Raw genomic sequence first — 135,988 nt, forward strand, 5'->3', positions numbered from 1 at the left:
CTTAAGACCATATATTTGTAGGAACGGAGCCATGATGAGCCATGATTTTCCATATCAATTACCTTTGCCATGGCTTGTGTGTGGAGTAACACTACCAAGTAATATTAAAAGTCATCCTTGAGTAAGTAACTACTAACTCCGGTTCATTTAACTCCTTGATTGAAAGAGTGGAAATTATGATCCTGTGTTTGGTTTTTTTGAGGTTAGCATGCTCTGCCGGCACAGTATTTGACACATTTGGACAGTAGATGGTGCTATTTTAATGTTTTACTGTCAAAATCAGGGTTTGATTTAGATGTGAAGAACATTTTTTAAATAAACACTTTATAAATATGTTTATTCAAAATGAAATATATACAGTTTTGCTGTGATTTCATGTACAAAACAATCAAAAAAATTGCAATAATTTAATAATAAAAACAAAAGATGGAGTAAATTTTACACAAAGGAGCAATGACAGGAGTAAAACTTAAGACATAGTCCAACCAACATAACTTGTTCTTTGTTGATAATGTTGAAACAGTTTAAACGGTTTAATTTAATGAGAATCTAGGAAAGTACCATAGCTGCATTTAAACAATGCTGCACTCAAGTGGTCTGGTGAAACCATTTGTGACTGGTGTAGCCTCAGATCGAGTACAGAGTTAAATTCTAACAGGCAGTTGGACAATTTTCTGGAACACACTAACCATTTTCCAGTAGTTCCACATACCTGTTCTGTAGAAAGATGTGAATGTACCATTTTACTGGAGATGGTGAAAGTGTGATGATTTAGGACATTTACATCTGGTGTCGGTGTACACAAAATGTACGCACTCTAAAAAATAAACACTAAGATAATGTAAGCAACACTAAAGATTACGCTAACACAGCCATGGAGCATTAAGCGCTTATGCTCACCGTTGTAATACAACTGGGGCCATATTAGCAACTCGTTTTTTTCCCTCATGAAGTACAGATATGCACTAACAAGGTCACCTGGTATCCATATCGGATCCATGCTGTATTCAGCACATTGGAAACAACATTCAAGAGTCAGAATGTAGAGGAGTGTGGATTCAATATGGATAGCAGGCAAATAACAAGATGATAGGTATCTGTCCACTAACAAGATATGTCAGACGCAACTGAATCTTCTGGGAAGGGGGAAAAAAACACTAGTTGTGAGTAAATGGTATGGGCATCCTTAATATTGCACAACACTTATATAATATGCAGAGTAAGGTTTTTGTGCGGGGGGAGGGGGAAGCAATCGCTGTGGATGAACATTGAGGAAAACAAACAGTGAACACTGACATTGCTGCCTCCTTGTCTCATGACTAACCTTATGCTAAGGGAGCATTACGCTGTCACGTGTTAACCTTGACCGCCCACATGAGTTACATTTCAGGCATTCACACCAGCACGAGCCCCCAAGAGTAAATACAGGCAGCAAGGCCATGTCCTGGACAATGCAGAGTGGGTGGCTACTGACGGGCACTTTTCCAATGTTTACATGGCAAATACGAAAAGGTCTCTCAAAAGGGAGACAGTAAATAAAAAGGAGGAGAGATTACGTGAGAAAATTAATAGTGACTGGAGAAATTCCTTACGAAGACCGTTTCAAATGAGCCGATTCAACATTCAAAAGAGGCAAGGGACCATAACATTTTTACAAAAGAATAACAGAGAAAAAGCCATGAGACAAAGTGAGAGAGTAAAAAAAATAAAAACTTTACACTAGGAAACCAGACTCTAAACTCAAGGTGGTTCTGTGCCGTGGCGCAGAACTAGCGTGTAAGAACGCGTCGCATGAATACAATGAAAGGGGCACTTATGGATATCCCATCTTTTGGCTGAAATGTCTAATGGAACACTAATCCTATTTTGCATGCAAGTCTACTCTACATTGGTCCAAAAAAAGACTTAAAGGTTTCACTTTCCAGGTCGGATCTAATTGGTTCAGGAAGCTCTCAAAATGTTATTCGTGTTCAGAATTTGACCCCTAAAAAATACAGTCAAACAAACATCAATCTCAGACATGGGTTTCACTTAGTGAAACAAAGAAATGATAAGAAAACAAAGGTGAGAGAAAAAATTGCACGCAAACCCACTCAACCTCTTCAAGGACAAGGGCTTGGCTCAGGTGGTCAACATTAATCTGCATTGAAATGGATTTTACACTGCACTTATCAGTTGATGAAATTGTGCATTGAGAGACATTTACACCAGTATGCAATTAAAGTGGGCCAATCCCCAATTGAAATAGTTGCAAAGCAGTCAACCTCCCACTGTTTTGTAAAAAAGCTGGGGCTTTAGAAATGTAACCACTCTTAAAGTCATAGACAGAGCTATGGATACAAGGACGAACCATCCATGATATAACATCGTTTTAACCATGTTTTGAGGCTAAAGTGTTTGTTTACATTTAGAGTTTACAAACACTAGAGTAAAACAAGTTAGTGATGGGGTACAACAGCTGTTCTAGTTATATTCTTCAAGAATCAATGAGTATGCACCGTGTACGAAACATGCTCTTTCAATGACAGAATGACAAGGTGAAACCAGGGGAAAGCTATGATCCCTTATTGAAGTCACCTGTTAAATCCACTTCAATCAGTGTAGATGAAGGGGAGGAGACACGTTCAAGAATGATTTTTAAGCCTCGAGACAATTGATACACGGATTGCGTGTGTGTGCCATTCAGAGGACGAAAATATTTAAGTGTCTTTGAACCGTGTATGGTAGTAGGTGCCAGGCGCATCGGTTTGAGTGTGTCAAGAACTGCAACGCTGCTGGGTTTCAACAGTTTCCCATGTGTATCAAGAATGGTCCACCATCCAAAGGACATTCAGCCAACTTGACAACTGTGGGAAGCATTGGTGTCAACATGGGCCAGCATCCCTGTGGAACGCTTTCGACACCTTGTAGTGCCCCGACGAATTGAGGTTGTTCTGAGAGCGAAAAGGGGTGCAACTCAATATTAGGAAGGTGTTCCAAATGTTCTGTACACTCAGTGTATATCGTTAATGTATAAGTCCAAAAATGTATGTAGCAACTGTGGATTGCCCCTTTAACAAAAGGGCTGCTTTTTCCTTCATTGTATAAATATTACAAAAAAACACCAATATGGTGAATATAAATCAAAGAAGCCAGGAGTAATCCTCTGAAAAATGTATTCACCCTTGCTATTTCCTATTAACCTTTGAGCAAAAGACTAAGGCATCATCTCAAATTGATTGAAAAACTCAATCTTGTTTCAAACAAATGTTAGACGATCATATCTTATGAAAACAGTAGTGAATTAATGTAGGACAACTTTATCTATAAGTCCATAGGTGTCACTCCATTTAGTCTATAACTAGAAGGAGTTAATAAGTTCATAAACTCATTGTTTAACATAGACACTCAACCAACCAGAGGTTGGCACATTATTTGATCGTTTGAGGGAAGAATGTTCGTCTTTTTCAATCACTCTGGTGCAATTTTCAAAAGCATCTTTCACAATTCTTAGCACAAAAATCTAAACATTTCATCAAAATGGCTGTTTCAAAACTAAGTGCATTTACAAAAAAATTCACAGTCACTTGTCCACTCCAAGTATCTGCTTTTCATTACTTTTTATATGATTATCTTGTCATTTCTTAATTTAACTATAACCGAATTAACATGCTCAAAACTGAAGACTACTGAAACAAAAGTGTATAGTGCCTAGTTACTACATTGTCCATTGTCATCCTTCATCAGCCAGTATTCTTCAATACGATCTATTATTCCTTCGATTCAGCACTTCAAAAATATCAGTTTTGAAAATTGTGCAATGTATTTTCTGCTATCGGATTAAAAGTTAGTTAAAATGACTAAACGGTGAGCCTGTTATTATCTGATGTATTGGTGACTAAGCAAAATGTTCTCATGGTTTTTGAGAAAAAATTGCATGAAAGACTCCAGGACTCGGAGATGAAAGATGTGTTCAACTCCAATGAAAGGTTTTGAACATAAGACACAGGCAATATACCACTTACATCAAAAAAAAAATGCACCAGAGTGATAGACATAAAACCTGTAATGTTCATTTCACAGTCTTTGATTTTAACAGAATATTAAAAGATTTCTCCTTCATTAGATCCAAGTTCAACGACAATGTGGCAATGCCTTAAATTGTAAAAAATGTTTTTGTCATAGCGATGACAAATGAGGAATTATTCCAAGTTTAGTTCAGTCAAGTCCAGTTCAGTTCCTCAGGACTCTGTGTTGTCCTCCTTTGAATATTCCTCCACAAGCTTCTCATAAGAGTGGTCATGTTCTGATCCATCGCTGGTGAACACGGACTCTTCTGATTCAGAGCCCTGCTCCTCTTTGGAGTCAGTCTCCGACTCTACATTTTCGTCGCACGTGGTGATTGACAGCTTGGCTTTAGCATCATCGTCCTCATCCTCCAGGTTGTTGTTGAGGACGTTCTCCTCGTCAATAAAAGTGATGTTCGCATTCTGGAAGATCAGGGACTGGTACTCTTTGGAGTCCCATAGCCGTCGGCCACCCATACCGCAACCTCCACCACCGCCCAGGCCGCCACCTCCGCTCTCCTGGTCCACCTCTTTGTCCAGTTGGTTCTCGTACATCCTCTCCTGGTCCCCGTCCAAATCACCCTCCCCATGGTCCTCTGTGAGCAGCATCCCGTTCTCCGAGCCCAGGAGGTAGTTCTTGGACTTTGAGAAGGCCACGGTGACGCGGTCACTGAAGCTGTAGCGCCGCTTCTGCCGCGGTGAGCGGTCCAGGCTGAGGATAGTGTTGCCGTTGCAGGTAACCGTGTCGCTGCAGCTCTGGGAGCGGTTCGCCTCCTTGGCCTTGTTACTGGCATCATTACCATCACAGTGGACCCCGCCACCATCTGTCTTGACACCAATCTGTTTGATGAGGTCGTTGTAGCCTTCCTGCTTCTTGGACAGGAAGCTGAAGATGTTAACGTCGTTGGCGGTGGGCGGCAGGTGGAGGGCCTTGTGGCTCTCCTTGTAGTGCCTCAGCTCGTCAAGGGAGAGCTTGCGCCGCTTGCGTCGTTTCTTCAGAGCCTTGTGGGCCTCCACGACCATGCGCACCTTCCAGTTGAAAAACAGGGAGAGCCATGCCAGACCCAGGTAAATCCACACCTCCACAAAGTAACGGTACAGAGTGGGGTAGTCTGCATTTGGATCCACACCTGAATAAAGAAAAACAGGAAGGGAAAGTTTGAGTATGTATAAATGTCAATGTCCAATTTTTCGAAAGAGGTAGTACACTGCCGTTCAAAAGTTTGGGGTCACTTAGAAACGTCCTTGTTTTTGAAAGAAAAGCAATTTTTTCGTCCATTAAAAAAACTGTAAATTGATCAGAAATACAGTGTAGACATTGTTAATGTTGTAAATGACTATTGTAGCTGGAAACGGACGATTCTTTTACTTTGTTTATTGAATTTTCAACACCAATATTTACAAAATAATTGCACTTGTAAGTTGGAGTCGGAAGTTCACATAGACTTAGGTTGGGAGTCATTAAAACTCGTTTTTCAACCACTCCACACATTTCTTGTTAACAGACTATAGTTTTGGCAAGTCAGTTAAGAAATCTACTTTGTGCATGACACAAGTCATTTTTCCAACAATTCTTTACAGACAGATTATTTCAATTATAATTCACTGTATCACAATTCCAGTGGGTCAGAAGTTAACATTCACTAAGTTGACTGTGCCTTTAAACAGCTTGGAAAATTCCAGAAAATTATGTCATGGCTATAGAAGCTTCTGATAGGCTGATTGACATAATTTGAGTCAATTGGAGGTGTACCTGTGGATGTATTTCAAGGCCTACCTTCAAACTCAGTGCCTCTTTGTTTGACATCATGGGAAAATCAAAAGAAACCAGCCAAGACCTCAAAAAAGAATTGTAGACCTCCACAGGTCTGGTTCATCCTTGGGAGAAATTTCCAAATGCCTGAAGGTACCAAGTTCATCTGTACAAACAATAGTACGCAAGTATAAACACCATGGGACCACGCAGCCGTCATACCGCTCAGGAAGGAGACACGGTCTGTCTCCTAGAGATTAACGTACTTTGGTGCGAAAAGTGCAAATCAATCGCAGAACAGCAGCAAAGGACCTTGTGAAGATGCTGGAGGAAACCGGTACAAAAGTATCTATATCCCCTGCAAAATTAGTCCTATATCGACATAACCTGAAAGGCCGCTCAGCAAGGAAGAAGCCACTGCTCCAAAACCGGCATAAAAAAGCCAGACTATGGTTTTCAACTGCACATGGGGAAAAATATCGTACTTTTTGGAAAAATGTCATCTGATCTGATGAAATAACAATAGAACTGTTTGGCCATAATGATCATCGTTATGTTATCTCAAGACATCAGTCAGGAAGTTAAAGCTTGGTTGCAAATTGGTCTTCCAAATTGACAATGACCCCAAGCATACTTCCAAAGTTGTGGCAAAATGGCTTAAGGACAACAAAGTCAAGGTATTGGAGTGGCCATCACAAAGCCCTGACCTCAAACCTATAGAACATTTGTGGGCAGAACTGAAAAAGCGTGTGCGAGCAAGGAGGCCTACAAACCTGACTCAGTTACACCAACTCTGTCAGGGGGAATGGGCCAAAATTCACACAACTTATTGTGGGAAGCTTGTGGAAGACTACCAGAAACGTTTGACCCAAGTTAAACAATATAAAGGCAATGCTACCAAATACTAATTGTAAACTTCTGATCCACTGGGAATGTGATGAAAGAAATAAAAGCTGAAATAAATCATTCTCTCTACTATTATTCTGACATTTCACATTCCTAAAATAAAGTGGTGATCCTAACTGACCTAAAACAGGGACATTTTAATAGGATTAAATGTCAGGAATTGTGAAAAACAGAGAGTTTAAATGTATTTGGCTAAGGTGTATGTAAAATTCCGACTTCAACTGTACATAGGCGTACAGAGGCCCATCATCAGCAACCATCACTCCTGTGTTCCAATGGCACGTTGTGTTAGCTAATCCAAGTTTATAATTTTAAAAGGCAAAATTGATCATCAGAAAACCCTTTTGCAATTATGTTTTCATAGCTGAAAACTGTTGTGCTGATTAAAGAAGCAATAGAACTGGCCTTATTTAGACTAGTGGAGTATCTGGAGCATCAGCATTTGTGGGTTCGATTACAGGCTCAAAATGTCCAGAAACAAAGACCTTTCTTCTGAAACTCGTCAGTCTATTCTTGTTCTGAGAAATGAAGGCTATTCCATGCGAGAAATTGCCAAGAAACTGACAATCTCGTGCAATGCTGTGTACTACTCCCTTCACAGAACAGAGCAAACTGGCTCTAACCAGAATAGAAAGAGGAGTGGGAGGCCCTGGTGCACAACTGAGCAAGAGGACAAGTACATCAGAGTTTCTAGTTTGAGAAACAGACGCCTCACAAGTCCTCAACTGGCAGCTTCATTAAATAGTACCCGCAAAACACCAGTCTCAACGTCAACAGTGAAGAGGCGACTCCGGGATGCTGCCCTTCTAGGCAGAGTTCCTCTATCCAGTGTCTTATTTTGCCCATCTTAATCTTTTATTTTTATTGGCCAGTCTGAGATATGGCTTTTTCTTTGCAACTCTGCAACTCTTGTTTGGTAAATTCTTTTAGCCGAGCAATCGCAAATAGATATTTTTTATGGTACGTAAAACCAGTCTGATTTGCATCCGTCTCAGTGTACTAATCCATTGAGGAGGCCTTGGGGATGCCACGGTCCAATAAGAAGTGAAATCAGCTAATATCTATAAGGCACATCTCTCTCAGGAATGCGCACTTTCCCACCATTTCATGCACATTCATTGTTTCATAAATTGTGTGAATCGTTTGCCCTTTACATGTTTGTCAATCAATTCCCCATTACATACTGTATATCACCAGTAGTAGCTTACATTGACTGTTAATTCCCATAATAAACTACAATGTTTGTTTGGTTACAGTAAATTCTGTTAATGCATTCCATATATTAATATTAGTCGATTACCGTTCTCATATTGTCGGGACACTTTTCAGAGCTCACAACATATGCTACACTTGAGAAACAAATGTTGCTTTATTTCATTCAATTTTCCAAATTGTCAATTTATTCATTGTGTTTTGTTTGGAGCGCTCCTGTCAATGTTAAGGACACACACCTGATTACGCATATAGAAGTAGGCATAGGCTACCTGGCCTGCGCGCAAATGTAGGCCTATAAATTGTCTTAACTTTGGAGCTTCAAAGTAATTTTTTCTTCACCTCAAAACAGGAAGTAAGATTTTAGAATCCATTGAGAATGACAATAGCTTGTCAATGTATGAGAAAAATATTTCCAGCTCTCTCCCTTTCGATAACCACTCGGCATGAAAGGGAAAAATGTAATGCTCTGTTCGAGTGGAAACTTCATAAAACACCTGATTCATTTTAATCCCTTGCAGAAATAGCCTACAGTTTTGTCTGTGCCGAGCTCACTGGCGCAAGAAACTCTGAGGGCCCAGAATATTTTATACAATGTTTCAAATCAGGCCGGACACAGTTGAAAGTTGATACAATGTTTAAAGTTTGTTACAGACAGGCAATGTGTAGCCAATGGGATTTTACAGGATATTTATTTTTAATCATGATATTTTCTACCTGCAGACCGCAATGTTTTTATTTTTTGGCTTATGTAGGCAATTTTTTACATAGTTGGCAATGGCAGTGTAAGTTACTTTTATATTTGTATAATTTTCATTTAGATAGCATTTAAATTAACCACATGACAATGCTTTTTGAGATCCAAAGACTTATGAATTAAATGAAACTGTTCAAACGAAAATGTGCATATAAAAATCAGAACCGGCCCTTTCCTGTTTCAGCATGACAATGTTGCTGTGTTCCTGTCCATATAGAAATAGTTTGTAGAGATCGGTGTAGATGAACTTGACTGGCCTGCACAAAGCCCGGACCTCAACCACATCGAACACCTTTGGGATGAATTGGAACGACAACCGCGACCTAATCGCCCAACATCAGTGCCCGACCTCACTAATGCTCGTGGCTGAATGGAAGCAAATCCTCGCATGCAATGTACCAACATCTAGTGGAAAGCCTTCTCAGAAGAGTGGAGGCTGTTATAGCAGCAAAGGAGATAGCAACTCCAGATTAATGCCCATGATTTTGTAATGAGATGTTAGACATGCAGGTGTATAGTTGATTTTATTGAAACACATAGGGTGTGTCTATATATGGAAAAAATATACGTTTAAAAATGTAGACCAATTGATTGGTCAAAAGAAAAGACGACTCTATTTCGACCAATATTTTTGGGGCGGGGACAGTCCTAATGCGAGTAGACTGCTGACTGGCTATGAAATCCTCCTCTATGAGGAAATAGCAAGAATTTTTGAAATGGTCTGTTTGAGATACAAGTTTGAGTTGGGGTTTAAGTGTTTTCTTTCCAATTTATGCTTTGGCCACAAATACAAGTATAGGACGGGTCAACAACATTATTTTTTGTATGCGTTAACAGAATATAAACTTTTAAAAGTGAGATTATCACTTCACAGTTTTATTAAGCACATTTCTGAGGAAGTGGGAACATTGTTGCATGAGAACTACCAAACCATATTGGGTTAAAAGGTATGTTGAAAATAATTAGTACCTTACAAAATACAAGTTGGCAAAAAAATATCACTTGCAAAGTGTAAGGACAAATACCCATAAACATGCGAAGACCTTGATAATGCAAAGGGAGGATGAGCTTACCTGCTACAAGGTCACCAAAGCCAATCGTGGTCAAGGTGACAAAGGAAAAGTACAAGCCCTCCACATAGGTCCAACCCTCTTGAGACATAAATACAAATGGGGGGATGACCAGATGGACCAGTACACCCCAAAGGACAAAGATGGCTGTGCAAGTGAACTGGGCCTTTCGCTGAAAAACAAAAAAGAATGCAAAAACCGACGAAGTGAGTCGAATGTAGTGGAATGCAAGGAAACACATTCACTGATTTCCCTCTGATCATTTTAACTTAGACAAAGATAAATTAGCCATGCTAGATGAAAAAAATATTTCTAAGACAAAAAGTATCTTTCTTACCAGTGAAACCCCTCTCTTGGTAAGGTACTGGCCCAGGTGCTTGGCCCTGCCTCCAAAGAACTTCCCCAGCTCACTGATCCAGGTAAGACAGAGTGGCACCCCGAAGAGCCCATAGAAGATGCAGAACACCCGTCCTGCTGATGTTTTGGGGGCAATGTTGCCATAACCTGTCAGAGCAAGAAAGGACAGGAAGGAGTTTTAATAGTAGTACTCAAATCAACAGCATTCAAACCTGAACACTTCTTTGTTTTGACCAATTCAGATAACACATTCTACCAAAAGAACGCACATTTCATAACCACAGTTTATAAAATACAGTATTTTTAGTGATGAGAAATGATAGAGACTTGGCAAGGCTGAATAAACATGTAAAATCATCAGAGAAAAATCCTGTTGGCATTCAGAGTACCAAAATAAGATAAATTACTCTGCTGACAAACTAAACCAACAATAAAGACCAGTTCTTTAATCTGGCTTTTCTTTACCCGATCCCATTTTATCTGTACCGTACATTTAGATTATACAGACATGGACTAAAAGGGCAAGCAGTCCACCCTAAATGAGAGTTTATCCCATTAGAGTAAAGTTAAGCAGATCATTACTGAAAGATTTTGAAATAAGATCCACAAATCCTTGCACAATAAATTATTATGGAATTTATTCCTGTCTTTTTGCATCAATTAAGATATTCCCTTTTCTCCTGACTATAAACCACAATTACATAAGCTCCATGTGACACTCTCAGGACAGTTTGCCTACCTATAGTTGTGATGACAGTAGCAGCAAAGATGACAGCATTGGGCCAGTTCCAGTTGTTGAAAGTCTTGCTGCCAGTGATGGTGACACCTTGGCCGGCAGCATCCGACACCACCTGGGGACAAAGACAGCAGTGTGGCAGTTAGTGAATTGAAGGCAAAACTCGGATGCATGTAATTTCTCTCGCTATAAACAGGCCCATTTCCCATACCACATCATTCCTATGAGCCGTTGATTTTATCTCCAGATGCACTGATGATCCAATGATTGCAGATGCACTGATGAGCCAATGGTCAAAGCGCCTTATACCACCAACCACTGCAACTTGTATGCTCCAGTCGGCTGGCCCTCGCTGCATATTCGTCGCCAGACCCACTGGCTCCAGGTCATCTATAAGTCTATGCTAGGTAAAGCTCCGCCTTATCTCAGCTCACTGGTCACAATAACAACACCCTCCCGTAGCAGGCGCTCCAGCAGGTATATCTCACTGGTCATCCCCAAAGCCAACACCATCCTGGATGGGTGGGAGAACAGTCTCAGTGATGCACTGGGCCATCTTCACCACCACCTGGAGGGACTTGCGGTCGTGGACGGAGCAATTCCCACACCAGGCCATGACGCAACCGGTCAGGACGTTCTCAATGGTGCAGCGATAGTTTTTGGACAGGACCCGGGGTGGCATGCCGAATTCAGCCACCTTAGGAAGTAGAGACGCTGTTGCGCCTTCTTAACAAAAGTGGTGCTGTTGATCCATGTCAAGTCCTCGGTGATGTGGACACCTAGGAACTTAAAACTGCCAACTCTCTACTGCATCCTGCAGTCAACAATCAATTCCTTTGCTTTGCTGACATTGAGGGAGAGGTTGTTGTGCTCGCACCACAATGCCAGTTCACTTACCGGAATTCTTACTGGTTGGTAGGTGATCAAATACTTATGTCATGCAATAAAATGCAAATTAATTACTTAAAAATCATACAATGTGATTTTCTGGATTTTTGTTTTAGATTCCTTCTCTCACAGTTGAAGTGTACCTATGATAAAAATTACAGACCTCTACATGCTTTGTAAGTAGGAAAACCTGCAAAATCGTCAGTGTATCAAATACTTGTTCTCCCCACTGTATATATATAGTGTGTGTATTAGAGGTCGACCGATTAATCGGATTGGCCGATTATTTAGGGCCGATTTCAAGGTTTCATAACAATCGGAAATCGGTACACCGATTTGGCAAAAAAAAAATGTACACCTTTATTTAACTAGGCAAGTCAGTTAAGAACACATTCTTATTTTCATTGTAGGTTAACTGCCTTGTTCAGGGGCAGAACGACAGATTTTTACTTTGTCAGCTCGGGGTTTCAATCTTGCAACCTTACGGTTAACTAGTCCAACGCTCTAACCACCTGCCTCTCATTGCACTCCACGAGGAGCCTGCCTGTTACGCGAATTCAGTAAGAAGCACACAGAGTCAGGGTAAATGCAACAGTTTGGGCCGCCTGGCTCGTTGCGAACAAATTTGCCAGAATTTTACGTAATTATGACATAACATTGAAGGTTGTGCAATGTAACAGGAATATTTAGACTTATGGATGCCACCCGTTAGATAAAATACGGAACGGTTCCGTATTTCACTGAATACGGAATAAATGTTTTATTTTTGAGATGATAGTTTCCGGATTCGACCATATTAATGACCTAAGGCTTGTATTTCTGTGTGTTATTATGTTATAATTAAGTCTATGATTTCATAGAGCAGTCTGACTGAGCGATGGTAGGCACCAGCAGGCTCGTAAGCATTCATTCAAACAGCACTTTCATGCGTTTTGCCAGCAGCTCTGCTGTTTATGACTTCAAGCCTATCAACTCCCGAGATTAGGCTGATGTAACCGATGTGAAATGGCTAGCTAGTTAGCGGGGTGCGTGCTAATAGCGTTTCAAATGTCACTCGCTCTGAGACTTGGAGTAGTTGTTCCCCTTGCTCTGCATGGGTAACGCTGCTTCGAGGGTGGCTGTTGTCGATGTGTTACTCGTTCGAGCCCAGCTAGGAGCGAGGAGAGGGACGGAAGCTATACTGTTACACTGACAATACTAAAGTGCCTATAAGAACATCCAATAGTCAAAGGTATATGAAATACAAATGGTATAGAGAGAAATAGTCCTATAATTCCTATAATAACTACAACCTAAAACTTCTTACCTGGGAATATTGAAGACTCATGTTAAAAGGAACCACCAGCTTTCATATGTTCTCATGTTCTGAGCAAGGAACTTAAACGTTAGCTTTCTTACATGGCACATATTGCACTTTTACTTTCTTCTCCAACACTTTGTTTTTGCATTATTTACCGTAAACCAAATTGAACATGTTTCATTATTTATTTGAGGCCAAATTGATTTTTATTGATGTATTATATTAAGTTAAAATAAGTGTTCATTCAGTATTGTTGTAATTGTCATTATTACAAATAATAATAATTTAAAAAAATTGGCCGATTAATCGGTATCAGCTTTTTTGGTCCTCCAATAATCGGTACCACATTCATCTGTACAAACAATAGTACGCAAGTATAAACACCATGGGACCACATAGCCGTCATATTGCTCAGGAAGGACACATGTTCTGTCTCCTAGAGATGAACGTACTGTGGTGCGAAAAGTGCACAGCAATCCCAGAACAACAGCAAAGGACCTTGTGAAGAAGATGTTGGAGGAAACAGGTACAAAAGTATCTGTATCCACAGTAAAACGAGTCCGATATTGACATAACCTGAAAGGCTGCTTAGCAAGGAAGAAGCCACTGCTCCAAAACCTGCATTAAAAAAGCCAGACTACGGTTTGCAACTGCACATGGGGACAAAGATCATACTTTTTGGAGAAATGTTCTCTGGTCTGATGAAACAAAAATAGAACTGTTTGGCCATAATGACCATCGTTATGTTTGGAGGAAAAAGGGGGATAATTGCAAGCCGAAGAACACCATCCCAACCGTGAAGCACGGGGGTGGCAGCATCATGTTGTGAGGGTGCTTTGCTGCAGGAGGGACTGGTGAACTTCACAAAATAGATGGTTTCATGAGGGAGGAAAAGTATGTGGTTATATTGAAGCAACATCTCAAGACATCAGTCAGGAAGTTAAAGCTTGGTCGCAAATGGGTCTTCCAAATGGACAATGACCCCAAGCATACTTCCAAAGTTGTGGCAAAATGGCTTAAGGACAACAAAGTCAAGGTATTGGAGTCGCCATCACAAAGCCCTGACCTCAATCCTATAGAAAATGTGTCGGCAGAACTGAAAAAGCGTGTGCGAGCAAGGAGGCCTACAAACCTGACTCAGTTACACCAGCTCTGTCAGGAGGAATGGGCCAAAATTCACCCAACTTATTTCGGGAAGCTTGTGGAAGGCTACCCAAAACATTTGACCCACGTTAAACAATTTAAAGGCAATGCTACCAAATACTAATTGAGTGTATGTAAACTTCTGACCCACTGGGAATGTGATGAAAGAAATAAAAGCTGAAATAAATCACTCTCTCTACTATTATTCTGACATTTCACATTCTTAAAATATAGTGGTGATCCTAACTGACCTAAAACAGGGATAATTTACTATAATGTAAGGAATTGTGAAAAACTGAGTTTAAATGTATTTGTCTTAGGTGTATGTAATCTTCTGACTTCAACTGTATATACACACACACACATACATATACATATACATTACACACACACACACAGAACAAAAATATAAATGCAACATGTAAAGTGTTGATCCCATGTTTCATGAGCTGAAATAAAAGATCCCAGAAATGTTCCATATTATGCACAAATTTGAGCATTTCTCCTTTGCCAAGATAATCCGTCTACCTAACAGGTGTGACAAATCAAGAAGCTGATTAAACAGGATGATCATCACACAGGTGCACCTTGTGCTGGGGACAAAAGAATGCCACTCTAAAATGTGCAGTTTTGTCACAACACAATGCCACAGATGTCTCAAGTTTTGAGAAAGCATGCAATTGGCATGCTGACTGCAGGAATGTCCACCAGAGCTGTTGCCAGATAAATGAATGTTAATTTCTCTACCATAAGCCTACATAATTTTTTACGAATTTGGCAGTATGTCCAACTGGCCTCACAACCTCAGACCACGTGTAACCACGCCAGCCCAGGATCTGCACATCCGGCTTCTTCACCTGCGAGACCAGCCATCCGGACAGCTGATTAAACTGAAGAGTATTTCTGTCTGTATTAAAGCCCTTTTGTGGGGAAAAAAATCATTCTGATTGGCTGGGCCTTGCTCCCCAGTGGGTGGGCCAGTCTCCCAAGTGGGTGGGCCTATGCCCTCCCAGTCCCACCCATGGCTACGTCCCTGTCCAGTCATGTGAAATCCATAGATTAGGGCCTAATTTATTTATTGAAATTGACCGATTTCCTTATATGAACTGTACCTCAGTAAAATTGTTGAAATTGTTGATATTTTTGTTCAGTATACATGGTCCAGCATGTTGTTTCCTCTCGTGGGGCAGGGTACATGTTGGTGATATTTTGGAAAAATGTTGTGAAAACTTGCTTGTTTAAAATCTCCCACCACAATAAAAGACTGCTCCGGGTGAGAGGACTCTTGCTGGCAAATGTTCTTGCACAGTTCGTTGAGTGCTAGCTTGATGTTTGCTTGAGGTGGTATTGTACACAGCTGTGATAACTCACGTGAATTCACTCGGCATACTCACGTGAATTCACTCGGCATATAGAAGGGATGGTATTTTAGCATCAGAAACTTCAGGTCGGGTGAACAGGAGCTCATGATGTTTTAAACTTTGGTACACCAGGAATTGTTCATGAAGAAGGCACCCCTGCTATTCTTACAAGAAGCCGCCGTTCGATCCATACGGAAAATGGAAAAGCCATCTGGTCGAATAGCAGAGTCGCATGTATTGTCCGTAAGCCATGTCCTGTAAAAACCAACGACACAGCATTACCTGATGTCCCGCTGCAATTGAAGCCTTGCTCCGAGTTCAAAGTTTATTTTCCAGCGATTGGACATTAGTCATCAGGATACTAGGAAGAGGAGGCTTTCAGCATAGCTTGGAGTCACCCTTTCCTTCATCTCAGGCATTGCCTTCAGTTATCTAGATCAGCAGCAACAAGTAAGCCTGCTGTGTGGGGAACAAAGGAGCGTAGTATGTGGTATTCCAGTTCTGGGAGGCTGAGAGATAAGTGTGGTAGCTTCCGATTCATGACCCAGAAGTATTTGTCATCGTAGGAAATTATTGGACAAACATTCTGAGCAAACAAAGTAATAATTAATGCAAAAATAGCCATAAGAAAAGGTTGAGTAGGAACGGGCAAGACGGGGCACGCTCCTCAGCACCACCATCTTATAACTTTATTTACAGAATCCATCAAGCTATGCGTGTGCTTGAGCAGCCACAAGGAAAAGCCAAAGAAGCCCATTCCCCCAGGTATGAGCGTACACCCTTAGGCAATAACTTCTAAACTGGGATGGGGCAATGCATTCCCACACACCAAAGCTCTTTTAGATTCATCCAAATGTGCTCGAGGGCAAAATGTGCTTGAGCTCATAAGTGCTGGCAGTGCAGCAGATGAGGGCTCTCTCTAATAACGGGCCTGCGACAGTTCAGCTCTGTAATTAGTCAAGCACTAGAGGAGCCAATTCCTTTGCCTGCTGAATCAACAGTCATTCTTCGTCTCCATCAGGCCCCATGACAAGGGAATTGATGGACTCGTTAAAGAAGAGCCACAGAGGACCGATGCTCGGCCGAAAGCAGTAGGTGGCCATCCTATCGCTTGCTGTCGCCACAGTGTGTCATAGGGACCACTTGCATGTAGAATCGGAAAATCCGTTGGTGCTTCGTTTTCACACCCTTGTGCCAAATCAGAGTGCTAGAGAGCTTCCCCCCAATGAAAACAAGTGTTTGGCTGTTATCTGGGCAGACAACCCAGTTAATAAAGGCACCGAGTAGCAGTTATTTTGGTAATTTTTGGGCTTGAGTTTTGAGTAATGGTCAAACAGATGGAAAAAGGGGTCTTACAAAAAGACAATGTATTATAAATACATCAAAACACAATCAAGTCAAGTAGCTTATTTGCAGGTATTAAAAGTAATAAATAGGAATTCTATGTTGGAGTTGAAGTAAAGAACACTGCCAACTAATATCAACACATATTTCGTTTTGGAGAAATGATTTGCCTTCTGTATGATTATACACCTATTGCCTAGTGCCTTGTCATTTCGTTACAAAAAACCCACATATCTTTAAGATATTTTCTGAATTTCTCTCCCTCATGGGGGTGGATGATGAAAGTTTGCAGACGTTACAAGTTAGACCTATCATTTAGACAGTGTTTTTACTGATATACATTATGTTTATGACTTATTAGATGATAAAACTCATCATTACATTACCAAATCGGTAACGAAATTTCCCCCAAAAATTGAACGGAATCACAGCAATTAAATTGACTACAATGGGAAATCATAGTAGTCACAAACTACTGTTGGGTCACCTGCTACTGTCCTCCCTTCTTGGCATACTGTTCAGCTCATAACTATTTTCTTTCTCTTTGTCGTCTGGCGGTCAAAGCGTGAGTGTGAAAACAGTCTGGATAGCCCCTTGCTCGCTCTCCCTTTCGCCCTCTGGAAGTCATTCTTGTGCATAGAGTTACATGGTTTGTTAAACTTTGCAATTACTGTTTATTGTTTGGGATACATTTGAAAGTGAAACATCTGTCTCAATAAATTTCCATTGACGTGGAATTGCCCTTCATAAGTGGGGAAATGACTCTCTGGCAAGAACCCGTGGTGAGCAATGAAGCAATTTTTATAATCTGCAATGTCAATTTATTCCTGCACGTTTTGAAAGGAATTTAACCCCAACCCAAGATAAAGTTTTGAGTTGTCATTCCTGAATGTGTTTTTTGTTGTTGTATTTTTTCAGATGGGGATTACCTTAGACCCGACACTGCCATTTATCAGACTACCGACCGTGAGAAAGGAGCACCTGCCGACAGCAGCTGAAAGTATTTTACACTAATGGAAACAAGTCAAATATTGTGAGTCGAGGGCTGCACATAAACAGGAACTAAAACTAGCCATTTCATTAGGACATTCTGCTTCGCTCCAGACATTTTGCTCAGAAAAAAAGAAGAATTGAAAGGCCTGCTCGTGAAAAGTAAACACAAAGGGTATAGATTGTGTCCGTCATCTCGTCTCCAAGGAACTGTTTCTCTCTCTGGAAGTAGTTGCTTAGAAAGGCAAAGTAAAAGATCCATAATCCTCCAAAACAAACATCAATGCATTACAGTGAACCCTTTGGAGATCAGCTTGTAATATTTACTCTAGGATGTTATTTCACCCCCCCCCCCACCATGACACGGGATAAACAGCTGCTTTTTGTGGCTGTATTATAGATATGTTTTGGGGTTGTGAAGATGACTATGTCTGTATATCCATATCTGTGGCCTGATGTGGTCAGTACTCTTGTGCTTTAACCCAAATACTTGCATGGCATCTAGAAACTGATAAAAAAAAGCATATACCGCTTGAGGAAAAGTGCTTAAGTGTGGAGAGTCAGAGAAAATGCTGACTCCGAGGAAAAGGCACAGAAGAATTGTGAGGGCATAACGACAGCTGTTCCCATCTCAAGCTGAAGAGCAGCCAAAAATAAGTTTATGATTTAATGGTCGATTACAGAGCAAATTGAAAAGCAGTTGCAAGGTCGTGGGAGTGAACCTAGAGAGCCTGCTCCACTTCTTCATCCTATTGTAAGACCCGGGTTTACTTTTGAAAAGCTACAGATATCCAATGGTAGGCTGGCTGACAAACACTGCCGCTAAGTTGGGCTGCGTCACGATTCTCCACACTTCTAAAGTGTGCATTTGTCATGGATTTAAAAGCATTGGATTTGGTGTATAGATTGGTGTATGTATTGGCTGTGGGGAGCCCCCATGGTTACTCAAATCCATGAGAGTGCACACTAAGGGAGAGTGAAGAATTGGGATCAAGTCATGTTATTTGTCACATGCGCTGAATACAACAGGTGTAGACCTTACAGTGAAATGCTTACTTACAGGCCCTTATCCAACAATGAAACAAAAAAAAAGTGTTAAGTAAAAAAAATATATATATATATTTTTTAAAATAAATAATTAAAGATCAGCAGAAAAATAACAGTAGCGAGGCTATACACAGGATGCAGCCTTTGTTTCGCTGCACTAACGTGGAAGGTCAATGGAAGGTCAGCTCTAGCTCAGCAAAGAGGGCAGGAATCACTCTTGGAGGCCATAAACCCAGAGCTATGTGTGATTCACTGTGGCCAGTGGTGCTAGACCTGCTCTGTAGGAAGCTGTAAAGTAGGATAGTACATTTTACAGCCATAGGGAAGGATACGGAATATGTATAACATTTCTGCAATATCTTTGAGTTTGCTAGCTTGAACAATGGGTCTGTCTGTAAAATGGATTTATGTAACCGTAACAAATAGATGGTGACAGAAACATAATTTCACCTTATTTTAAAATGGGCAAATGTTCTACAACACCCCACGTTCATGCCGGAACAGTTGCAAAAGAAAATGGAATCTAGATCTGTCAAAAAATTCCCCAACACAATTACACAATTAATTACAGGGCTCATCTGTAAAATAAACCTTTTCAGAAAATCACCTATCGAAATAAAGGTTACATACAAATACCTAAACTGCTGTGTGAGGTGAAATGGTAGCTACACACACACACAACTTGCACACCTTATCTTTAGTTAACATGAGCAAATTAACTTCGGGCCTGACTGCCTTTTCGCAAAAGACTTCTTGTTCCTACAAATATTTTGAAAAGGTAAAGTAGAATCAAAATCAGATTTCAAGATGGCGTAGCAGTTCAGACGTCTTTGTCTTGTCGTGTCCTGTGTATATATCTTTTTTATATTTTTATATTTTATATTCTTTTTTATATTTTTAACCTCAGTTTCAACATACTCTCCTGCAACCCGCCTCACCAAATGTGGTATGGATCTGCTATTTTCTATACTTTAGAACCGGAACCCCCAACAGAAGCTAGCCAGCTAACTATCTACTAGCTAGTAGTCAGTTAGCCACTGCTAGCGGTCATCAGCTAACCTTAGCCCGGGTCAACTCCTGCCAGTTTGCACAGCGCGATTCAACCCAGAGCATACTGGACTGCTTTTTCACCACATCTCCGGTTTCCTACCGCAAGCTCCGAACCTTTTCACCTGGATCATTGCAGCTAGCTAACGTCTCTGTCCCGAAGGAAGCACCAGTGAGCCTGGAACTAGCCTCGTGCTAGGCCCATCTCCCGGCTAGCTGAAGAGGTCCATCAGCCAATCCTTGGGCTACAATACATATTTTGCCAATTGGCCTGGACCCCTTTTACTGCCGACACGGAACCCCGCCGATTTCATCACGACTGGTCTACCGACATAATCCGCCCGAGGGGTTTCAACAGGCTCCTCCGTCGCGACGTCCCCTGAAGGCCCATGCGCTAGCCTGCTAGCCGCGGCCCGCTAGCTGTCTAGAGCATATTGGACTGTTAGCTGAAGAGGACCATCAGCCAATTTCTTGGGCTACTATACCTATTTTGCCAATTGACCTGGACCGTTATACTGCCCACACGGAGCCCTGCAGATCCAACACGACTGGTCTGCCGACGTAACCGTCCGAGGGGGCTACAAAAGACTTCTTCCGTCACGATGTCCCCCTAAGGCCCTTCTGCTAGCTGTCTGAATCGCCATGTCTCCAGCTTGCCACTGGTCCCTATGATCACTTGGCTACGCATGCCTCTCCCTAATGTCAATATGTCTTGTCCATTGCTGTTTGGGTTAGTGATTGTCTTATTTCACTGTAGAGCCTCCAGACCTAATCAATATGCCTTAGCTAGTCCTTTTGTTTCAGCTCCCACACATGCAGCGACCTCACCTGGTCTAAATTATGTCCCTAGAGACGAAACCTCTCTCATCGTCACTCAATGCCTAGGTTTACCCCCACTGTATTCATATCCTACCATACCCTTGGCTGTACATTATGCCTTGACTCTATTCTTCCGCGCCCAGAAACCTGCTCCTTTTACTCTCTGTTCCCGAACGCACTAGATGACCAGTTCCTACAGCCTTTAGCCCGTACCCTTATCCTACTCCTCCTCTGTTACTCTGGTGATGTAGAGGTTAATCCAGGCCCTGCAGCACCTAGCTCCACACCCATTCCCCAAACACTCTCATTTGTTGACTTCTGTAACCGTAAAAGCCTTGGTATCATGCATGTTAACATTAGAAGCCTCCTCCCTAAGTTCTTTTTACTCACTGATTTAGCACACTCTGCCAACCCAGATGTCCTAGCTGTGTCTGAATCCTGGCTTGGGAAGGTCACCAAAAATCCTGATATTTCCATCCCTAACTATAACATCTTCCGACAAGATATAACTGCCAAAGGGGGCGTGTTGCAATCTACTGCAGAGATAGCATGCAGAGTTCTGTCATACTATCCAGGTATGTGCCCAAACAATTTGAGCTTCTACTTCTAAAAATACACCTTTCCAGAAACAAGTAACTCAACGTTGCCGGTTGTTATAGACCACCCTCTGCCCCCAGCTGTGCCTTAGACACCATATGTGAATTGATTGCCCCCCATCTATCTTCAGAGCTCGTACTGCTAGGTGACTTAAACTGGGACATGCTTAACACCTCGGCTGTCCTAAAATCTAAGCTAGATGACCTCAATCTCACACAAATGATCAAAGAACCTACCAGGTACAACCCCAAATCTGTAAACACGGGAACCCTCATAGACATCATCCTGACCAACATGCCCTCTAAATACACCTCTGCTGTCTTCAACCAGGATCTCAGCCTCATTGCCTGCATCCGTAATGGGTCTGCGGTCAAACGACCACCCCTCATGACTATCAAACGCTCTCTAAAACACTTCAGCGAGCAGGCCTTTCTAATTGACCTGGCCCGGGTATCCTGGAAGGATATTGAACTCATTCCATCAATAAAGGATGCCTGGTTATTCTTTAAAAGTGCTTTCCTCACCATCTTAACTTCACTAGAGTAGGGGGCAGCATTCGGAGTTTTGGATGAAAAGCGTGCCTAAATTAAACTGCCTGCTACTCAGCCATAAAAGCTAGAATATGAGATTAGAGTTCTCGTTGTTTTGTCACTCTGTCCTCGCTGCCACACGTAAGGCTGCTGCTAGGTCCAAATAGTAGATTTGGATAGCAAACACTCTGAAGTTTCTAAAACTGTTGGAATGATGTCTGTGAGTATAACAGAACTCATATGGCAGGCAAAAACCTGAGAAGAAATCCAACCAGGAAGTGGGAAATCTGAGGTTTGTAGTTTTTCAAGTCATTGCCTATCGAATATACAGTGTCTATGGGGTCATTTTGCACTTCTTAAGGCTTCCACTAGATGTCAACAGTCTTTAGAACCTTGTTTGCGCCTCGTGAGTTTGGATTGTGTACTAAACGCGCAAACAAAAAGGAGATATTTGGAAGTAAATTATGGACTTTATCGAACAAATCAAACATTTATTGTGGAACTGGGATTCCTGGGAGTGCATTTCGATGAAGATCATCAAAGGTAAGTGAATATTTATAATGCTATTTCTGACTTCTGTTGACTCCACAAGATGGCGGTTATCTGTATGGCCTGGTTTTGTGTCTGAGCGCTGTACTCAAATTATTGCATGGTGTGCTTTTTCCGTAAAGTTTTTTTGAAATCTGACACAGCGGTTGCATTAAGGAGAAGTGGATCTAAAATTCCATGCACAACAGTTGTATCTTTTAGCAATGTTTATTATGAGTATTTCTGTAAATTGATGTGGCTCTCTGCAAAATCACCGGATGTTTTGGAACTACTAAACATAACGCGCCAATGTAAACTGAGATTTTTGGATATAAATATGAACTTTACCGAACAAGACATACATGTATTGTGTAACATGAAGTCCTATGAGTGTCATCTGATGAAGATCATCAAAGGTTAGTGATTAATTTTCCCTCTATTTCTGCATTTTGTGACTCCTCTCTTTGGCTGGAAAAATGGCTGTGTTTCTCTGTGACTTGGCTCTGACCTAACATAATCGTTTGGTGTGCTTTCGTCGTAAAGCACACCATACGTCGTTGAAATCGGACACTGTGGCTGGATTTACAACAAGTGTATCTTTAAAATGGTGTAAAAGGAATGTTTGAGGAATTTTAATTATGGGATTTCTGTTGTTTTGAATTTGGTGCCCTGCAGTTTCACTGGCTGTTGATTAACTTCTTGTGAATCCAACCACGGTGTCAGATTTTAAAAATGCTTTACGGCGAAAGCATACCGTACGATTATTTGAGAACATAGCCCAGCAGACAAATCATTACAAACAGTAACCAGCCAAGTAGATGTGTTACACAAGTTAGAAATAGAGATAAAATTAATCCCTTTGATGATCTTCATATGGTTGCACTCAGCAGACATTAATTTACTCAATAAATGTTCCTTTTGTTCGATAAAGTCTCTTTATATCCAAAAACCTCAGTTTTGTTTGCACGTTTTCTTCAGTAATCCACAGGCTCAAACACAGTCAAAACAGGCAGACAAAAAAAATCCAAAATTGTATCCGTAAAGTTCATAGAAACATGTCAAACGAAGTTTATATTCAATCCTCAGGTTGTTTTTAGCCTAAATAATCGATAATATTTCAACCGGACAATAACGTAGTCAATTTAAAAGGTAAACAAGAAAGGCACTCTCTCGGTCGCGCGCATGAAAAAGCTCTGTGACACTTTAGGGTCCACTCATTCAGACTGCTCTTACTTCCTCATTTTTCAGAATACAAGCCTGAAACTATTTCTAAAGACTGTTGGCATCTAGTGGAAGGCATAGGAACTGCAACTTGAGTCCTAAGTCAATGGATACTGTAATGGCATTGAATAGAAAACTACAAAAATAAAAAATAAACACTTCCCGAATGGATTTTTCTCAGGTTTTCGCCTGCCAGTTATACACACAGACACTATTTTAACAGTTTTGGAAATTTTAGAGTGTTTTCTATCCAAATCTACCAGTTATATGCATATCATATCTTCTGGGCACGAGAAGCAGGCAGTTTAATTTGGGCATGCTTTTCATCCAAAATTCCGAATGCTGGCCCCTACCCTAGAGAAGTTAAACAGGTCAACATACACAAGGCTGCGGGGCCAGACGGATTACCAGGACGTGTGCTCCAAGCATGTGCTGACCAACTGGCAGGTGTCTTCACTGACATTTTCAACATGTCCCTGATTGAGTCTGTAATACCAACATGCTTCAAGCAGACCACCATAGTCCCTGTGCCCAAGAACACAAAGGCAACCTGCCTATATGACTACAGACCCGTAGCACTCACGTCCGTAGCCATGAAATGCTTTGAAAGGCTGGTAATGGCTCACATCAACACCATTATCCCAGAAACCCTAGACCCACCCTAATTTGCATACCGCCCAAAACGATCCCCAGATGATGCAATCTCTATTGCACTCCACACTGCCCTTTCCCACCTGGACAAAAGGAACAGCTATGTGAGAATGCTGTTCATTGACTACAGCTCAGCGTTCAACACCATAGTACCCTCAAAGCTCATCACCAAGCTAAGGAACCTGGGACTAAACACCTCCCTCTGCAACTGGATCCTGGACTTCCTGACAGGCCGCCCCCAGGTGGTGAGGGTAGGTAGCAACACATCTACCACGCTGATCCTCAACACTGGAGCTCCCCAGGGGTGCGTGCTCAGTCCCCTCCTGTACTCCCTGTTCACCCACGACTGCATGGCCAGGCACGACTCCAACACCATCCTTAAGTTTGCTGACGACACAACAGTGGTAGGCCTGATCACCGACAACAACGAGACAGCCTATAGGGAGGTCAGAGACCTGGCCGGGTGTTGCCAGAATAACAACCTAACCCTCAACGTAACCAAGACTAAGGAGATGATTGTGGACTACAGGAAAAGGAGCACCGAGCACGTCCCCATTCTCATCGACGGGGCTGTAGTGGAGCAGGTTGAGAGCTTCAAATTCCTTGGTGTCCACATCAACAACAAACTAGATTGGTCCAAACACGCCAAGACAGTCGAGAAGAGGGCACGACAAAGCCTATTCCCCCTCAGGAAACTAAAAAGATTGGCATGGGTCCTGAGATCCTCAAAAGGTTCTACAGCTGCAACATCGAGAGCATCCTGAACGGTTGCATCACTGCCTGGTACGGCAATTGCTCAGCCTCCGACCGCAAGGCACTTCAGAGGGTAGTGCGTACGGCCCAGTACATCACTGGGGCAAAGCTGCCTGCCATCCAGGACCTCTACACCAGGCGGTGTCAGAGGAAGGCCCTAAAAATTGTCAAAGACCCCAGCCACCCCAGTCATAGACTGTTCTCTCTACTACCGCATGGCAAGCGGTACCAGTGTGCCAAGTCTAGTACAAAAAGGCTTCTCAACGGTTTTTTATTCCCAAGCCATAAGACACCTGAACAGGTAACCAAATGGTTACCCGGACTATTTGTATTGTGTGCCCCCCCAACCCCTCTTTTACGCTGCTGCTACTCTGTTTATCTTATATGCATAGTAACTTTAACTATACATTCATGTACATACTACCTAAATTGGCCCGACCAACCAGTGCTCCCACACATTGGCTAACCGGGCTATCTGCATTGTGTCCCACCACCCGCCAACCCCTCTTTTTACGCTTCTGCTACTCTCTGTTCATCATATATGCATAGTCACTTTAACGATACCTACATGTACATGCTACCTCAATAAGCCTGACTAACGGGTGTCTGTATATAGCCTTGCTACTCTTTTTTCAAATGTCTTTTTACTGTTGTTTTATTTCTTTACTTTCCTACAAACACACACACACCTTTTTTTCCCGCACCATTGGTTAGAGCCTGTCGGTAAGCATTTCACTGTAAGGTCTACACCTGTTGTATTCGGCGCACGTGACAAATAAACTTTGATTTGATTTGACTACACAACTACAACCATAAAACCTGACCACAACTACACAACATCTGACCACATGTGGGGACCATAACCACATAACTACTGGCCACTACCACACAACTTCTGACTACAACACAACTGCTCAACACATCTTGTGACCAAAACCACACAACTGCTTATAACATCTAGTGACCACAACCACACTACTACTGACCACATCATCACAACTACTGACTACTACCATACAACTACTGACCACATTTGGGGACCACAACCACACAATTACTGACCACACAACAACAGACCACAGCCACACCATGACTGACCACACAACAATTGACCACAATACAACTACTGACCACAACCACACAACTGACCTCAATTTCTGACCACAAACCACACAACTACTGTCCACTCAACTGCTTACCACATGTAGTGACCACAACAACATAACTAATGACCACACAACTACTGATCAACCACACAACCTCTGACCACAGCCACACAACAACTGACCACAGCCACACAACTTCTGACCACACAACTACTGACCACATTTGGGGAACATAACCACACAATTACTGACAACTACTAAAATATTGACAACAGACCACAACCACACCATTACTGACCACAACTAAACAACTTCTGACCACAACCACACAACTGCTTACCACATCTAGTGACCACAACCACACAATTACTGACCACAACATCTGACCACAACCAAAGAACTGCTTACCAAAATTTGTGATGACAACACAACTACTGACCACAACCACTCATCTACTGACCTCTCAACTCAGAGCACAACTACACAACTACTGACTACAACCATACAACCTGACCACAACTACACAACTTCTGACCACATGCAGGGACCATAACCACATAACTACTGGCCACTACCACACAATTTCTGACTACAACACAACTGCTCAACACATCTAGTGACCAAAACCACACAACTGCTTATAACATCTAGTGACCACAACCACACTACTACTGACCACATCAACACAGCTACTGCCCATTACCATACAACTATACAAAGTTGTTCCTTATCATTCATTGCAGGTGTTGAAAACCAGTACTTTCTGGTGGATGTCATTTTCATGGACAGATGCAACTACTGAACGTTTTCCCAGCTGTACTAGCCTCCCTCCACAGCAACAATCTGAACCTGAAAGATGCCCGGGCAGTGGTCACAGATAATGCCTCCTACTGCCTTAAGGCATACAAGGAGGTTCTGAAAGGAGTGATGCCCAACAGTGTCCATGTAACCTGTCTCTGCCATGCCATCAATCTGGTGGGTGAGACCTGGCAGCACTACAAATACTTCTCTGAAGTTGCATCAATTGTGACATGGATGAGATCTGTCTTCTTCAAGAATCCTGCCAGAAAGAGAAGATGGGTGAGCTTCCTCATTATGAAGGAGTTTGTGCAGGCCAAGGCTCCTCCTGAAGCAGTGAGATCCAGATGGAATAGCTGGTTTGAGGCAGTGAAGTACCATGCAGAGCATGTTCATCTGTACGGAGAGTTTTTGTTGGCAGAAAAGTCATAATCCCAGGCAGTCACAAACATCCTTAGCCAGCTGGAAACAGAGAAGGTGAAGGCCGTCACTGTTAAGCTAACCTTCATCTCGGAGGGCTGCTCCAAACTGATGACAGCTCTGTCAATCCTGGAAGGAACCCACCGTCCCACAGCAGTGTCTGCATACAATATCATGGAGGATCTGGTCTCTTACCTAGTGAATGGAACGGCAAAAACACGTGGGTATGGTGACAAGACAGATGTGCTATTGAGAAAGATGGGGATTGGAGAGAGAGGAGGGAGGTGCTTGACCATCTCCATGATACATTCCACTTGGCCTTCACAAAGTTCTCAAAGCACTGCGACACACATTCAGCCAGAGAGGTCTACAGGCCGACTAGAGTGTTCGATCCTAGGCAGGCTGAAGCCATGGAAAAACAGATTGAAGGCTACACACAACTGAAACCCATGGCAAGCCCATCAACAGAGCTGAGTGAAGAATGGATTGCCTATCAGCTCTGTGTGTCCAGGGAGCTTTGGCGCTTGCTGATTACTGGAGGGGCCTGAGTGCGAGATTCCCAAGAGTTGCAGAAGTGGCAGTGCCCTACATCTCTTTCCCAGTCAGCTTAGTCGACTGTGAGAGGAGTTTCAGCGAATACAAGACTCGACAAGCGAGAAGCACTCACGTGCTCAACACAAGGAGGCTGACAATCATAGTAGTAGTTCCATAGGTTTTGCCTATTGCTGCAATATTACCTAGATTCTTGCATTCATCTTTTTTTCTCACATTTATAATGAAACACTTATGCGAAGCACTTTATTTTACAAAAAACTATGAATGCAAGTTTTTTTTTTTACACATAATTATAACTCTAGGTTTTGCCTATTGCTTGCTGCAATGTTGCCTAGATTATTGCATTACTTTTTTTCATTTATAATGAAACACTTAGAAATCTGTATTGAAGCATTTGCCTTGATAAAAAAATAGTGCAATGTTTAGTTGCATCATTACAAATGTACTGTTATATCTTAAATAGCTGACATTTTATTCATTCACGTTAAGACACTCTTTCTGATGCTAAAATTAGCGTCAATCGCAAAACACAGAATTCCGATTTTTTTTATAGAAAAAACGGGAATTTGAAAAAAAATATATATGATTTTATAGGGCCCTACAACTGCTTTTAAAATCTAGAAACCAATCTACACAACTACTGACCACAACCACATAACTGCTTATAACATCTAGTGACCACAACCATAAAACTACTGACCACAACCACAAAACTGACCACATTTGGGGACCACAACCACACAATGACTGACCACACAACAACAGACCAGACCTACAACACAACTGATCACAAACAACAGACCACAACCACAAAAATATTGACCACACAACCACACCACTAATGACCACAATATCCCTACTGACAACCACCAAAAGACTTCTAACCACAACTAAACAACTTCTGACCACACTACTTCTGATCACAACCATACAACTGCTTACCACATCGTGGTCACATAGTGACCAAAACCACACAATTACTGACCACAACCACAGAGCACAGAACTTCTTACCACATCTAGCGATAACAACCACACAACTAGTGACAACAACCACACAACTTGACCACACAACTGCTGACCACAACTACATAACTGCTTATAACATCTAGTGACCACAACCACAAAACTACTGACCACAACCACAAAACTGACCACATTTGGGGACCACAACCACACAATGACTGACCACACAACAACAGACCAGACCTACAACACAACTGATCACAAACAACAGACCACAACCACAAAAATATTGACCACACAACAGACCACAACCACACCACTAATGACCACAATATCCCTACTGACAACCACCAAAAGACTTCTAACCACAACTAAACTACTTCTGACCACACTACTTCTGATCACAACCATACAACTGCTTACCACATCGTGGTCACATAGTGACCAAAACCACATAATTACTGACCACAACCACAGAGCACAGAACTTCTTACCCCATCTAGCGATAACAACCACACAACTAGTGACAACAACCACACAACCTGACCACACAACTGCTGACCACAACTACATAACTGCTTATAACATCTAGTGACCACAACCACAAAACTACTGACCACAACCACAAAACTGACCACATTTGGGGACCACAACCACACAATGACTGACCACACAACAACAGACCAGACCTACAACACAACTGATCACAAACAACAGACCACAACCACAAAAATATTGACCACACAACAGACCACAACCACACCACTAATGACCACAATATCCCTACTGACAACCACCAAAAGACTTCTAACCACAACTAAACTACTTCAGACCACACTACTTCTGATCACAACCATACAACTGCTTACCACATCGTGGTCACATAGTGACCAAAACCACACAATTACTGACCACAACCACAGAGCACAGAACTTCTTACCACATCTAGCGATAACAACCACACAACTAGTGACAACAACCACACAACTTGACCACACAACTACTGACTACAAACACACTACTTCTGACAACATATAGTGACTACAACTACACACCTACTGACCACAACCACACACTTTTGACCACAACAATTGACCACTCAACTACTGACCACAACTGCTGACCACCATCACAAAACTACTGACCACCACCACACAACTGATTACCACAGTTAGTGACCACAAAACAACAACTGACCACAACCACACATCTGACCACAACTTCAGAGCACACATCACACATTTGCTGACCACACAACTTTTGACCACACATCTAAAATCACCATAACTACTGACCACCACCATCTGGCAACAACTGCTGACCACATCTAGCGACCACAACCACACAACTACTGACCACAACCACACAATTTATGACCACACAACTATTGACCACTCAACTACTGAACGCAACTAATCACCACAGCATCTGACCACAACCACACATATTTTGTCACACAACTACTGACCACACATCTAAATCACCATAACTACTGAACACCACAATTACTGACCACAACTACTGACCGCAAAACTACTGATTATTATTGTGACCACCACTACAGCTCTGGTTTGCACTAGATCTGGTGCAGGTCTGCACCTGGGAGTAGCTAGCTAGCACTGCCTCGCACTAGCTCTCGTCTAGCTGTGCTCTATAAAATAGCATATAATTACTACAAACAATAATTGTAACTCTTAAATCATTCCAACTACATATACCAAACCAACTATCACATGTTCAGGCTATCCTAACTTCAAATTATTTTAAACTTAGATCAACTATAACTATATAAAATGTGCGTAAAATAACTCGCCAATATGAATTCTTGAACCGTTCAAGCTAAAAGACACCAAACCAACTTTCACATGTTTATGCTATCCTAAGTTCAAATTCTTATTTTGATTCTCATCTATCATTATATAAATTAGATTAAGTTAGCATAGCCCAACAACAGTCACTCAAAGCAAAATTCAAAACCAACTTTCATATGTTCAGGCTATTCTAACTTTTCATCTACCTACTTTTCAACTATAACCAGTCGCCACCATTACTACTGCAGACACTATCACCACAAAGCTTTCTAAACCATACATACTAAAAAACATATTTGCTTTAAATAGTACAGTAAAACTTTTTAAACATCTACCACTACCACAAAAATTCTTAAAGATTAAAGCAAATCCCATCATTTGTACTTCATGAAAAATTACCATCTAGTTTCGATTTGCTTTCATAGATATACAACTTGGGCACCCATTAGTTGAACAATCTAAATAAACTGTAACAACGGATTATAGACATAATGTATGCACTTCAATGACCATATTGAAAAATAAGGTCAATTATTTGGTCTGTTGATGGAGCGACCACAAAACTACTGATGATGGTGTGAATGCCAATGGGGGTTTGTTTGTTTGTTGTTTTATCTGACTCGAAAACATCTGAGTCAGTAAAAAGAGCCGAACTTCCTATCACTAATTATTTGGCACTGCTACACTCTGATAACCGAAGAGCGGCTAAACCACAATGACAAACTCTGTTACCAGGATAGCTGGCTGCAGAGAGATGGGCTCCACTCCATAGGTACTTTTTTCATTTACAGCATGAGTGCAAGAGACAGTGGTGGAAGGGACTGGGAACAGCTGCTATCGGGGCTGATTGCCTTATAGTGGCAAAACAATGGAGTCACTTATAAGCCCATCCTTGTCAGGACAACTGCTTTTAGAATCAGCAATGGGGTGATGTTTACTACAATCAATGCAAATGCAACCAGGAACACTCGGTTGAGAATTGTCTGGTCATTCTCTCCAGAGCATGAGAAGGTTTTTTAAGGGGGGGGAGTCCGCGAATAGGTAGAGGTGTGAATGGTCATTAGCTAGGTTTCCCTCAATTTGATTTGTCCAAAGATTTTCAAGTGAATAATAGTCACACCAAAAAATATGCACATTTTACCAGCAGCAATGAGTTTCCATCAAAATGTCTTACTGTGAATAGAAATGAAATGCATAGTCATAAAAAACTTTTCATTTACCAAATAAAATACAGATGTTCTGTGTTTCCATCCCACTTTTAATATTGTCAATGGTTTTGGCACAAAAAAACAGTCTGCGAGATATAGCAAATGTGCCCACTGTCACATGCGCTCCAGCCAACGTCTTGCAGATGCAGTGTGTAGAGGCTATATGATGAGATTATGGATAAGTGGAGATACTGGGGTGCAAAGGAGCAAAATAAATAAATAAATAAAGTATGGGGATGAGGTAGTTGGATGGGCTATTTACAGATGGGCTATGTACAGGTGCAGTGATCTATGAGCTGCTCTGACAGCTGGTGTTTAAAGCTAGAGAGGGAGATAGGAGTCTCCAGCTTCAGTGATTTTTGCAGTTCGTTCCAGTTATTGGCTGCAGAGAACTGGAAGGAAAGGCGGCCAAAGGAAGAATTGGCTTTGGGGGTGACCAGTGAGATATACCTGCTGGAGTGCGTGCTACAGGTGGGTGCTGCTATGATGACCAATGAGCTAAGATAAGGCGGGGCTATACTTATCAGAGACTTGTAGATGACCTGGAGCCAGTGGGTTTGGCGGCAAGTATGAAGCGAGCGCCATCCAACGAGAGCATACAGGTCGCAGTGGTGGGTAGTATATGGGGCTTTGGTGACAAAACAGATGGCACTGTGATAGACTGCATCCAATTTGTTGAGTAGAGTGTTGGAGGCTATTTTGTAAATGACATCACCGAAGTCAAGGATCGGTAGGATGGTCAGTTTTACTAGGGTATGTTAGGCAGCATGAGTGAAGGATGCTTTGTTGCGAAATCGCTTTGTTGTGAAAACCGATTCTAGATTTAATTTTGGATTGGAGATGCTTAATATGAGTCTGGAAGGAGAGTTTACAGTCTAACCAGACACCTAGGTATTTGTAGTTGTCCACATATTCTAAGTCAGGTGCGGGCAGCGATCGGTTGAAGAGCATGCATTTAGTTTTACTTGCATTTAAGAGCAGTTGGAGGCCACGGAAGGAGAGTTGTATGGCATTGAAGCGCGTCTGGAGGTTAGTTAACACAGTGTCCAAAGAAGGGCCAGAGGTATACAGAATGGTGTCGTCTGCGTAGAGGTGGATCAGAGAATCACTAGCAGCAAAAGCGACATCATTGATACAGAGAAGAGAATCGGCCCGAGAATTGAACCCTGTGGCACCCCCATAGAGACAGCCAGAGGTCCGGACAACAGGCCCTCCGATTTGACACACTGAGCTCTATCAGAGAAGTAGTTGGTGAACCAGGCGTGGAAATCATTTGAGAAACCAAGGCTGTTGAGTGTGCCGATAATAATGTGGTGATTGAGTCTATGGTGATTGACAGAGTCGAAAGCCTTGGCCAGATCGATGAATACGGCGGCACAGTAATGTCTCTTATCGATGGCGGTTATGATATCGTTTAGGACCTTGACTGTGGCTGAGACAGAACTCTGCAGGCTATCTCTGCAGTAGATTGCAACACTGCCCCCTTAGGCAGTTCTATCTTGTCGGTAGATGTTATAGTTAGGGATGGAAATATCAGGGTTTTTGGTGGTCTTCCTAAGCCAGGATTCAGACAAGGCTAGGACATCCGGTTTGGCAGAGTGTGCTAAAGCAGTGAATAAAACAAACTTAGGGAGGAGGCTTCGAATGTTAACATGCATGATACCAAGGCTTTTACGGTTACAGAAGTCAACAAATGAGAGCACCTGGGGAGTAGGAGTGGAGCTAGGCACTGCAGGGCCTGGATTAACCTCTACATCACCAAAGGAACAGAGGAGGAGTAGGATAAGGGTACGGCTAAAGGCTATCAGAACTGGTCGTCAGGTACGTTCGGAACAGAGAGTAAAAGGAGCAGGTTTCTGGGCGCGAATAGATTCAAGGCATAATGTACAGACAAAGGTATGGTAGGATGTGAGTACATTGGAGGTAAACCTAGGCATTGAGTAATGATGAGAGAGATATCGTCTCTAGAGACGTTTAAACCAGGTGATGTCACCGCATATTTGGGAGGTGGAACTAAATGGTTGGTTAACATTTTCACTTTTGGATGAATAGCGTGCCCAGAGTGAACTGACTCCTACTCAGTCCCAGATGCTAATATATGCATATTATTAGTATTGGATAGAAAACGCTCTGAAGTTTCTAAAACTGTTTGAATGATGTCTGTGAGTATAACATAACTCATATGGCAGGCAAAAACCTGAGAAAAAATCCAAACAGGAAATGGGAAATCTGAGGATTAGTTTTTGAACTCACCCCTATCGAATACACAGTGGGATATGGTTTATTTTTCACTTCCTAAGGCTTCCACTAGATGTCAACCGTCTTTAGAACGTGGTTTCAGGCTTGTTATGTGAAGGGGGGCCGAATGGGAGATGTTTGAGTAAGGGGTCTGCCTACAGCCTCCTTCTCAATCACGCGCTTTCACTTGAGAGGTTGCTCTCGTTCCAGTGCATTTCTACAGACAATGGAATTCTCCGGTTGGAACATTATTGAACTTTTATGATAAAAACATCCTAAGGTTTGATTCTATACTTAGTTTGACAAGTTTCTTCGACATGTAATATAACTTTTTGAACGTTTCGTCCGAATGGACCAGATCGCACTTTTGGATTGTTTACCAAACGCCCTAACAAAAGAAGCTATTGGACATAAATGGACATAAATGATGGACATTATCGAACAAAACAAGCATTTATTGTGGAACTGCGATTCCTGGGAGTGCATTCTGATGAAGATCATCAAAGGTAAGTGAATATTTCTAATGCTATTTATGAATAATGTTGACTACCCAACATGGCGGATACCACTTTGGGTTAATTTGTCGTCTGAGCGCCGTACTCAGATTATTGCATGGTGTGCTTTTTCCGTAAAGTTTTTTTGAAATCTGACACAGCGGTTGCATTAAGGAGAAGTGGATCTAAAATTCCATGCATAACAGTTTTATCTTTTATCAATGTTTATCATGAGTATTTCTGTAAATTGATGTGGCTCTCTGCAAAATCACCGGATGTTTTGGAGGCAAAACATTACTGAACATAACGCGCTAAAGTAAACTAAGATTTTTGGATATAAATATGAACTTTATAGAACAAAACATACATGTATTGTGTAACATGTTGTCCCGGGAGTGTCATCTGATGAGGAATATCAAAAGTTAGTGATTCATTAATAATAATATGCATATCTTAGCTTCTGGGACAGAGTAGCAGGCAGTTTACTCTGGGCACCTTATTCATCCAAGCTACTCAATACTGCCCCCAGCCATAAGAAGTCAACGCAGGTGTGAGTGTTGACAAGGACAAGGCTGGAGATCACTCTGTCATGCTGATTGAGTTCGAATAACAGACTGGAAGCTTCAAAATGAGGGTGGTGCTTGGAATCATTGTTCTTCCTCTGTCAACCATGATTACCTGCAAGGAAACACATGCCGTCATCATTGCTTTGCAAAAAAAAGGGCTTCACAGGCAAGAATATTGCTGCCAGTAAGATTGCACCTAAATCAACCATTTATCGGATCATCAAGAACTTCAAGGAGAGCGGTTCAATTGTTGTGAAGAAGGCTTTAGGGTGCCCAAGAAAGTCCAGCAAGCGCCAGGACCATCTCCTAAAGTTGATTCAGCTGCGGCATCAGGGCACCACCAGTACAGAGTTTGCTCAGGAATGGCAGCAGGCAGGTGTGAGTGCATCTGCATGCACAGTGAGGCGAAGACCTTTGGAGGATGGCCTGGTGTCAAGAAGGGCAACAAAGAAGCAACTACTCTCCAGGAAAAACATCAGGGACAGACTGATATTCTGCAAAAGGTACAGGGATTGAACTGCTGAGGACTGGGGTGAAGTAATTTTCTCTGATGAATCCCCTTTCCGATTGTTTTGGGCACCCGGGAAAAAAGCTTGTCCGGAGAAGACAAGGTGAGCGCTACCATCAGTCCTGTGTCATGCCAACAGTAAAGCATCCTGAGACCATTCATGTGTGGGGTTGCTTCACAGCCATGGGAGTGGGATCACTCACAATTTTGCCTAAGAACATAGCCATGAATAAAGAATGGTACCAACACATTAGAGGTCGACCGATTATGATTTTTCAACACCGATACCGATTATTGGAGGACCAAAAAAATGCTGATACTGATTAAATCGGCCAATTTTTTTTCTTTATTTGTAATAATGACAATTACAACAATACTGAATGAACACTTATTTTAAGTTAATATAATACATCAATAAAATCAATTTAGCCTCAAATAAATAATGAAACATGTTCAATTTGGTTTAAATAATGCAAAAACAAAGTGTTGGAGAAGAAAGTAAAAGTGCAATATGCGCCATGTAAGAAAGCTAACGTTTAAGTTCCTTGCTCAGAACATGAGAACATATGAAAGCTGGTGGTTCCCTTTAACATGAGTCTTCAATATTCCCAGGTAAGAAGTTTTAGGTTGTAGTTATTATAGGAATTATAGGACTATTTCTCTCTATACCATTTGTATTTCATATACCTTTGACTATTGGATGTTCTTATAGGCACTTTAGTATTGCCAGTGTAACAGTATAGCTTCCGTCCCTCTCCTCGCTCCTAGCTGGGCTCGAACAAGGAACACATCGACAACAGCCACCCTCGAAGCAGCGTTACCCATGCAGAGCAAGGGGAACAACTACTCCAAGTCTCAGAGCGAGTGACGTTTGAAACGCTATTAGCGCACACCCCGCTAACTAGCTAGCCATTTCACATTGGTTACACCAGCCTAATCTCGGGAGTTGATAGGCTTGAAGTCATAAACAGCAGAGCTGCTGGCAAAACGCACGAAAGTGCTGTTTGAATGAATGCTTACGAGCCTGCTGGTGCCTACCATCGCTCAGTCAGACTGCTCTATCAAATCATAGACTTAATTATAACATAATAACACACAGAAATACAAGCCTTAGGTCATTAATATGGTCGAATCCGGAAACTATCATCTCGAAAACAAAACATTTATTCCGTATTCAGTGAAATACGGAACCGTTACGTATTTTATCTAACGGGTGGCATCCATAAGTCTAAATATTCCTGTTACATTGCACAACCTTCAATGTTATGTCATAATTACGTAAAATTCTGGCAAATTTGTTCGCAACGAGCCAGGCGGCCCAAACTGTTGCATTTACCCTGACTCTGCGTGCAATGAACGCAAGACAAGTGACACAATTTCCCCTGGTTAATATTGCCTGCTAACCTGGATTTCTTTTAGCTAAATATGCAGGTTTAAAAATATATACTTCTGTGTATTGATTTTAAGAAAGGCATTGATGTTTATGGTTAGGTACAGTCGTGCAACGATTGTGCTTTTTTCGCAAATGAGCTTTTGTTAAATATCCCCCTTTTGGCGAAGTTGGCTGTCTTTGTTAGGAAGAAATAGTCTTCACACAGTTCGCAACGAGCCAGGCGTCCCAAACTGCTGAATATACCCTGACTCTGTTGCAAGAGAAGTGACAAAGAAATTCATGTTAGCAGGCAATATTAACTAAATATGCAGGTTTAAAAATATATACTTGTGTATTGATTTTAAGAAAGCCATTGATGTTTATTGTTAGGTACCTTTTTCGCGAATGCGCACCGCATCGATTATATGCAACGCAGGACACGCTAGATAAACTAGTAATATCATCAACCATGTGTAGTTAACTAGTGATTATGATTGATTGATTGTTTTTTATAAGATAAGTTTAATGCCAGCTTGCAACTTACCTTGGCTTCTTACTGCATTTGCGTAACAGGCAGGCTCCTCGTGGAGTGCAATGAGAGGCAGGTGGTTGGAGTGTTGGACTAGTTAACCGCAAGGTTGAAAGATTGAATCCCCGAGCTGACAAGGTAAAAATCTGTCGTTCTGCCCCTGAACAAGGCAGTTAATTTCTTATGGCTGCAGTCCCGTTAACGGGATCGATATGTCAACAGCCAGTCAAAGTGCAGGGCGCCAAATTCAAAAAACAGAAATCACATAATTAAAATTCCTCAGACATTCATGTGTTTTATATAATTTTAAAGGTAATCTTGTTGTTAATCCCACCAAAGTGTCCGATTTCAAATAGGTTTTTCAGCGAAAGCACTACAAACGATTATGTTAGGTCACCACAAAACCACAATAACCACAGCCATTTTTTTCCAGCTAAAGACAGCTTTCACAAAAACCAGAATAGAGATAAAATGAATCACTAACCTTCGATTATTTTCATCAGATGACACTCATAGGACTTCATGTTACACAATACATGCATGTTTTGTTTGATTAAGTTCATATTTATATAAAAAAATCTGAGTTTACATTGAGGCGTTAGATTCACTAGTTGCAAAAACTTTGCATAGCCACATCGTAATACACTGCTCAAAAAAATAAAGGGAACACTTAAACAACACAATGTAACTCCAAGTCAATCACACTTCTGTGAAATCAAACTGTCCACTTAGGAAGCAACACTGATTGACAATACATTTCACATGCTGTTGTGCAAATGGAATAGACAACAGGTGGAAATTATAGGCAATTAGCAAGACACCCCCAATAAAGGAGTGGTTCTGCAGGTGGTGACCACAGACCAATTCTCAGTTCCTATGCTTCCTGGCTGATGTTTTGGTCACTTTTGAAGGATGGCGGTGCTTTCACTCTAGTGGTAGCATGAGACGGAGTCTACAACCCACACAAGTGGCTCAGGTAGTGCAGCTCATCCAGGATGGCACATCAATGCGAGCTGTGGCAAGAAGGTTTGCTGTGTCTGTCAGCGTGGTGTCCAGAGCATGGAGGCGCTACCAGGAGACAGGCCAGTACATCAGGAGACGCGGAGGAGGCCGTAGGAGGGCAACAACCCAGCAGCAGGACCGCTACCTCCGCCTTTGTGCAAGGAGGAGCACTGCCAGAGCCCTGCAAAATGACCTCCAGCAGGCCACAAATGTGCATGTGTCTGCTCAAACGGTCAGAAACAGACTCCATGAGGGTGGTATGAGGGCCCGACGTCCACAGGTGGGGGTTCTGCTTACAGCCCAACACCGTGCAGGACGTTTGGCATTTGCCAGAGAACACCAAGATTGGCAAATTCGCCACTGGCGCCCTGTGCTCTTCACAGATGAAAGCAGGTTCACACGCACGTGACAGACGTGACAGAGTCTGGAGACGCCGTGGAGTACGTTCTGCTGCCTGCAACATCCTCCAGCATGACCGGTTTGGCGGTGGGTCAGTCATGGTGTGGGGTGGCATTTCTTTGGGGGGTCGCACAGCCCTCCATGTGCTCGCCAGAGGTAGCCTGACTGCCATTAGGTACCGAGATGAGATCCTCAGACCCCTTGTGAGAGCATATGCTGGTGCGGTTGGCCCTGGGTTCCTCCTAATGCAAGACAATGCTAGACCTCATGTGGCTGGAGTGTGTCAGCAGTTCCTGCAAGAGGAAGGCATTGATGCTATGGACTGGCCCGCCCGTTCCCCAGACCTGAATCCAATTGAGCACATCTGGGACATCATGTCTCGCTCCATCCAACGCCACGTTGCACCACAGACTGTCCAGGAGTTGGCGGATGCTTTAGTCCAGGTCTGGGAGGAGATCCCTCAGGAGACCATCCGCCACCTCATCAGGAGCATGCCCAGGCGTTGTAGGGAGGTCATACAGGCACGTGGAGGCCACACACACTACTGAGCCTCATTTTGACTTGTTTTAAGGACATTACATCAAAGTTGGATCAGCCTGTAGTGTGGTTTTCCACTTTAATTTTGAGTGTGACTCCAAATCCAGACCTCCATGGGTTGATAAATTTGATTTCCATTGATCATTTTTGTGTGATTTTGTTGTCAGCACATTCAACTATGTAAAGAAAAAAGTATTTAATAAGAATATTTCATTCATTCAGATCTAGGATGTGTTATTTTAGTGTTCCCTTTATTTTTTTGAGCAGTGTACAAGTAATACACATAGAATTATAGATATACCTCTCCTTAATGCAACCGCTGTGTCAGATTTCAAAAAAACTTTACGGAAATATAAGCCGGAGCTGAGATGATTAGGCAAATTAGCCACCATGTTGGACTCAACAGAAACCAGAAAATACATGATAAATGTTTCCTTACCTTTGATGAATTCATCAGAATGCAGTCCTAGGAATCCCAGGTCCACAATAAATGCTTGATTTGTTCGTTCATGTCCGTTATTTATGTCAAATTAGCTACTTTCGAATTGTTTACCAAATACCCTAACCAAAGTCTCAAAGCGCGACCACTATAACGTGACGAAATGTCCAAACGTTCCGTTACAGTCAGTAGAAACAATGTCAAACGATGTACTGAATCAATCTTTAGAATGTAGTTAACATACATCTTGAATAACGTTCCAACCGGAGAATTAAATCGACTTCAATTGAGAGAAGGAACGGAGCTCACTCTCACGTGAACGCGCCAGTTCAATGCGTGGGCACCTCATGGAAGTGATTACTCATTCCTGTCTCCTTCGAATCCCCTTCTAATTAGAGTCATCAGACTAAGTTCTATTGACTGTTGACATCTAGTGGAAGCCGTAGGAAGTGAAAACCCATCCATATCTCTCTTTATATTCAATATGGCACCCCCAGAAAAAATCCAAACAGGAAGTGGAACTTCTCAGATTTTTGCCTGCCATATGAGTCTGATATCTCACAGACTTAATTCAAACAGTTTTAGAAACTTTAGAGTGTTTACTATCCAATACTAATAATAATATGCATATATTAGCAACTGAGACTGAGGAGCTGGCCGTTTACAATGGGCACCTTTCATCCAAGCTACTCAATACTGCCCCTTCAGCCATAAGATGTTAACCCACCGTTCCTAGGCCGTCATTGAAAATAAGAATGTGTTCTTAATTAACAAGAGAATCACTGACATGATGTCAGCTGGCCCTTTTGTGGCAGGGCTGTAATGCAGTGGAACTGTTTTTGGGGGATTCAGGTCATTTGCATGGCAAAGAGGGACTTCGCAATGAATTGCAATTAATCTGATCACTCTTCATAGCATTCTGGAGTATATGCAAATTGCCATCGTACAAACTGAGGCAGCAGACTTTGTGAAAATGTATATTTGTGTCATTCTCAAATCTTTTGGCCACGATTATACAGTACTAAATCCATGTGTATGTATAGTGCGCATCTTATCGTATGTGTGTGTGTGTCTGTGCCAATGTTTGTGTTGCTTCACAGTCCCCGCTGTTCCATAAGGTGTTTTTTTTTCATCTGTTTTTTAAATCTAATTTTACTGCTTGCGTCAGTTACTTGATGTGGAATAGAGATCCATGTAGTCATGGCTCTATGTAGTACTGTGTGCCTCCCATAGTCTGTTCTGGACTTGGGGTCTGTGAAGAGACCTCTTGTGGCATGTCTTGTGGGTTAGGCATCGGTGTCCGAGCTGTGTGCCAGTAGTTTAGACAGACAGCTTGGTGCATTCAACATAAATAGAACTAGTGATGAAGTCAATCTCTCCTCTACTTTCAGCCAGGAGAGATTGACATGCATATTATTAATATTAGCTCTCTGTGTACATCCAAGGGCCAGCCGGGCTGCCCTGTTCTGAGCAAATTGCAATTTTCCTAAGTCCTTTTTTGTAGCACCTGACCACACGACTGAACAATCGTCAAGGTGCGACAAAACTAGGGCGTGTAGGATCTGCCTTGTTGATAGTGTTGTTAAGAAGGCAGAGCATCGCTTTATTACAGACAGACTTCTCCCCATCTTAGCTACAAATGCATCAATATGTTTTGAACATGACGGTTTACAATCTAGTGTTACTCCAAGCAGTTTAGTCATCTCAACTTGTTCAATTTCCACATTTAGTACAATATTTAGTTGAGGTTTAGTGAGTGTTTTATTCCAAATAACATGCTTTTAGTTTTAGAAATATTTAGGCCTAACGTATTCCTTGCCAACCACTCTGAAACTAACTGCAGCTCTGTTAAGTGTTGCAGTCATTTCAGTTGCTGTAGTAGCTGACGTGTATAGTTTTGAGTCATCCACATACATAGAAACTCTGGCTTTACTCAAAGTCAGTGGCATGTCATGAGTAAAAATGTAATTTTGATAAGACCAACACAACCTTAAATGGTTTGAAAAATGGTGGCATAAACATTGAAACAGCTATGCATTCTAAGACACCAGGCATTATTACATTATGCCCCGTCTTAGTGCAACATGTAGTAATACTACAGAATAGTCGCTTCACTTTTGGTTGACGTTTGACTGAACAGTATTAAACAATCAAAATGAAGAAATCCCCATTTAAATCACTTAGTGTTGCAACCCTAGGGTCATGCACAACTCATAAAGCAAATGTTGAACTTTTATTATTCAAAAACACAATGCCATCATACTGCCAGAAATGTGGAAAATATTGTGATAAGATATTTTGCCCATGTCACCCAGCCATATCCTACAATCTAATGTTGAACACAGACAAATACACTGACTGACTTAGATTCATTTCGTTATCCACATAAAAGTGCAGTTCATGCTTCGGCTATGCACAATTCCATTTCATTCCTTCCACATAATGATATCCATTACTGAGTCCAAGGTCTAGATTGTCAGTGATAGACAGATCATTTATTGGTTTGTTGCAGCTCCAGACAAGTAATCAAATTGATTCTGGTGAAAGGGGCAAAACAATAAACAAATAAAAATTCCAGTAATTATTAACCTAGTTTCATGGTTTTTTGGTGGCTGCTTTACATGGAACTACGTGACAGACTGTTGAGACTTATCTTACTTTTGGACTTCTTTCACATAAGTAGAATTCAATATTGTTGCTGTCAGAAGCAAGCAGTGGATTCACCAAAGAAGCTTTGCAGTAGTGGCTTGTGCCAACACTGACGGTATTTTCATTGGGCACCAAACCTGTGTTCGAAGTGCAATTGGTCCATTTTATCAACATAACATATTACCCTTAAAAGAGGACAAGTCAAAAAAGTGCAGGTTAATGACTAACCTTCTTTAGGGCTGGTTGGACTCGGTTCCTTGGACCGATTTCTCCATGGCCGTTTAACTAGTGGCATGTTAGTTAATCTGTAAATCATCAAGAATGTCTTAACCTCAAAAGCAGAAATTGAAAAGTGTATCGCGCTTGAAAACCATTATTTCTACAGAGGGACTTCACCTCTGTACAGGGGAGACTTGAGGTGTGTGAAGGGTTAGACCTGCAAGGGCATGAATCAAATTGCAGCAAGTTGACACGGTAGGACAACTTTTGCTATTTATAGCCAAAAGCATTCAATGTTTAAAACCCAGGACGATTGAGGCACATGCAGAATCAGCTGAACACTCAAAGGTTATCGCGATAAGAGATGAAGCACTAAGCGCCACTGAACTTACCACTGTCGTTAAATCTGACTTAACTCAATCCTCCTGACACCAGCAACTTTTCAAGAGACAGAGAAGAAGTCCAACAAATGTATGGCCTGTTTATTAGGGATGTAAGGATTCACCAATACAGATGGGAATCCAGATCCAACGTTTAAGATACCAGTGCATCGGTTCTTGGGACCCCAAACCAATACGATTGTAGTGTGTGTCGGTCATAAAAGGTTTTCTATTGCTTTCCTCCTTCCTCCCGAAAATACCTCATTTTTTATGACTGAACTGGTGCGTCCTCAATTGCATATGTAACTGTGTGTGACAGTAATTGATCTACAAGTCATCTTGCATGCCAAGCAACCCCAATACCTGTCAATAGTTTTTGTAACAACTCTGCGCACAGTGCCCAGCTTCCCATGTTGTCCAACGAGAGGTAGGCCTATCCCTGATCAAATATTTGCTCATCTGCGCAGCACCTTCAGCATTCAAATGCTTGTAAAAATGACTTAGGCAATATTTAATCATTGGCTTCATTAGTTAGGTGACAACCAATGTAATTTGCTGGGATATTGTTATCAAATGTGCTGTAGAAAATGGTGGTTTACTGGAATAAAAGTAGGCTACCGGACAGACAACAGTTGGGGCTTACATCATTTATATTATTGTTGCACGGTACACCGAGTTTTGATACTAGAACATGAAACATGTTGTTTCGGTACTAGAATTTTTGTTACTTTCGGTACTTTTGTAAAATGTGGCTTGTGTCATCTACTGATTGAGAGAAGATCAAGTCTGTCTATCAGCACAGCCAATGTCCCCTTATAGCGCAAGCCTTCTCCATCAGTGCCTGCTCTACTTTCTCATTGCTAGCTCTAGCCTGTCCTGAGGAACCACTGCACTCACTGGGTGTCTGGGATGCATCACCACTTATGCAGCACAGAAGTTAACACACTTGAATAATGCAACACTGCGTCATCTTAGCGACCGCATTGGTCTAAGGTTCAGCAATGGCTGAAGAATTGCAACATTTACCTGGAGCTAACTCTGCAAATAGCACTGTTGGGTGACTTGAAAAGCCATAGTCAATAGATCAACAATATAAAAATACTTTAAGTACAAATATTCATTATAATTTGTAATCTGGAGAAACTATGAGAATAGAAAGGCTCATGAAACATTACATTACAGCACAGTTGAAAAATATATGGCAATTAGAACGTTTTCAGAGATCGATGGGAGGGGTTGAGGGTAGCTGAAGGGTGGGACTAAAAACAAATAAAAACAAATTTAAAAAAGATAACTCATGTAAAATATACAGTGTCTGTAATATGTATATAGTATAAGCTGTACGTAGAAGCCTAAGTATCGTTGTTCATTATTTTTCTCCAATAAGGGGAGGGGTGGTAGGATTATGGTAAAATAATAAAGGAAAGAAATATTTTAAATAAATATATATTGGGTATTGGAAATTATGCAGATAATTACATTGATAGAACCCATAATCTATCTGCAATATTAAAGCTGATCCACCCCAAAAATAACAAACGGACTGTGTGTGTGAGAATGACATCATCGGTCTTAAAGATACACTTTAATAAAAGAAGATATTGCTTATTTTATGCAAATGTTGTTGATCAGCATAATAAAATAAGTCCCAAATGGAAGGGAAACTGATTGTTTTTCATCTGTAGCCTCATGAAATCAGCAAAAACAAGCACAATAACTCAATGAATGCACACACTCCTATTGAATATGCAGTCTCTTGTGTATTGTAAATAGGCCCAAGCTACATCTTGATTTACCCAGCTTATCAATAAAGATGTATCATTCAAATAAACTATTACTATTAAGTTATATGTAGATAGATCAGTAAGAAAAACAAAGTCTAATTGAAAGTATGATTGTATAATTGATTCATTAATGCATACATCAAAAAATCAAACATTTAAATGGAATGATATTGAACTCAAAAGATCTGTCTGGATCAAGTGCCATTCTGTGACTGGCTAAGGAGTCTTCTTTTTTGCTGCGGTATTGTTTTGGAATCGAGTATCGTGATGGTATCGCGTATCGTGATACTAAACCCTGTATCGAAGTAAAAATTCTGGTATCGTGACTATCATTTATTTTGCTCAGGGTCACCATCATAAATTATTCTGGTAGTTTTGCTTTAAAAAGTCAGTGTATTACATGAACTGGATAAAGTTGTTCATTTTATAAAAAGGACAGCAATCGTTTTTGCAAGCCTCACAGCACCGAATAGTTGCAAACGGTCAAAACCACTCACTTTTGAGACGGGTCAAATCCAAAGCCGTCTAATATTCATCGGCTATGTCTCCATTTTTTTTTAAAGATAACGATACATTACTAGCTCAAAACACTTAGGGCTCCTGAGCTCCATCAGCAGCAGATTTAGAATGGAAAATCACTGTCTTCATGCAAATGTTAGTATATCGAACCACATCATATCAAACCGAATTGTTAAGTTCCTCTGATCAGATTGCATCGCGCAGAATCGTTTCGACCGAAAATGTATTGTTCCTGTATCGTATCGGAGCTGATGCATCTGGATGCGAATCATCATTGAAAGGGAAACACCCTACTGTTTATCTACTGCTCCCAGGCAACATCCTAAAGAGGATATAAAACAGGTTGCTAGCCACGAACCAAGTTCCGCCGTCCAAGACACCACCAGTATATTCAATTCTTATTTGTACAGAGGATAATGAACAGCTCCAGTCTTTTATGACTGTTTCTTGAGGACAAGCACTTGATGGGCCATAACACGGCAATCACAAAACCTTTAAAACAGCAAGCACTTCACCGCACAGCGCTCACTGTGAGCAGTTACCTCCCTGTTAATGAACTTTTTGCTAGTGTCCCAATTTACAGATGAACACTGCTTTTAAACTTTTACAAATAATTTAACAGGTCAGAGTTCACATTGGCCATTTGATACATGTAGTTGACATGTGTTGAGCAACACAACTCTTTATAAATGAATTGTGTGTGTGCCTGAGTGGTTACGCCCCAAACAAAGTACAAATGAGTCTAGAAGTTCATGGTTGAGATCCATGTGACTGCCTATCCTGCATTCTCTCCTCCTGCTCTATATTCTCCTCTGTTTTTGAACATATAAAAGAAGGCATTCTAGTCTCAACATTTAAAAATGTACACGTCAAAATGGCAAAAATACTAACAAGGGACATTTATTTTCAAATGACGGAGCTTCAAGTAATTACCTAATTACTTAAGCCTCCTCTGAATTATGGAAGGGGGAAAAATCTGGGAATTGAGTCTGGGAAATGTAATTAAGTCAACCATCCTGACCCCCAGTAATAATTTTTGGAGGCTTTTGAAATCCCATGGCTGGTATAATGCATTCTTTGTTTTCTAGACTATATCCAGTTAAAGTTGAGCCTTAAGTCCACTGGCCCCTTCCCCCAGTAACCGAGCTCACAGCACCAACTGTTCCAAAGATAGAATACAACAGTCCCTTACTCTTCCTTCTTCTCACCCTATTCATCAGAATTGTTCCTGTAACCAAGAAAGTGAGGTAAGTGAACTAAATGACTTATCGTCCCTTAACAGTCACTTCTGTCATGATGAGGTGCTTGGAGAAGCTAGTTAAGGACCATATCGCCTCCACCTTACCGGACACCCTAGACTAACTACAATTTGCATATCGCCCAAACAGATCCAGACTACGCAATCGCCAATGCACTGCACAGTGCCTATCCCACCTGGACAAGAGAAATACCTATGTAAGAATGTTGTTCATTGACTACAGCTCAGCCTTCAACACCATAGTGCCCTCCAAGCTCATCACTAAGCTCAGGGCCGTGGGTCTGAACCCCTCCCTGTGCAACTGGATCCTGGACTTCCTGATGGGCCGATCCCAAGTGGTGAAGGTAGGCAACAACACCTCTACCACGCAGATCCGCAACACGAGGGAAACCCACATGGGTGCGTGCCTACCACCCTCCTGTACTTCCCGTTTACCCATGACAGCGTGGCCACGCATGTCTCAAACTCAACAACGAGACAGCGTACAGGGAGGAGGTGAAAGGCCTGGCGGAGTGGTGCCATGAAAATAACCTCTCCCTCAACGTCAAAACGAAGGAGCTGATCGTGGACTACAGGAGACAGCAGAGAGCGCACATCCACACCGACGGGGCCACAGTAGAGAGGGTCAAAAGCTTCAAGTTCCTCAGCATGCACATTACTGACAACCGGAAATGCTGAAGAAATTCGGCCCTTAAGACCGTCACAAACTTCTACAGATGCACCATTGAGACCATCCTGTCGGGCTGTATCACCCCCTAATACGGCAATTGCACAGTCCACAACCTCAGGGCTCTCCAGAGGGTGGTGCGGACAGCCCAATGCATCACCGGTGCACACTGCCTGCACTTCAGGACATTTACAAGCACCCGGTGTCACAGGAAGTCCAAGAAGATCATCAAGGACCTCGACCACCCGAGCCACTGCTTGTTCATCCCGCTACCATCTAGAAGGCGGAGACAGTACAGGTGCATCAAAGCTGGGACCGAGAGACTGAGAAACAGCTTCCATCTCCAGGCCATCAGACTGTTGAACAATCGTCACCTCTAGCCGGCCTCCACCCAGTACCATGCCCTGAATCTTAGTCACTGTTCTAGCCGGCAACCACCCGGTACTCTACCCTGCACCTCAGAAACTGATGCCCTACGTACATAGAGTCAGTGTTTTCCATGGATTAGACAGCCAAATAGGGCAGTGTTAGTCTTATCAGATGTTCTATAAAACACAGGAAAAACGTAATTTTGACTACACTTGGCCTTTAAAAGAATCCTGAGGAGGATTCACCATCTTCATCAAATGTTTTAATAATTTATCTGCAATTAAATAACCAAAAAGCCAAATTTGGGAGCCAAATGAATAGCTTTCTTACCAATGCAATTCGGTAAGCTACTGACAAGTCACTCAATTGAACGTCACTGTCTGGAAAGTCTTGATGGACTTCGTATTGAAAATAAATTAGATCTTTAGTATACTTGTCCAGATGCCATAACGTGGACATAACAACTTTGTATGATTTTATTAATAGCAAGGATATACTTTATTCAGTCGGTTCTATACCTTTTATAAACTAGTCAAGCTTGCTGTCAATCAAAGAACTCCGTGGCTGCATATGAAACACGCCAGGGTCCAACGTTAACTTTTGTTGTTTTGTCACTGGTCCGGTTGGCCAAAAATCTACTGGGCCAAATTCCGGCTAGCAGTGTTCACCCCTGTCCCTTCTTCTCTGGGGTTTATCAGCGGCTGGCAACTAATGTTATTGTGCATTAACGCCACCTACTGTACTGGAGTGCCCCCACCTCTCCTAACTTAAAATTTGACCAATAGAAGTATAAAGGGTTCCTGAATTGCAGGCCGCAATTGCACCCTTCTCCTATATCTATTAAAAGGATTAATTTGTATTAACAAGCTGTTTAGTATAATTAAGCAATACAAGTCATAACTATTCTTTAGAATTGAATTGTTTTATTCATTTCTGCATTCATTTTTGTTTCTAAAGCATGACATTGAGAATATGACGCTGCCCCTTTAAGACAAACGTTCCAAAATAGATATCAACATGGCTACCGTAGGCCAATAGAGTTGTCCTTTTTTTCTTTCTTCATTTAGCAGACTATCAACAGTAGCCAGCATATTGCTAGTATGTTCACTATTGAAGGTTTACTTTTGTAAATCAAATGCCTAAAATAAATAAGCTTAGCGAGTAGATTGATGGGCGGTTCTTTTTGATCTGGACAGCTGACATGTGAAGGCATCACTCATGTACTGCTCGAGAAGTTGTAACTCGCGGGAGCGTGGTGGTGCTTGAATGAACAGCCAAGAATATTGCTTAAATACAAATAGCATGACATTTACGCGTGTAGTCTTCAATGGTTATCTTTGGCAACAGAGCAGGTGAATGTTTATTTGGAATGCAAAAATGCGCTGAGAAGTTACTGGTCACTGACGAAATCCACTGGCCAACATGTTTTTACCAGTGGTGTAAAGTACTTAAGTAAAAATACTTTTAAAGTACTACTTAAGTAGTTTTTTGAGTATCTGTACTTTACCTTTTTTTAATTTATTTTAATCCCTCCACCACCACACATCTTCGGAGGACAAATATCTTTGTTTTTCGACAGCTTTTCTGCTACATATCCATACATTTTAAGAAGTCACATAACAATAAAACAAGCTCTTTAATCCCAACCCTCAGTCACTCTCAGCCCATCCCACCTTTCACCATAGAGCACCCTCGTTTGGTTTCCATGGGCCATATATTTTTCCGTTGTGCTGTGATGTTTCACCTTTTTTTTTTAAACCTTTCTAAATAGTATAGTTTCCACAGATTGTAAGCTAAAGATGAAAACCTTTCCTACGAGTATTATTATATTATTTATTGACTGACTGAGGCTTTCCAAATCGCCCAACACTGCTATTTGTAAGGTACATTTTAAGTGCATGTTGTGATTTTTTAACCATTCCTGAACCTGTGACCAGAAACAAGCTTTACTTTACTATTTATGTTTTTGACAACTTTTAATTTTACTTCACTACATGCCTAAAGAAAATGATGTACTTTTTACTCCATAAATTTGACCTGACACCCAAAAGTACTGCTACATTTTGAATGCTTAGCAGCACAGGGAAATGGTCTTATTTACACACTTATCAAGAGAACATCCCTGGGTCATCACCACTCTTAACTGACTTGCCTAGTTAAAAGGTTCAATAAAATAAATAATCTGAAATAAATAAAAAATGGTAGATCGGGATCTGACTGGGCCACTCAAGGATCTCTGTACTTTGCTCCGTTCATATTTCCCTCGATCCTGACTAGTCTCCCATCCCTGCTGCTGAAAAACATCCCCAAAGCATGATGCTGCCAACATCATGCTTCTCCGTAGGGATGGTGCCAGGTTTCCTCCAGAAGTGACGCTTGGCATTCAGGCCAAAAGAGTTCAATTTTGGTTTCATCAGACCAGAGAATCTTGTTTCTCAGAGTCCCTTAGGTGTCTTTTGGCAAACTCCAAGTGGGCTGTCACACTTTTTACTGAGGAGTGGCTTCTGTCTGGCCACTCTACCATAAAGGCCTGATTGGTGGAGTGCTGCAGAGATGGTTATCCTTCTGGAAGGTTCTGCCATCTCCACAGAGGAACTCTGGAGCTCTGTCAGAGTGACCGTCAGGTTCCCTGACCAAGGCCCTTCTCCCCCAATTGCTCAGTTTAGCTGGGCGGCCAGCTCTAGGAAGAGTCTTGCTGGTTCTAAACTTCTTAAATTTACGAATGATGGAGGCCGCATCCCGAGTGGCCCAGCGATCTAAGACACTGCATCGCAGTGCTTGAGGCGTCACTACAGACCTGTGTTCCATCTCAGGCTGTGTCACAGTCGGCCTTGACCGGGAGACCCATGAGGCGGCGCACAATTGGCCCAACGTCGTTCAGGTTAGGGGGGATTTGGGCGTCTGGGATTTCCTTTCATTGTCCCATCGCACTCTAGCTACTCCTTGTGGCGGGCCGGGCGCCTGCAAGCAGTCATCGGTCGCCAGCTGGAAGGTGTTTCCTCCGACACATCGGTGCGGCTGGCATCCGGATTAAGTGAGCTGTTTAACAAGAAGCAGTGCGGCTTGGCAGGGTCGTGTTTCGGAGGACTTTTGGTTCTTGTCCTTCGCCTCTCGCGAGTCCATAGGGGAGTTGCAGCGATGGGACAAGACTGTAACTACCAATAGACAGGTGTGTGCCTTTCCAAATCATGTCCAACCAATTGAATTTACCACAGCTGGACTCCAATCACATTGTACAAACATCTCAAGGATGATCAATGGAAACAGGATGCACCGGAGCTCAATTTCGAGTCTAATAAAAAAAAGTCTGAATACTTATGGAAATAAGGTATGTTTTTTTATTTTCAATACATTTGCTAAACAATTTTTTTTTACTGTTTTTGCTATGTCATTATGGGGTACTGTGTGTAGATTGATGATGAAAATGTTTTTAATCCATTTTATAATAACGCTGAAACAACAAAATGTGGAAATGTCAAGGGGTCTGAATACTTTCTCGAACTTTCTCGAATGCACTTTGTGTGTGTGTGTGTGTGTGTGTGTGGATGTATGTACGTACAAACACACACACACACACAAAAGTTTGGACACACTTACTAACTACATGTTTTTCTGTATTTTTACCATTTTCGACCTTGTAGAATAGTAGCGAAGAAATCAAAACAATGAAATAACACATATGGAATAATGTAGATACCAAAAAAGTGTAACACAAATCAAAATATATTTTATATTTGAGATTCTTCAAAGTAGCCACCCTTTGCCTTGATGGCAGCTTTGCATTCCCTCAACCAGCTTCACGAGGTAGTCACCTGGAATACATTTCAATTAACAAGTGTGCCTTGTTAAAAGATAATTTGAGGAATTTCTTTCCTTCTTAATGCGTTTCAGCCAATCAGTTATGTGACAAGGTAGGGGTGGTATACAGAATATAGCCCTATTTGGTAAAATACCAAGTCCATATTATGTCAAGAACAGCTCAAATAAGCAAAGAGAAACGACAGTCCATCATTACTTTCAGACATGAAGGTAAGTCAATGCGGAAAATGTCAAGAATTTAGAAAGTTTCTTTAAGTGTAGTCGTTAAAAAAAGCGCTATGATGAAACTGCCTCTCACAAGGACCGCTCATTAGAGTTAACTGCACCTCAGATTGCATCCCAAATAAATGCTTCACAGAGTTCAAGTAACAGACACATCTCAACATCAACTGTTCAGAGGATACTGCGTGAATCAGGCCTTCATGGTCGAATTGCTGCAAAGAAACCACTACTAAAAGGTCACCAATATGAAGAAGAGACTTGCTTGGGCCAAGAAACACGAGCAATGGACATTAGACTGGTGGAAATCTGTCCTTTGGTCTGATGAGTCCATATTTAAGATTTTTGGCTCCAACCACCGTGTCTTTGTTAGATGCAGAGTAGGTGAATGGATGATCTCCGCTTGTGTGGTTCCCACCATGAAGCATGGAGGAGGAGGTGTGATGGTGTGGGGTGCTCTGCTGGTGACACTGTCAGTGATTTATTCAGAATTCAAGGCGAACTTAACCAGCATGGCTATCACAGCATTCTGAAGCGATACCCCATCCCATATGGTTTGCGCTTAGTCGGACTATCATTTGTTTTTCAACAGGTCAATGACCCAAAACACACCTCCAGGCTGTGTAAGGGCTATTTGACCAAGAAGGAGAGTGATTGAATGCTGCATCAGATGACCTGGCCTCCATAATCACCCAACCTCAACCCAATTGAGATGGTTTGGGATGAGTTGGATCGCAGAGTGAAGGAAAAGCAGCCAACAAGTACTCAGCATATGTGGGAACTCCTTCAAGACTCCTTCAAGGCAAAGGGTGGCTACCTTGAGGAATCTCAAATATAAAATATATGTTGATTTGTTTAACACTTTTTTGGTTACTACATGATTCCATATCTGTCTTCACTATTATTCTACAATGTAAAAAATAGCAAAAATAAAGAAAAACCCTTGAATGAGTAGGTGTGTGCAAACGTTTGAGTGGTACTGTATGTATGTATATATAAATAAAACTACATTTTAGGGGGATTGTGTGTGTAGTGATTTGTTTTGGATTATTGCTAGGTATTACGGCATTGTTGGTGCTAGAAACACAAGCATTTCGCTGCCCCTGCGATAATATCTGCACATCTGTGTACACGACCAATAAACGTTGATTTCGTTTTAAAAAGTACCATAGGTGGGGGAATAGGCATGGAGCATGCATGCATATACCATTTCACTCCACAGCCAGAAGGGGAGAGACAAAAGGGTGTGGGGTAAAGGTATGGGTGTAGGTGTTTTAAATCAGCCTAATTCCTCAGCATATGTGGAGCAGAGAGGGGGACATGTTAAGACATGCACTCTATTTTTGGCCAGACGCAATCAGGCGATAGAGAATAGTATCCATGCCTTCAAACACAACCACAAATGTAATATTATAATATCCCTCACCTGGGATCCCTCACCTCACAATACATTTTTCAGTGTCAGAATGTGTTTTAAGACTGTTGCTTTGAGGTCATTCTCTTCCTGATGGCATTCTCTTCCTGGTGGCATTCAAACAGAAAGCAAAACAGACAGAAAACTTTGATTCCGCAAGGTCTTCCATCTCAAAGGACACCATGAAGATAAGGCATGGATTTTACAATAGACTTGAAAGTTTCAAGGGAGTGAGTTGTAATATTCTCTCTCTCAAACTGTCTTCATCTATAAATATCTACATCCACATCCCTGACAAAAACTGAGCCAAGTCATCAAAACGTGTGGCAACTGACAGGGACTTGAGGATAACAACAAAATATGTCATAGAGGGCTTGTCAAATCACCCCACTTAATTATGGGGTGTTGACTCTGGTCATTTGAGCACAGCACACTTCTGACAGAGAGGCCATGCATGGAGTTCAATGACACTACACCTACTTTGCTGCTGGGAGCATTATCATTTGTACAGGGAGTAAAATCTTTGCCATTGGAACAACACTGTGTACGAAAACGTATAAAAAGACACAAAGGTTATGGATTGGCCTACAGTACACACCCAAACATATTGGCACATTTTGTCCCTGCTCCAGAAAAGGATATTCTATAACACACAGGCACCATAATCTAAACCACATAAATGCAACTTAACCAGGTCATAGCCAAGTCAAAACAACAGAGGGCCTGGACACTATCTTACATAAAACCAATTAAGCCAAATTAGACAGACAAGTCTATGTGGAGAAAACAACCCATAGTGACATGAACACTCAAATCAAATTTGATTGGTCGCGTACATATATTTTGCAAATGTTATCGTGGTTGTAGCTAAATGCTTATGTTCCTATCTCCAAAAGTGTAGTTACACCTAACAACACAACAAACACATGTAAATAAAGGAATTAAGAAATATTAGAACGAGCCATACCAGAGTCCAGAATATAAATATGTAACGATGGTGTGTATAGACATTTTGGATGGTATACGAATAGAAAAGGTGTACAGCAGTAGTTCTATAGGATGAGCCTTGACTTGAATACAGTATATACAGATGAAGTGGGTAAAACAGCATGTAAACATGATTAAAGTGACCAGTATTCAACGACTGTGTGCATAGGGCAGCAGGTCTCTAAAGTGCAGGTTTGAGTACCCGTACACAGTGCACAAAGACAAATACAAGTAGCCACAAAGCAGGATACATATGCGATCAATATGAGTGGGATAGGTTCTACAGTGGTGTGTAATCTTATTAAAAAAATATCTGCATTTGGCTGGTCAACAATGGTCCCATCGGGATCTTACATATCAGCTTGGTTCGTAAGTGGAGTCAGGAGTCACACCTGATTTAGGGTGAGATACGAGCTGTTCACTGATGGGGTACTGAGTTGAGGATAAGGTTGGGATGAGCTGATTCAAGATTTGTGGTAAATTGCAACTTCAAGATTAAGAACAATTTTGCAAAAGACAGGCTGTAATTAATTGAGGAAGTAAGCATAATGACAGGTGTTTATCCAGTGAACTTGCAGATTGACTCAATGCATTTAGGCACTATGTACCTAATATCTAGTTCCCAACTGTTACACAGGCCAGGTGTGCACTCTTCTGATAATAAATATACAATGACATTGGCAGGATTTTGGCTTTATGAACTAGATTCCGTTACGTAAAATCATAAACATTTTGATCACTCCTCAGGACGTTTGTAAGACAAACACCATTCAAGCTTAGATGTCTAGTATTTAGTTAAATGCATGAATCAATCTTCAAAGAATTCTTGTTCTCTTTACAGGTACAAATTAATATACTACATTAAAATATCCAACAGCAAATGAGGGATTGTTGTCAAACAGTAAGTGAATGATGCACCCAGAACTGTGACTTTTAGGCTACTCAAAACAACACCAGATAACACAGCTAATTACCACTATTAGTGCAATCTCGCAATCAGCGTGAATGACATTTCATGAATATTCTGAAATTATTATCATCATACCTCCAAAATCTTGTCCAAGTCATCTTTGGTGAGACAGGGGTAGTCTTCTAGTATTTTATCCCTTTGTGCATTGTACTGTTTTGCAGCAAGTTTCCAATTCGGTTCCTCGAGAACTTGGAATATTGCTGCCCCGATGGACAGATAAAAAATGATCGCAGAAGTCAATAGAGGACCTTTATCCACCATACTTAAATGGCTCAACTTTTCAATTTGCGGGAGAGGGGTCCCAATTTAAATGTGTAAGTGTTGTCCCAAGCACATGCTCAACAGTCTTTTGGGGCGGCTTGACTTTTATTCCTTACGAGTCTTTTGAAAAACTTGTCGAAAATACCTCTGGTACCATTTGCTCTGGTGAAAATAATAAGAAAGTGTACATAAATGTATCCGAACTGGGCGAATGGGAAGGCTGTGCTGAAATGTCAACACAGATGCGTGTTTATTCGGTGCCGCAGTTTGCTCTCCACGTGCGGTGCTCGGTTGCAAATGATTACGGGCTACGGAGATGCAAAGGCTACTACTGAAACTTGTGGGGGAGTGGAGAAACGCACAAAAAGATCCGCCCATTAGAATAGGCTCTTCTAGTCTTCTAGTCTGGTGGGTGGGGGTTCTGCTGGTAATGCCTGCTCCTCCAGCCTAAATTGAAAGCATTACTTTTTATTTCACGTTTCAGTTGAAGCTGACTTTCGTTGTTATCATTGCAGAGGCCTATCTAAAAATATTTTACTATGTCAGGCAGCGGTGGAAAAAGTACTCAATTGTCACACTTGATTAAAAGTAAAGATACTTTAGTAGAAAATGACTATTGTAAAAGTGAAAGTCACTCAGTAAAATACTACTTTAGTAAAAGTCTACAAGTATTTTTTATTTGACCTTTATTTAACTAGACAAGTCAGTTAAGAACAAATTCTTATTTACAATGACGGCCTACCAAATTGCAACTGCATGCAATGTCGTGAGGGAGACAAATATTTTAGCTCCTATTAGAATTAGAATAGGCTCTTCTAGTCTTCTAGTCTGGGGGGTGGGGGTTCTGCTGGTAATGCCTGCTCCTCCAGCCTAAATTGAAAGCATTACTTTTTATTTCACGTTTCAGTTTTCATTTGAAGCTGACTTTCGCTTCGGCTTGCCAGTTCATTATTGTGGTGAAATTATTTAATGTTTTTCCTTCAACTCATTTATTCAGTGCGTTCGATGACGTGGGACCCCAAGGCGTTTGCCAGGGATAATTACAATACATTATTATTTAATAATTTCGAGGCCACATAACTTTATTTTTCCCAGAAGGAACTTCAGTTGTGGCAAACATTTCACACATGACAAATCCAAGAACATTGTGCAACAATAATGGCACTAGTACAAGGAAGCTGCTATTTTAGCTCCTAGGTTAGGGCCCTTAATTTTGAATAAATCTAACAAATGTAAGTTGTTAGAATATATAAAAGGTAACCGTTTCTATGAAGTACATATGTTCTTTTCACCAACTACTCTAAGTAACTATCTGTCTTATGTACCCATACCAAATGTTAAATATCATACTCATTTGAGTGTTCCAGATTTATATTTACTATGTTACGTCTAGTCTATGAGACCAGACTGAGTAGGTCTGTGACATTGCATGTTGTCATTACTGGCAAATTAATACTCTTAATTACACCAGGAAAATTCTGGCTTATAAAATGTCCATGCCTTTTACCAGTTCTGAATACCAGTAATACAAAGACGGTCTGATGGGGTCAATTGAGCCAAAATATGAATCCTACTTAGTTATCACGCAGCAGTCAGAACAATGGCCATAATAAGACTCATCTCCCGAACGCAACACAAGCCCACAAGCAACGTGTGACTATCCTCTCACATCTGTGGTAAACCACAATGGAAACAGAAGCAATTAATATGAACCTCTCTAAAGGATGTTACATTTGGAGTCGAATGCCAGAGCTGTGAATCAGTAGTGGAGTTATAATAAAACATCTACTGTACACTCGACTCATTTATCTAGTCCGACTACGACTGTCTGATAAAGCACTTTTGACAATCCATCTGAAGCCTTTAAAATAGTTTTGTGACCCACCAAGTAAACAAATAAATGTTCCTAACCACAACACATTCAAATTCATTTTGTAAAGCTCTTTTTACAACAATTGTCACAAAGTGTGTGACCCACCAACAAAGCAATTCTTCCAACCACCCCCCACACACACAAGTTGTGCTTTACAGTAACCCGGACTAGACCACCACACAGTATTTAGCTGCCCTCCTAGTATTTAGCTGCAACCCATTAGTCGGTCTCCGACCCACTAAGAAACACTGTCCTAGACAACACATGACAACACAAGCTCCATGTGACCACCCACCCACCCACAGTTTGGTGCTTGTCCCATTGGACTCTGGTCAAAAGTAGTCCACTGGATAGGGAATAGGGTACCGTTTGGGACACCGCCTCCTCTTCACTTGCTGTCCTGACGAATAGCATATGTCAGATAAAGAGGTAAACAAACGCAGGGCACTGTTTGGATGTGGCTTCCCTTCTCAGGACAAAGTGGATGTTGTTGTGACCACTAACCTGAGGGATGCAGGCCCCTGTTTGTGACCTTGTTATTGCATCTGCCTTTCGGGCCAAGAAAGGTGTGGGGGAAGGAAGCGTTGTGAGATGGACGTCTTTATCTTAAGCCCTTGTGTATTAAACAGAGCCTTTCTTTCATGTTGAACCAACCAGCTTGGCCCTCTGTTCTCTCTCTCTCTCTTCGTGTGTGTGTGTGCGTGCGTGTGCGTGTACGCGTGTGTTTAGGCACTTCCTCTAATACTACTCACTCCAGCCATTACTCCGTGCCCGCCCTCCCCAATTAAGGTTCCACTAACCTCCTGCGATACAGTGTTAAAAAAAACAACATTTACCTTGTTTACAACAAAGGAGTGAAACAGGCTTATATTTTGCGTTCTGGTGGGGTACGACAGTTGAACTAGGTTCGTGAGGCCTATAAGTTATATTCTAGGAAAATCTATATGTACTATATCATTAATTTAAATGTCTATAAATGGATGTAGCTACAGCAGATTGTCCCTTTAAATTCATGGAGGCTTTTTCAATCCATTGCCCCTCACTGATGCTCACGTGTCACAGGTGAACATGATCAGGTTATCTGGTCATCAAGTTAAACTGTTTACACATCATCTTTGTGGCTAGGTTGGTAGAGCATGGTGCTTACAGCATCAGAGTCATAGGTTCAATTCCTGCTAGGATGCTTCCTATGAAAAAGTATGCAGACATTACTGTAAATTGCTTTGGATAGAAGTGTCTGCTTAATGGAATATATTTTTTTTTTATCGCTTTGGTACTATTTTCACAAGTTTGTGGTAAAATTTCACAACTCAGTACAAAACAGATCATCAAAAAGGCTGTTTTTTCCTAACTTTAAGCACATTTTCAATTGACTAAAGACCACACACAAAATCACACAGAAATGTTTTCACCAAACCTAATCAATGTTTCATCTAGAAATACCTTTCATATAAAGTAATTGCTTTTCACATTGCAGTGCTCACAATACCTTTCATATGATTCTCTTCTCATTTGTTAAAATAAATTTGACCATCATTTAATACAACCGCGCTTAATGGTTAATCACTTAACCGTTTGGTAAACCTAGAGATTTTAAAGTGATTTGTCTACTACATATGGATTTTGAGAACTACAGAAATAAAAGGTGTGTTTGTAAAGTATAAATATCTGAATTACATGTATGATACATGATAACAGTACATAATGACTACTCCATATTGCTAATAGATTTCACATGGTGGTAACCACAACTGGTCACCATATAAAAGGGTGTGTGAACACTTACAATTTTCTTTCAACATGGAGCAGGATAGACAGCGAGGAAGAAATCAACGAGCTTGTGGACAAGGGGCCCATCAGAGAGGTGGGCATTGGCGCCATCAAAAAGTTCAAAGAGGTGGGAATGGCCCCCAACAAAGAGGTCAAAGAGGTGGGCATGGGCCCTGTCAAAGAGGTGGACATCAGAGAGAGGGAGGCAGACGGCAGGGAACTGTTGTGTCTAATAGTCTGGGCCATCGTCGTTGACCAGGTGGTAAATAGAGGCCTTACCATGGCAGAAGCTGCCAGATTAGTTCACCCCAATCTGAAAAAAATCCGCTGTCAATTTGATCTTGAGAACATTTCACCAAGAAAACCTGTAAGTCTGCAGGATATGCACTATGCTTTACATTACATTTACAATAAATTACATTGTAATGCATGTAAATTAACAAAAGTCACGCCCTGATCTGTTTCACCTGTCTTTGTGCTTGTCTCCACCCCCCTCCAGGTGTCGCCCATCTTCCCCATTATCCCCCGTGTAATTATACCTGTGTTTTCTGTTTATCTGTTGCCAGTTCGTCTTGTCAAGCTTACCAGCATTTGTCCTGTCAGCTCCATTTTCTTCCCCGTAGACTCTTTTTCTCACCCTCCTGATTTTTGACCCTTGCCTGTCCTGACCCTGAACCCAGATGCCTGACCACTCTGCCTGCCCCTTAGCCTGCCTGCTGTACTGTACCTTTGCCCCTATCTGGATTTCCGACCTCTGCCTGACCTGAGCCTAGCTGCCGTCCTGTACCTTTGTCCCTGTAATAAATATTGTTAGCCTCGACACGGTCTGCATCTGGGTCTTACCTTATCTTGATAGTCATGGCCAGTTCGTACTGACTCAGCAGACCCGGGCCAGCTGCGCGATGCCATCTCCTCCCAAGGAGCCACCATCAGGAGGCACGAGGAACTGCTTCGTGGCCGTATGGAGAGGGTCCAAATGTTGGCTGAACACCATGACCGGGCATTGGACGGTTTGCTGGAGCAATTATGTGGGTTGTCTGGGAGGCAGCCTACCACGGTGGTAGCCCCGCAGTAACCCTGAGTAACCCCTCAGTAAGCGCCGTCTCATCGGCCACCTTCTCGGGAGCCCCGAAAGTCTTCACACCCTTTGCAGTTTTCATAATTTGCTGATTTAAGTCCAAATAAATAAAAAAAGTATTACATTGGTATTTGTTTTCCACTGACAGGCACAATAGTGACCATGAATTACTTTAAGTCTTATGCAAGCCCAATACGAATTTAATGGCAGTAAAGAGATTCGTTTTATTTATTGATTTAACCTATATTCTTTCTCCGTTCCCTTTTTCATAAATAATTGTTACAAGTTTTTACTTGAATGTCTTAAGTGTAATTAATTGCCAACTTTACTCTGAAATAAATCAATTGGCGCTGAATAAAAATTAGAATGTATACGAAGTTGCCTTAGAAAATAGGCTAATCATGTTTGTTAATCTGACTCGTATGGGTAACCAGAAATGGGTTATATAATAGTATTAGCTGTGAGAAAATAAGTACCTTATAAAATGCGTCTCATATCAAACGAATGTGTCAGCATTCACAGAGAGAGATACTATATTTCATTTATCAGTTTTAGTGCAACATTTTTTGTAAACAGTTTGCTTTGCTTGCCAACAAACGATAGACCATAACTACAATCTTGTTATGGACTTAATGGGTCAATCCAGGATTCGAAAAACAGTTTGCACAGTTAATACAAAGCTAAGGGATGAGGGTGGAGAATTGTAATGACTCAAATTCATCGACAGAGCTATGGAAACAACTGACCATCCATTAGATCAAAATTATAGTTTTAACCATGTTTTGAAGCTATACAGTGTTTGTTTACAAGCTTATATTTTGGATTCTGATGGTGTACGACAGTTGAACTAGCTCATGAGGCATTTATAATACATTTTCTTGAAGAGTTAATGGTGATATATTATTGATTTAGAAGTCCAAAAATGGCTGCTCCAACCTTGGATTGCCCCTTTAAAATTATAAAACCTGAGTGGGAGTCTCTTTGCAGCAGGATGTCAATGCTAGTAGAAAGGCCTAACCGCTTGGGAGTGACTGTAGAACAGATAGTTATCGAGGGCCACCGTGGTGGCCTTTTGAAGAGAAGAGGGAGGTCCACATGCCACTGGGGGGACACAAACTACTTCCTAATGGTCAGAGACGTCAGATAAGAGGGTCAGAAGAGTCCTATCAGATGAATGAGTGGCAGAATTCTGCTGTTTGTGTCAGGCATATTCAGCAGGGACTCTTGTCTAAGAATCTCGGGTGAAACAATGCCATCCCATGACATCCTGTATTGCTCAGTTGGAAAAGCATGGTGCTTGCTACGTCAGGATTGTGGATTAGATTCCCTGGGCCACCCATATTATTTTTTATTTTATTTATATTAACATTCAGCTCTTCAATATGAGAAATGGCCTCAATTGAACCAAATCTATTAAAAACAAAAAGTAGGCATTGATTCGAAGCCGAATAATAAAGGAGATTCACATGAGCACCATATTGCTTACTCCACCCATGCTCTACAAAGGTGGCAGATACTGTAGCTTAACGCAGGGATCATCAACTAGATTCAGGCGATTTTTTCTTGAGCAGATGGTCCGGGGGCCGGAACATAATTACAAATAATTTGTAGACTGCAAATTGACCGTAAGAAACCCAAACAGATACAATATTTGACAAAAACATAACCATTTCAAACCTTGCTTACATTTGTATATAACCACATACACTCACTAACCAGTTTATTTGGTTCACCCATCTACAACTGGATCGGCCCCACTTTGCCTCCAGAACAGCTTGAATTATTCAGGGATTTCTACAAGGTGTCAAAAACTTTCCACAGGGATGTTGGTCCATGCTGACGCGATGGCATCACGCAGTTGCTGCAGATTGGACAGCGGTACATTCATGCTGTGAACAGCCCGTTCTATAGTATCTCATCCCAAAGATGCTCTATTGGGTTGAGGTCTAGGGACTGCACAGGCCACTCAAGTAAACCAAACTCGCTGTCATGTTCCAGGCAATGTTTTCCACTCCTTAATTGTCCAGTGTTGGTGATTGTGTGCCAACTGGAGCCTCTTCTTGCTTCTTCTTGTTTTTAACTGATAGGAGTGGAACCAGGTGTGGTCATCTGCTGCAATAGCCCATCAGTGACAAGGACCGTCAAGTTGTGCGCTTCGAGATGCCGTTCTGCACACCACCGCGCCATTATTTATCTGTTAGTGTTAGCTTGCACGATTCTTTCCGTTCTCTTTCGAACTCTCTCATCAACGAGCTGTTTTCGCCCACAGGACTGCCGCTTACTGGATGTTTTTTGTTTCTCGCACCATTTTTGGTAAACCCTAGACACTGTCGAGCGTGAAAAGCCCAGGAGGGCATCCGTTTCTACGATATTGGAACCTCATAATTAACTTATGAGTGGGAATACTTTGGAACACATTTCCGAAATTCCAAAACAAAAATTTAAAAACGTGTTTTGGAACTCTGGCCTACTGGTTAGAGCATAGGGACAGTGCCCGAAAAGTTGCTAGTTTGAATTGCTGAGCCGACAAAGTGAAAAATCTGTTGATGTGCTCTTGAGCTAGGCACTTGGGATATGGGGATATGCTATAAACACATTTCCAATTAATTAATACGCACGTGTACATGTATGAAATAAGACAAATATAACCACCAACCAAATTATTGTTTTCCCACAGCTTTGACCTACTACAGTAGCTATGTTGGTCTATTGTACGCAGGTTGCTTAGGATTCAAACCTTCTCAATCAGCATAATTCATAGGGTTGGAGGAGGGTTCCCACAATAATGTGATTTGTACTGCATTTTAACTTGAGTGAGCAGTTTGTCTTGTAGTAATGTGGTGTCTGCCTGTATTCCCTTCAGTTTCGACCCACTTGTGATATAATAATAATATACACTGAAGAAAATTATAAATGCAACATGTAAAGAGTTGGTCCCATTGTTCATGAGCTGAAATAAAAGATCCTAGACATTTTCCATACGCAAAAAATATCTTATCTCAAATGTTGGGTACAAATTTGTTTACATCCCTGTTAGTGAGCATTCCTCAAGTTTAGAGGGAGCGTGCAATTGGCATGCTGACTGCAATAATGTCCACCAGAGATGGTACCAGAGAATTGTATGTTCATTTCTCTACCATAAGCTGCCCCCAAAGTTGTTTTAGAGAATTTGGCAGTACAAACAACCGGCCTCAAAATCGCAGACCACGTGTGTATGGTGGCCCGTTGGCGCGCCGGTTGCTGATGTGAGGCCCATTTTTTTTAAGGTATCTGTGACCAACAGATGCGTATCTATATTCTCACTCATGTGAAACCCATAGACTAGGGCCTAATGGATGTATTTCAATTGACTGATTTCCTTAAATGAAATGTAACTCAGTAAAATCTTGTTGCGTTTATATTCTTGTACAGTATATATTATACAATTCATGGCTTATGTTTAAAAAGTGTGATAAATGCGTACATTTTCCTGTTTCTAAAATATATTGCTCAAAACAAGTTGTTCAGTTACTTACTCCTCTCTCCCTCAGTGACTGTGAGCAGCAGCAACAGCGTCACCACTGCGGGTGCATAGGCTGTGCGAAAATTGCTTGGATTGTTTTGTGAGCTATTTGCTATGAGGGGGAACTGCCCCAATGAAATGGCCGGATTTCATAATAATAAATTACAGCACAAAGTAAATGGACCGTCCTGGGGCGCTCAATGTGAATTCAATCAGAAGTTCTCCCTCCCAATGAGTCTTCCGCACGTGAGACTAGATCTGCGCTTTCAGGTACAGATGGCACTAAAGCAAAAAGCTAATTGTAATTAGCTAACTTGTAAATAAATGATTATAACAGTTATGGGAGCCTGGGACCTGATAAACCGGACATTTACATCCAACAAGAGTCGAAGGACAGAGGGATACACTATCTAGAACCTTCTCATCGCGGATCTGGTAGGACAAAAAAACATGACGTTGCCTGGCCAATTTGACTGTTTCCCCCCATGTTGTTCATCAGGTATTACTGTGACAGGCCGACATGTTATGTGGACTAAAATAGTACACAACCGGGTGTATCACAAAGCATGATCAAATTAATTAGCCAGCTAGTCATTTTGAGAAACATTGACAAATAGTTTGGTCGATTTTTGGGGGTCAAATTAACCTGTTATCTACCTTTGATAAGCAGCTAAATAGCTATAGGTACCTGGTAGCTTGCTAGTTAGTTAGCTCCTATGCTAATTTCAAGTCTTTCTAAACTAATATCTTACTAACTCTGAAATATTAAATTATTTCTGAATGAAAGTTAACTGGGTGCACATCATCATGCTTTGTGACATTATGTTAGCTAGCTATCCCCAGTTAGATAATGCTTTGTGACATTATGTTAGCTAGCTATCCCCAGTTAGATAATGCTTTGTGACATTATGTTAGCTAGCTATCCCCAGTTAGATAATGCTTTGTGACATTACGCTAGCTAGCTATCCCCAGTTAGATAATGTGTGTTCACTTATTGCATCTGCATACTTGTTGCATTCTCCCTGGTGCACTCGTTTGTTCGTGAGCTAGCTGCTCATTCGTAATAATATTGTAATGACCTGACTAGATCATAAAGGAACAATTGTCCAGACAGAGGATTGAGTTTACAAATTGACGGTTTATTAAACCAACTTTACACAGGCTACTGTTTGGCCGTAGCCCACGCCAAATAAATGAAAGATACACACAAGCCAATCGTGACCTTCTCTTGTGAAGCCCAGACGTAAAGAGAGAGAACAAAGGCTAAACCTGGTCTTAACTTCCAATGCTCCATCCCCCTGTCCAACCCCCCTCCACGCCACTCCGCCATCCGCCAGGATGCCCGGCATCAGAACATTCCAGGCATTTCCGTGATTGACAGATAGCAGGTTGATTGACATGTCGGACCCCGCGAACACTGGGTACTGGTAGGTACAACACAACCACCTACCAGCCTAACACATAACACACAGCTGTCTGTGCGGGTCGCTACACAGCCGCCCCACCACAAAGTCCCTCGTCCCCGAGGGAACAAACAAAGTCTCTGAAGCGACCCGGAGGTCCCCTTTGCCTGCGTGGCCGTGATGGTCGCAGAGTGCCCCCCTGGGAACCAGGGGATGAAGGCAGGGATATAGGGGACAAGGAATATAGTCCGTGGCTCTGGGGAACCACGCGGTGACACAGGGGGGGAGACAGGGGGAGTGGGCTGTCTGGAGCCTTGTCTGCGGCACCTGGGGGTGGGTGCCTGGAGAATGTCATTGCCAGAGAGGGGAATTGTGGGGGTTCTTGGGGTTTGGGGAGAAGAGGCCCCTCTGTATGGGGCTAACCTGTCCCGGTGTAGTGTCACCTTTCTCCCCCTGGGAGGAAGCTGCACCCGGTAAACAACCTCTCCTACCCTCTTCAGGACACTGCAGGGTCCCACACAGTGACTGTCCAACTTGGGGCATCTGCCTTTTTTCCTTAGCGGGCTGTAGACCCAGACCAGCTCCCCAGCCACAAAGTGCCTTCCCCGGGTGTGCACGTCATAGTTCCTCCTCTGCCTCACACCTGCATTCAGCAGCTGCTCTCTGGCGAAGGTGTGGGCTGTCTCTAGGCGGTCCTGGAGTCTCCGGGCATACTCCGGCCCCGGGGGAACATGTGGGCTATCCAGGGGCCGACCAAACGCCATCTCCGCAGGGGTACGGATCTACATCAACTACATCCACTCTCACCCTCTCCATGGGATCCCCCACTGGGAACTGTTGGAGCTGAGCATGAGAGTGGCCTGGGGGGCCCTTTCTCGCTGTGCAGTTGTCACAGCGGCGACAAAAGTCCTCCACATCCCTCTTGTGCTGCCCCCAGTAAAAGCCCTGACGGAGGCGGCGCAGTGTTTTTGTGACCCCAAAGTGTCCAGTCCCCACCCCCCCATGAGTACTCTGGAGCACAACCTCCCGCAATGCTTTTGGGACCACCACCTGCCACCTCTCCTCCCCCGTAGCTGACTCCTTCCATGCCCGCTGTAGCATGCCATCAGCCAGCCGCAGTCTCTCAAACTTTGACCACAACCCTTTGGTCGCGAGTGAGAGCGCTGTCACTTCTTCCCATGGTGGCCTCACCTGCGCCTCTACCCACTGTAGCACTGGCTGTAGGTCTGTGTCCCGTCCCTGCTGCTGCCCCCATTCAGCCACGTCGGCATTCTGCAGCTCACAGCAGACAGGCCCGCTCGCCCGACACACTGTGGCGGCAGCCGTCTGCAGTACAGGGCCGATGGGACATGGCGTCGACGTTGGAGTGGCGTGCCCCTGCCCTGTGCACCACCGTGAAGTCATACGGCTGAAGCTCCTCCAACCAGCGTACCACCTGCCCCTCTGGCTCTCTGAAAGACATGAGCCACTGGAGAGCAGAGTGGTCAGTCCTTACAGTAAAGGGCAGACCACCCAGGTAGTACTTGAAGTGTTTGACGGAAGCCACAACAGCCAAGAGCTCCAGCCGGGTGACACAGTAGCGGCGCTCATGTTTGTCAAATGTTTTGCTGAAGTACGCCACCACTCTCTCCCCCTCTGGCCCCACCTGGGCCAGCACCCCACCCATGCCCACATTGCTCGCGTCTGTGTCCAGGATAAAGGGCAAGGTGAGGTCAGGGGGGGCGAGCACGGGGGCCTCGATCAGTGCACGTCCTCACACTCCACTGTCAAAGTGAAAGCCTTGTCCTTCGGCAGCAGGCGGTTCAGTGGAGCAGCAACGCTTGAGAAGCCCCGTACAAACCTCCTGTAGTACGAGGCCAGGCCCAGGAAGCTCTTCAGCTGACGCTGGTCGGTGGGGGTGGGCCAGTCTCTGACAGACCCTACCTTGTCCTCCATGGTGCTGATCCCCTCCTTCCCCACTCGGTGGCCCAAGAAGGACATCTCTCTCCTCATGAAGTGGCACTTCTCGGGGTGGAGCTTCAGACCTGCGGCAGCCACCCTCTCCAGCACACGCCGTAGCGCCCCCAGGGCTGACTGGAAGGAGCTGCCATGGGCCAGGATGTCATCGAGGTATACCAGACACTGCTGTCGGGGGATGCCATCCAGCACCCTGTCCATCAAACGCTCAAAAGTAGCTGGAGCGTTGCACAGGCCAAAGCACAGGAACTTGAACTGCCAGTGTCCTCTGCTAGTGGAGAACGCAGTTTTGGCTCTGGCCTCTGTGGAGAGGGGCACCTGCCAGTAGCCACTGCGGAGGTCTAGTGAGGAGAACCAGGAGGACCCCCTAACCAGGTCCAGCAACTCATCGATATGTGGTATGGGGTATGAGTCCTTCCTGGTTACCTCATTCAGCCGCCTGTAGTCCGCACAGAACCTCAGCTTGCCCCCCTTCTTTGGAACCATGACGACTGGCGCCGCCCAGGGGCTGTCTGAGGGCTCAATGAAGTCTGCCCGCTGCATCTCCAACACAGCCTTGTCTGCCGCCTCCTGGCGTGCCAGCGGGATACGGCGGGGACGCATCTTGATGGGTTGAGCATCACCTGTGTCGATCTCATGCTGCACCAGATGAGTCTGACCCACCTCTTCCTCACTCAGCGCAAAGTTGTCTCTGAATTCAAACAGCAACTGCCACAACCGTTCCTGCTGCTCGGGGTCAAGACCAACACAGTTCCTCCCCCATATCTCCCTCACTGCAGACAGTGTCCCCTCCTCTCCCATCTGGGGTAGCTGGGCTGGGGGGGCGCGGCCCGGGCTCACAGAGGGCTGTGTCGTGGAGGTAGCTGGGTAAATGTAACCCACCGCCGTAGGTGACAGGGGGGCTGGGGAAAACTCACACACAGATGTGGGGAGGGGGGGCAGCCATGAGTCTCTGCTGCTTTAACTGTTGGAGTAAAGGGTTTGTTGGGTTGAGTGAATGTGACATTAGGGGGGGCCATGGTAACTTCCGGCCCTCCCTGGAAGCTCAGTGTGCCCCTATTTAGGTCTAACTGGCAGCCTGTGCTCCTAAGAAAGTCCAACCCCAGGATACAAGGGTCCTGCACAGCCGCCACCCACACAGGATGACGCACAGTCCTGCCCCCTACGGTCAGAGTCATTATTCCCTTCCCTTTCATGGGTGCCAGCTCACCTGTGACTGTGCGGAGCTGCACAGTTGTAGGCTCACACTGAGTCCAACCTGGCACAATATCTGGCCTCACCAGGGTTACTGTGGACCCAGTGTCCACCAGGGCGGAGCAGGGCACCCCCTCCACAGTGACAGGGACATGACAAAAGTCCCCAACACAGGTCCGGCCCACCACAACAACAGGCTCCATCCACTTGCCCTCATCTGCTTCTGGGGGAAGTGGAGCCTTGCTTCCCCATCTGTGCCGGTGGGCTCCTCCTGAAGAAGATGGTGGTTGGGATAGAAAGCCAGGGGTCCGCACTAGCCGGTCTATTCGGACCCCGAGCCGTTTCCCTGAGCTCTGGGGGACATGGGGCAATCTCGGCGCAGATGGCCTGGCTGGCCACAACCCCAGCAGACCCTGGAACCAGGGCGTGTGTTTCGTGCCGCCTGTAGCGACACAGCACGAATGAGTTCTGTCATTTCACCCACCCATGCAGGCTTTTCCGGCTCCGGGCTGCTCTGCCCCCCAGCTCGCACAGAGGGTCTGTCTCCCTGAACCCCCACCAAAGCCCCAGCTGAAGCCCCAGCCCACACCAGCTCCCTCTCCAAAGCCATCTCCAAGGCAACCTGTAATGACTCAGGATGAGCCAGCTGGGTCTGTATGCGCAGCTCCGTAGGAGAGAGCGCCTGTATGAACTGGTCCCGTGCTAGCTCGCTCTGCACGGAGGGGGGCATGTGAGCATATGCCCGCCGAGAGAGGCTCTCAATGTCATTATCTAGCACTGTAGAGGCTCTCCAGGCTGCCTGCTCTATTACTCAGTTCGGAGCGCAGTAGCCCGGGCTGTACACACTGTCCATAGCGCCTCCTCAGTGCTCCCACTAAAGCACCATAATCACGTCTGTCCTCGGGGCTAATCAATATCAAACAGGCCAGAGCTTCATCCGTGAGGCATAAAGCCAACTGCAGTGCCCTTTCTTCATCCGAACACCCCCTAAAATGAGCTAACAGTTCACACTGCGCATGAAAAGCTTCCAAATCCGCCTTACCGGAATACTTCCCACTTCTGACACCAGTGTAATGAAACAGCAGGGAGCAGGTCTCGAACCCTCAACCTTTTAGCCAGAAGGTCCGGCGCGCTATCGACTGTGCCGCAAAAGCATGCTCATGCGGCAGAGTCGATTTCCGCGCTTATAAACCCATGGTCGTTACACTACTCCCTCATTTCAAAGAGCACGTCCTCGCGCTAGCTTGCGACTCTACGTCTTACAGGAAAGAGCTCACCAGCCAAGCACACGCACTGTCGTGGATGCAAGGTCCGATCACTTCTGACACCAGTGTAATGAACTGACTAGATCATAAAGGAACAATTGTCCAGACAGAGGATTGATTGGCAGATAGCAGGTTGATTGACATGTCGGACCCCACGAACACTGGGTACTGGTAGGTACAACACAACCCCCTACTAGCCTAACACATAACACACAGCTGTCTGTGCGGGTTGCTACAATATAATATAATATAATCTGTTCAAAACAGTGGCAGCAGTGGTCATTCGGTTTTTGACATGGAAAAGGGAAATAAATATAGGTGTATTTATGCTGTTGTTCAAATGCTGGGGACGGGGTAGGGTGTTTGCATTTTTGTCCACCACCAGTTTTATCATTGCAATGTGATACAAAAAGCGGCTACGTGTGCTTTAGGACCATGCGGACGCCTCTGAGAAGTTGGGTAGGCTGTTTGAAGTGTTCAGCCAGCTGAATTTAGGACCAGGCAGACACCACAGAGAGGGCTGACAGGCTGTGTGAAGGCAAAGATTCCGGAAAGCTGTCTGGACCAGCACAGGAGAGTTGAGCATCTTTCAGTGTTAATGTGTTGTGCTCTTTCACTGAGTTGTAAAAGCAAGCAGAGCAGAAACGCACTAGTCTTTATTTGACTGATGTAACTGCTGTTGAACTTAACAACATTTCAAATGAAACTAGTGTTGCAGTGCTGAGCTAGTATTGTGACTGACATGTATTGTTTCATCCCCTCTCGACTGAGGTGAATGAATAAGCTACTCTAGCAAATTATTTTTGCCTCAATCACACTAGACCTAGATATTAGATATTTTGTTATTAGATATTCTGACATTCTTTCAGTGCAATGGGAGTTTTATTGGTCAGTATGGCAATGTAACATTATTGATCTGTCAGTTTCCCTAGCAAATTCCCTATTTTTCACACTGACACAAGTAATAAACAACTCTAACATGGTGCACAGTAGAGGTCTGCATGGGACTGATTTCTTCAGCCTCTTCCCGCCCACACCTGCTGGCTTTCTGTCCGACTCCCATTTGCTACCACAAGAACTGGTCCCAAACCCAACCAAAGTCCCGCAATGTTATTTTAGGCGTATGTGACAAAGCTAACTTGCCAGCCATGGTCCCAGCAATTTTGCACCCTAAAGGCAATTTCAAATGTGCAAACATTACTTAAGAAATAGGTTAAATTACCAGAGATCCCAATGGCCCGTACATTGTGTTACTGGGCTACAGTATATCAGCCAATATGCTAGATGTAGTTGGAGCCTACCTTTTAAGAGTCGGGAAAATTTTCAGACTGAGAAATAAGGGTGATCAATATTTAGGCCTATTTCTAAGCAATGTAGTGAACTGTAGCTTAATCATAGGCCTATTTAGGCCTATCATAGGCCTATTTCCTTGGAAAGATAACTGCCCTGTGCTTCTCTGCCCATGCATTAGCCTACTCTATTTCATTTAGACCACAAGCGCACCTGATCTCACAGGTATGGCTACTGAACTGGAAGCAGCAAGAATGATGACAGCAACACATGCTACGTTTTGCATAGGCCTATAGGATATATAGCCTACTTTTTAGGAGGATGATTTGCAGGCAGAGACAAATAATTGGTTAATCAATACTTATTTGAAAATGAAAAGGTGCAACGCTCGCTCATCGTAGTAACCTAACCTACGTGTGCATTGTGCCTTTTCCTTTTCAATGATGATTACATTTTGATTGCACTTCGGCTCACGTTGGTTGAGCGCCCTTCCACTTCCTTCCATTATCAATATTTATTTACAAGACACTGTAGTAATCTACAGTCAATTCATATTGAAGTTAATTTCATATTGAAGTTAAGTGCCACGTGATTCTTCGCCCATTTAGGCAACCTACTCTATTTCAATGAGACCACACATACTAGAACTCTCATGCCCAACTAGGAGAGGTAGGCTACTGAAGTTGAAGCAGCGAATTCTGCTTCAACTTGTGTGAATGATGCAAAAAAGATGTGATTTTAATACAATAGATAGGCTAACGCATACAAAGCAGAAACATAATCTGTGGGACAACAAAAAATACATGAAAAGTATGTGGACACCCCTTCAAATTAGTGGATTCGGCTTTGTCAGCCAAAATCGAAAAAGCCAAAATTGCTGCTGACAGGTGTATAAATTGCAATCTCCATAGACAAACATTGTCAGTTGAATGGCTCGTACTGAATAGCTCAGTGACTTTCAACATGGCACCGTCATAGAATGTAACGTTTCCAACAAGTCAGTTCCTCAAATTTCTGCCCTGCTAGAGCTGCCCCGGTCAACTGTAAATGTTGTTATTCTGAAGTGGAAAGTCTAGGAGCAATAACGGCTCAGCCACGAAGTGGTAGGCCACACAAGCTCACAGAATGGTACCGCTGAGTGCTGAAGCGAGTAAAAATCATCTGTCCTATGTTGCAACCCTCACTACCGAGTTCCAAACTGCCTCTGGAAACAACGTCAGCACAAGAACTGTTCGTAGGGAGCTTCATGAAATGGGTTTCCATGGCCGAGCAACCGCACACAAGCTTAAGATCACCATGCAAAATGCTAAGCGTCGGCTGGAGTGGCGTAAAGCTCGCTGCCATTGGACTCTGGAGCAGTGGAAACGCGTTCTCTGGAGTGATGAATCACGCTTCACCATCTAGCAGTCCGATGGACGAATCTGGGTTTGCCAGGAGAACGCTACCTGCCCGAATGCATATAGCCAAGTTTGGTGGAGGAGGAATAATGGTTGTTAATGGGGCTGTTTTTCATGGTTTGGGCTAGGCCCCTTAGTTCCAGTGAAGGGAAATATTTACATTACAGCATACAATGACATTCTAGATGATTCTTTCCAATTTTGTGACAACAATTTGGGGAATGCCTTTTCCTGTTTCAGCATGACAATGCCCCTGTGCACAAAGCGAGGTTCATACAGAAATGGTTTGTCGAGATTGGTGTGGAAGAACTTGACTGGCCCACACAGAGCCCTGACCTGAACCTCATCGAACACCTTTGGGATGAATTGGAATGTCGACTGCGAGCAAGGCCTAATCACCCAACATCAGTGTCTGACCTCACTAATGCTCTTGTGGCTGAATGGAAGCAAGTAGGTCTGTGATGGTCACAAAATTTGGTCAGCCGGTGATTGTCAAGCAAATAACTACTGCTCTCACGGTAATTGATCGTTAATTAACCTAAACAGCTTAAGTATCTCCTGACTTCCGTACAAGCCATTGATGCAGACCTTTGGAACATCTACATTCTAAAAAGTTCAAATAGATCCATGTAATATAGCCTACAACGTCACAATAAATCCATTATTTAATTTTAGACAGGTCTAAAGAAACATGATATGAAGAAAATGTAGTCTATTTTTGAAGAACAGAATAGCATACTCTGAGTTGTCCTCATGTTAGGTCCTGATCTGGCTATGCCATATGGCTGTGGGCTACACTAGTTCATTTAGCAGACAAGATTTGATTAGAATTCCATTGCATTATTTTCTATTATGTTATATTATGAAGAATAGATTTGAACAAAGCTGAATAAAATAGAAAGTATATTTTCGAGGGAGTGCGCACATGCGGCTATTCTGTGTTGAGCGGTTAAAAAAGAAATAGGTACTCCTATATGCTTAATTTTGGATTGTTTATGTAACTTTCGTTACAAATGTTGGGCTATATAATTTGATTTTTAATACACTCTAAGGCTGCATGATGCGACTCTAATGATGATTTGAAAAAAGTCGCTTGAGTGGCATGAGTTCTGCTTTGTTTTTTGCACAGGCTGTACATACTCCAACAGATATAGTTGGTTCACTCCAGACCTGACTGCCCTTGACCAGCACAAAAACATCCTGTGGCGGACTGCAATAGCATCGAATAGTCCTATATGCAACTGTTCAGGGAAGTCAGGAACCAATACCAAGTCATTCAGAAAAGCAAAGGCTAGCTTTTTCAAACAGAAATGTGCATCATGTAGCTCTAGCTCCAAAATGTTTTGGGACACTGTAAAGTCCATGGAGAACAAGAGCACCTCCTCCCAGCTGCCCACTGCACTGAGGCTAAGTAACACGGTCACCAACGATAAATCCATGATAATCGAAAATTTCAAGAAGCATTTCTTTACGGCTGGCCATGCTTTCCTCCGGGCTACCCCAACAATGGCCAACAGCTCTGCACCACCCGCAGCTACTTGCCCGAGCCTCCCCAGCTTCTCCTTCACCCAAATCCAGATATCAGATTTTCGGAAAGAGCTGCAAAACATGGACCCGAACAAATCAGCTGGGCTAGACAATCTGGACCCTCTCTTTCTTAAATTATCCACCGCCATTATTGCAACCCCTATTACCAGTCTGTTCAACCTCTCTTTCATATCGTCTGAGATCCCTAAAGATTGGAAGGCTGCCGTGGTCATCCCCCTCTTCAAAGGGGGTGACACTCTAGACCCAAACTGTTATAGACCTATATCCATCCTGCCTTGCCTTTCTAAAGTCTTCGAAAGCCAAGTTAACTTTTTAGGGATAGGGGGCAGCATTTTCACTTTGGATGAATAGCGTGCCCAGAGTGAACTGCCTCCTACTCTGTCCCAGATGCTAATATATGCATATTATTATTACTATTGGATAGAAAACACTGAAGTTTCTAAAACTGTTTGAATGATCTCTGTGAGTATAACAGAACTCATATGGCAGGCAAAAACCGGAGAAAAAATCCAAACAGGAAGTGGGAATTCTGAGGCTGGTCGATTTTCAACTCATCGCCTATTGAAATCCCAGTGGGATATGGATCTGTTTGCACTTCCCACGGCTTCCACTAGATGTCACAAGTCTGTAGAACGTTGAATGAAGCTTCTACTGTGATGTGGAGCCGGATGGGAGCTGTTTGAGTCAGTGGTCTGGCAGAGAGCCAGAGCCAGGTCCTGGTCATGCGCATTCCACATGATATCTACTTGCGTTCTATTACTTCTATAGACACAAAGGAATTCTCCGGTTGGAACGTTATTGAATATTTATGATAACATCATCCTAAAGATTGATTCTATACTTAGTTTGACAAGTTTATTCGACCTGTAATATAAATTTTTGACTTTGTCTGCACCTAGTGATCGCGCCTCATGAATTTTGATTACTGGGCTAAACTCGCAAACAAAAAGGAGGTATTTGGACATAAATTATGGACTTTATCGAACAAATCAAACATTTATTGTGGAACTGGGATTCCTGGGAGTGCATTCTGATGAAGATCATCAAAGGTAAGTGAATATTTATAATGCTATTTCTGACTTCTGTTGACTACACAACATGGCGGATATCTGTATGGCTTGGTTTTGTGTCTGAGCGCTGTACTCAGATTATTGCATGGTGTGCTTTTTCCGTAAGGTTTTTTTGAAATCTGACAGCGGTTGCATTAAGAAGAAGTTGATCTAAAATTCCATGCATAACAGCTGTATCTTTTACCAATGTTTATTATGAGTATTTCTGTAAATTGATGTGGCTCTCTGCAAAATCACCGGATGTTTTGGGACTACTGAACATAAAGCGCCAATGTAAACTCAGATTTTTGGATATAAATATGAACTTTACCGAACAAAACATACATGTATTGTGTAACATGAAGTCCTATGAGTGTCATCTAATGAAGATCATCAAAGGTTAGTGATTAATTTTATCTCTATTTGTGCTTTTTGTGACTCCTCTCTTTAGCTGGAAAAATCGCTGTGTTTTTCTGTGACTTGGCTCTGACCTAACATAATCGTTTGGTGTGCTTCAGTCGTAAAGCCTTTTTGAAATCGGACACTGTTAACTTTCACACATTAACAAGTCCAATACAGCAAATGAAAGATAAACATCTTGTGAATCCAGCCAACATGTCCGATGTTGTTTTACAGCGAAAACACCACGTATATTAATATTAGCTCACCACCAAATCCAAAAAAGCCCAGACATTTCTTTCACAGCACAGGTAGCTTATACAAAACCCACAAATAGAGATAGAATTAATCACTAACCTTGGAAGATCTTCATCAGATGAGTCATATAACATCATGTTACACAATACATTTATGTTTTGTTCGATAATGTGCATATATATATATATAAAAAAAATCTCAGTTTACATTGGCGCGTTATGTGCAGTAATGTTTTGATTCCAAAACATCTGGTGATTTTGCAGAAATACTCATAATAAACATTGATAAAAGATGCAAGTGTTATTCACATAATTAAAGATAAACTTATCCTCTATGCAACCGCTGTGTCAGATTTCAAAATAAACTTTACGGAAAAAGATTAATCTGAGAACGGCGCCCAGAGCCCAAACAAGCCAAAGAAATAGTCACCATTTTGGCGTCAGCAAAAGCTACAAAAACACTATAAATATGCACTTACCTTCAAATAACTTCATCAGAAGGCACTCCCAGGAATCCCAGTTTGACAGAAATGACTGAAAAGTTCCATAAAGCCCATCATTTAGCCACTTGTTGTTAGCATGTTCAGCCCAGGAATCCATTTTCTTGACGCAGGAGCAATCCCTCCAGACAAAAACTCAAAAAGTTCCCTTACAGGTCGTAGAAACAGGTCAAATGATGTTTGCAATCCATATTTAGTATGTGTTTTACATTAATCAATAAGGATCCAACCGGAGAATTTCATTGTCTGAAGAAAGAGCATTGGAACGAGAGCCCTCTCTCCCTCGCGCGCAAAACCAGACTGAAATTTCTGACTACCACTCACTAAAACAGCTCCTATGAGCCCCTCCTTTATAGTAGAATAATAAGACTAAAATCTGAAGACGGCGACATCTAGTGGAAGCCCTAGGAAGTCTTTGTTCAGCCATATCTAAAAGGGGTACCATTTGACACTGTTTTGAAAATCGAATTCTCATTTCCTGTTTTGACCTCTTCTCAGGTTTTTGTCTGCCAAATGAGTTCTGTTATACTTACAGAAATAATTCAAACAGTTTTAGAAACTTCAGAGTGTTTTCTATACAATAGTAATAATAATATGCATGTATTACCTTCTGGGACAGAGTAGGAGGACATTTCGTTTGGGCACACAATTTGTTCAAAGTGGAAACACTGCCCCCTATCCCGATGAAGTTTTAAACTCCCCACCTGCACCCCGACTCCCAGGGTCTACGTTAGTCTGACAAACCTCCAAAACTGTATAAAGCGTTAATAGACGCTTTTCCCGATTTACATAAAACATGTAAGCAAAAATGTGAGGAAGACCTGGTAGAAACTATTGATGATGACTGGCTACAGATATGTTTGAATTCCCATAAATTCATAAATTCCCGCAGTTTAAGATCATCCATAGAACGTGCTATATGCCAGTGAAACTGAATTACATGCACTCAGAAATGTATTTCCTCTGCTGCAGGTGTTAAACACAGAAGGGGACATATTTGCATATATTCTGGCAAAGAGTATGTTCTTTTATCGCAGCATGTCTACAGATTCTCCCCTATTTTTGTTTGCTTGGAAAGGCTGATACTGGAGACGTATCTGAAGAAATTGTGTGACAAAGCATTTATAGCGGCTAAGAAATGCATTGCTGTTAATTGGAAGGTTGGTTATCCTCCCACAATGTGTAGTTATGTATCACTAGGTTTGATTTATTACAAGATTAAGGGTATACTGGGCAACTTTCATAAGGTCTGGATGCCTTCTATGGAATACAGTACGACTGAAGGAGTCTGTATTGAAAACATGTCCACGTCAAGGGAGATACCTATTTAGGCAATCCCTAGCTGATGGGCTGCTCAATCCTGGCCCTGGGGGTCTGCCGTCCTGTGGTTTGCCACTCTGGCCTTGGCCGAACACACCCGAAATGAATGTTTCACTAAGATCTAAAAGCTGAGTGGGGTGTGTTGGGTTGGGGCGCTGCAGGGTGGTGGACCCCTAAGGACAGGACAGGGTGACCCAGCTATCATGTGTGCAAGTAAAAAGAGCTCTACAGTACTATTAGTCCTTTGAGATTAATTCTGTGGAGGATTTGCTGTTTCTGTGTGTTAATGTGTATTTGTGATGTAGGCTTGTTTGTTGTCTTTTTTGTTTCCAAACCTTTGCCTTGGGAATAAAATGTGTGAATAGGGCTGTGGCACAGTCTGACATTTTGTCAGACTGTGATTGTCAAGCAAATAACTGCCGGTGTCATGGTGATTGACCGTTAATTAACATAAACACCTTTAGCATCTCCTGGTTTTCCACGCATAGCCTACAAGCCACTGATGCAGACATTTGGAACATTAATATAGCGTAAACCATCATAAAAAATCCAGTATTTATTTTCGACAGGTCTAAAAAAACATGATATGATTTTTTTTTAGACTATTTCAGAAGAAGAGAATAGCATAGTCTGAATTCTCCTTATGTTAGGCCCTGGCTATATCGTATGGCTTTGGGCTACACTAGTTAAATTAGCCGAAAAGATTTGCTTAGAATTCTATTGCATTATTTTATTGTATGAAGAATACAATTGAACATAGCTAAATGAAATAGAAATAATATTTTCTCCAAACAATTTCCAAGGGAGTGCACACATGCAGCTATTCTGTGTTGAGCGGTTAACAAAGAAACAGGTCCTGCTATATTCTTAATTCATAGTCATTTATTCAAACTTTAGCTGTGATATAAAAGTTGGGCTATATGTTTAGATTTATTTTATTTGGGGATTTTACCCCCTTTTTTGATCTTGTCTCATCGCTGGAACTCCCCAACGGGCTCGGGAGAGGCGAAGGTTGAGTCCTCCGAAACGACCCGCCAAACCGCGCTTCTTGACACCCGCCCGCTTAACCCGGAAGCCAGCTGCACCAATGTGTCAGATGAAACACCGTTCAACTGACAACTGAAGTCAGCCTGCAGGCGCCCGGCCCGCTACAAGGAGTCACTAGAGTGCGATGAGACAAGTAAAGCCCCCCCCGGCCAAACCCTCCCCTAACCTGGGCCAATTACTTACCGCCCTATGGGACTCCCTGTCACGGCCAGTTGTGACACAGCCTGGGATCGAACACGGATCTGTAGTGACGCCTCAAGCACTGCGATGCAGTGCCTTAGACTGCTGCACCACTCAGGAGGCCATATGTTTAGATTTGTAATACATTCTAAGGCTGCATGATGCGACTCTTGTGATGATCTGAAAAATGTTGTATGAAAGACATGAGCTCTGATTTTGTTTCTTGTGCAGGCTGCACACATTACATTACATTTAAGTCATTTAGCAGACGCTCTTATCCAGAGCGACTTACAAATTGGTGCATTCACCTTATGACATCCAGTGGAACAACCACTTTACAATAGTGCATCTAAATCTTTTAAGGGGGGGGGGGGGGGTCAGAAGGATTACTTTATCCTATCCTAGGTATTCCTTAAAGAGGTGGGGTTTCAGGTGTCTCCGGAAGGTGGTGATTGACTCCGCTGTCCTGGCGTCGTGAGGGAGTTTGTTCCACCATTGGGGTGCCAGAGCAGCGAACAGTTTTGACTGGGCTGAGCGGGAACTGTACTTCCTCAGTGGTAGGGAGGCGAGCAGGCCAGAGGTGGATGAACGCAGTGCCCTTGTTTGGGTGTAGGGCCTGATCAGAGCCTGAAGGTACTGAGGTGCCGTTCCCCTCACAGCTCCGTAGGCAAGCACCATGGTCTTGTAGCGGATGCGAGCTTCAACTGGAAGCCAGTGGAGAGAGCGGAGGAGCGGGGTGACGTGAGAGAACTTGGGAAGGTTGAACACCAGACGGGCTGCGGCGTTCTGGATGAGTTGTAGGTGTTTAATGGCACAGGCAGGGAGCCCAGCCAACAGCGAGTTGCAGTAGTCCAGGCGGGAGATGACAAGTGCCTGGATTAGGACCTGCGCCGCTTCCTGTGTGAGGCAGGGTCGTACTCTGCGGATGTTGTAGAGCATGAACCTATAGGAACGGGCCACCGCCTTGATGTTAGTTGAGAACGACAGGGTGTTGTCCAGGATCACGCCAAGGTTCTTAGCGCTCTGGGAGGAGGACACAATGGAGTTGTCAACCGTGATGGCGAGATCATGGAACGGGCAGTCCTTCCCCGGGAGGAAGAGCAGCTCCGTCTTGCCGAGGTTCAGCTTGAGGTGGTGGTCCGTCATCCACACTGATATGTCTGCCAGACATGCAGAGATGCGATTCACCACCTGGTTATCAGAAGGGGGAAAGGAGAAGATTAATTGTGTGTCGTCTGCATAGCAATGATAGGAGAGACCATGTGAGGTTATGACAGAGCCAAGTGACTTGGTGTATAGCGAGAATAGGAGAGGGCCTAGAACAGAGCCCTGGGGGACACCAGTGGTGAGAGCACGTGGTGAGGAGACAGATTCTCGCCACGCCACCTGGTAGGAGCGAGCTGTCAGGTAGGACGCAATCCAAGCGTGGGCCGCGCCGGAGATGCCCAACTCGGAGAGGGTGGAGAGGAGGATCTGATGGTTCACAGTATCGAAGGCAGCCGATAGGTCTAGGAGGATGAGAGCAGAGGAGAGAGAGTTAGCTTTAGCAGTGCGGAGCGCCTCCGTGATACAGAGAAGAGCAGTCTCAGTTGAATGACTAGTCTTGAAACCTGACTGATTTGGATCAAGAAGGTCATTCTGAGAGAGATAGCGGGAGAGCTGGCCAAGGACGGCACGTTCGAGAGTTTTGGAGAGAAAAGAAAGAAGGGATACTGGTCTGTAGTTGTTGACATCGGAGGGATCGAGTGTAGGTTTTTTCAGAAGGGGTGCAACTCTCGCTCTCTTGAAGACGGAAGGGACGTAGCCAGCGGTCAAGGATGAGTTGATGAGCGAGGTGAGGTAAGGGAGAAGGTCTCCGGAAATGGTCTGGAGAAGAGAGGAGGGGATAGGGTCAAGCGGGCAGGTTGTTGGGCGGCCGGCCATCACAAGACGCGAGATTTCATCTGGAGAGAGAGGGGAGAAAGAGGTCAGAGCACAGGGTAGGGCAGTGTGAGCAGAACCAGCGGTGTCGTTTGACTTAGCAAACGAGGATCGGATGTCGTCGACCTTCTTTTCAAAATGGTTGACGAAGTCATCTGCAGAGAGGGAGGAGGGGGGGGAGGGGGAGGAGGATTCAGGAGGGAGGAGAAGGTGGCAAAGAGCTTCCTAGGGTTAGAGGCAGATGCTTGGAATTTAGAGTGGTAGAAAGTGGCTTTAGCAGCAGAGACAGAAGAGGAAAATGTAGAGAGGAGGGAGTGAAAGGATGCCAGGTCCGCAGGGAGGCGAGTTTTCCTCCATTTCCGCTCGGCTGCCCGGAGCCCTGTTCTGTGAGCTCGCAATGAGTCGTCGAGCCACGGAGCAGGAGGGAGGACCGAGCCGGCCTGGAGGATAGGGGACATAGAGAGTCAAAGGATGCAAAGGATGCAGAAAGGGAGGAGAGGAGGGTTGAGGAGGCAGAATCAGGAGATAGGTTGGAGAAGGTTTGAGCAGAGGGAAGAGATGATAGGATGGAAGAGGAGAGAGTAGCGGGGGAGAGAGAGCGAAGGTTGGGACGGCGCGATACCATCCGAGTAGGGGCAGTGTGGGAAGTGTTGGATGAGAGCGAGAGGGAAAAGGATACAAGGTAGTGGTCGGAGACTTGGAGGGGAGTTGCAATGAGGTTAGTGGAAGAACAGCATCTAGTAAAGATGAGGTCAAGCGTATTGCCTGCCTTATGAGTAGGGGGGGAAGGTGAGAGGGTGAGGTCAAAAGAGGAGAGGAGTGGGAAGAAGGAGGCAGAGAGGAATGAGTCAAAGGTAGACGTGGGGAGGTTAAAGTCACCCAGAACTGTGAGAGGTGAGCCGTCCTCAGGAAAGGAGCTTATCAGGGCATCAAGCTCATTGATGAACTCTCCAAGGGAACCTGGAGGGCGATAAATGATAAGGATGTTAAGCTTGAAAGGGCTGGTAACTGTGACAGCATGGAATTCAAAGGAGGCGATAGACAGATGGGTAAGGGGAGAAAGGGAGAAAGACCACTTGGGAGAGATGAGGATCCCGGTGCCACCACCCCGCTGACCAGAAGCTCTCGGGGTGTGCGAGAACACGTGGGCAGACGAGGAGAGAGCAGTAGGAGTAGCAGTGTTATCTGTGGTGATCCATGTTTCCGTCAGTGCCAAGAAGTCGAGGGACTGGAGGGAAGCATAGGCTGAGATGAACTCTGCCTTGTTGGCCGCAGATCGGCAGTTCCAGAGGCTGCCGGAGACCTGGAACTCCACGTGGGTCGTGCGCGCTGGGACCACCAGGTTAGGGTGGCCGCGGCCACGCGGTGTGAAGCGTTTGTATGGTCTGTGCAGAGAGGAGAGAACAGGGATAGACAGACACATAGTTGACAGGCTACAGAAGAGGCTACGCTAATGCAAAGGAGATTGGAATGACAAGTGAACTACACGTCTCGAATGTTCAGAAAGTTAAGCTTACGTTGCAGAAATCTTATTGACCAAAATTATTAAAATGATACAGTACTGCTGAAGTAGGCTAGCTAGCAGTGGCTGCGTTGTTGACTTTGTTTGAGAGTGTCGCTGGCTAGGTAACCTCGGTAGCTAGCTAGGTACCCTCGGTAACTGGCTAGATAATTAGTATAAGCTACACAATTGTCTTAGATACAAGGACAGCAAAGACAACTATGTAGCTAGCTAACACTACACTAATCAAATCGTTCCGTTGATCCGTTGAATGTAATAGTTTCTACAGTGTTGCTATTCGGTGGCTAGCTGGCTAGCTAGCAGTGTTGACTACGTTACGTTACGTTACGTTAAAAGGACGAAAAATAGCTGGCTAGCTAACCGAATTAGTCTAAACTACGCAATTATCTTAGAAACAAAGACAGCAAAGACAACTATGTAGCTAGCTAACACTACACTAATCAAGTCGTTCCGTTGATCCGTTGAATGTAATAGTTACTACAGTGTTGCTATTCGGTGGCTAGCTGGCTAGCTAGCAGTGTTGACTACGTTACGTTACGTTAAAAGTTACGTTAAAAGAACGAAAATAGCTGGCTAGCTACACAATTATCTTTGATACAAAGACGGCTAAGTAGCTAGCTAAGATTAAACAAATCAAACCGTTGTACTGTAATGAAATGAAATGAAAATGTGATACTACCTGTGGAGCGAAGCGGAATGCGACTGGTTTCCACTCTAGCTTTTTCGAAAAGTGTATGGTAACCTTTGCAGTTAAGTAATAATGTAGGTGTTGTAACGCAGGAGATTCGGGCTCTGAGAAGCTCACAATATTCTCACCAGGCCTCAAATTTCTATACTTGGCCTGAATATAACAATTATACTGAACAAATACACTGTTCAAAAAAATAAAGGGAACACTAAAATAACACATCCTAGATCTGAATGAATGAACTATTCTTGTTAAAAACTTTTTTTTTACATAGTTGAATGTGCTGACAACAAAATCACACAAAAATGATCAATGGAAATCAAATTTATCAACCCATGGAGGTCTGGATTTGGAGTCACACTCAAAATTAAAGTGGAAAACCACACTACAGGCTGATCCAACTTTGATGTAATGTCCTTAAAACAAGTCAAAATGAGGCTCAGTCGTGTGTGTGGCCTCCACGTCCCTGTATGACCTCCCTACAACGCCTGGGCATGCTCCTGATGAGGTGGCGGATGGTCTCCTGAGGGATCTCCTCCCAGACCTGGACTAAAGCATCCGCCAACTCCTGGACAGTCTGTGGAGCAACGTGGCGTTGGTGGATGGAGCAAGACATGATGTCCCAGATGTGCTCAATTGGATTCAGGTCTGGGGAACGGGCGGGCCAGTCCATAGCATCAATGCCTTCCTCTTGCAGGAACTGCTGAGCCACATGACAGTCTGTGGAGCAACTCCAGCCACATGAGGTCTAGCATTGTCTTGCATTAGGAGGAACCCAGGGCCAACCGCACCAGCATATGGTCTCACAAGGGGTCTGAGGATCTCATCTCGGTACCTAATGGCAGTCAGGCTACCTCTGGCGAGCCCATGGAGGGCTGTGCGGCCCCCCAAAGAAATGCCACCCCACACCATGACTGACCCACCGCCAAACCGGTCATGCTGGAGGATGTTGCAGGCAGCAGAACGTTCTCCACGGCATCTCCAGACTGTCACGTCTGTCACATGTGCTCAGTGTGAACCTGCTTTCATCTGTGAAGAACACAGGGCGCCAGTGGCGAATTTGCCAATCTTGGTGTTCTCTGGCAAATGCCAAACGTCCTGCACGGTGTTGGGCTGTAAGCACAACCCCCACCTGTGGACGTCGGGCCCTCATACCACCCGCATGGAGTCTGTTTCTGACCGTTTGAGCAGACACATGCACATTTGTGGCCTGCTGGAGGTCATTTTGCAGGGCTCTGGCAGTGCTCCTCCTGCTCAAAGGCGGAGGTAGCGGTCCTGCTGCTGGGTTGTTGCCCTCCTACGGCCTCCTCCACGTCTTCTGATGTACTGGCCTGTCTCCTGGTAGCGCCTCCATGCTCTGGACACTATGCTGACAGACACAGCAAACCTTCTTGCCACAGCTTGCATTGATGTGCCATCCTGGATGAGCTGCACTACCTGAGCCACTTGTGTGGGTTGTAGACTCCGTCTCATGCTACCACTAGAGTGAAAGCACCGCCAGCATTCAAAAGTGACCAAAACATCAGCCAGGAAGCATAGGAACTGAGAAGTGGTCTGTGGTAACCACCTGCAGAACCACTCCTTTATTGGGGGTGTCTTGCTAATTGCCTATAATTTCCACCTGTTGTCTATTCCATTTGCACAACAGCATGTGACATTTATTGTCAATCAGTGTTGCTTCCTAAGTGGACAATTTGATTTCACAGAAGTGTGATTGACTTGGAGTTACATTGTGTTGTTTAAGTGTTCCCTTTATTTTTTTGAGCAGTGTATATACGCAACATGCAACAACGTCAATAATTTTACTGAGTTACAGTTCATATAATGACATTTACTTATTTGGCACTAATCTATGGATTTCACATGACTGAGCAGGGGTGCATCCATGGGTGGGCCAGGGAGGGCATAGGCCCACCCACCCCACTTGGGTGCCAGGCCGAGCCAATCCCACAAAAGGGCATTATTACAGACAGAAAAACTCCTCAGGTTCATCAGCTGTCCGGGTGGCTGTTCTCAGATGATCCCGCAGGGGAAGCAGCCGGATGTGGAGGTCCTGATGTGACGAGGTTACATGTTGTCTGCGATTGTTAGGCCGGTTGGCCATACTGCAAAATTCTCTAAAACAATGTTTGAGTTGGCTTATGGTAGAGAAATGAACAATCAATTCCCTACCAACAGCTCTGGTGGACATTCCTGCAGTCAGCATGCCATTTGCATGCGCCATCAAAACCTGAGACATCTGTGGCATTGTGTTGTGTGACAGATTTTAGAGTGGCTTTTTATTGTCCCCAGCACAAGGTGCACCTGTTTAATGATCATGCTGTTTAATCAGCTGCTTTATATGCCACACCTGTCGCATGGATGGATTATCCAGGGATGGAAACAAATTTGTGCACAACATTTCAGAGAAATAAGCTTCTTGTGCGTATGGAAAATTACTGGCATCTTTTTTTCAGTTCATGAAACATGGGACCAACACTTTACATGTTGCGTTTATATGTTCAATAAATAATTCCCTTCTTCTGGCTGCTGTGCTCCGAAGCACCTCTCACTCACATGGCTCTCTCATATATTTACATTCTTATCTCAGGTATCTCAGAAGAAGTAGGTTACAAGTGAAGACAGACGCATCAAATTCCGAGCCCCATATTGATGATGTTAGAAGAACTGTCCATATTTAGCCTACTTTGTCAGCCAACAAGATGAGTAGGCCTAACGAACAGCAAAAGTACTAGCCTATGTCAATCTACTATCCCCCATAGTACAAATATTGACCTATGCTGTTGGTCAACTTGTCTCACTGTGCAATAAATAAATATTCCAAACATACTCTAGGACAGTTGTGGGATGCAATAGATCCCAAATGAATACAAGCACTCGCATCAAAAAAAAACGTTTAAAAGCAATGAGGCTGAAGCAACAGATCAGAATGTTTAGCTTATAATGTTGATAAACTATTAGGCTATTTATTCACATTACAAGTGCAGCAATGCGCTCATGGCGGTAGGCTATAAGCACGCAAATGTACTAAAATGCAATTAGTTGGAAAACACTGTTCTCAAAAGTAACCGCAAATGCGATTATTAATGCAATGCTTTATTAAAAAGGGTCATTTTAATGGTGAAAACGATCTTCCTATGTATGCAAGTTAGGCTGTACACCGGCTCTAAAGCGGATTCATGTACTTCATTTTAAGAATTTATTTGGCCACTTTAGTTGTGATACAAACCTTAGCAAAACATACAGGCCTATGGGCTATATAGATGAGGTGTGTTATATGATTTGAAAAAGTCACCAATAAAAGGAATGCTCTGTTTCTTGCCTTACTGCATACGCTTGGCATCATTCCCAACAGATAATACATCATACAAAAATGATAGGCTAATATTGTCACCCATCAGACTACTCTTAATTTAATGTTGTCTCTACATACAGTATACTAAATAATATATGTGTGAAATAATTTTTTATTTAGAATGGACCATTATCATGCACCTATCTCGGAACAGGGGCATTGGAGGAAGAAAATACATGTCATGTACTCGTTTGGCGAATGGAGGACGCTTTTCCCGTGGTTCATTTTCATGCCAGCCTGGTAGGCTCTACTCCAGTTGTAAAGCTAATGAAATGTGCTTAATATTGGAAAATTTGATACATAAAAATAATAGGCCTAGCCTATTGAAAGCTGATGGGATCCTCCTCTCTCTAATAGAGGCCATTAAAACTCAGTTTTCTCACACAATTGCATAGCCTATAGAAATGTTGTGGAACATGAGCTCATGGGCTCTCATAAAGTGTTTGATTTTATTTTTGATGTCAGGGTGATTAGGGGGACAATAGAGTGCTGAGTACCAGGCAGTTAGCAAGTTTGGTAGGCTACTAATGACCATCAGCAGCATTAGAGAAGCCTAGTTACTGTTACTGTTACTGTGACTAAATGGTCATGTGGAATTTGACTGCTGTCATGACTAGTGGCTTCCGGTGTAGCTACGGCCCGGCGCAGCGGAGGAACTGGATGTTCCGGTGGGACCAGAAGATAAACAAGTGGTGGGATCAGAAGATAAACAAGTGCATACAGAGGGCTGGTGTACACATTTCTCTGACAGGAAACACAATCTGCTATCGTGCCATTAAGCAGTGTGTCCTGGGATGTACCGTATGGATGGAATGCATCAGAAGGAAGAGTGCAACAAGTATTCCTTGAGAGTCTGTTTGTCTCTCCACCGTTCTCTTCTTCTTCATAGTAAGGCTCGCGCAGTAGTACACACACCACACTCCCTGTCCATTGCCATTCAACGATGCTCAACGAGCCCAAAGGCACTTTTAAGAGCCACCTAATAAATGAAAATAAGCACACACTGTGCGTGCGTGTGTGTCGGGACTGGGCTGTCAAAACTATACACGAAAGAGAAAGGTCAAAATGTCTCCTCCATCCCAGAGGGAGTGTACTGATTCAAAGCATAAAGTAAGAGCTGTAACATCAGCTAACTACAGTGCTTAGCCAGCCAGTTTGACTAGTGAAGAGGGAACGACAGCACTCCTTCCCCCTCAGGAGGCTGAAAAGATTTGGCATGGACCCTCAGATTTACATTTACATTTAAGTCATTTAGCAGACGCTCTTATCCAGAGCGACTTACAAATTGGAAAGTTCATACATATTCATCCTGGTCCCCCCGTGGGGAATGAACCCACAACCCTGGCGTTGCAAGCGCCATGCTCTACCAACTGAGCCACTCAGATCCTCAAAAAGTTCCACAGCTGCTCCATCGAGAGCTTATTGATTGTCTGCATCACCACTTGGTATGGCAAATATACCGTCAGACCGTAAAGTGCTACAGAGGGCGGTGCAGACGGCCCAGTACAGTGCCTTCAGAAGGTATTCACACCTCTTGACTTTTTCCACAGTAAGTTGTGTTAGAAAGTGGGATTAAAATGGATATAATTGTCATTTTTTTGTCAACAATCTACACCAAATATTTTGTAATGTCAAAGTGTAAGAAAAATTGAAAATAAAACACTACTATATTTTGATTAGATAAGTGTTCAACCCCCTGAGTGAATACATGTTAGAATCACCTTTGGCAGCTATTACAGCTGTGAGTTTTCACCGTAAATCTCAAAGAGCTTTGCAAACCTGGATTGTATAATATTTGCCCATTTATTCTTTAAAAAATTCTTCACGATTTTCAAGCCGATTCAAGTCAAAACTGTAACTAGGCCACTCAGCAACATTGAACATCGTCTTGGTAAGCTACTCCAGTGTATATTTGGCCTTATGTTTTTAGGTTATTGTCCTGCTGAATGGTGGATTTGTCTCCCAGTGTCTGTTGGAATTCAGACTGAAGCAGGTTTCCCTCTAGGGCTTTGCCTGTGCTTAGCTATTCATTTTCTTTCTATAGACACACTGGCTTTACTCACATACACACGAATACACATACACACGAATAGGAGGCTGAAGAAATTTGGCTTGTCACCAAAAGCACTCACAAACTTCTACAGATGCACAATCGAGAGCATCCTGTCGGGCTGTATCACCGCCTGGTACGGCAACTGCTCCGCCCACAACCGTAAGGCTCTCCAGAGGGTAGTGAGGTCTGCACAACGCATCACCGGGGGCAAACTACCTGCCCTCCAGGACACCTACACCACCCGATGTCACAGGAAGGCCATAAAGATCATCAAGGACAACAACCACCCGAGCCACTGCCTGTTCACCCCGTTATCATCCAGAAGGCGAGGTCAGTACAGGTGCATCAAAGCAGGGACCGAGAGACTGAAAAACAGCTTCTATCTCAAGGCCATCAGACTGTTAAACAGCCACCACTAACATTTAGTGGCCGCTGCCAACATACTGACTCAACTCCAGCCACTTTAATAATGGGAATTGATGGAAATTATGTAAAAATGTATCACATACCCTACATTACTCATCTCATATGTATATGTATATACTGTACTCTATATCATCTACTGCATCTTGCCATCTTTATGTAATACATGTATCACTAGCCACTTTAAACTATGCCACTTTATGTTTATATACCCTACATTACTCATCTCATATGTATTTCCTGTACTCTATACCATCTACTGCATCTTGCCTATGCCGTTCTGTACCATCACTCATTCATATATCTTTATGTACATATTCAGGCCTCCCGGGTGGCGCAGTGGTCTAGGGCACTGCATCGCAGTGCTAGCTGCGCCACCAGAGTCTCTGGGTTCGCGCCCAGGCTGGGCTGGGTTCGCGCCCAGGCTCTGTCGCAGCCGGCCGCAACCGGGAGGTCCGTGGGGCGACGCACAATTGGCATAGCGTCGTCCGGGTTAGGGAGGGTTTGGCCGGTAGGGATATCCTTGTCTCAGTATGTAAATGTAAAATGTAATAAAAATGTATGCACTCTACTGTAAGTCGCTCTGGATAAGAGCGTCTGCTAAATGACTCAAATCTAATATTCTTTATCCCTTTACACTTGTGTGTATAAGGTAGTAGTTGTGGAATTGTTAGGTTAGATTACTTGTTGGTTATTACTGCATTGTCGGAACTAGAAGCACAAGCATTTCGCTACATTCGCATTAACATCTGCTAACCATGTGTATGTGACAAATAAAATTTGATTTGATTTGATACCGACACAACACACACACACACACACGCACACACAGACGTACACACTATAACACTCATCATATGCTGCTGCTACTCTGTTCTTTATTCTTACTCTTAATATTATCTATCCTGATGCCTAGTCACTTTACCCTGCATTAATGTACATATCGACCTCAAATACCTTATTATTATCTATCCTGATGCCGAATCACTTTACCTTGCGTTTATGTACATATCAACCTCAAATACCTTGTACCCCTGCACATTGGTCTGGTACTCCCTGTATATAGCTTATTTATTCCTCTTGTGTTACTATTTTTATTTTTATAATATTTTTTTTACCAGTTGAATGATGTAGCAGAATGTTAATTTCCACCTAAATGGAAATACTCAAATGTACACCTTTTTCATGAGCTGTCCATAACTGGAAATGTAACATAAAATAAATGTCTGGTACTCACCGTTCTGATAAATTGTTGTGATGTACTCACTTTTGAGGACACAAGCACAAGTACATATTACAAATACTATGAAAATATGAAAAATATTTTTTCACTATTCAACAAAAGTGGGGCAATAGGGCTTGAAATGACTGAACTGCTTTCTAAATATAGTATCAATCAAATTCTAAATTACTTACTATAGGATTTCAAATGTCTTATAACTGTAAAATAAATATGATCATACTTACTGACAGTACAATATTGGTATATGTGATATAACTGTCGACAGAGAATTTTGTGCTAAATGTCCACTGAGAGGCACAGATGTGTGCAGACTCGTTACAACTTCATCTTTAAGTACAAAGTGATTTTGTCCATCTGTGACAAAGAGAACGTGGTCTTCTTTCAATTCTATTAAATTATTTATATAGTATATTTTCATGTTGAGAACTCTAAATCTGGCTGATAATATCACTGCGAGATTAAACCACAATGTCAGGACTCGCTAGACTGTCATCGTTAATTTGCTGTCTCCCAAACTGGGCTCACTCGCTCAGAGGAAGATATAATCGATTTGCTGTCTGGAAAGGCCAGAAAATGTGACACGTCACTCCCTATGCAAATGTGGGGTCTGAAACTTGACACTTCAAGTCAGCTCCGCTTAGAGAATGGAAACAGAGAGCAGACAGATAGGGCTTTTTAGCATTATAAGGCACGGGACCTTACAGCATTCACATGGCGGCTTGTACACCAACATGTCAGTCGGAACCAGTCCTCAACCGCTCAAAATCCCCCATATTGTCACACCTGCTCCCGCTCCCCTTCCCTGGCGCTCAAAGGCGCCAGGCTCCCCAGCATTACACAATCCTGCCCATCCCATGTCAGGCCTCAGCCGGATCATCAGGTTTTTATGCCCAGCCGGATCATCAGGCTCCCATGGTCCAGTGGGATCCTCAGGCTGTCACAGCTCAACCAGGTCATCAGGCTCCCATGGTCCAGTGGGATCCTCAGGCTGTCACAGCTTAACCAGGTCATCAGGCTCCCACGCCCCTGCCGGTTCGTCGGGATTTTACGCCCAGACGGTTTGTCCAGTGCCCGTGCCTCAGCCGGCCCGTCAGGCTCGCCCAGGTTCACCTAGAGGGAGGCGGGGGGGGGGGGGGTACTGTCATGACTGCTCCCGCTCCTCCTCCTGGTGCTCGAAGGCGCCAGGCTCCCCAGCATTATGCACTCCTGCCACCATCAGTACGCACCCCTGCCTTTTCCCCGTCACGCGCATCAGCGTATTATTGGACTCACCTGGACTCAATCACCTGTTTATTACCTCCCCTATATTTGTCAGTTCCCCATCTCTATTCCCCGCTGCTGCATTAATTGTCATTTGTCGTTGTGTATCCGTGTGCTGACGCTGCTCCTGTCTTGCTCTTTGTCTGTTGCTAATTAAATGTCAACTCCCTGTACCTGCTTCTCGTCTCCAGCGTTGGTCTTTACACTTACGGGGGATATAAAATCTAAGAGTTAACTCTGCATTGTTGAGAAGGGCTCATAAGCAAGCATTTCACAGTAAAGTCTACACACGTTGTATTTTGCGCATGTGACAAATACAATTTTATTTCATTTAGTGTATGGAGTAGCTAACGTTAGATGAGAAATGGCCATTGCATGTATTATAAATTACCAGCGTAGCAGTTTCCCAAAGTTCCATGTTGACTATGAACTTTGCTAGCTAGCTGTGCTTTGTGGAATAATGTGGAATATATTGTCAACATTGAGTTGTGCTCGTGCACGATCTGTCCATACAGCTAACATCACATCCTTGTTGGCTTGTAACGGCAGCTAACGTTAGTTGGCTAGCTAACTGGCAATAGCAACCAAGAACGTTCGCTATTTTATTTGAGCTTATTTGTTTGTGCTCTGATTAGGTGCAAGTTTCAAAGCCAACAGTTTACACAGATGACTTCAGCCATGTGAAAAACCTTCCATAGCAAAATATAGCTTCCTTTGCTTGTAGCTTGCCTCTCATCCGTATGTTGTTAGCTAGCTGCTAGCACTGTTGCTGCTAGTAGCTAGCTGAGATTTGACTGAGAAATATGTTTGCAATGTCAGAAAAGTTACAGACAGGTACCACATAATTTCTTCTTAATGGAAAGAAATAAGCAGGTGAGAGCGATAAAGTATACATTTAATAAAAAACTGTTACACCTGCAAATGTAACCGATGTGAAATGGCTGGCTAGTTAGCGGTGGTGCGCGCTAATAGCGTTTCAATCGGTGATGTCACTTGCTCTGAGACCTTGAAGTAGTTGTTCCCCTTGCTCTGCAAGGGCTGCGGCTTTTGTGGCACTATGGGTAACGATGCTTCGTGGGTGACTGTTGTTGATGTGTGCAGAGGGTCCCTGGTTTGAGCCCAGGTTGGGGCGAGGAGAGGGACGGAAGCTAAACTGTTACACAAATTCAGTTAATCCACAGTTTTTTAAGTCCAATGGTCACTTTATGGACACTATAGTCTCATTTTAATCCGACGTTGACAATTTGAGCTAGGTGGGCACAGAAAATACTCTGAAAACTCAATTGCTAATGACCCTGTTAAAAATATGGTATGTGGTTCTCGGTAACGACCGGACAGCTCATGACAAGAAGCAGGCAGTGTGTTGTGTACCTCCAATCAAGTCGATTTATACATTTTCATCGACATTTCATCAACCAATGCATACTATGTCGTGCCAACCAGCGAGACTTTAATAAATATGTAACATGTATTGTAGATTTATTTTCAATTATACCTCTGTCCCACTTTTGCATAAAGATGCTAGTAAACACAGGTCAATAGAATAAAAAGGTTTCTGATGATATGCATTAAAGTTCCTCTTTCCCAAAGTCAATCAATGCTAAATCCAGGAACACTTTAAGTGTAACAATCTTCTTTTGGAGAAAATGTGTATTACTCTATTCCTTCTCCAATTGTGATGTCTCTTTATTTTCACTGTTTCTATATTTAGCTCAGAGATTATCTTCAGGCAAGGTAGTTATGGTTCATTGACTGTCACATTTTCAGTCATGCAGGTAGACTTGGAAAATGGAACAATGACCTTCAGCAAAGTATTTTAAACCAAAGAATGACAACTGGCAGTATTGCTTATTTGTTCGTTTTTTTTCTTCCATCTGCCATGTGCTTTCATTGTTTTATATTGTGACTGAAATTGTATTTTATAGAAAGAAGAAAGACTAAAATGACTTAGAAATTGCTTATTTTCTAAGCTTTGCAGACTCCCTCTCCCACACCCCACTTGCAAGACTCACTGACAGGAAATATGCTGCACTGAACTTCTCTAGTTTCACCTGAACGCCTAGTTAGCAGTTTCTAGAACATTAACATGTTTCAGCATGAGTTGAAATGTATTTAGTCATTCAGTTATAATTAGCCTGAAGCAGAGCTATACTCCTTCCAGCAGAGAACGGGTACTTTCTAACCACTGTAATGGTATGCTGAGTGTGTGACCTAATTCTTAGGTGGAAAAACCTGTTGAGAAATCGGGTGAATTGACTTTAAATTAGTTTACATTATTATTTTGCCCCAAGCAACAACGGATGAGTGTCCAATTAAACCACAGACACAAGTTACAACCACACATATTCAGCATACAGAATGGGCAGCTGCTGAAATAATCTTGTCCCTTGTTGGTTACACTCCAAAATGTTAGTGCTACATGTCAGTTAAGTACAAAAAATAGCAGCTGCAGATCGCTCTTTTATGTCTTAGTTAAATGTATTTGAACAAATCACAACAAAAAAACAAATCATATAAAAAGAGATGTGAATATTGCATTGTGAAAAGCAGATACTTAGTTTGCACCTGTATGCACACTGAAAGAGTGAACTGGTGTAGCAGTGAACAATTTACTTTGTGACTTTGTCGTACTTAGTCAGTTGAAAATGTACTTGAGCCATTTTGATAATCTGTTTTAGATTTTTGTGCTAATTGTGAAAATGTATTATACACTGTACTTCGGAATCTTTATTTTGAATGTACTCCCTTTGGTCCATGCTGGAAGTAGTCAATGCCTCCGGTACATTTGCATAATTTACTGAAGGTGCTTTTGCAGACTGATTACACTGAATAGCTGAAGCAGCTAGATTGAATACAGGAAGCAGCAAGATGTATTCAATCACACTAAATACAGGAAACAGCTAGAAGTAGTCAATCACACTGAGTAGGCCTACAGGAAGCAACTAGATATCTGAACGATGCCAGCCTGGCTTGACTGGTCTGGACAAGCCTGGCATTTTGTGTGTGTGGGTTACACTTCCTGTGAAATGGTAGATGAAGGGTGGGACTAAAAAATAAATATAAAAAGAAGATAACTCATGTAAAATATACTGTGTCTGTATACATGTATATGGTATGTATAATCTGGAAGTAGAAGCCAAAGTATTGTTGTACTTTAGTTCACTCCAATTAGGGGAGGGGTGTTAGGGTTAGGTGAAAATAATGAGAAGGAAAGAATATTTAAACTATTAAAAACTATATATTTAAAATAATATAGATGTTTACCCAAAATATATATATATATATATATATATATATATATATATATATATATATATATATATATATATATATATGGGGGATTGAAAATGGTGCAGACAATTACATTGAGATGCCACAATCTATCTGCAATATTAAAGATGATCTACCCCCTAATAATAAAACACTTTCTATGAAGGCCACATGCATAATGCATTATACAACATTATACATTCACTGTTAATGCACTATGATAGAGTAATAATGCAGTATAAGCATAGACGCACATAAAGACTCATATATAATTCCGTATACCAAAACTCCTAATGCATTATAAGTATAACATGCTGACCACACTGATCACGTCGTGTGCGCGAGCTTTGCAAAATAAATTTACACATACATGTTATTCAGTCATTGCACCCACACTGCTCGCGCGCACCAACGAGCTACAGCGTTGCCAGGCGCTAAAATAGAAGTTGTTTCTATTTGTGGCGCAAGTCCTGCCTCTCCTATCTCCTCATTGGTTTATAGAAGCAGATACCCACGTGCCATCTCCTCATTGGTTATACCCACGTGGGTGATTGAAAGACGAACTGAGGTCGGTCGTCGTCATGGTAATACTATTAGATGCCAATCGCCATATAAAGTCCAAAGAAGAAAAAGCCTGGAAGGAGGAGAGATGACTAGAAAGGATTCGGTTGACCGTTTTATGTGTGGATTAATTGTCAGAGTAGAGGACCTTGTGCATTTCAGGTGAAATAACAACTCATCGTTTATATCCCACAACAAAGTAGCTAGCAACAGCAAGCTAGCTAAATAGGACAAATTAGCTAGCAACTCTAAGCTAGCTAGCTAAATTGCCATAAATGTTTAATGCTTTTCGACCTGTCCCCAAATTAATATAATTGGTTCAGAGTTTGTTTTGATACTTCAACCTGTGTGTCGTGATCGCGTTTGGTGTGGGGGGACAAATTAAATTTGCGCATGATGGCGCACTCGCGCGACCGGTTTGGGTACGGTGTAATCATATTCACTTATAACATACAGCAAGATAGTGCTTCATAAATGCTGGTCACTTTTTTCTCAAGGATCATACAGCATTATAATGACCATCAGTGTTCTTGTTAATGAGCAGCACATCATTATTACTGAATCATAAATATTTTTTTATGGTATGTTATAATATACTTATAAGCCACTATAAAGTCATATTTGATTATTTTAGGTAAAGTGATGAAATGCCTAAGGCAGACAGCTGTTACAATGACCACTTTATAATTGTATAGTATCTGCACATTAGATGTTCTTATGTCGTGAACGAGATGGCCAAGATTTTTCTATCTGTGATTTCTTGAAAGCCAGTATTCCCATTCAATTACTCTGGGTGTTCTTTTTAAAGCTTTGTGGTACGATTTCCTCGATGGTGCCACACATCCACCTTGAATGTCTGCCATGCTCTCTTTAAATGCAGAGTATGGGCTCTGGTGGTAGGATCTACAAAGTTCCTCTTGTGGCACACTATGTGATGATCATAACATGACAGCTTATGATGTATTATATCTGTCTGGCTTAGGCATTTCATCACTTTACCTAAAGCAATCAAAGGTGACTTTATAGTGGCTTATAAGTATGCTATAACACACCAAACAAAGATTATGATGCAGTAACAATGATGTGCTGCTCACTGACAAACATATAATGGTTTATAACGCATTACGCATATGGACTTCATAGAACGTGTTGCCGATTTATGTATTCTTTCTCTGAAGCTAGGTGCACCTTGGTGGTTGGAAAGCTAGGTTACGACAGTAAATATTTTCCTCTCTAATTCAAAAAAAAGACACCTGCTTTCAGTGCTTCACTATTAATAACTTGCGTATGTGCATTTAGACCTTGTGAATGGAGCAAATGATTGTTTCCCAGTCCCATTGTATTTTTGTTTATGTTTTTTTGCTGTGGAACTCAAGGGGAAGGAAGCCTGCTCAATCAGTTGCACTAATTTTCTGGTAGGCCTTTCACACCACATCATGATGCGTTTCCACGCTAGGAATGGAATCATAAAAGGAAATGCTCACTCGTTGCCCGAGCTCATTTTGTTAACACCTTCGACAGCACTACTACAGCCTGTTGGTTCTCATAATTGTATTTTTGGGAAGAATAGTACATTCCATGTCTTCATCTTGAAAACGGATACACTGATAGTACTCCAGCACAAAGATTTACCTGGCTACAGAGCTAGTGATGAAGAGATACCACCATTCCTTTCAGTAAAGTTAAACACAACCCAACAATATCAGATGCACAGGCCTCCATTCTTATGACCATAAAGAGTCAAGTTACAAAAGTCAGTCATAGTCTTTGTTCCATGCAATGTGCCTTTCCTGAGCCATGTTGTGCATAGTAGGCTTTCACATGATTATCTCGCAATTGTCACATTGTCTTCCTAAAGAGAAATAGAGACCAGCCCTCCACAAGTGGTGTGCTTTCACCAGAAATCATCCGCCCCATTTTCAAAGTACATTGTGTACCACAGGGGACCTAGTGAGAGATGAACTTTGCTGGCCAGTAATGGAGGCCTTTGTAATAACAAAGCATGAGTGCATCGCATAACGGAAATCCTTATTGCTTGGGCCAGAAGTTTTTTCTGACGAGGGCCCTATTGGATCCTACGCCACAACAAGAAGTTCAATTGACATAATGTGTACATTAACTTTTCAATTTACATCAGCGACAGAATGTCAAATCAAAATCAAATCAAATGTTATTTGTGACATGCTTTGTAAACAACAGGTGTAGACTAACAGTGAAAATGCTTACTTATGGGCCCTTCCCAACAATGCAGAGAGAGAAATAGAAAAGTAAAAGAAATATTCAGTTTCAAGTTTTAATGTCACATGCACAAGTACAGTTGTCACACCCTGGCCTTAGTTATCTTTGTTTTCTTTATTATTTTAGTTAGGTCAGGGTGTGACATGGGGGATGTATGTGTTTTGTATTGTCTAGGGGTTTTTGTATGTTTATGGGGCAGTGTTCAGTCTAGGTGTATGTATGTCTATGGTTGCCTAGATTGGTTCTCAATTAGAGACAGCTGTCTATCGTTGTCTCTGATTGGGAACCATATTTAGGCAGCCATATTCATTAGGTAGTTCGTGGGTGATTGTGTATGTGTAGTGTTTAGTGTCAGCACTATTTGTTCTATAGCTTCACGTTCGTCGTTTTATTGTTTTGTATAGTTTGTATAGTGTTCTTCGTTTCGTTTTCGTCTTCAATAAAAGGAAGATGTATTGTTATCACGCTGCGCCTTGGTCCTCCTCTCTTTCACAATAAGACGAACGTGATAACAGTGAAATTCATTTCTTCCAACAATGCAGTAATCAATGTAGTCCACATAAGGCAGAACAAAAACACATGATTAAAAAAATAAAATAAATAAGAATAAGAAAGAAAGTATGCTATATATAGGGTCAGTTCCAACACGACATTTACAATGTGCAGAGATACTGGAGAAATAGGAGGTAGATACAGCACATATAGGGGTAAGGTGACTGGGCATCAGGATATATGATAAACAGAGTAGCAGCCGCGTATAAGTTGATTGTATGTAAGTGTATGTGCGTGTGTGTACAGTAGAGTCAGCATAAATGTGTGTGCATGTTATGTGTGTGTTAGCGTGAACGTGACCGGTGTAGAATGCCTCTGCATTGTGTTTTGATCAGTTTACATATAACCAAAGGATCAGGGTTGGTGTTAATCTTTTCTTCTCTGATAGTAAAACAAACAACATATAACAATGATCTCATGAACGACATAACAATGTAATGCAAATGCAATTTACATTAAAAAAGACAAATGTACAGTATAGGCCTAGGCTAGACAAGTTTCTCAATAACGGCCAAGCATTACGTGCAGTATTTGTAATTGTATTTATTATTACTCCCAAAGCAGCAGCTGATCTTCCTGTGGTCCAGCAACATGAGAGATTTACATGCATATTATTAATGTTAGCTCTTCGTGTACATTTGTTCTGGGCCAATTGGGCCCTGTTCTGTTCTGGGACCTGTTCTGGGCCAATTGTAATTTTCCTAAGTCCCTCTTTGTAGCACCTGACCATACGACTGAACAGTAGTCCATGTGCGCCAAAACTAGGGCCTGTAGGACCTGCCTGGTTGATGGTGTTCTCTTTTTTTTTTTAGCTACTGTTGTCCAACATGTTTTGACCATGACAGTTTACAATCCAGGGTTTCTCCAAGCAGTTTAGTCATCTCAACTTGCTCAATATCCACGTTATTTATTACAGGATTTAGTTGAGGTTTATTTAGTGGTATTTTTCTCTGATCGTAAAACAAACAACATCCATAAATGAAATGTTGTGCTGACCTCATGCACCAACTCTTCCACATGGGTACAATAGACAGGGATATAACAATCCTTTCATGAATGACATAATGTAATAAAAACGCAATTTACATGATTAAGAAAGAGAAGTATACAGTTTAACCTATAGGCCTAGGCTAGCCAACTTTCTCATTAACATCCAGGCGTTACATACAGTACACGACGTGAATGATTTGTATTTATTAATTAAGGATCCTCATTATTTAAGACTAACATATTCCATTCTGAAACTAACTGCAGCTCTTTGTTAAGTGTTGCAGTGATTTCACTCGCTGTAGTAGCTGACGTGTATAGTGTTGAGTCATCCGCATACATAATCCGCATGCTTTACTCAAAGCCAGTGGCCTGTCATTAGTAAAGACTGAAAAAAGTAAGGGATATAGACAGGTCCCAACCACAAAGTATCAAAATACAGAGAGGTGTTGGTAAAGGTATATTGTCCTGCTAACAGCCCATAATGGGCTATTATAATACTGTACATGGTGTCCAGGTCAGGATAACCAAAACATTTCTTTATTAAAGACTATCAGAAAGAATGTTGGTACTTATTTATTTTGATCCAAAGCCATGAATGAGTTAGTCACTCAGCTTTATGTAGGTGCCGGGCTATATGACTGTGCCATCAACTTGACAATATATAACGATATTTCAGAGGTTATTTCGTTTTCATATAACCAGAGCGATTGCAATCTGAATAAAGGCCAAAACATTTATTTCTGTTTTTAGAGGGAGAGAAACACTGGGCCAATTGTCCGCCGCCCTATGTGACTCCCAATCACGGTCGGATGTGATACATAATAATAATAATACTCTTTGTTGTATTATTTGTTTTGTCTTTTCAGGTGGAATAAACTGAAATTGCAACCAATCACGGCCTGTTGTGATACAGCCAACCTAACAAAAAAATACATTTGACAATAGAATTCTTCCCCTACCCTCCTTCTAGGCAAGTCAATTACCCAGCTACCTACTAATAGCCATAGTGGCGCTGTACAACATGACTGTGTGTGTTGAAAATAGTATTTTCCAGTAAGCAACAATTTGTTTACCTTCATTAGACAACCCTGTTCCAATATTTCTGTAATGCAGTGATATTTATTCCCATAGTAATTTGTTATGGATCCATAACTAAATAAACATATTTTTTTGAAGGAGTATTTTTATCATTATTTTATTAACGAAAGCATAAAGATGCTGATGAAGAATTACATTACTGTACAGCATATGCTTTTACATTTTGATAATAAAGCATTTAAAGCATTTTGAAGATATAAGCCACCTGCATTTGTTTATTAGGCTACTGTGAAGTCTGACAAGTAAACATAGCCTACAGGACATACTGTAGTATACAGTTGAAGTCGGAAGTTTACATACACCTAGCCAAATACATTTAAACTCAGTTTTTCACAATTCCTGACATTTAATTCCTGACATCCGAGTAAAAATTCCCTGTTTTAGGTCAGTTAGGATCACCACTATTTTAAGAATGTGAAATGTCAGAATAATAGCAGAGGGAATGATTTATTTCAGCTTTTATTTCTTTCATCACATTCCCAGTGGGTCAGAAGTTTACATACACTCAATAAGTATTTGGTAGCATTGTCTTTAAATTGTTTAACTTGGGTCAAACGTTTTGGGTAGCCTTCCCAGTTGGGTGAATTTTGGCCCATTCCTCCTGACAAAGCTGGAGTAACTGAGTCAGGTTTGTAGGCCTCCTTGCTCGCACATGCTTTTTCAGTTCTGCCATCACATTTTCTATAGGATGAGGTCAGTGCTTTGTGATGACCACTCCAATACATGGACTTTGTTGTCCTTAAGCCATTTTGCCACAACTTTGGAAGTATGCTTGGGGTCATTGTCCATTTGGAAGACCCATTTGTGACCAAGCTTGAACTTCCTGACTGATGTCTTGAGATGTTGCTTCAATATATCCCCATACATTTCCTCCTCATGATGCCATTTATTTTGTGAAGTGTACAAGGCCCTCCTGCAGCAAAGCATCCCCACAACATGATGCTGCCACCCCCGTGCTACACGGTTGGGATGGTATTCTTCGGCTTGCAGCCTCCCCATTTTTCCTCCAAACATAACAATGGTCGTTATGGCCAAACAGCTCTATTTTTGTTTCATCAGACCAGAGGACATTGCACCAAAAAGTACGATCTTTGTCCCATTAACAAACCATAGTCTGGCTTTTTTATGCCGGTTTTGGAGCAGTGGCCTCTTCCTTGCTGAGCGGCCTTTCTGGTTATGTTGATATAGGACTTGTTTTACTGTGGATATAGACACTTTTGTACCTGTTTCCTCCAGCATCTTCACAAGGTCCTTTGCTGTTGTTCTGGGATTGATTTGCACTTTTTGCACCAAAGTACGTGCATCTCTAGGAGACTGAACACGTCTCCTTCCTGAGATGTATGACGACTGCGTGGTCCCATGGTGTTTACACTTGTGTACTATTGTTTGTACAGATGAATGTGGTACCTTCAGGCATTTGAAAATTGCTCCCAAGGATGAACCAGACTTGTAGAGGTCTACAATTTTTTTCTGAGGTCTTGGCTGATTTCTTTTGATTTTCCCATGATGTCAAGCAAAGAGGCACTGAGTTTGAAGGTAGGCCTTGAAATACATCCACAGGTACACCTCCAATTGACTCAAATTATGTCAATTAGCCTATCGGAAGCTTCTTAAGCCATGACATAATTTTCTGGACTTTTCCAAGCTGTTTAAAGGCACAGTCAACTTAGTGTATGTAAACTTTTGACCCACTGTAATTGTGATACAGTGAATTATAATTGAAATAATCTGTCTGTAAACAGTTGTTGAAAAAATGACTTGTGTCATGCACAAAAAATGACTTGTGTCATGCACAAAGTAGATGGTTGGTATTCTCTGCCCGTTATCTGCCCGGTATCTCTCTTCGGTTACACATCCTGGGAATAGCAGAACAGCATAACGGTCCGGACGGCCCTTGCTGTGCAGTTGATCAAGGTCTGTTGTCAGAGAAGGAATGGAAATGTCAGGGTGAACCGACGACCTGACGAACCCACCATGTATGTTGACTCTGCCTGTCGGAGGTGGTTCCAGTCTGCCTGACATGGATTGTGACTCTATCTCATTCCTCACCCTCTTCAACGCATCATTCTCTGCCTGACTCTCCGCCAATGCCGCCTGGCTCTGGACCAATGCATCAGCTGTCGCCTCATATCTCTGCCCTCAGATAATGTTTCTCTTTCTGCTGGTCTGCCTTCAACGCTCGATCTCCGTCTTCAAAGTTTGAATCTGATCCATGTGCACCTTCATCAGATGAGCAGAATGGTACCAGCCTGAGCCCCCATCGATTACAGTGGCCTATGATAGAAACGTTGGATCAATTAAGAATTTAAAGGGACTTCAACACATAAATGCTGCGTACACATTTTAAGAATCGGTTTCTTGGCAACCATGCGTTTTTTCGGTGCAGCCATAGTCCAGCCCTTTGTCCACTGATCTCCACGGATGGTTGTCGGCATGGTTGTATGCTCTGCAAAAACACATTCACGTTTTTAGTCCAAAATAATTTATATTTTTTGCATTTTTATTTAACCTTTTGATATAATTATCGATTTTATTGCACAGTACGCCTACACATTGATAGGCTATATACACCATTTTTTAAAGAAAATGCACTGAAACCAAAATGCCTTTTGTTTTGGTGATCCTCTCAGCTCCAGCTCATTTTCAAGTGCTCTAGTGGTTACGGGTAGCACCATAGAAAGAAGCTGGCTTGATGAAAACAATGTCCATTTGGTCAGTTCTCTTTGGTCGAAATGTCATTTTTTTTGTACTGGAAAGGCATACTGGAAAGGCATGACATTCAGCTTGCAATAGGCCATAAGTAAACAGCAGATTGTCCTCACTTTGATTATGCTGCTAATTTGGCTACAAGTGTTTGAAAACCTGTTTTCAAAATGCAACCAGCTGTCCATCACTACTGTAAATAAAAACACAGCTTCTTGTTTACATCTTTTTTACATTCTTTATTGTAACCACAATGTCACAAATAATTTGAAACTACCTTTCCAATTACTTTTAGAGTTTGGGATTTACAAATGTGTGCTTTTCATGTCATTTTTCGTTAAATCCATGTTACGTCCGTTGGTGAATGAAGACCAAGGTGCAGCGTTGTAGGCGTACATTTTCTTTATTTAAATGTTCCACCAAAAAAAACAATAAACAACTCAACAAACAAAAAGCTTAGGAGTGCAACCCATGCAACAAACAAAGACAAGATCCCACAACTGAAGGTGGGAAAAAGGGCTGCCTAAGTTTGATCCCCTATCAGAGACAACGATAGACAGCTGCCTCTGATTGGGAACCATACTCGGCCAACAAAGAAATAAACAGATTTCTCACCCTAGTCACACCCTGACCTACCAAATAGAGAATTAAAAGGATCTCTTAAAACTTCTTGTCAATAGGGGGGCGCTGTTTTCACTTTGGAAAAAATTGTGCCCAAATGAAACGGCCTCGTACTCTTTTCTAGATCATACAATATGTATATTATTATTACTATTGGATAGAAAACACTCAGAAGTTTCTAAAACTGTTTGAATTATGTCTGTGAGTAAAACAGAACTCATTTTGCAGCAAACTTCCATGCAGGAAGTGAAAAATCTGAAAACGAGGCTCTGTTTCAGGGCCTGCCTATTCAATTGCCTTATATTTATCGATATGCATGCACTTCATACGCCTTCCACTAGATGTCAACAGGCAGTGGAAGTTGGAATGGGGTGTCTAGCTCGATCTGAGGCCGAACAAGAGCTTTTGGAGTGGCAGGTCAGGAATTTTCTTTGTCTACCAAGGCACGCCGCGGAGCTCGACATTGGCTTCTGAAAAGTGTTACGTATACACGGCGAATATCTCCGGCTCTGATTTTATTTGATACATGTGATAATAACATCATAAAGTAGGTTTTTTCAACCGAGTTTTATCATTTTATTCAACGTTTATTGGGACTTTTGGAATTTTCCGTTCTTTGCGCCAAGAGTTGATGGGCATGTTCGCGCCACATGGCTACCCAAGGTTGCTAATTCGACAGAAGAAATGGACATTCTAAAACCAAACAACGATTTATTCTGGACCAAGGACTCCTTGTACAACATTCTGATGGATGCTCAACAAAAGTAAGAAAACATTTATGATGTTATTTTGTATTTCTGTGTAAAATGTTGACTCCTATTCTCCGCCGTTTTGGTGAGCGCTGTCTCGCAATAACACAAGCTGTATGTTATGGTAAAGTTATTTTTAAAAATCTAACACAGCGGTTGCATTAATAAGAACCAGTGTATCTTTCATTTCCCATACAACAAGTATTTTTATGTAAAGTTTATGATGAGTTCTTTGGTCAGATTAGGTGAGTGTCCAAAATATCTCCGGAGATTCTGGTGAATCGATGCTACGTATTCACAATGTATAATCAGGATTTGTAGCTCTAAATATGCACATTTTCGAACAAAACATAATTGTATTGCATAACATGATGTTATAAGACTGTCATCTGATGAATTTGTCCAAGGTTAGTGATTAATTTTATATCTTTTGCTGGTTTTTGCGAAAGCTACCTGTTGCGGTGAATAAATGCATTTGTGTGTTTGGCTATTGTGGTAAGCTAATATAATGCTATATTGTGTTTTCGCTGTAAAACACTTAAGAAAAATCGGAAATATTGGCTGGATTCACAATATGTTTATCTTTCATTTGCTGTACACCATGTATTTTTCATAAATGTTTTATGATGAGTATTTAGGTATTTCACATTGCTCTCTGTAATTATTCTGGCTGCTTTGGTGATATTTTTGATGGTAGATGTAAAACTATGATTTATACCTCAAATATGCACATTTTCGAACAAAACAAATTTATTGTATAACATGTTTCTTGGTTAGTGACTAATTTTATCTCTATTTTGTCGGTTTTGTGAAAGCTACCTATGCGGTAGAAACATGGTGAAAATATGCGGTTGTGTGTTTGGCTATTGTGGTTAGCTAATAGAAATACATATTGTGTTTTCGCTGTAAAACATTTTAAAAATCGGAAATGATGGCTGGATTCACAAGCTGTTTATCTTTCATTTGCTGTATTGGACTTGTGATTTCATGAAAATTATATTATATGGTATCCCTGTCCCGTTAGGCTAGGCTATGCTAGTCAGCTTTTTTGATGAGGAGGATCCCGGATCCGGGAGAGAGAAGCGGGAGAGGTTTTAAGGTCAGGGCGTGACAGTACCCCCCTTCCCCCCAAAGGTGCTGACTCCCGGCCGCAAACCTGAACCTATAGGGGAGGGTCCGGGTGGGCATCTACCCTCGGTGGCGGCTCCGGTTCGGGACGTAGCCCCGGCTCCCTACGCTGATCCCTCCGCTTCTGTGGAACCAGACCGTGGATCGTCGCCGGAGACTCCGGACCGTGAATCGTTGCTGGAGGCTCCGGACTGCGGATCGTCGCTGGAGGCTCCGGACCGGGGACCGTCGCTGGAGGCTCCGGACCGTCGCTGGAGGCTCCGGACCGGGGACCATCACTGGAGTCTCCGGGCCACGGATCATCGCTGGAGGCTCCGGGCCACGGATCATCGCTGGAGACTCCGGGCCACGGATCATCGCTGGAGACTCCGGGCCACGGATCATCGCTGGAGACTCCGGGCCACGGATCATCGCTGGAGACTCTGGGCCACGGATCATCGCTAGAGACTCGGGGCCACGGATCATCGCTGGAGGCTCCGTGCCACGGATCATCGCTGGAGGCTCCGTGCCACGGATCATCGCTGGAGGCTCCGTGCCACGGATCATCGCTGGAGGCTCCGTGCCACGGATCATCGCTGGAGGCTCCGGGCCATGGATAATCGCTGGAGGCTTCGTGCCATGGATCATCGCTGGAGGCTTTGTGCCATGGATCATCACTACAGGCTACGGGCCATGGATTATCACTGATGGCTTCGTGCCATGGATTATCACTGGAGAATTCGTGCCATGGATCATCACTACAGGCTCCGGGCCATGGATCATCACTACAGGCTCCGGGCCATGGATCATCACTACAGGCTCCGGGCCATGGATCATCACTGGAGGCTTCGTGCCATGGATCATCACTACAGGCTCCGGGCCATGGTTTATCACTACAGGCTCCGGGCCACGGATCATCACTGGAGGCTTCGTACGTGGAGCCGGAACAGGTCTCACCGGACTGAGGAGACGTACTGGAAGCTTGGTGCGTGGAGCTTTTTTGCCTTTTGTTTTTGCCTTAGCACTACACAGTTGATTCAAATGATCAAGTCATCAAGCTTGAAGTGGTATTTATGTATTCATTTGTGACGCTATCCTTGATATGATCCTGCTATTGTCACATGCTACACATTGTAACGGTTTTGACTTAAGGTTATTATTTACAGGGGTGCCAGGTAGGTTGTGCCTACCAGAGAAAAGAGTGATTTCTCCTTTTGGTTTGGGAGGGAATGAGTCCCATCTGGTACGTCAAGTCTACACCAATACAAAGGACTTATGTAAAAGTCAGGATGGAAATACACTTTTCATAAACCCTTAAAACATTGGAAAGAACTTCAAAAACAACTGTATTCTTTTGCGTGGGTTGTATTACCAACATAAATGATCACACACACAACAATATAACAAATAAAGAGCTCTGGTTCCTCCAGAAATGTCCTGTACTTCGGGCCTAAAAAGAGTCCAGCCTGGTAAAGAAGTTCAGGGAACTCAAGTGACCTTAGTCACGCAATGTTTGTCCGTTCATACAAGTGCAGCGTAAACCCAGTATCAAATCATACAATCAAAATAACAATTATTTTACCACACAACCATCAAGCGTATCAACTCTTAATAAGTCCTCAACTACAACTAACTACATAAATCATCACGGTATACATCACACCAAAACAAATGAAATACCTTATACAAAAAGCTTGTGGTCAGTCAGACAATCCAATCCGCCAACAGATCTCCAGCGGAGAAAGGCCACGAAGAACAACGGAGAGGTGTAGTCCATGGACGCAAAGAGTGGATCCGATCCTGGGTAAACTTGCTATTAGGCAACAAAACAAACGGCATAGAGAAGCTTCGGAACTGAGGGTTGAACACATCCTTATTCACGTCTCCATCACAACCCCACTTTTGCGCAGCTGATGCTGGCTATTTAATTGGGAATTAAAGGGGAAGCGCCCTATTGGAAGGAGAAGCACTATTTAATTGTGAATTAAAGGGGAAGCGCCCTATTGGAAGGAGAAGCACAGACGGTTCAGAAAATTTCAGGGCCCTCACACACCCCCTCCCCTGGAAAAAGACGACCATTGCCCTGGAAGGCACATCTTGGTCGGGGAAACCGAGAAAGGTCTCATCACTTTCCTTTACTAAAATATTCATTACTTTTTGGAGCGCCGCTCCTCAGCTGCGGGGTCACAGGCCTTAAGGCGTGAGACTTCTGGGTCTGGGAATCCGAGAAAAGTCTCCTCACTTTCCTCTTCAAAGATATCCAGGACCTTGCGGCGCTCAATCTCTTCCAATTCCTCAGCCGAGGGGTAACAGGCCTTAACCTCTCTAGGGTATGTGGGACGGTAGCGTCTCACCTAGTCAACAACCAGTGAAACTGCAGGGCGCCAAATTCAAAACAACAGAAATCACATAATTAAAATTCCTTTAACATACAAGTATTTTACACCATTTTAAAGATACAATTGTTGTAAATCCAGCCACAGTGTCCGATTTCAAAAAGCCTTTACAACGAAAGCACACCAAACGATTATGTTAGGTCAGAGCCAAGTCACAGAAAAACACAGCCATTTTTCCAGCCAAAGAGAGGAGTCACAAAAAGCAGAAATATAGATCAAATTAATCACTAACCTTTGATGATCTTCATCAGATGACACTCATAGGACTTCATGTTACACAATACATGTATGTTTTGTTCGGTAAAGTTCATATTTGTATCCAAAAATCTGAGTTTACATTGGCACGTTATGTTCAGTAGTTCCAAAACATCCTTTGATTTTGTCCAGAACCACATCAATTTACAGAAATACTCATAATAAACATTGCTGAAAGATACAACTGTTATGCATGGAATTTTAGATCCACTTCTCCTTAATGCAACCGCTGTGTCAGATTTCAAAAAAACTTTACGGAAAAAGCACACCATGCAATAATCTGAGTGCGGCGCTCAGACACAAAAACAAGCCATACAGGTACCCGCCATGTTTTGGAGTCAACAGAAGTCAGAAATGGCATAAAAAATATTCACTTACCTTTGATGATCTTCATCAGAATGCACTCCCAGAATGCAGTTCCACAATAAATGTTTGTTTTGTTCGATGAAGTCCATCATTTATGTCCAAATAACTCATTTTTCTTAGCGCATTTAGCCCAGTAATCAAAATTCATGACGCGCGATCACTAGGTGCAGACGAAAAGTCAAAAAGTTCCGTTACAGTCCGTAGAAAGAGAGCGAGAGTTGCACCCCTTCTGAAAAAACCTACACTCGATCCCTCCGATGTCAACAACTACAGACCAGTATCCCTTCTTTCTTTTCTCTCCAAAACTCTTGAACGTGCCGTCCTTGGCCAGCTCTCCCGCTATCTCTCTCAGAATGACCTTCTTGATCCAAATCAGTCAGGTTTCAAGACTAGTCATTCAACTGAGACTGCTCTTCTCTGTATCACGGAGGCGCTCCGCACTGCTAAAGCTAACTCTCTCTCCTCTGCTCTCATCCTTCTAGACCTATCGGCTGCCTTCGATACTGTGAACCATCAGATCCTCCTCTCCACCCTCTCCGAGTTGGGCATCTCCGGCGCGGCCCACGCTTGGATTGCGTCCTACCTGACAGGTCGCTCCTACCAGGTGGCGTGGCGAGAATCTGTCTCCTCACCACGTGCTCTCACCACTGGTGTCCCCCAGGGCTCTGTTCTAGGCCCTCTCCTATTCTCGCTATACACCAAGTCACTTGGCTCTGTCATAACCTCACATGGTCTCTCCTATCATTGCTATGCAGACGACACACAACTAATCTTCTCCTTTCCCCCTTCTGATGACCAGGTGGCGAATCGCATCTCTGCATGTCTGGCAGACATATCAGTGTGGATGACGGATCACCACCTCAAGCTGAACCTCGGCAAGACGGAGCTGCTCTTCCTCCCGGGGAAGGACTGCCCGTTCCATGATCTCGCCATCACGGTTGACAACTCCATTGTGTCCTCCTCCCAGAGCGCTAAGAACCTTGGCGTGATCCTGGACAACACCCTGTCGTTCTCAACCAACATCAAGGCGGTGGCCCGTTCCTGTAGGTTCATGCTCTACAACATCCGCAGAGTACGACCCTGCCTCACACAGGAAGCGGCGCAGGTCCTAATCCAGGCACTTGTCATCTCCCGTCTGGATTACTGCAACTCGCTGTTGGCTGGGCTCCCTGCCTGTGCCATTAAACCCCTACAACTCATCCAGAACGCCGCAGCCCGTCTGGTGTTCAACCTTCCCAAGTTCTCTCACGTCACCCCGCTCCTCCGCTCTCTCCACTGGCTTCCAGTTGAAGCTCGCATCCGCTACAAGACCATGGTGCTTGCCTACGGAGCTGTGAGGGGAACGGCACCTCAGTACCTCCAGGCTCTGATCAGGCCCTACACCCAAACAAGGGCACTGCGTTCATCCACCTCTGGCCTGCTCGCCTCCCTACCACTGAGGAAGTACAGTTCCCGCTCAGCCCAGTCAAAACTGTTCGCTGCTCTGGCCCCCCAATGGTGGAACAAACTCCCTCACGACGCCAGGACAGCGGAGTCAATCACCACCTTCCGGAGACACCTGAAACCCCACCTCTTTAAGGAATACCTAGGATAGGATAAAGTAATCCTTCTCACTCCCCCCCCCCTTAAAAGATTTAGATGCACTATTGTAAAGTGGCCGTTCCACTGGATGTCATAAGGTGAATGCACCAATTTGTAAGTCGCTCTGGATAAGAGCGTCTGCTAAATGACTTAAATGTAAATGTAAATGTAGAAACATGTCAAACGATGTATAGAATCAATCTTCAGGATGTTTTTAACATAAATCTTCAATAATGTTCCAACCGGAGAATTCCTTTGTCTTCAAAAATGCAATGGAATGCAAGCTAACTCTCTCACGTGAACGCGCCTGGTCAGCTCGTGGCACCCTGGGAGAGACCTTACTCAATCCCCTCTCATTCGCCTCCACTTCACAGTAGAAGCCTCAAACAAGGTTCTAAATATTGTTGACATCTAGTGGAAGCCTTAGGAAGTGCAACATGACCCCGTTTCCACTGTATCTTGGATAAGCAAAGAGTTGAAAAACTACAATCCTCAGATTTCCCACTTCCTGGTTGGATTTTTTATATTCACAGACATCATTCAAACAGTTTTAGAAACTTCAGAGTGTTTTCCATCCAAATCTAATATGCATATCCTAGGATCTGGGCCTGAGTAGCAGGCAGTTTACTCTGGGCACGCTATTCATCCGGAAGTGAAAATACTGCCCCCTACCCAAGAGAGGTTAAGGCGTGAGACATGGACAACGCGCATATCTTTCCCTGTGTCCTCTTTCACCACTCGGTAGTTCAAAGGGCCAATCTGCTCCACAATCCTATATGGTCCTTGCCATTTAGGAGCGAGCTTGGCCGAGAAGAATTGTTCAGTTTTCGAGTAAGGATGAGAGCGAAGCCACGCCCGATCACAAAGCTGGAACTGCATGTCTCGTCTGTTCTTATCATAATTTATCTTCTGCTTGAGTCGAGCCTGGATCATGTTCTTTGAGACAAGAGCTCTCAAGTCGTGGAAATGGACTACATTTTCATAGCATTAAGAGTCTGGAGTAAGCTGCTGGGGCTGTAGCACCATATCTAAGGGTCTTCGGAGGGGACGACTTAGGTTCAGCTCTGCAGGTGTGACTCCAGTGGACTCTTGCACAGCAGAATTCAGGGCAAATCGAATCTCGTGAAGGTGTTTGTGCTGAGTCCCTACATAGGAAGCAACCATTGTCTTCAAGGTTCGATTTACTCTCTCAGTGAGGTTGGTCTGTGGGTGATAGGCCATGGTCAACTTCTGTCTCAGGTTCCATCTTTGGCAGGTCTCCTCAAAGAGATCAGAGACGAATTGGGAACCCCGATCAGACAGGATGTAATCAGGCACTGCCCAGCGAGTCAGGATCTCTTTCGTAAGGATGGTAGAGACGGTCCTTGCTGTGGCCTGATGCAGGGCAAAGAGCTCCACCCACTTGGAATAGTAATCAACAAAAACAAGCATGTACACATTCTGATTGGAGCTTCTAGGAAATGGAACCATCAAATACACTCCTAACATTTCCCAAGGTCGGGTAAACCTGACAATTTCGGATGTGTGACTTCATATCCATGCTCAGATGTGGCCAGTACAGTAATGCTTGCAACCGCTTGTAGGTTTTGAACCTGCCCAAATGACCAGTTAATGGGTCTTCATGGAAATGTTGAAGCAGTTGAAGGCGTATATTTTCAGGTATGTACATTTGGTAGAGTGTTCTGTGAGGTAGTTGTGCAACTTGGTAGACTTTGTCTTCAATAATGGTCAGCTTTGTGGTAGGATTGACCATCTTTTCGCCATCTTCCAGGATAGTCTGTACAAAGCCTGTACTTCTAGATCACCCTTGCCCGGCTTTCCAAATGGCCTCAGAGATGGGAAAGTCAGTTTTGGGTGAGTCTCAACTGCTTGACAGGACAGCAGCACATGTAAGATGAGGGCCACCATTACCACAAGCAGGAGCTCTGGATAAGGCATCTGGAACAGTGTTGTATTTTCCTTTCCTGTATTCTACTGCAAAGGTGAACTTGTACAACCGTAGAGCCCATCTGATGAGTCTAGTGCTTGGTTTGTTGGTTTTGAACACCCACACAAGGGAGGAATGGTCAGTGACCACAGTGAAGTGTCTTCCCTCCAGGTATTACCTCCACTTTTCCAAAGCCCAGACAACTGTAAAGCACTCTTGCTCAGTTGTGGAGTAGTTCCGTTCTGCTCCATTCAATGCCCGACTGGCGAACGCTAGCACTTCTTCAGTGCCAAGTCCAGTCTGTTGGACTAGGACAGCACCAAGTACAACATCACTTGCATCAGCGTAAACAACAAAAGGGCAGTCAAAGTTGGGATGACCCAAAATGGGAGGTGTGACGAGGTGTCGTTTCAGGGTTTCAAAGGAGGTCTGGCATTCTGCCGTCCATCGGAATTTCGCTCCTTTTTGTTTCAACGTGTTGAGGGTTCTGCACCTGGGAGAAGTTCGACAAAAACCGATGGTACCATCCAGCCATCCCAAGGAACCGTTGAAGGGCCTTGAGTGTGGTTGGCACAGGGAAGTCTTGTACCGCCTTTGTCTTTTCAGGATCCACATGAATGCCGTCAAAAGACGCAATATGGCCAAGGAACTTCAGGCAGGTTTGGCAGAAGTTGCTCTTCTTCATATTCAATGTCAGACTAGCTTCTCTTAGCTTGTCCAACACTGCTTGAAGATCTTGAAAGTGTTGTTCTCTGTTCTGGGAGTAGATAATTATATCGTCCCGGTAGACGAAACAGATCTTCCCTTTGAGCTCACCTAACGCAATCTCCATGAGTCTTTGGAAAGTGGCAGGTGCATTCTTTAACTTCTTTGGGCTGCAAGCCCGAAGCCGGGCACAATATGACAACAGCCACTTCAAGTGCAGGGCGCGAAATTCAAAATATATTTTTTAGAAATATTTAACTTTCACACATTAACAAGTCCAATACAGCATATGAAAGATAAACATCTTGTGAATCCAGCCAACATGTCCGATTTTTAAAATGTTTTACAGCGAAAACACCACGTATATTTATGTTAGCTCACCACCAAATACAAAAAAGGACAGACATTTTTCACAGCACAGGTAGCATGCACAAAACCGACCTAACTAACCAAGAACCAACCAAACTAACCAAGAAACAACTTCATCAGATGACAGTCTTATAACATGTTATTCAATAAATCTATGTTTTGTTCGAAAAATGTGCATATTTGAGCTATAAATCAGTTTTACATTGCAGCTACCATCACAGCTACCGTCAGAAATAGCACCGAAGCAGCCAGAGTAATTACAGACACCAACGTCAAATACCTAAATACTCATCATAAAACATTTCTGAAAAATACATGGTGTACAGCAAATGAAAGACAGGCATCTTGTGATTCCAGCCAATATTTCCGATTTCTTAAGTGTTTTACAGCGAAAACACAATATAGCATTATATTAGCTTACCACAATAGCCAGAAACACAAGCCATTTACCAGCAGCAAATGTTAGCGATCGTAACAAACCAGCAAAAGATATATAATTTTTGACTAACCTTGATAAGCTTCATCAGATGACAGTCCTATAACATCAGGTTATACATACACTTATGTTTTGTTCGAAAATGTGCATATTTAGAGCTGAAATCAGTGGTTATACATTGTGCTAACGTAGCTACTTTTCCCCACAACGTCCGGATATTTTTCTGACACTTTTTCTGACACACATATTCTGACCAAATAGCTATTCATAAACATAACTAAAAAATACATGTTGTATAGGAAATGATAGATCCATTAGTTCTTAATGAAATCGCCGTGTTAGAATTCTAAAAATAACTTCATTACGACATACAGCTTCGGTATAGCTAGAGAGTACCCAAAAGCTGGGCGCCGACGACTAGTTCACATGTACGACAGATATATGAAATAGCATCATAAAATGTTTCCTACTTTTGCTGATCTTTCATCAGAATGTTGTACAAGGGGTCCTTTGTCGGGAACAATTGTTGTTTGGATTTAGAACGGCCTCTTTCCCTCTCGATTTAGCAAGCACACTAGCCAGGTGGCACGAATCTCTCCATGTCAACAAACGGAAGAGAACGGAACACGGCAAAACTCCCGAAAAAAATTCAATAATCTGATTAAACTATATTGAAAAAACATACTTTACGATGATATGGTCACATGTATCAAATAAAATCAAAGCCGGAGATAGTAGTCGCCTATAACGAAAGCTTTTCATAAGGCAAATCCAGGTCCCTCCTCGCGCCTTCCTGAAAACAGGAAATGGGTGACACGTCATTCCAAGAGCTTGTATTCCACTTCAGACCAAGATAAACACTTAATTTCTTCTCTCACCGCCTCTTGACATCCAGGGGAAGGTGTATGACGTGCATGTATACTAATACGTATCATGCCCATTTATAGGCAGGACCTAGAAGAGAGCATCGATTTCAGATTTTCCACTTCCTGGTCAGGAAGTTTGTGCCAAATGAGTTCTGTTTTACTCACAGATATAATTCAAACGGTTTTAGAAACTAGAGAGTGTTTTCTATCCAATAGTAATAATAATATGCATATTGTACGAGCAAGAATTGAGTACGAGGCCATTTGAAATGGGCACCTTTTATCTGGCTACTCAATACTGCCCCTGCAGCCCAAACAGGTTAACCTCTCTTTGGTAGGGGGCAGTATTTTCACGTCCGGATGAAAAGCGTAACCAGAGTAAACTGCCTGTTACTCAGGCCCAGATGCTAGGATATGCATATTATTAGTAGATTTGGATAGAAAACACTCTGAAGTCTCTAAAACTGTTTGAATGATGTATGTGAGTGTAACAGAACTCATATGGCGGTCAAAAACATGAGACAAAATCGAACCAGGAAGTGGAAAATCTGAGGTTTGTAGTTTTTCAACTCTTTGCTTATCCAAGATACAGTGGAAATGGGGTCATATTGCACTTCCCAAGGCTTCCACTAGCTGTCAACAGTCTTTAGAACCTTGTTTGAGGCTTCTACTGTGAAGTGGGGGCGAATGAGAGGGGAATGAGTCAGAGGTCTGCCAGAGAGCCATGAGCTGACCAGGCGCGTTAACGTGAGAGAGTTAGCTTGCGTTCCATTGCATTTCTGAAGACAAAGGAATTCTCCGGTTGGAACATTATTGAAGATTTATGTTAAAAACATCCTAAAGATTGATTCTATACATCGTTTGACATGTTTCTACGGACAGTAACGGAACCTTTTGACTTTTCGTCTGCACCTAGTGATCGCACGTCATGCATTTCGATTACTGGGCTAAACGCGCTAACAAAATGGAGTTATTTAGACATAAATGATGGACTTCATCGAACAAAACAAACATTTATTGTGGAACTGGGATTCCTGGGAGTGCATTTTGATTAAGATCGTCAAAGGTAAGTGACTATTTATAATGCTATTCTGACATCTGTTGACTACACAACCTGGAGGATATCTCTTTGGGTTGTGTTGGTCTCTGAGCGCTGTACTCAGATTATTGCATGGTGTGCTTTTTCCGTAAAGTTTTTTTGAAATCTGACAGAGCGGTTGCATTAAGAAGAAGTGGATCTAAAATTCCATGCATAACAGTTGCATCTTTTAGCAATGTTTATTATGAGTATTTCTGTAAATTGATGTGGCTCTCTGCAAAATCACTGGATGTTTTGGAACTACTGAACATAAGGCACCTCATGTAAACTCAGATTTTTGGATATAAATATGAACTTTACCGGAAAAAAAACATACATGTATGTGTAACATGAAGTCCTATGAGTGTCATCTGATGAAGATCATCAAATGTTAGTGATTAATTTTCAATCTATTTCTGCTTTTTGTGACTCCTCTCTTTGGCTGGAAAAATGGCTGTGTTTTTCTGTGACTTGGCTCTGACCTAACATAATCGTTTGGTGTGCTTTCGTCATAAAGCCTTTTTGAAATCGGACACTGTGGCTGGATTTACAACAAGTGTATCTTTAAAATGGTGTAAAATACTTGTATGTTTGAGGAATTTTAATTATGGGATTTCTGTTGTTTTGAATTTGGCGCCCTGCAGTTTCACTGGCTGTTTACGATGTGAGACGCTACCGTCCCACATACCCTAGAGAAGTTAACAGTTTTGGAAACGTTAGTGTTTTCTATCCAATACACCAATATGCATATCCTAGCTTCTTGGCCTGAGTAAGAGGCAGTTTACTTTGGGCACCTCATTCATCCAAAGTTCTGAATACTGCCCTCTAGCCCGAAGAAATGAAGGGCCTGCGGAAATTGGGGTTTGGCACCCCCTGGTGGCACTCCGTGCAACCGCGACAGTATTCTTCACCCCTGGCTAGTGAAATCATGCCTTGATCCTGTCTAAGGTCTTCTCCACCCATAGGTGATCCCCAAGAAGTTGAGTGTGCCAACTGCAGGACAGATGGCACAAAGGGACGGGGCACCAACAACAACTCCAGACATTCGTCATTCCTCTTCACAACCTGATATAGCAACTTCTTTATAGAGAAATGGGGGTAGGTCATTTGACTTACCCCCTCCACGGGCTTTCCGTCCACCACGGTCACCTGCTGAAGAGCCCTGGCCAGGTTGGAATTCTCCATTTGGGCTGTGCCAAACCGGCCCGCTAGAGAGGCGGACTCTGGTGCCACCTCATGGTCCATTGGGAACCTGTCTTCAAGACCAAACACCTCTCCCTCCAGTCTGGCTTCAACAGAGTCCCCCTCCGAGAGGGGATTGGTTGATGCCTGGGGGTCCACTTCCTGGAATCCACACATCCGGGCATCCCTCCTTCTGGTGGCCCTACCACCTCTCCAGCATCCTCCTCCCTTCTGGTTCCCCACATCTCTGGACATACTGGTCCACAGTTGGAGGAACGTCGCAAAATCCCTTCCGATAAGGACTGGCACAGGCAGATTTGGGACGACTCCCACTGGTCCCGTGTGTTGTCCCTTTGCGGTCTGTAGGTGGAGGAGTGGTAGAGTATGCACGTGATGGCCACAGTGTCAGTCATGTTCGGGGACTGGGCGAATTCAGGTTGGATCAGGGTCACCATACTACCAGAGATTAAAATTGCTGTGGTGTCCTTTCCGTTGGCTCTTACCGGGGTAACAGGGGAAGGACCACTCTCCTCAGCCCAGCATGCCGTCAGTAAGCTGCAAGGACGCCCAGGGGCTACCTCACTGGCTGAGGCCGAAGGCATCGGGACACCGCGATTTGGACAGTTCCAGGCGATGTGTCCAGGCTCGACACACTCGTAGCGCTTCCTGCTGTCCAGGTTCAGGAAGGGGCGTATCTTGGGGAGCTGGCTGTTGGTGTCCCCCTATCTTTTGCTGGGGTCCCGGCGTGATCCTCCCTTTTCGCTCCTTCGGACGAGTGGGGAGTTCCGCCTTCCGTGGTTGTCCGCTGCGCAGGACCTCCAAAGCCACCTGTTGTCCTTCCACCAGTTCCACCAGCTGATCTTCACTCTACGGGTCAGCTTGGCTGGTTAACTTTTTAGCATTAAACGGGAGAGGGCGTATAAATTTATCAATAACTACTTTCTCGATGGTTGTGAGCGTCAGGGATTCAGCAGCTAGCCAGCTGTTGGCCAGCCTAATTCGATCCTGCATTTTTGATCTGGGGGATGCTGTAAGATCATACACCCAATCATGGAAACTTGTGCCCTGCTAATCCAGGTGTAACCGTACCGGCGCAGGATTTCCTTTTTCAGATCCTTGTATTACGTCACCTGGTCAACCGTCAGATCCTGATAGGTGCGGCACAGAAGACCTGACAGGAAGAGTGCGAGCAGGTTGGCCCATTGCTCATGGGGCCATTTCTCCTTAGCCGCCGTCCCCTCGAAGGCTTGTAGGTAAGCCTCGATGTCGTACGCCTCGATGTCGTCAGCTTCAGTATAAACCTACTGGGTTTGGGACGAGAGACTGCTGCACCTACCGCTATGCCGGCCTGGGCAGCTGTCAGCTGGCTGAGTTCAGCTTGCAGGAGAGCGGTATGCCAACGCTGTTCCTCCAGCAGCCACCGATGCTGTTCACCTCCTCCAGCTGTTTCACCAATGCTTCCATTGTGCTCTGTGTCTGTTTAGTTATTGAACCTAGTTTGGGCTGACCACATTCTCCAACATATGTAGCAGGTTCAAGGGTGTGGGGTTTCCACGCCACCAAGTTCAATAACAAAACATGCACCAATAGCACAACTAGAATGCAAATGGGGAGTTTATTAGGGATTTTGGTACACTGGGGAAGAAGGGGGAATTCACCAATTAATTCACAGTCCACAAGCCGTTCTCGTTGTCCGTTCTCCAGGGGTAATCGCAACACTTGGGTCCTCAGCCAATCCGGTTTGGTACACAAGGGGGGTAAGCCGACAGTCCAGGTCACAATGGGTAATCTCACAGATATTATTCTCTCTTCTCCCACTCTACATAACACTCTTTGCTCTCTCCTTACTCTGCCCTTTTGTACAGGCTGCTTCCTCCTTTATCCCCAAGCACTCCCTGCTTAACGACTCACAGCCTCGCCTCGTTGGGGCAGTAAGTCCATATAAGGCTCAGGGGTGGAGCCAGCGGACTGAAAGATATCTCCCCTCAATCACCACTCCCCTCACCTCTCCCTGCCATCTGCCACAATATGTGTATACATTTATGAATATATATATATATATAAATATGTGTATGTATGTATATGGGTATGTGTATATGTATAAGAATGTATGTATATACATAGATATATTTACCCAAAGAAATGATGGAAATGATGCAGGCAATTGCATTGATGGAAGCAACAATCTATCCACAATATTAAAGCTGATCCACCCCTAAAAAATAAATGACAAAAATTTTAAAATAAAGATTGCCTTCAACACGACCAGTGGTCACTATGAATATCTGGTCATGCCATTTGGCCTTACCAATGATCCAGCTGTTTTCCAGGCCCTGGTCAATTAAGTTTTCCGCGACATGTTGAACCGGTTCGTCTTCGTCTACATCGACGACCCTCGTTTTCTCCCACTCAGACCAAGAACACGTGCTCCATGTCCGACAGGTCCTCCAGCGCCTCCTGGAAAACCAGCTTCTTGTGAAAGCGGAGAAATGCAAATCTTATCGCTCCACCATCCCCTTCCTTGGTTGCATCATCACTGCGGGGAATGTACAGATGGATCCCGGGAAGGTGATTGCGGTGGTGGATTGAACCCAGCCTACGTCCAGAGTGCAGCTGCAACGTTTCCTGGGATTTGGCAACGTTTATCGCCACTTTACGCAAAGTTACTGCTTCCCCCCTGTCTGCACTCACCTCTCCCAATGTTCAGTTCATGTGGTCCACAGCTGCGGACCAGGCGTTCCGGGACCTCAAGCACCGCTTCACCACAGCTCCCATATTGGTTCATCCTGACCAGTCCTGTCAGTTCATGGTGGAGGCCGATGCTTCGGATGTCGGAGTGGGGGCTGTCCTGTCCCAATGTTCTGCCCTGGACCTCAAGTTACATCCCTGCGTCTTCTTCTCCCATCGCCTCAACACCACGGAGAGGAAATACGATGTTGGGAATTGTGAGCTTCTCACAGTGAAGATAGCGTTGGAAGAGTGGAGACACTGGTTGGAGAGGGTGGAACATCCGTTCATTGTGTGGACGGATCACAAGAACCTGGAATATCTCAGCACCACCAAGCGTTTCAATTCCAGGTAAGCTAGGTGGGCTCTGCTTTTCACCCGGTTTCACTTCTCCCTCTCCAACCGACCGGGATCCAAGAATATCACGCCGGATGCGTTAGAACGCTGCTATGGCCCTGTGGCTACACCCTTTGACCCCGAGACTATCCTTCCCACCTCGTGCCTGGCGACAGCACTCAGCTGGGGAATAGGGAAGCATGTCTGTGAGGCGCAGCATTCCCAGCCAAACCCTAGGGGAGCCCAGATAACTGGATGTTTGTTCCTGACGCTGTCCGCCCCTTGATTCTCCAGGCTTACCTGCCACCCGGGCTCCCACCAGACCCTGGCCTTTGTGCGGCAACGCTTTTGGTGGCCTACTATGGTCCCGGACATCTCCGCGTTCGTCGCCGCCTGCGCGATCTGTGCACAGAACAAGACTCCTCGACAAGCTCCGGCTGGTCTCCTTCAACCACTGCCTGTCCCTCACCGTCCCTGGTCTCACATATCCCTGGACTTCGTCACAGGTCTCCCCGGTCTGATGGCAACACCGCTATCCTGACAGTAGTGGACCGGTTTTCCAAAGCCAGCCACTTCATTCCTCTCCCCAAGATACCCTCTGCCAAAGAGACGGCCCAGCTCATTGTGCAGCACATCTTCCGGATCCATGGACTCCCGGTGGACATGGTCTTCAACCGGGGTCCTCAGTTCTCGTCCCGGTTCTGGAAGGCCTTTCTTTTACACTCATTGGGACGTCGGCCAGCCTGTCCACCGGGTTCCACCCCCAGTCCAACGGCCAGTCGGAGCGAGCCAATCAAGATTTGGAGATGACTCTTGTCTCCGCCAAACCCACCAGTTAGAGGCAGCAACTCGTGTGGGTTGAATTTTCCCCCACCACCCTCCCCTGCTCTGCCACTGGGCTCTCACCTTTCCAGTGTTCCCTGGGTATACGGCCCCCACTCTTCCCGGAGAAAGAGGAAGGGGTCGGCATACCCTTGGCCCAGATGTTTGTCCACTGCTGTCGTGGGTCCCTGGTATCGTCTTGGGCTGTCCTCTCGAGAGCTGCCCCTCCGGGTGGAGTCCTGCAAACTTTTCCCCCATTTATATCGGATCTTCCCCATCTCCAAGATTATTAACCCCTCTGCTGTTCGTCTTCTGTTAACCCGTACGCTTTGTTTACATCCAACTTTTCATGTGTCTAGAATTAAATGAAACCCTTTGTCTCCTGTTTCTAGGCTCACCCCTCTAACCCATCTCATCAACGACCAACCGGTGTACACGGTGAGGCTCCACCTGAAGGTTCGACCACAAGGCAGGGGATTCCAGTACCTGGTTGACTGGAGGAGAGGTGCTGGGTCCCCGTTAGGGACATCCTGGACACAGGCCTCATCGCTGAGTTCCAACGCCAGCACCCCGGTTAACCAGGTATGCGCCCAGGTAGGATGCCAGGTGGCGCCCCTAGAGGGAGGGATACTGTCACACCCTGATCTGTTTCACCTGTATTTATGCTTGTCTCCACCCCCCTCCCGGTGTCGCCCATCTTCCCCATTATTACCAGTGTACATATAGCTGTGTTCTCTGTTTGTCTGTTGCCAGTTCGTTTTGTTTCCTCAATCCTACCAGCGTTTTTGGGTTTTTGACCATTCCGCCTACCCTGAGCCTGCCTGCCAATCTGTACCTTGTCACACCACCCTGGATTACTGACCTCTGCCTGCCCTGACCCTGAGCCTGCCTGCCGTTCTGTACCTTTCGGACCCTGCTCTGGACTACTGACCTCTGCCTGCCCTTGACCTGTCGTTTGCCTGCCTCCCTGTTTCTGTAATACGTTTTTGTTACTTCGTAACTGTCTGCATCTGGGTCTTCTCCTGAGACTTCACAACTAATGCATGTAGGGCAGAATTGTGCCGCTTTCCAGTGGTTATGAAAATACAAAAACAAATCATACAATTTTTGCCTACACCTAAATTCTAGTCCATATTCAAATCCACAATTTAAAGCAATTCAAACCCAAGACCTGAGCCCAGAAATGAGCCCTCTCAGTCAGCTGGTGTTGGACCTAACCAACCAAGCTGACACCAGCACTGCTTAAAAAGAAAGAATTCAAATAAACAAAATCACGAACCAATCAAAGGACTCATTGGAAAACTAAACAAAATCCCAAACCCGACAAAATTGTTATTTAGACCTAAACAGCTAATATGAATTGGCTGATTATCTCTACCCTGTCAGAGATATGAAGCAGAGACAGATCCTTACCAAGTACAGGCTGAGTGACCACCAATTGGCAATAGAAACCGGCAGACATAAAAAGACATGGCTACCCAAAGAGGGGTGTGTATGTGGTCACTGCACAACAGGGGAGGTAGAAACAGATATGCACTTTCTCCTTTACTGTGATAAATATTCCTCACCAAGAGATTCATTATTCACAGAAATTACTATATTTATTCCAAATTTTAATTTGATTAAACTCAGAGGAAAAACAAAAAATACTAATAGGCGAAGGAGCAACGGCTCTTCTTGCAGCCAAATATGTATTTTCCTGCCATAGCCTGTGTGTTCTAATTCTAATACCAAAGAATGTAATTATTATTCTCACTTTCCCGTTTCGATCAGTTTTCTACCATTTGGTGTCTTGTGAATGAGACCCTGCTGCGGTTGGATCCTTCTCAATGAAACATAACCCAGACCCCTAGTCAATGCTACTCACATGTTCTGCTAAGGAAGAATTCATTCTGAATTCTGATATTTCCTTGTCTGGCCTGCCAAGGAAATTGGACGTTTTCTGTATCATGTGACCACCAGCCAGACATCATAACTGTGCAAAACACTGAGATGCACGTGTCCACGTGAGATGAACATCCATGTGTGTTTCACATATTTTCGACGTGCATGTGCCAGGTTCGTGGTGTGCATGTGTATGCTTCTGCATGAGCCTGTGTGTTTTTACACATGAACTCACGTTTACTTGTGAGCTAGCACACCTGTACGTTAGTATGTTTGTTAGTACAATATGTATGTTAGCGTCTATGAGTGTGGATTTGCCTGTTTTTATAATGATGCACGTGTTCTGACTTGGTACATTTTTTTTGAAAAGAGACAAGATTTAAAAGGAATATTCGTATTGACTCAAGGAATCTGCACTCATCCTCTACATGGAAAATTCCACTTGTCACATTGGCTTGCGAGACATTTCCAGATGGAAGTAAAGTTGGTGTGGTTTGCATATCCTGACACTTGGTGACATATGTGCATGAACGCACACACAGACACACACACCCATGGGTAATCCCATTTGAATACAAACAAACACACTCATACCACAAACACAAAATGAAACACAAAATGACTGAGGGGAGAGAGAATGCTTTTGTGGACGTTAAACTGTGAGAGAACAAAACCATACCATGATTTAACGGTGATGTACAGATGGGGGTAGTGAGACACACTCAATGCTGTTGGTTTTCAACATAGCATAGCGAGTGGTTGAATCTCAGTTGTATGTCCTTGCTTCATTGCATTATTTCCCCTTGCTTCCTTTTCAAAACTCATTGGGGAAGGTCAGAGGGGGGAAAACCTCAAATCTCCACCTATGCGCTTTGAGAAGGAGGTGAAGAGAGGGGACACGAGGAATCAAGGACACACAGTTGAGATTCACCCAGTGACTGAGAGACTCAAACTGGTCTCCTCACACATGGTGAGCACGCATTGAACCATGGCCAACACTTAGCTTCGCACAATGGCGCCGGAGGAGACGGCTGCCGTGTTACGGCCTCCTAACCAATTGTGTGCGTTATATGTCACTTATTTTGTACATAATGTTTCTGCCACCGTCTCTTATGAACGAAAAAAGCTTCTGCAAATCAGGACAGCGATTACTCACCTTGGATGAAGATATTTTCATTAACGAGTTGGACGCGAAGGATTTACTTCAGACACAGACAAGGCCCAATTCCCCGTCATTTGCATGAGAAAGAGATCAGTGATATCGGGGACGTCGGTTGGGGTGCCTTGTACGGATCTGATGGCGAGTGGGTTATCTGCCTCTACCATCAGTCCTGTTAACCAACGTACAATCCCATTGGATAACAAAATAGACGACCTACGATCGCGAATATCCTACCAGCGGGACATTAAAAACTGTAATATCTTATGTTTCACCGAGTCGTGGCTGAACGACAACATGGATAAAATACAGCTGATGGGTTTTACGCTGCATCGGCAAGATAAAACAGCTGCCTCCAGTAAGACAAGGGGTGGTGGTCTGTGTATATTTGTAAACATCAGCTGGCGCACGAAATCTAATATTAAGTTAGTCTCAAGTATTTCATGATATGCTGAAGACCACATTATTTACCAAGAGGGTTTTCATCTATATTTTTCGTAGCTGTCTATTTACCACCACAAACCTATGCTGGCACTAAGACTTCACTCAATGAGCTGTATAAGGTCAAAAGCAAACAGGAAAACGCTCATCCAGAGGCGGCGCTCTTAGTGGCCAGGGACTTGCAGGGAATCTTAAATCCATTTTACCTCATTTCTACCTGCATGTTAAATGTGCAACCAGAGGGGGAAAAAATCTAGACTACCTTTACTCTACACACAGAGACGCGTACTAAGCTCTCCCTCTCCCTCCATTTGACAAATCTGACCATAACTATATCCTCCTGATTCCTGCTTACAGGCTAAAACTAAAGCAGGAAGCACCAGTGACTCAATCAATAAAGAAGTGGTCAGATGGCGCAGATGCTAAGCTACCGCACTGTTTTGCTAGCACAGACTGGAATATGTTCCGGGATTCCTCCAATGGCATTGAGGAGTACACCACATCAGTCAATGGCTTCATCAATAAGTGCATCGATAATGTCGTCCCCACAGTGACCATACATACATACCCCAACCAGAATCCATGGATTAAAGGCAACATTCACACTGAGCTAAAGGGTAGAGCTTCCGCTTTCAAGGAGCGGGACTCTAACCCGGACGCTTGTAAGAAATCCTGCTATGCCCTCCGACAAACCATCAAACAGGCAAGCGCCAATACAGGACTAAGATTGAATCGTACTACACCGGCTCCGATGCTCATCGGATGTGGCAGGGCTTGCAAACTATTACAGACTATAAAGGGAAGCACAGCCGTGAGCTGCCCAGTGACACAAGCCTACCAGACGAGCTAAATTACTTCTATGCTCGTTTCGAGGCTAGCAACACTGAAGCATGCATGAGAGCATCAGCTCTTCCAGATGACTGTGTGATCACGCTCACCGTAGCCGATGTAAGACCTTTTAACAGGTCAACATCCACAAGGCAGCAGGGCTAGACGGATTACCAGGACATGTACTCCGAGCATGCGCTGACCAACTGGCAAGTGTCTTCACTGACATTTTCAACCTGTCCCTGACTGAGTCTGTAATACCAACATGTTTCAAGCAGAGCACCATAGTCCTTGTGCCCAAGAACACTAAGGTAACATGCCTTAATGTCTACCGACTCGTAGCAGTCACCCCTGTAGCCATGAAGTGCTTTGAAAGGCTGGTCATGGCTCACATCAACACCATTATCCCAGAAACCCTAGATTCACTCCAATTTGCATACCGCCCCAAAAGATCCCCAGATGATGCAATCTCTATTGCACTCCACACTGCCCTTTCCTGCCTGGACAAAAGGAACACCTACGTGAGAATGCTATTCATTGACTACAGCTCAGCATTCAACACCATAGGGCCCTCAAAGCTCATCAATAAGCTAAGAACCCTGGGACAAAACACCTCCCTCTGCAACTAGATCCTGGACTTCCTGATAGGCCACCCCAGGTGGTAAGGGTAGGTAAAAACAAATCTGCCACGCTGATCCTTAACACGGGGGCCACTCAAGGGTGCATGCTCAGTCCCCTCCTGTAATCCCTGGTCACCCATAACTGCAGGGCCAGGCATGACTCCAACACCATCATTAAGTTAGCTACAACGATGAGACGGAGGTCAGAGACCTGACCGTGTGGTGCCAGGATAACAACCTCTCCCTCAACGTGATCAAGACAAAGGAGATGATTGTGGACTACAGGAAAAGGAGGACCAAGCATGCCCCCATTCTCATCGACGGGGCTGTAGTAGAGCATGTTGAGAGCTTCAAGTTCCTTGGTGTCCACATCACCAACAAACTATCATGGTCCAAACACACCAAGACAGTCGTGAAGAGAGCTCGACAAAGCTTATTCCCTCTCAAGAGACTGAAAAGATTTGGCATGGGTCCTCAGATCCTCAAAAAGTTCTACAGCTGCACCATCGAGAGCATCCTGACTGGTTGCATCACTGCCTGGTATGGCAACTGCTCGGCCTCTGACCACAAGGCACTACAGAGGGTATTGCGTACGGCCCAGGACATCATTGGGGCCAAGCTTCCTTCCATCCAGGACCTCTATACCAGGTGGTGTGAGAGGAAGGCCATAAAAATAGTCAAAGACTCCAGCCACCCTAGTCATGTACAGTTGTCTCTGCTACCGCACGGCAAGCGGTACCGGAGCACCAAATCTAGGTCCAAGAGGCTTCTTAACAGCTTCTACCCCAAGCCATTAGACTCCTGAACAGCAAATCAAATGGCTACCCAGACTATTTGCATTGCCCCCCTCCCCCTCATTTACACTGCTGCTACTCTCTGTTTATTATCTATGCAGTCACTTTAACTATACCTACATGTACATATTACCTAAATTACCTCGTCTAACCTGTGCCCCCGCACATTGACTCTGTACCGGTACCCCCTGTAGGTAGCCTCACTACTGTTATTTTACTGCTGCTCTTTAATTATTTGTTATTTTTATTCTTCACTTAACACTTATTTTTCTCAAAACTGCATTGTTGGTTAAGGGCTTGTAAGTAAGCATTTCATTGTCTACGCCTATTGTATTCGGCGCATGTGACAAGTACAATTTGATTTGAACTGGGTATGCAGGTATGCAACTCACACCTCCATCCTTTTCTCTTTTTCAGCTCTCACTTCTCTTAACTCTCACGCTTGGACTCCCCGATTTTTTTTCTCCAATTGTTGCTGAGAGGATAACCCCTGTCTAATGAAAGTAAATATACAGTAAATAATTTGTTACTAGTCCTACCCTTTCTCGACAAGTAAGATTTTTGCTCCTAAGCAATTGGCATTTCCCCTCTTCCCTTTTCGCTGTCCCTTTCCTTCAAACTTCTCATGTAATGACCTTTCTCTGCCCTCTCTCTTCCTCACTCTCCACCCTACTGCACAGGACTAGTCACATGTAGTCATTACCTTCTTTGTACTCGCTCTCATAATACACCACTATTTTGCCTGTGCATGCCTTTCTTATTTTAATTGAACCTCTATTTAACTAGGCAAGTCAGTTAAGAACAAATTCTTATTTACAATGACGGCCTACCCCTGCCAAACCCTGACGACGCTGGGCTAATTGTGCGCCGCCCTATGGGACTCCCAATCACGGCCGTTTGTGATACAGCCTGGAATCGAACCAGAGTCTGTAGTGATGCCTCTAGCACTGAGATGCAGTGCTTAGATCGCTGCGCCACTCAGGAGCCCTTTATGGTGTAGCGACCCTGACGTTGATAAGCATGTATACTACTCTAGCCATTGGTAGCCTGCATGACTGCATAATGAAACAGGAGGGAGAGTGAACTGTCCGAGAGAGTGGACTTGAACCCCCAATATTGCAATCCGGAGTTCTGGGGCCAGATTTACATAAATTGTGTACGTACAGAATATACCCCAAAACATGTGTGCCCCAGTTTTCCTGCAAGATTTGGAATTTATAAAAACTGAGCTTAGTGTGAGAATGTCCTTAGCTCCACGCAAACCTTTTCTTGAGCAGATGGTCGTGGGGCCGGAACATAAATTCACTCTGGCTATCTACTCCGATTTCAGAGCACTCTAGTCTGTGTCAGAGAGCAAAATAACTGATGAATTGACCAATGTGCAACACCCGTTGAATATGACCGGTGTCAGTGAACGTTGGTAAAAAATAATATTAAATTGTTGCCAGCAGCACAGTTACAGTCACCAACGCTCTAGATAGCACGAAGAGCCTAACCAGCTCTGCTAGGGCAAGTCAAATGGTTAGAGTGAGGTGTTCTCAATTGTGTCTGGAAGTAGCTAGCAAGCTGGCCAACTATAGCCAGATAGCTTTGGTGCTTGACTGCCATGTGAGGTCAGAATGCTTGGATCAACCCTACTCCTTAGCCAGTGTCCAGTGTGAACACTCTGAATTTAAGAATATACAAAAGGACAATCTGACAGCGCTCGGAATTTACGAACGCCCAGAGCACACTCTGTTACTCCAGAGTGAATTTACAAACACGTCAATTGTTACAAATCATTTGTAGACTGTAAATTGAACGCAAATTGACCACAAATATAATTTTTGACTAAAACAATAATTTCAATACTTGCTTACATTTGTATGTGTGGGAATACCTGAGAAATACTCCATAATGACAAAGCTAAAACAGGGTTTTAGAAATGTTTGCTAATTTATGAAAAATTGAAAACAGAAATACCTTATTTACATAAGTATTCAGACCCTTTGCTATGAGACTCGAAATTGAGCTCAGGTACATCCTGTTTCCATTGATCATCCTTGAGATGTTTCTACAACTTGATTGCATTGATTGCACATGATTTGGAAAGGCACACACCTGTCTACATAAGGACCCAAAGTTGACAGTGCATGTCAAAACAAAAACCAAGCCTTGAGGTCGAAGGAATTGTCTGTTGAGCTCTGAGACAGGATTGTGTCAAGGGACAGATCTGGGGAAGAGCACCAAAACATTTCTGCAGCATCGAAGGTCACCAAAAACACAGTGGCCTCCATCATTCTTAAATGGAAGAAGTTTGGAACCACCAAGACTCTTCCTAGAGCTGGCTGCCTGGCCAAACTGAGCAATCAGGGGAGAAGGGCCTTGGTCAGGGAGGTGACCAAGAACCCGATGGACACTCTGATAGAGCTCTAGAGTGTGGAGATGGAAGAACCTTCCAGAAGGACAACCATCTCTGCAGCACTCCACCAATCAGGCCTTTATGGTTGAGTGGCCAGACGGAAACAACTCCTCAGTAAAACGTACATGACAGCCCCCTTGGAGTTTGCCAAAAGGCACGTAAAGGACTCTGAGACCATGAAAAACTAAATTCTCTGCTCCGATGAAACCAAGATTGAACTCTTTGGCCTGAATGCCAAGCATCACCTCTGGAGGAAACCTGGCACCCCTACGGTGAAGCATGGTGGTGGCAGCATCATGCTGTGGGGATGTTTTTCAGTGGCAGGGACTGGGAGACTAGCCAGGATTGAGGGAAAGATGAACGGAAAAAAGTACAGAGATATCCTCAATGAAAACCTGCTCCAGAGCACTCAGGACTTTAGACTGGTGCAAAGGTTCACCTTCCAACATGTCGTTAAGTGCCCCAGCCAGAGCCCCGACTTGAATCCATGTGTATGTGACCAATAACATTTGATTTGATTTGAAATTTGATTTGAACCCGATCGAACATCTCCGGAGAGACCTGAAAATAGCTGTGCAGCGACGCTCCCCATCCAACCTGACAGAGCTTGAGAGAATCTGCAGAGACAAATGGGAGAAACTCCTCAAATACAGGTGTGCCAAGTTTATAGCGTCATACCCAAGAAGACTCGAAGCTGTAATCACTGCCAAAGGTGCTTCAACAAAGAACTGAGTAAAGGGTCTGAATACTTATGTGAATATGATATTTCAGATTTTTGTTTTATAATTTTTTTTATACAATCAATACTAGAATAATGCTGTAACGTTCAGCATATTTAGGTTAACACCTCCAAAAATGTTTGATGAAATTTGCTATCTCTTTCTTTTAGAAACTGATGTTGCCTAATTCCAATAGTTCCAAATTATACAGCAATTAAAGGCTGTTATTGTCACCATGAATGTTGAATGGAGGGCGTTTTCCAGGCAGAGATTTAATGCTTGTTCCCTCACACACGGTTTCAGGACGGGTGTGATTTATAATGTGAAATATGCGTGTATACGGCGTGTGCCAATTTGATTCTCAATCTCAATATTTTATACTTACATATTCATTTCAGAAATGATGCAAACAGATACTTAGTGTGAAATTTAGGCAACGGTTATACCAATGGCTCAAAGAAAGCATGCATGCCTAATTGATGTCTGGGTCCCTACAAAACGTATCTTTAAAACCACATCTAAAACCCAGTTAAATAATCTACTGAACAAGGACTTTTTAATCATGCAAAAGGGAAAAAGGGCAAAGATGAAAAAAAAAAAAATGCAATACAGTGTAACATTTAATGTCTTTACAATACATTCAATTTCAAAACAATATTTTTACTTCAACATGTCCGTGATTAATTTTTCTCTGGTGCAGATCTTCAGGTCAAATTGTCGTAAAAGTGCCAACTGCAAAACCCTGCCCATCAGCTAAGCTAAATGATGTGCACCTCAACTTTAAAAGTATTTGACATACTGTATGTATTTGATGGTGGTCTGTTCTGCTGTGAGAAATACATGTCTAAACTCCGCAGGCGTATCTGTATTTGCTTTTCATTTGAGTGGAAGTGCTAGATGACTTTTGTTAGCATTATAAAAATGTGTGCACCACCTAGTGGCTGTCTCCCACTACCTGACTTTCGTATGCATCTGCAAACACGTTGTAAACACCTACGAAGATATTGTTGAATAAGCACTTTATACATACAAGTAAAAGTATAAATAATTTCACATTCCTTATAAACTCAACAAAAAAAGAAACGTCCCTTTTTCAGGACCCTGTCTTTCAAAGATAATTCGTAAAACTCCAAGTAACTTCACAGATCTTCATTGTAAAGGGTTTAAACACTGTTTCCCATGCTTGTTCAATGAACCATAAACAATTAATGAACATGCACCTGTGGAACGGTCGTTAAGACACTAGCAGCTTACAGAAGGTAGGCAATTAAGGTCAGAGTTATAAAAACTTTGGACACTAAAGAGGCCTTTCTACTGACTCTGAAAAACACAGAAAGAACGATACCCAGGGTCCCTGCTCATCTGCGTGAACGTGCCTTAGGCATGCTGCAAGGAGGCATGAGGACTGCAGATGTGGCCAGGGCAATAAATTGCAATGTCCGTACTGTGAGACGCCTAAAACAGAGCTACAGAGAGACAGGATGGACAGCTGATCGTCCTCGCAGTGGCAGACCACGTGTAACAACACCTGCACAGGATCGGTACATCCGAACATCACACCTGCGGGACAGGTACAGGATGAAAACAACAACTGAGTTACACCAGGAATGCACAATCCCTCCATCAGTGCTCAGACTGTCCGCAATAGGCTGAGAGAGGCTGCACTGAGGGCTTGTAGGCCTGTTGTAAGGTAGGTCCTCACAAGACGTCGCCTATGGGCACAAACCCACCGTCGCTGGTCCAAACAGGACTGGCAAAAAGTGCTCTTCACTGACGAGTCACGGTTTTGTCTCACCAGGGGTGATGGTCGGATTTGCGTTTATCGTCGAAGGAATGAGCGTTACACCGAGGCCTGTACTCTGGAGCGGGATTGATTTAGAGGTGGAGGGTCCGTCATGGTCTGGAGAGGTGTGTCACAGCAACATCGGACTGAGCTTGTGGTCATTGCAGGCAATCTCAACACTGTGCGTTACAGGGACGACATCCTCCTCCTTCATGTGGTACCCTTCCTGCAGGCTCATCCTGACATGGACCTCCAACATGACAATGCCACCAGCCAATCCCATTGAGCACGTCTGGAACCTGTTGGATTGGAGGGTGAGGGTTAGGGCCATTCCCCCCAGAAATGTCGGGGAACTTGCAGGTGCCTTGGTGGGAGATTGGGGTAACATCTCACAGCAAGAACTGTCAAATCTGGTGCAGTCCATGAGGAGAAGATGCACTGCCGTACTTAATGCAGCTGGTGGCCACACCAGATACTGACTGTTAATTTTGATTTTGACACCCCCCCATTTGTTCAGGGACACATTATTCAATTTATGTTAGTCACATGTCTTTGGAACTTGTTCAGTTTATGTCTCAGTTGTTGAGTCTTGTTATGTTCATACAAATATTTACACATTTTCATTTTGCTGAAAATAAATGCATTTGACAGTGAGAGGACGTTTCTTTTTTTGCTGAGTTTATTAAGCAAAGCAGACGGAACTATTTTTATTTTTTTTATGGATAGCCAGGGGCACACATAATTTACAAATGAAGTATTTATGCTTAGTGAGTCTGCCAGATCAGAAGCAGCAGGGATGACCAGGGATGTTCTCTTGATGTGTGTGAATTTGACATTTTCCTGTCCTGCTAAGCATTTGAAATGAAATTAGTACTTTTGGGTGTCAGGGAAAATGTATGGAGTAAAAAGTAAATTATTTTCTTCAGGAATATAGTGGAGTAAAAGTATAAATAGTAAGGTACAAATACCCCGAAAAACTACTTAGGTAGTACTTTAAAGTATTTTTACTGAAGTACTTTACACCACTGACTACAGCACAAAATGAACAGAGCATTCTAGCATTCCAATTCATATCAAGAGGCTGTCGCTGTCAAAAAGGCCTCACGCGGTAAACAGTTGGCATAGAGTTGACTGTTTTACATTTTTTAAATAAAGTATTAAAATATTGCTGATATTGATGTCTTCAGATGTTGTACATTTAATGCATGTATCAATTGTGAAGATACATGTTCAGGTTTGAAGCATGTGAAAAATGTAGCATAAATCATGGAAAGATATGATGATGATAATAATAATAATCTATATAATTTTGAAAATATAATCAGGCGGGTGCTAGTAATTTACTGTAACAAACATAACTTTACTTGAAAATGTGTCGTAGTAAAATAAGTTAAATATGTAATTCATTCATGAGCATCTTTCCACATCAATTCAAAGCACATGTGTTTAACTGTTGGACAGAATAGTCCGTAAACAATAAGTAGACCCTCAGAGTTGAGGACTGACTGGTCAACCAAATGGGCAATATCAATCCGGGACATGTATAATGCAACAACAACAAAAAAGTTGGACACAAAAACTTCTGTAGGCTACCGGCAAGTGTAAAGGCTGCTTACGTGTTCTAAAAACAAACCCAATATTTACAGGAATCCTTATTAGAAAACATCAAAATACCCTATCAATATTCATATACAGTGGGGAGAACAAGTATTTGATACACTGCCGATTTTGCAGGTTTTCCTACTTACAAAGCATGTAGAGGTCTGTCATTTTTATCATAGGTACACTTCAACTGTGAGAGACGGAATCTAAAACAAAAATCCAGAAAATCACATTGTATGATTTTTAAGTAATTAATTTGCATTTTATTGCATGACATAAGTATTTGATCACCTACCAACCAGTAAGAATTCCGGCTCTCACAGACCTGTTAGTTTTTCTTTAAGAAGCCCTCCTGTTCTCCACTCATTACCTGTATTAACTGCACCTGTTTGAACTCGTTACCTGTATAAAAGACACCTGTCCACACACTCAATCAAACAGACTCCAACCTCTCCACAATGGCCAAGACCAGAGAGCTGTGTAAGGACATCAGGGATAAATTGTAGACCTGTACAAGGCTGGGATGGGCTACAGGACAATAGCCAAGCAGCTTGGTGAGAAGGCAACAACTGTTGGCACAATTATTAGAAAATGGAAGAAGTTCAAGATGACGGTCAATCACCCTCGGTCTGGGGCTCCATGCAAGATCTCACCTCGTGGGGCATCAATGATCATGAGGAATGTGAGGGATCAGCCCAGAACTACACGGCAGGACCTGGTCAATGACCTGAAGAGAGCTGGGACCACAGTCTCAAAGAAAACCATTAGTAACACACTACGCCGTCATGGATTAAAATCCTGCAGCGCACGCAAGGTCCCCCTGCTCAAGCCAGCGCATGTCCAGGCCCGTCTGAAGTTTGCCAATGACCATCTGGATGATCCAGAGGAGGAATGGGAGAAGGTCATGTGGTCTGATGAGACAAAAATAGAGCTTTTTGCTCTAAACTCCACTCGCCGTGTTTGGAGGAATAGAAGGATGAGTACAACCCCAAGAACACCATCCCAACCGTGAAGCATGGAGGTGGGAACATCATTCTTTGGGGATGCTTTTCTGCAAAGGGGACAGGACGACTGCACCGTATTGAAGGGAGGATGGATGGGGCCATGTATCGCGAGATCTTGACCAACAACCTCCTTCCCTCAGTAAGAGCATTGAAGATGGGTCGTGGCTGGGTCTTCCAGCATGACAACGACCCGAAACACACAGCCAGGGCAACTAAGGAGTGGCTCCGTAAGAAGCATCTCAAGGTCCTGGAGTGGCCTAGCCAGTCTCCAGACCTGAACCCAATAGAAAATCTTTGGAGGGAGCCGAAAGTCCGTATTGCCCAGCGACAGCCCCGAAACCTGAAGGATCTGGAGAAGGTCTGTATGGAGGAGTGGGCCAAAATCCCTGCTGCAGTGTGTGCAAACCTGGTCAAGAACTACAGGAAACGTATGATCTCTGTAATTGCAAACTAAGGTTTCTGTACCAAATATTCAGTTCTGCTTTTCTGATGTATCAAATACTTATGTCATGCAATAAAATGCAAATTAATTAATTAAAAATCATACAATGTGATTTTCTGGATTTTTGTTTTAGATTCCTTCTCTCACAGTTGAAGTGTACCTATGATAAAAATTACAGACCTCTACATGCTTTGTAAGTAGGAAAACCTGCAAAATTGTCAGTGTATCAAATACTTGTTCTCCCCACTGTAAATATTTGATGCCGTTGTTTAGTGACTTTCAAAGTATTTTGAACAACCTCCATTCCCAAAATGTTTGTATCTCTGAGGTCCATATTGTACTACCGTGTGGGCAAATACAGTTGAAGTCGGAAGTTTACATACACTTAGGTTGGATTTATTAAAACTCGTTTTTAAACCACTCCACAAATGTCTTGTTAACAAACTATAATTTTGGCAAGTTGGTTAGGACATCTACTTTGTGGCTTAAGGACAACAAAGTCAAGGTATTGGAGTGGCCATCACAAAGCCCTGACCTCAATCCCATAGAACATTTATGGGCAGAACTGAAAAAGCGTGTCCGAGCAAGGAGGCCTAAAAACCTGACTCAGTTACACCAGCTCTGTCAGGAGGAATGGGCCAAAATCCACCCAACTTATTGTGGGAAGCTTGTGGAAGGCTACCCGAAACTTAAAGGCAATGCTGCAAATACTAATTGAGTGTATGTAAACTTCTCACCCACTGGGAATGTGATGAAAGAAATAAAAGCTGAAATAAATCATTCTCTCTACTATTATTCTAACATTGCACATTCTTAAAATAAAGTGGTGATCCTAACTGACCTAAGACAGGGAATATTTACTAGGATTAAATGTCAGGAATTGTGTTAAACTGAGTTTAAATGTATTTTGCTAAGGTATATGTAAACTTCCGACTTCAACTGTATGTTACTCTGTGTGGTCAGGGGAGTGAGGGAAGGACTATGACTAAAAAGGGCAAAAGAGCGAGAACCAAAAAGCCAGGTTGACCCACAACATTTTTCACAGACGACACTACTGTACTTGTGTGCCTTTTATAAGGTTTGACCCAATATTCTCAATGAACTTTAGTCCCAAAGCTCTCCTGGCCAAGTCAATCATTTTGATAAGCATGAAGGATCATGCCACAAAGTTACAAAGTTACAAGCTGAACTGAATTAGTTTCTAAAAGCCTCTCTGGAATTTGTTCCAGTGTCAAATGTTAGAAAATTGGATATCAATTAATCAAAAACTTGTTCATACTAATGCTCTTCAGGGAAGGTATATTTATATGTTCTTTTGAGATGTACAAGTACTAAGGAAAGTTTGGATGCATTTTTCAAATTACTCTGAGTAATCAGAGTGCAGTAAACCCCAGAAAATCTAACATAAGTAAATGCCAGTATTTTGGGGTCCACACTATGTTCCCTCAGCCCTATGTTCCCTAAACCTATGTTCCCTCAGCCCTATGTCCGTCAATACCCACTAAACCAATTTCAATCAAAATGAGCACAAATGCTTATTGTTATAAGGTTACAAAATGCTGATTATTTTAGCTCCTACATAGGTAAGGGTATATATGGGACCTACTGCACATGTTCAATCATCTTGACCTTTTGTCAATATTTCAGCAGCCCGAATTGCATTTTCTGAGATGTTTTATCTCAGCATCTGCTCAAGTAATTTTTATAATGATTGGCTTAAATACACTGTATGTATGATGATATGATATGGCCTATGACCCACTGAAATATTGAACCATTGGTGACCGCAAACACATTTCGAGTTGAATAAGTGGTTATTTATCTCGGCATTTACAGAAGCTATTTCGATCCTATTTGGCATAAATAAGCAAGGCCATTGGAACGACAAAGAATTTCAAAAGAATAATGTCCTTGGCAGAAGGTCAAAATGAAATGTGGCCTGGCCTGACCATCACGTTTATTGAAATATGATGTGTTACAATAAACATGCATCTGTTATTCGTGGTCCTTATTTATTTAATCATGCAACAGTTGATCAACTCACCACCCTTACACAAATGTATTTGTTGCGGCAAACATCCCGCAAATTTGCCACAAAATGTTACCAGAAGTTTGCAATTGTTTGAACTAGTAGAATCTGTGGCAAACCTTTGGCAATAATAATATTTATTGCTACTAGTGGCAAACAGTTTACCTGAAGCCATTTCTGGTAAATACATGAGTTCCAAGACCAGTAACCGTTGACAACCAATCATGGGATTAGAAAAATCTGTTGAAAAATGGAAACCAATCTATATAGCTAGCTACCTACCAAAGTTGCCCGGTGAGTGTCTAACTTATTTATTCAACTTCCTAAAATAACATTG

The 135,988-nt window shown here is 43.1% G+C and overlaps 1 protein-coding gene across 1 annotated transcript; it reads right to left on the bottom strand.

The window, feature by feature from the left end:
• Nucleotides 1-318: 318 nt before the first annotated feature.
• On the bottom strand, nucleotides 319-55,835 carry kcnk5a (potassium channel, subfamily K, member 5a). The gene is made up of 5 exons (XM_071381213.1): nucleotides 55,333-55,835; nucleotides 10,841-10,952; nucleotides 10,082-10,248; nucleotides 9,748-9,916; nucleotides 319-5,176 (listed from the first exon to the last, which is right to left on the bottom strand). The coding sequence occupies exons 1-5, from the start codon at nucleotides 55,516-55,518 to the stop codon at nucleotides 4,221-4,223; spliced, it is 1,590 nt and encodes a 529-aa protein (XP_071237314.1). The 5' UTR covers nucleotides 55,519-55,835; the 3' UTR covers nucleotides 319-4,220.
• Between the last annotated feature and the right edge of the window lie 80,153 nt (nucleotides 55,836-135,988).

Source organism: Salvelinus alpinus, chromosome 33, assembly GCF_045679555.1.
Source record: "Salvelinus alpinus chromosome 33, SLU_Salpinus.1, whole genome shotgun sequence".
Taxonomy (NCBI): Eukaryota; Metazoa; Chordata; class Actinopteri; order Salmoniformes; family Salmonidae; genus Salvelinus; species Salvelinus alpinus.

Excerpts from the sequence above, each read along its gene's own strand:
- kcnk5a (XM_071381213.1), bottom strand. The coding sequence starts at position 55,518 with ATGGTGGATAAAGGTCCTCTATTGACTTCTGCGATCATTTTTTATCTG. Across the intron at positions 10,953-55,332 it reads ACTTGGACAAGATTTTGGAG|GTGGTGTCGGATGCTGCCGG; the intron begins GTATGATGATAA and ends CTTTGTCCCCAG. Across the intron at positions 5,177-9,747 it reads CTTTGGTGACCTTGTAGCAG|GTGTGGATCCAAATGCAGAC; the intron begins GTAAGCTCATCC and ends TTCTTTATTCAG.